At 49.2% G+C, this 144,179-nt stretch overlaps 1 long non-coding RNA gene across 1 annotated transcript; it reads left to right on the top strand.

Moving 5' to 3' along the window:
- The first annotated feature begins 32,552 nt into the window (after positions 1–32,552).
- LOC148139553 (uncharacterized) lies at positions 32,553–124,160 on the top strand. The gene is made up of 5 exons (XR_015753647.1): positions 32,553–32,649; positions 35,738–35,846; positions 41,800–41,939; positions 43,888–44,443; positions 124,060–124,160. It is a non-coding gene; the product is annotated as an uncharacterized LOC148139553 (long non-coding RNA).
- The last annotated feature ends 20,019 nt before the right edge of the window (positions 124,161–144,179 follow it).

Here is a 144,179-nt window from a genome sequence, read left to right as displayed (position 1 = left end):
TCCACACAGTCAGTCGCCTGAGGCGGGTATTGAACCCGGGTCTCTGGCGCTGTGAAGCAGCAGTGCTAACCACTGTGCCAACGTGCCGCCCATAAAGTTGAGACAGTCCAGATGAGTTTTCAGAGATACAAATGTTTATGGGAGTTTCAAGAAGGAACAATGATTGGGAGTGCTGTACCAAATGGTAATAGTTATAGGGAGGGTTCTAAAAGCAGGAAGAGGTGACAGACATATCGATCTTTGCAAGGACTGGAGAAGGTTACCTCGCCAAGGAGTGTTTTAGAGTCTGGAGGAGATGACAGTGTTAAGGAGAATATTGGGGATAAGGCAAGGTGTAAGAGACGGGGATGGTTGACAGGGCTGGACAATAACCTGAACAGAATCGCCATCGTGTGCAATCAGGCCATTCAGCCCAACCAGTCCATTCCAAACCTCTGAAGAGCATCCTACCCAGACCCACCCCTCTACCTGTACATTAAACCCTGCATTTCTCGTGGTGAACTTACTTAAACCACACATTCCTGAATACTACAGTCAATTTATGATGGCCAATCCACTGATGGTGCAAATATTGGACACACACACACACACACACAGAGCAAGGGAGCGACGCGACACACAAACACACACAGTGAGGGAGATACCCATAGACACACAGCGAGGGAAGGACATACACACACACACACAGTGAGAGGGATATACGCAGACACACAGAGGGAGGGACACACACACGCAAATCGAGAGAGGGGCTCACGCAGTGAGGGAGGGACACGCACACATGAAGCGAGGGAGGGACACGCATACACGCAGCAAGGCTGGGACACATACAGCGAGGGAGGGACACACACACACACACACAGAGCGAGGGAGGGACACGCACTCACACAGCGAGGGAGGGACACACACACACTCACAGCGAGGGAGGGACACACACACACTCACACAGCGAGGGAGCGACACGGACACACACAGCAAAGGGGGGGGCATGCATACGCACACAGTGAGGGGGATACACGCAGACACAGCGAGAGAAGGACATGCACACACACACACACACACACACACACAGCGAGGGAGGGACACACACACAGCGAGGGAGGGACACACACACACACAGCGAGGGAGGGACACACACACACACAGCGAGGAAGGGACACACACAGCGAGGGAGACACACACACACACACACACACAGCAAGGGAGGGACACGCATAGACATGCAGCGAAGGGACACACACACACAGACACAGTGAGGGAAGGACATGCACACACAGCGAGGGAGGGACAAACACACACACTTACGGTGAGGGGAATACACGCAGACACACAGTGAGGGAGGGACACGCACATACACAGAGAGGGAGGTACATGTACACACTGCGAAGGAGGGACGAACACACACATGTCGAAGGGGAGGGCAGGTGTACAGAAATTGAGAGGCGACACACACACACAGCGAGAGGGGACACACAGACATGGCAAGGGTGGGACACACGCACCCAGCAAGGTGGTCACGCAATCACACACTCAAGGGACGGACACACACACACAGCGAGGGAGGGATATACACAAACACACAGAGCGAGAGAGGGCCACGCACATAAACAGCAAGGGAGGGATATGTACACACACAGGGAAGGAGAGACACGCAGACACACGGCGAGGGGGAGATCATGTGCACAGAAATTGAGAGGGGGCATGCGCACACAGCGAGAGGGGACACGCACAGACATGGCGAGGGAGGGGCACACACACACACAGCAAGGGGGGACAGGCACTCACACAGCGAGGGGCGATGCGGACACACAATGGTGGGGATATGCACAAAGAGTAAGGGAGGGACACACACACACACACAAGGTACGGACACACTCACAGAGCAACGGAGTGACACATGCACACACAGCAAGAGGCGCACGCACACAGCAAGGGAGGGACACACACAGTGTGGGAGTGACACACATATACACACACACGCAGCGAAGGAAGGACACTCACATACACTGTAAAAGGGTCACACAAACTCACAGCAAGAGGGGACACGCACACACAGCGAGAGATGGACACGCGCATGCTCAAGCACACAAACACAGACACAGACACACAGCTAAAGAGGGACACGCACACACATAGCCAGGGAGGGACATGGACACACGCAAAACACACACACACACAGCAAGAGAGGGACACGCGCAGAAACAGCGAGAGGGAGACACATGCACACACAGCGAGGGAGGACCACACACACACAGCAAGACTAGCACACATACACACACACACATACAGGGAAGGAAACTGACACATAAACAAACAGTGAGGGAGGGACACACATGCATACACACACACACACACAGCGCGAAGGAAGGACACTCACATACACTGCAAGAGGGACACACATTCACAGCAAGAGGGGGACACGTACACACAGCGAGGGAAGCACACGCACATGCGCAAGCACACAAACACAGACACACAGCGAGAGAGGGGCATGCACACACACAGCCAGTGAGGGACATGGACACACACAAACACACACACAGACAGCAAGACAGGGACACGCGCACACACAGCGAGGGAGGGCCACACATACACACACAGAGGGAGGGAGGGACACACATACACACACAGAGCGAGGGAAGGACACACATGCACACACACAAAGTGAGGGAGGGACACACATGCACAGACACAGAGTGAGGGAGGGACACACACACACACACACACACACACACACAGAGTGAGAGAGGGACACACACACACACAGAGCGAGGGAAGGACACACGCACACACACAGAGTGAGGGAGGGACACACATGCACAGACACAGAGTGAGGGAGGGACACACATATACACACACAGAGCGAGGGAGGGACACATACACACACAGAGCAAGAGAGGGACACACATGTACACACACAGAGCGAGAGAGAGAGATACACATACACACACACACACAGCGAGGGAGGGACACACATACACACACAGAGCGAGGGAGGGACACACATGCACACACACAGAGCGAGGGAGGGACACACATACACAGAGCGAGGGAGGGACACACATACACACACCAACAGCAAGGGAGGGACACGCACACACAGTGAGGGAGTGACACGCGCTTGAGGAAGCACACAAACACAGACACACACACAGTGAGAGGGACACACACACACACACACACACACACACACACACACACACACACACACACACACACAGCAAGAGAGGGACACGCGCACACACAGCGAGGAGGAGACACATGCACACACAGCGAGGGAGGGCCACACACACAAATGCACAGCAAGAGGGGGACATACACAGCGATGGAGGGACACGCGCACATACACATACACACACATACAGCGAGGAAGGGACACACACACGCACAGCGAGCGAGAGACACACACAGCAAGGGAGGTACACGCGCGCGCACACCCACACACACCCACACATACAAACACTCAGAGCGACGGAGGGACACGCAAACACAACGAGGGAAGGACATGCACACACAGCAAGAGAGGAACATACACAAACACACAAAGCGAGGGAGGGACACGCTCATACACAGCAAGGGAGGGACACACACACACACACACACACACACACACACACAGAAGGAGGGACAAGCACAGACACGGCGAGGGGGAGGGCATGTATACAGGAATTGAGAGGGGGCACGCACACACAGCGAGAGGGGACATGCACTCACACAGTGAGGGAGGGACACGCACACACAGTGAGAGGGGACATGCACTCACAGTGAGGAGGATATACACAAAGTGCAATGGAGGGACACACACACATACACAAGAGATGCACACTCACACAAAGAGCGAGGGAGTGACACACGCGCACACAGCCAGAGGGACACACACACACAAAGCGAGGGTGGGACATGAGCATACACTGCAAGAGGGACACACACACACACACACACAGAGCAAGGGAGTGACACGCACATGCGCAGGCACACAAACAGAAACACACACAGCGAGAGAGAGAGAGACACACACACACATACAGCCAGGGAGGGACATGCACACACAGCGAGGGAGGGACACACACACACACAGAGCAAGAGAGGGACACTCACAAACACAGCGAGGGTGAGACACATGCACACACAGCCAGGGAGGGCCACGCACGCACGCGCACAGCAAGGAGGAGACACACAGACACATACACACACACACACACACAGCAAGAGAGGGACACGCGCACACACAGCCAGGGAGGGACATGCACACACAGCGAGGGAGAGTTAGACACAAACACGCACACAGAGCAAGAGAGGGCTACGCGCACACACGAGGTGGAGACACATGCACACGCAGCGAGGGAGGGCCACGCACAGCAAGAGGGACACACACCCACCCACACACAGCAAGTAGGGGAAACTCACACATACACAGCGAGGGAGGGGCACACACACACACACAGATACAGTGAGGGGGGAGCACATACACACACACACAGTGAGGGAGGGACGGACACACACAGATACAGCAAAGGGGCATACGCACACACACACAGTGAGGAGGACGCGCACACTCACAGCGTGAGAGGGAGACACACTTTTACACACACACACACACACACACACACGGGAGGGACAAGCACACACACGGCGAGGGAGAGGGCATGTATACAGGAATTGAGAGGGGACACGCACACACAGCGAGGGGGGACATGCACTCACACAGTGAGGGAGGGACACGCACACACAGCGAGGGGGGACATGCAATCATACAGTGAGGGGGATATACACAAAGTGCAATAGAGGGACACACACACATACACAAGGGATGCACACACACACAAAGAGTGAGGGAGTGACACGCGCATACACAGCCAGAGGGACACACACACAAAGCGAGGGTGGGACATGCGCATACACTGCAAGACATGCGCATACACAGAGCGAGGGAGGGACACACACACAGAGCGAGGGAGGGACACACACACAGAGCGAGGGAGGGACACACACACAGAGCGAGGGAGGGACACACACACAGACCGAGGGAGGGACACACACACAGACCGAGGGAGGGACACACACACACAGCGAGGGAGGGACACACACACACAGCGAGGGAGGGACACACACACACAGCGAGGGAGGGACACACACACACAGCGAGGGAGGGACACACACACACAGCGAGGGAGGGACACACACACACACAGCGAGGGAGGGACACACACACACACAGCGAGGAAGGGACACACACACACAGCGAGGGAGGGACACACACACAGCGAGGGAGGGACACACACACACACACACAGCGAGGGAGGGACACACACACACACAGCGAGGGAGGGACACACACACACACAGCGAGGGAGGGACACACACACACACAGCGAGGGAGGGACACACACACACACAGCGAGGGAGGGACACACACACACACACACACAGCGAGGGAGGGACACACACACACACAGCGAGGGAGGGGCACACACACACACAGCGAGGGAGGGACACACACACACACAGCGAGGGAGGGACACACACACACACAGCGAGGGAGGGACACACACACACACAGCGAGGGAGGGACACACACACACACAGCGAGGGAGGGACACACACACAGCGAGGGAGGGACACGTACACACACAGCGAGGGAGGGACACGCACACACACAGCGAGGGAGGGACACGCGCACACACACACAGCGAGGGAGGGACACGCACACACACAGTGAGGGAGGGACACACACACACAGGATGAGGGACACACACAGCAAGAGCGACACGCACACAGTGAGAGAGGGACATGCACACACACACATACTCACACAGCGCGGGAGGGACACACAGTGAGTGAGTGATAGGCATACACACACATACAGAGCGAGGGGAGGACACCCTCACACACAGCAAGAGGGTCACACACACACACACACACACACACAGAGCGAGGTTGAGACACGCACACACAGCGAGGATGGGACATGTGCTCAGAAAGCGAGAGGACACACACACGAGGGGACACACACACAAAGTGAGGGAGGGAGACATGCAGACATACGCACACATAAACACACACACAGACACACACACACACAGTGAGGGAGGGACAGGCTCACACACACAGCGAGGGAGGGACATGCTCACACACAGCCAAGGAAGGGGACACACACACATACGTACACACACAAACACAGAACAATGGAGGGACACGTGCACACACAGTGATGTGTCTCCTCGGACGTGTAATCGTCCAGCTCTCACTCCAGTCTGATCCCTCACAGGGTCACCGTCTCTGTGACTCCCAGGTACAACAAGGCCGCGATCCTCAGTGCTGATTTATATTCTCCCAGATGTGAGTCAGCCTCAAGCTCCTGCTCCAAGTTGCCCCCTCACACGGTCACTCCCTCTGTGACTCGGTGCTGGTTTCGAGCCTCCTGCTCTGCTTTTTATCCAAATCCAAGTCCCAGTCAGCCTTGACCCTCGCTGCTGATGTATATTCTCCCGCTCTGTGCTGCACTCGCTCAGGGTCTCTCCCCTTGTGACTCCCAGGTAATGGTCGGCATCAAACCTCAGCTGAGATTTATAATATCCCATTCCGCACTGCTCTCTTACAGGATCGCTGCTGTGCCTGGAAGACAGTGGGAAAGAGGAGGCTTAGACAGAGAAGAGGGTGTTACAGTGATTGAGGGAGCTGTAGGGGATGAAACAGGTTATCTGGGGAGCTAGGCAGACCTGCAGTAACTAAAGAACATTACTGGAAGATACAGCGAGAGTTGCAGACACTGAAGAAGGCAAAGGAAACAGAGAGATGGTGGCTTGTTGTTCATGACGGAGCTTTGTACAGTCTAAAGGGCTTCAAAGTGTGTGAGAAGATTTGTGGCACGGATGCTCGTTGTTGTGGTTCTGTTCGCCGAGTTGGGAATTTGTGTTGCAGACGTTTCGTCCCCTGTCTAGGTGACATCCTCAGGGAGCCTCCTGTGATGCGCTTCTGTGATCTTTCCTCCGGCATTTATAGTGGTTTGTACCTGCCGCTTCCGGATGTCAGTTCCAGCTGTCCGCTGCAGTGGCCGGTATATTGGGTCCAGGTCGATATGCTTATTGATTGAAACTGTGGATGAGTGCCATGCCTCTAGGAATTCCCTGGCTGTTCTCTGTTTGGCTTGCCCTATAATAGTAGTGTTGTCCCAGTCGAACTCACGTTGCTTGTCATCTGCGTGTGTGGCTACTAAGGATAGCTGGTTGTGTCGTTTCGTGGCTAGTTGGTGTTCATGGATGTGGATCGTTAGCTGTCTTCCTGTTTGTCCTATGTAGTGTTTTGTGCAGTCCTAGCATGGGATTTTGTACACTCCGTTGGTTTTGCTCATGCTGGGTGTCAGGTCCTTCGTCCTGGTGAGTTGTTGTCGGAGAGTGGCTGTTGGTTTGTGTGCTGTTATGAGTCCTAGTGGTCGCAGTAGTCTGGCTGTCAGTTCAGAAATGTTCTTGATGTATGGTAGTGTGGCTAGTCCTTTGGTTTGTGGCATGTCCTCGTTCCGTTGTCTTTCCCTGAGGCATCTGTGGATGAAATTGCGTGGAGTTTGACCCCACCCCACAGCTCACCAATAGGATAAACAACACACTGAGAAATCTACAAAAAACGGAGAGATAACCAGACCGACAGAGAATGAAACCTGAAAGCAACAGCACTCCCAGATTCTATGGACTACCTAAAGTGCACAAACCAGACATCCCACTCAGACCCATAGTATCACTACCAGGGACACCATCACACAAACTGACTAAAGAACTACAGCAGAAACTGAAACACCTAATCAGCGGGTCCACACACTCTGTACAATCAACACAGGAATTCTTGGACATCAGAAATATACACATAGACAAGAAAGAAACTATGGTCTCATTCGATGTCACGGCACTGTTCACCTCTATCAACAAAACCCTAGCCAGAGAAACAATAGCCAACCTGCTGAACATATAGAACAGACAACAGGACGGTGAACCTATCAACAAAGACGGCATACTCAAACTACTGGACCTGTGCCTCACAACACACTTCACATTCAACAACCAAATATATGAACAAATCAACGGCACACCCATGGGCTCACCCATCTCTGGAATTATAGCAGAAGCGGTAATGCAAAGATTAGAACAAACAGTCTTACCGCAAATTCAACCCAAACTCTGGGTCAGATACGTTGATGACACCTTTGTAATCATTAAAAACACAGAAATAGAGAACACACACCGGATCATCAACGCCACACCCACAGGAATCCGATTCACTAGAGAGGAAGGAAAGGACACCCAACTCCCATTCCTAGACGTGATGGTACAGAGAACACCAAACGGAGAATTCACCACAAAGGTATACAGGAAAGCCACACACACAGAACGAGTCCTGAACTAGAAAAGCAACCACCCCAACACACACAAAGGAAGTTGCATCAAGACACTGTTCAAAAGGGTCATGACACACTGCAGTACACCAGAACTGCAAAAAGAGGAAGAAAAACACCTATACAATGTATTCGCCAAAAACGGATAACCCCGCAATTTTTAAAGTAGATCTGGGGAGGCTATTTGCAGATAAAGGAAAGTCTGGCAAGTAGGAATATTTTAAAACCGAGATAAAAGGAGCGTTTAGCGCCAGCGTGTTCCTGTTAGTGTGCAGCTCAATGCTGACTGAATTAGGAAACACTGGCTGAGTTTCGAGGCTGTGGTCAAGAAAAAAGGGGTCACATGTCAGATATAACTGGCTGACTCAAGGGAATCCCTTCAGGAGCATCGGGGCTGTAGAAATACACTTAGGATGGAAATCAGGAATGTAAAAAGGGGACATGAGATAGATTTGGCAGAGAAAGTTAAGGAGAATCCAAAGAGACTCTAAAAGTGTATTAAGAGCAAAAGAAGAGCTCGGGACAAAACCGGTATCCTTAGTGATCAATGAAGCCAACGATGTGTGAAACTACAAGATCCGAAACAAATATTTCACTTTGGAACTTACTGTGGATAAAGACTGGGGCGATCAGGGAACTAAACAGTGTTTGGCCTGACCACTATTGGAATACTGTGTGCAATTCTAGTCTCAATGCCATCGGGAGGATGTCGTGGGACATGAAAGGGTTCAGAAGAAATGACCAAAGATGTTGCCAGGGTTGGAGGGTTTGCGCTTCAGGGAAAAGCCTGAATAGGCTGGGGCTGTTTTCAGTTGAACATGGGAAGCTGAGGAGTTAACCGATAAAAGGTGTTTAAAATCATGATGGTCATCGACAGGGTCAATAGACAAGGTCATTTCCCCAGGCGAGGGAAACTTTTCAAAGGGATCTAAAAGACAACTGGCTCCCGCAGAGTGGATGGAATAAGCTGCCAGAGCAAATAGTGGAGGCTGATAGAAATACATTTAAAAGGCATGTGGATGGGTGTATGAATAGCAAAGGTTCAGAGGGATATTGGCAAAATTGTGGCAAACGTGACTAGAAACGTCATGCAGGAGTTGGTCCGAAGGGCCTGTTTCCTGCTGTACATCTCTATGACTCAATGTCTTGAAATGAGTCCACATTATAGAAAAGGAGGTGCTGGAGGTTTTAAAACACAAAGGTAGATAAATCCCCAGGACCTGATCAATGTCTCAGGACATTGTGGGAAGCTGCAGAAGAAATTGTAGGGCCCCCAGCAGAGATATTTGTACCATAGAGTGCTGCATGTGATAGGCTGTTAGACTGGAGGGTGGCATTGTGGACAGTGAAGAAGGTTTTCTGAGATTACAAAGGGATCCTGATAAAATGTGTGAATGGCTGAAAAACTGTAGGTGGAGTTCAATCTGAATAATTGGGATGACAGTGGGAGACAGAGGGTGGTGGGAGAGGGTTGCTGTTCAGACTGGAGGCCTCTGACCAGCAGTGTGCTGTAAGGATCGGTGCTGGGACCACTGTTGTGCACCACTTACATAAACAATTTGAGTGAAAATATAGGAATCCCTGTTAATATGTTTATAGATACCAAGATTAGTGGAAGAGTGGGCAGGGAATATAGTTATCGAAGGGGATGTTAATCAACTGGGCCAAGGAATGAAAGATGGAGTTTAATTCACGTGTTGGATTTAGTTAAGACAAACCAGGGAGGACTAACACGGGTAATGGTTGGGCCCTGGACAGTGTTATAGAAAAGAGAGAGACCAAGGGGTGCAGTTACATTGTTCCTTGGACTGGCATCACAGGGCGACAGGGTGTTGAAAGCGGCAATTGGCATTGAGTACATGAGTTGGAGATATTGGTAACACTGTCGTCAATAATTCTCCTGGGCAGAGGAGGCCACGGGGTGACCTTATAAAGGTTTATGAAACCATGTAGGGTTTAAGTAAGGTGAATTGCCAAGGGTAGGTGAGTCCAAAGCTAGAAGCATAAACGTGAGGTGAGAGAGCAAGGATTTAAAGAGGGAGCTGAGGGGCAACATTATCCACAGAGGATGGTGCATAGACAGAATGGACTGCCAGAGGAAATGGTAAAAACAAGTACAATTACAACATGGAAAAGACACTCGGGCAGGTACATGGAGAGGGGAAGGTTTGAAGGGATATGAGCCAAACACAGGCAAACGCGACTCATTCCATTTAGGAAACCTCGGCCGAAGAGTCATGCCCCACAGAAACAGACCTGATGTCTCCAGTTATTGGAGGAGGAGACTATCGAGACAAGGCATGTTGTAGAGACTGAAGCTAGTTACAGCGATACGGATGGTCATCTGGACTGGAGGTTTCAAATATGTCAATTAATTGGTAAGAGGGGAGGGGATGACTGAGATAGGAACTGATATAGGAGTTAGAATGATTGAAGACACTGGTCCTCGATACAAGCCATAGATACAGTGTTGGAGAGGGAATAGGGAACAGAAAGATCCCAGGCAGCATTACCACCCTCTCATGGGAGGCCTGCTTTCCCCTCAGTTGTTCTGATGCTCCCTAAGAAAGCACAGGCCTGGACTGATAACTGGGAACTCCCGATGCTGTCACATTACAACAAAACTTGCAGCAGGCGTGGTGATTGAGCCTGGGGTGTGTCTGTACTTTGCTCCCCCTCCAGCACTTTCTCTATGTCATGTCTTGTTAGCTGATGTTTGGATCCCCTTTATTACGTTCTGCTCTGTGCACTGGAATGACCTTACCTGGCAGCAGGATTTATTGAAGACTCCCGATCTCCCTGACTTTGTCTTTCTGGCTCACCAACCATTGTCCCAACCAGCAGTTGGCAAGTCTATTGAGTCAGGAACTCCATGAGTACCTGTAGAAGACACAGAAATAGGCAGAATGGGAAATTAGACTAATGCTTTGAGGGTTACACATATAGAATGGCACTGAGCCCACAGAGATCTGGAAAATCCCAGTCTCCATTCCTGACCTGTGCTGCCTCATCTCTCTGGAGTGGAGAATTCTGTTGGCTCATGATCTGGAGTAGCTACAAGAGTGAGAGACGGTGACAGATGCAGCAATTAGACCCACACAGTGAGGGATACCACATGGAGAGTCACATCACCTGAGTGCCGGGTCAAACAATTGTGCAGGAAGAAAGGGTTTTGATTCATGTTGCACTGGGAGATACAAACTGTGAGCAGGCGAAGTGATGGCCTGGTGGCATTATTGTGTGACAATTTATCCAGAAACTCAGAAGTGTTCTCTGGACACAGGTCCAAATCCCATCATTGCAAATGATTGAATATGAAGTAAATGCTTCAAAAACGATGTAATTAAAAACCTGAAAGCGAGTATTAAACAATTGCTGATGTTAAGAAAAATCCATCGGGTGCATTCCTGTCTTTAGTGAAGTAATCTAAGAGGGGACTGGGATATCACAGGTATTACAGAAACACAGCTGAGGGTGGGACAGGACAGGCAGCTCAATGTCCCAGGGGACAGTTGCTGCAGGAAGGACAGAAGGGGAGCTGAGAGAGGAGGAGAGCTGTTGGTTCTGACTGGGTGAACCATCCCAGCAGGACTGAGAGAGGATATTCCTGTGGGACCGCCCAGTGACGCTGTGTCCGTGGGATTAATCAGTAACAATGGGTCTTCCCTTTCCTCTGATTGTTCTACAGACCCCGAGAGCCCCGCCCTCCTGCACCTTGACCTTCTCAAGATGGCGGCCCTCAGGCCCGCGCTCCCTCTTCCCTCAAACAAATGGCGGCCGTGACCCTGGGCCGCTTCCCCAACAGAGACCGCCGCCTCCTTACCCGGGCCTGGAGTATTATTTTCGCTCTTTTTACCTGTTTTCGGGATTTGTGAAATCTCTCCGCTCCTTTCTCCCAGCGAGGCTCCCACACACCGGCTCTGAGTGCCGCTCTCTGAAGCCGATCGCAGCCGCTGTCGGAGAAAGCAGCTCCATGTCTCGCTCTGTCATGACGAATGTGACACTGCGCATGCTCTGCATAGAAACCAAACTGCGCGTGCGTCTGAGGTTATCGGTGAGTTGATATATAATATTCCTATCTGCACAGAATCATGGGTGAAATATTAGTCATTAACAATTGCTCTGTCGACTTACAGTCATAGACATGTCTAGTTTGCCAATAAATTGTTTGTTCCAATTCAACCATACCAGCCAGGTATATAAATTACCAATCGTTCTAGGAATTTGAAAATAAGTTTTTTACTCGAGTTGTGTAAATCGATTGGAAATATATATGCTATCAGATTTACATCTCAACTATTTCTTAAAATGTCACATAGATTTATGAGAGAGGTTTAACGCTGTACCGTGGAGTGAGAACGATCAATCGTGCAAAACACTTTGCTTTCTGACCAATCCTGAAGCGTTCACTCGCCGAGAATGCTTTGGCCCCGCTCCTCACTCACTCTGGTTGGAGGACCGGCCGCTGCTCGGTCCTCTAGTTCCGCCCCTTCCTCCCAATTGCAGAGTTGATTCAACTCGCCAAGCAAAAGAAACTTTAAGGGACAAGGGAACTTAGAGTCGATGCCTTCTGATGCGGTGAAAATATCCTGAATCTTGGACCGAGAGGCCAGAGATTAATTCACAACTTGTGCAGGTTTGTAATAACATCTTTGAACAGGTTCATTAGGAAAAACAAGGGAAGTCCGGAACAGCACTAAAACAATAACAAAACCCATGCAATATGGTGGGACTCTCAATGCTCAGATGATTTTAGTCTTGACCAAGTGTTTCAGGGCCCCAGTGGGTCCCAGTTCAGACTGTTGCACTCTTTCTAGTGCACAGCCAAATACCACAATTGTGTGGCAAAGTGTTGTGGTGGGAGATAGAGGTGCTTTTCTGAAAGGCATTTGGTTTTGGAGGTGATAAGAATTGAGAAGGAGTAGGGTTTTGTATGGAGTTACCTGTTCCCCTCCTGTTGAAGCATCTTATTATTGCCCTGATTCTACCTCGTACATGTTTGGTAGACACCAGTGACATTTCGTAAGCCCACAATACAAGATTTGTCACTCTGTTTAAGACATCAGAAATCTCTTGTATCACTATAGTCATAGAACAATACAGCGCAGAACAGGCCCTTTGGTCCTTGATGTTGCGCCAACCTGTGAACTATTCTCAGGCCAACCCCCTACACTATCCCAAAATCACACATGTGCTTATCTAAAGGATTGTTTAAATCTCCATAATGTGGCTGAGTTAACTACATTAGCAGGTAGTGCATTCCACGCCCTAACCACTCTGAATAAATAACCTGCCTCTGATATTGGTCTTAAATCTATCACTCCTCAATTTGTAGTTCTGTGCCCTAATACACAATGATGTCATCATCCTTGAAAAAGACCTGCACTGTCTACCATATCTCAGCCTCTGATCATCTTGTATGTCTCTATCAAATCCCCTCTTGGCCTTCTTGCCAATGAGAACAGGTTCAAGTCTCAACTTTTCCTCATAAGACCTTCCCTCCAGACAAGGGAACAACCTCGTAAATCTCCTCTGCACCTTTTCCAATGCTTCCACATTCTTCCCGAAACATGGGCACCAGAACTGCACACAATATTCCAAGTATTGCCGCACCAGCATTTATATAGGTGCAGCATGATATTGTGGCTCAGGAATTCAATCCCTCTATGAATGAAACCTCACACACCGTATGCTTTCTTAACAGCACTATCCAACTAGGTGGCAACTTTCAGGCATCTATGTACATGGACTCCAACATACCTCTGCACATCCACACAACCAAGAATATTTCCATTGACCCAGTACCCTGCCTTCCTATTATTCTTCCCAAAGTGCATCACCTCACATTTAGCTGCATCGAACTCCATTTGCCACCTCTCCGCCCAATTTTGCAGTTTATCCATGTCACCCTGCAACCTGTAACATTCTTCCACACTGACCACTATTCCACCGATTTTAGTGTCATCTGCAAATTTACTAATCCATCCACCTTTGTTATGCCTGCATCTAAGTCATTTATAAAAATAACAAACAGCAGTGGTCCCAAAACAGATCCTTGTGGCACACCACTAGTAACCGGACTCCAGGCTGAATATTTTCCATTAACCACCATTCGCTGCCTTCTTTCAGAAAGCCAGTTTCTAATCCAAACTGCTAAATTACCCTCAATTCCATGTCTCTGCATTTTCTCCAACAGCCTACCATGTGGAACCTTATCAAAGATTTTACTGAAGTCCATGTATACCACGTCAACTGCCTGACCATCATCTACATGCTTGTTCACCTTCTCAAAAAACTCAGAGGATTGTGAGACACGACCTGCCCTTGATGAAACCATGTTGACTATCTGAAATCAAATTGTTGTTTGCTAGATGATTATAAATCTTATCCGTTATAATCATTTCCAATATCTTTCCGACAACAGAAGTAATGCTCATTGGTCTATAATTACCTGGGTCATTTCTACTACCCTTCTTGAACAAGGGCACAACATTTGCAATCCTTCAGTCCTCTGGTACCAAACGTGTAGACAATGACGACTTAAATATCAAAGCCAAAGGCTCAGCTGTCTCCTCCTTAGCTTCCCAGAGAATCCTCGGATAAATCCCATCCAGCCCAGGGGACTTGTCTACTTTCACTCCTTCTAGAATTGATAACATCTGTTCATAACTAACCTCGATCCTTTCTAGTCTAACATCTCTTACCTCGTTCTTCTCCTCTACAATATTCTCCTTTTTCCTGAGTGAAAACCATTGAGAAATGTTCGTTTAGCACCTCTCCGATGTCCACAGTGTCCACACTCAACTTCCCAATTCTGTCTTTGATTGGTCCTATTCCTACCCTATCCCTTTATTCCTCACATACCTATAGAATGTGTTGGGGTTCTCCTTTATTCTATTTGCTGAAGACTGCTCATGTCCTCTCTTTGCTCTTCTTAACTCTCTCTTTAAATCCTTCCTAGCTGATATGTACTTCTCCATCACCTCATCTGTACCATCTTACCTCATCAACACATAAGCTCCTACATCTTCTTAACAAGAGATGCAATTTCTGCAGTAAGCCACAGTTTCGTTACCTGATCACTTCATCCCTGTCTTACAGGGACATACCTATCAAGGACACGCAATATCTGTTCCTTAAACTAGCTCCACATTTCAATAGTCTGCATCCCCTGCATTTTGCTACCCCATTCTATGCATCCTAATTCTTGCTGAATCACATAATAATTGCCCCAGCCCCAGCCCCATTGATAAATCTTGACCTGTGGCATGTACCTATCCCTTTCCAATGCTAAACTAAATGTAATTGAATTATGATCACTCTCTCCAAAAAGCTTACCTACAACTTAATCAAACTCCTAGTCTGGTTCATTACCAAGCACCAGATCCAATGTGGCCTCATCTCTTGTCGGCCCTTCGACATACTGTGTCAAGAAACCCTCCTGTACACATTGGACAAAAACTGATCCATCAGACATACTAAAGTTATAGCATTTCTAGTCAATGTTGGGAAAGTTATAGCCCCCATAATTACCACCCTGTTACTTTCACTCCTACCCAGAATAATTTTGCTAATCCTCTCTTCCACCTCTCTGGAACTCTGCAGAAGCCTATAAAAAACTCCAAGCAGTGTGACCTCTCCTCTCCTGTTTTTAACCTCGGCCCACACTACCTCACGAGACTTGTCCTCATCAAAAGTTCTCTCAGCCACCGTTATACTCTCCTCGACTAATGTGACATGCATGGACCCATTGCAGAGCTTCAAACTCCATGAGGCAGCCATACTCTCTGACAGGCAGACTCAGTCTGGCACCTCCTCTGTCCTTAAGACCATCTGCACTGCCTGCGCTCCACCATTTTCCTTTTGCACATTCCCTTTCCAATCCACCCCACCTGCATCACTCCACAATTGGAGCTGTCAAGGCCAGAAGTCTGTGGAATAGCCTCCCTAACCTTCTCTATCCTCCTTTTAAGATGTATTTTAAAATCATTCTCTTTAATCAATGTTTTGAGCATCCATGAAGCACCTTAGGAAATTTGCCATTCTGAAAGATTCCATGCAAAGCAAGTAGTTTTTGTTATTGCCGTACATTAGGAGAAACAGGAATGATGCATTCAAAATTATAACAAGAAAGTCACTGATAGGTGCAGTGTGTAGGTCACCAAATAATAACATCACATTGTGATGGGCAATAAACAAAGAAATAACTAATGCCTGTAAAAATGGTACGACTATTATCATGGGTGATTTTAATCAACATGTAGATTGGTTGAACCTGCTCAGTCAGGGTAGCCTTGAGTTTGTTAACTGTATCCGTGATAGTTTCGTTGAACAGTATGAAATGGAACTGACAAGGGAGCAGGCTATCCAAGATCTGGCCCCTGTGCAATGAGACAGGAATGATTAATGACTTCAGAGTTAGGGAACCTCTTGGAAGACGTGATCTCTGTGTGGTTGAATTTAGAATAGATATGGCAAGTGTGAAGGTAAAATCTAATAGGCCTGGGTCCTGTGCTTGAACACTGGAACTGCAATAGAATGAGGGAGAACCTGGATAAAGTAGACTGAAAACAATGATTTTATGGTGGGACTATTGATGACCAGCAGCAGATTTTCAAAGACATGTTACAAAGTGCTCAGTAAAGGTATATTCCAGTGAAAAGGAAGGACTGTGAGAAAAGGCATACTCTGCGATGAGTATCTAAGGAAAGCGATCAAATTGAAAGAGAAGGCATACAAAGTGGCCAAAAACAGACAGAAACTTGAACTGGGAAAACTTTAAAGGTCAACAGAAAGCCACAGCAGAGCTATAAAAAAAAGTAAGATAGAACAGGAGAAAAATAAACTAGCACCGACTATAAAGACAGAGAGCAAAATTTCATATAAATAATAAATAAATAAATAATTTTGAGAAAAGAATGGCTAAAGTAAATGTTGGTCCCTTGGAAAATGAGAAGAAGCTTTAGTTATGGAATATCACAATGGAGGACACTAATATCTTGCCAGTAATTAACAAAGAGACAACGGTAGGTGTTGATTTGGAAATTATCATTATTATGGAACAGCTAGTGTTGACTGTTGGAGGTAATTGTTCTAATGATAGAAAAGTCTCCTGACCCTGATGGAATGCATCCCAGGGTACGAAAGGAGATGCCAGGAGAAATAGCAAATGCACTGGCAATAATTTTCCAAAATTCACTGGACTCTGTGGCAGTCCTAGCAGATTGGAAAGCAGCAAAAGTGACGACACTATTTTAAAAAGGAAGTGGACAGAAGATGGGAAATTATACACCAGTTAGCTTATTCTCTGTAGTGGGAAAGATGCTTGGGTTTATTATCAAGGAAGAAATAGCAGGGAATCTCGATAGAAATTGTCCCATTGGACGGACACAGCATGGTTTCATGAAGGGCAGGTCATGTTTGACAAATATTTCAGAATTCTGTGAAGACATTACGAGCAAGGTGGACAACGGGGACCCAATGGATGTGGAGTACCTGGATTTCCAAAAGATCTTCAACAAGGTGCTGTGCAAGAGGCTGTTGCATGATATTCGGGTGCATGGTGTTAGGGGTAGAGTATTAGCATGGATAGAAGATTGGTTGAATAAAAGAAAGCAAAGTGTGGGGATAAATGAGTATTATTCTGCTGGCAATCAGTGACTAGTTGTGTGCTTCTGGGATCAGTGTTGGGACTGCAAATATTTACAATTGATACAGATAATTTGGAGTTGAGGACCACATGTAGGGTGTCAAATTTTGCATATGAGACTAAGATGAGTAACAGAACAAAGTGTGCGGAGGACTGTGAAACTTTGTAGAGGAACATAGATACATTGAGTGAGTGGGCAATGGTCTGGCAAATGGAATACAATGTTCATAAATGTAAAGTCATACTGTTTGTTTGGAGTAACATTACAAAGGAGATTATTACTTGACTTTTAAATAGTTGCACCATTTGCTATGCAGAGGCGTCAGGGTATCCTTCTGCATGAGGGTTGGTCACCACGTACAACGATCCATTCAGAAGGCAAATGGAATTTTGTCCTGCATTGCTGTAGGGATTGTGTTTAAATGTAAAGATTATGTTCCAGCTGTGTTGGGTGAGGTCACACCTGGAGTACTGCATGCAGTTTTTATCTCCTTACGTGAGGGAGGACGTACTGGCTCTAGAGGGTGTGCAGAGGAGGTAAACTAGGTTGATTCTGGAGTTGAGAGGGTTGGCTTAACAGAGACTGAGTAGATTGGGATTGTGAGAAATAAAACTCGCAGTATAATAAATTTCAGTCCTAGTCAAAATCTGAACCAGCAAATTTTATTGGAACCTTCTTGCAAGAAGGGGTGACCAGTGGGCACACACATTCAGGGATTGCTTTACAATGTATACAGTTTTGATTTTCGGTATTCCCCATTTACCTCATAGGTCTTCATACCTATCAATCTCCCTTATTGCGTTCTGCCACTACCCAGGTGCGCTCTGCCATTATTACTTTCCCCTTATCCAAGCTGGTGACCCTCCCCTCTGTAAGTGCTGACATAAGGGAGATTTTGCTAAACCTCGATCTTGATGTTCTTTTCACTTTATCTGTTTGCTTGTAACATCTTCTATTGTTCATAGGTACATTCCATTCCTTAAAATACATTTTAACAATATGTCTTTTCTTGCCTAGTTTATGCGCTTCAGCTATCTCAGCTCTTTTGCTGAAATTGTAAATTATTTAAACTATCATGATGGAAGAAATTATTTGCAAGAATAATTATGCACTAAAGTTACTCAATTATCCACAATTATATACTAAAATTAGTAATTATTTACCTATATCCCACAATTATACACTGAAGTTAGTACTCAATTTCGCTGTTCAATGTTCGCAGGAGGACAGTAAAACACTGTTTCACCTATATCCCACAGGATTATATTCATTGTAATTCAGAAGAATGGAAACATATAAAATAATGTATGGAATGGATAAAACAAAAGTAGTGAGAATGTTTCCACTGGCAGGTGAAGCGAGGACAACATGGCATCATCTCAAGATTAGAGGCAGCAAATTTAGCACTGAATTGAGAAAGAAATTCTTAACCACTATGGAATTAATTGCATAGGAAAGTAGTTGATGCTAGTTCAATAAACGTTTTTAAAGCTAAGGTAGATTTTTATTAAAAAAAAAGAAATAATCAATTAAGGTATGTGGTGAGAACGCGGGTAAATGGTTCTGCGTCCACGAAATGATCTTGTTGAATAGCAGAGAAGGCTCGAAGGGCAGGACGGCCTTCTCCTGTTCCTAGTTCTTTTGTTCTTATATTATGCATTCCTCCCTCACTCGTGACTTGCAGGTGCTGGTTTTGGATTAGGATGGACAAAATTATAATTTAGTGAACACCACTTTAGAGTCCAACAGGTTTATTTGGAAGCACTAGTTTTGCTCCTTTTTCATCAGGTGGCTGTGTGATTTTTAACATTGTCCCTCTCGTAAGTTATGAACAGCAGCAGAAGCCACAAAGCAGTGCGCATGCTCCAACCAACAATGGGCCCCGTGTGATTGATGTCAGCAGCGGACCAATGGAAAGACAGGGGCAGAGCTGGAAGACCTGGTCCTCCAACCAATCAGAGTAAATGAGGGGGTGGGACTAGACTATACCACGTGATTATCCTCGCCGTCGGCGCGCATGTTCAGGGCATGTGGCCGGAGGGCTGTCGGTAAGAACAGAAATAAACAGCAGGAAGCGGGAGGGTAATGGTGTTGGTATGGGCTGAGAGGTTTTACATACATTTGGTGCACATCGGAAAACACAAATTTGAAACTGACAGTCCCATTTTTGCAGCAAAGGGGAAAATGCCTCATCAAGCGATCCCGCCCGAGTGAGCGCCGCCATCTTTATTCGGGGCAACGACTCACTGGACACGCGCGCGGCCGCCAGCTTTGTAGGGGGCAAGGTTCAGAGGGGTGTATGTGCAGCTCTTCCTGATAGAGTCATGGGGCAGGATTTACACAGAGCACATTCAAACCCAGGGAAATGGATGCTTTTTATTCTGGATATGTCTCGTCATTCATTTAAAAAATTTTGATGTGAAGAGAGGCGGTACAGATAGTACGTTTGCAGATGACACCAAAATTGGAGGTATTGTGGACAGTGAAGAAGGATATCTCGGAGTACAATGGGATATTGATCAGATTGGTCAATGGGCTGAGGAGTGGCAGATAGGGTTTAATTTAGATAAATGTGAGGTGTTGCATCTTAGAAAAGCAAATCAGAGCAAGACACATAATGAATTGCAAGGTCTTGGAGATTCTTGCTGAACAAATAGACCTTGGAGTGCAGGTTCATAGATCCTTGAAAGTAGATAGAATAGTGAAGAAGTTGTTTCGTATGCTTTCCTTTATTGGTCACAGCATTGAGTAACGGAGCTGAACAGGACATTGGTTAGGCCACTTTTGAAATATTGTTTACAATTCTAGTCTCCCTCCTATCAGAAGGAGGAACTGAAACATGGAAGGTTTGAGAATAGATTTTCAAGGATGTTGCGAGTTGGAGGATTTGAGTCGCAGGGAGAGGCATAATAGGCTGGGTCCATTTTCCCTGGAGTGTCATAGGCTGAGGTGTGATGATATAGAGCTTTATAAAATCATGAGGGGCATGGATAGCATAAATAGACGAGGTGTTTACCTTTGGTTCGTGGAGCCCAGAACTAGAGGATATAGGTTTAGGTTAAGAGAGGAAAATTCAAAAGGAGCCTAAAGGGCAACTAAAATTGGAACACTTAAAACGCATTTGAATAGGAAGGGTTCAGAGGGATGTTGGCCAAATGCTGGCAAATGGGAATAGATTAGGTTAGAATATCTGGTTGGCAGAGACGGTTGGACCAAAGAGTCTGTTTCAGTGTGAGTCATCTCTGACTGTGATATCATAAAAGTGAACACTGTTCTGATTCTCCTCTGGTCTCCTTGATGTCCACTTGTTCATTATCTTGCTTCCTCAGTGTCTCGTGTGTATTTTCGCTCTGTTTAGTATTTTACTATTATGTTCACAGACCCTTTTGTAAATGAATTGTCTACTGCTGCCCAACTCGTGACCATATGCTTCTCATTATCAGGTTTTTTTTCCCACAATATCTTTGATAGTCAAGAATTCTTTTTTCCAATAAGCGAGTAAATTTTCCTTCTATTTCTAACAGCCAAATTCTGCACCATTTTCGTTCTCTATAATTCATACTGCACTCTCTGAAAAACCGTGTGTATTTCTCCTTCCACAGGTACCAGTGATCAATGCCAAAGCCCTGGTGCCTGTGGAGAGGGTAATATTTGACTTCTTGTACTGCTGCAGTTTGTATGGTAAAGGCGCTCCCACAACGTGGTTTGGTAAGAGACAGAACAGATTATTCACTCAGCAATAGTGAAGAGTAGAAGATACCGGTAAAAATCAATATGTTTTTAATTTCACAAAAACATTATTGAGAACTTTTGACAAAAGGCCAAAGATGGAGAATATTATGCCAGTGCTAGAGCAGTACTTGTCTTGGTGGGCAACAAGTTCTGGAGCACAGCCATCAGTCTTATTGCGACAATGTTGGCAGTGCCCAGAGCCTTCACACTATTTGTCCATTTCTTGATCTGATTTGAAATGAGTTTTCAACTAATCCAATTCACATCTGTGTCAGGGACCAATGGGGAAGCTCATTCACTTGGCACTGCTGGCTGAAGATTGCTGCAAATGCTGTTGTCGTATCTGTTACATGGATGATTGAGACCCTTCTGTCTGTAGGGATGGGGATATCTGTGATGCTTCCTGCAGTGAGTTGTTTAATTGTCCATCACCAAGCATGACGAGGTGTGGCAGAAATGCAGAGCTCAGATCTGATCCAGTGGTTGTGGGATCACATAGTTCTATTTGGTGTTGCTTGCACTGTTTGGCGTGCAGGTTTGGTAGCTGCACCAGGTTGGCACCTCAATTTTATGTACTGATACTGCTGCTGGCATGTCGTCCTGTGTTCTCCATTGAACCAGGGCTGATCCCCTGGCTTGATGTTATTGGTTGAGTGGGGGATGTACCAGGCCATGAGTTTTCAGATTGGGCTGGAGAACAGTTCTGCTGCTGTTTTTGGCCCACAGTGAGGCAGAAGTTGCAGTGTCAAGAGGACTGACTTTGTGGTTGTACTTTCCAGTGCATTGGGAGATGTAATGTGGTCCATCTCGTTTCCTTCCTTTGTTGAGACTGTGCAGTGATTAATACAGTGAATGATTGGGTGGGCCACTGTCAGGAATGCAACTTTTAAAAACAGGTTTTGTGATTTTTTTTATGCATAATTTCAGTTGCATCACAATGTAAATTTTTGCTATGAATTCTGTGCCTTAGAATTGTGCCCTCCACAATCACCTGATGAAGGAGCGTCGCTCCGATAGCTAATGTGCTTCCAATTAAACCTGATGGACTATGACCTGGTGTTGTGTGATTCTTAGCTTAGAATATTACAGCACTACTAACAGGGCTGCATGTAAACAGGCTCAATCCAGTTAATCAATACATTCGGAAGGATTTCCTCCAAGTTTGATGACTCAATACTAGTCAAAACCGTCAACTTCAACCTGCAATGTTGCTCTTAACAAAAACTTCAGGCTGACACAAAGCTCCCCACCCCACTGCAATGTGGTAACCGGGCCTGGCCCAGGAACTGGGACATTTGTGGACTGTGATCTCAAAGGAAGTGAGCAAACACCATTCTGACAGATTAGTCCTCAAAGGTGAGTAGCAAGTTTGAGACAAGGCCGGTGGTATGCCACCTTGCACTTAGCTTAATTGCATTTCTTATTTACAATTGTAAATATTTTGCAAAGTATAAAGAACTGTGTTTTCCATGGTTGGGGAGTTTTATCCTCGTTTATCACAGTTGCTGCTTCTTGCTCCCCAAGTCAAATCATAGGAACTGTATAAAAAAATAAACTGCAGGTGCTGGAGATCTGAACCACAGAAACAAAGTGCTGGAGAAACTCAGCAGTTCTGAGGGCATCAGTGAAGTGAAAAAAATGTTACATTTCAAGTTCACTAACTCTTCATCTGAACGGACAAATGGTCATGAAACTTTGAACTTACAATGTTTTTTTTCCCCCTCAGAGGGGCTGCTGGACCTGCAGTTCTCCAGCACTGTGCTTTCTATAGTGAACTTTATTTACAAAACAGATCGGAAAATACTAATCTCCAAAAGTGAAAGGTTCATTGCAAACATGAGCATAGTTTCCACACTTGAGTTACACAAGCACGCCTCAGTTTAAAAACAAGATTTAACTCAGAGTAACATTCCATCTCAAAATTAGCCGAATTACACCAGTAATAAAGCTCATCCACCCAATGAGGCACTTCAGCACAACATCCTGCAGTGTTGCACACAGCCACCTTTACCAAAGAATGATCACATGTCACAAAATTGAAGGCTGAGAACATGCCTCTTTAAAGGAGCTGAAATCAAACTCTCAATTTTTAGAAGGATTTTTATTAAACCTGATTGAACATTTAAATCTTAGAGCATAATCTTTGCTTTTTTAAACAAAATGTGTGGGAAACATCCCACATCTTGCTAAAGGTTCAGTTCAGTCTGATACATATAGCTGAGTGCAAAACAAAATACTGCAGCTGCGCGATATCTGGGAACACTCTAAAGCTGAGGCACTGATACTGCACAAGTTTGTCAGCACGGTTTCAATTACTGACAATAATTTAGTAATGTCTTCGCCTTCACATTGTTAAGGTAAATGTGAGATATCTGAATTTCATGAATTGGTTCCTATTGCACTTCGATCAACAAAAATTATTCTTGGTTTAATCTACTCAAAGGAGAAAGTGACGACCAAAGAAGCTGGACATCAGAATCGAAAAGTGTCATGCTGGAAAAGCACAGCAAGTCAGGCAGCATCCGAGAAGCAGGAGAGTTGATGGTTCAAGCATAAGCCCTTCATCAGGAATCACAGGCTTCAGAAAAATAACTGGCATAAACTTATGCCAATACATACGTAGAAGGGTCAAAGCACGTTACTATCAGATTAGGGACTAATTTCAAATTTGGTACCATTCAGTGCAACATTTCAGGATGATATTTACATATGTACCTAAAAGAGAAGTTGTCTAAAATTACAAGCTCTAGAATGATTATAGAATTAAACCTGGAAATAAAGCTAGTGAACAAGAATGGCAAAGTGAAGTCCCATCAGTATCGCCTTGGGCAGTGTCAAGTAAGAATTTGAGAGCAGAGTTGCCACTTTGGTGTAACCTGCAGTCTGGCCAAATTGCAGCAAAAGCTGTTCAATTTTATCTGCAAACTATTGAATGCAAAATCCTCCTTGCACAATAATGAGGCAGCATTTTGGGATGTCATTTTTCAATTATATTATTTTCAAAGTTACTCACAATTAAGAGTGTTCACTTGGTGCTGTCTGCATAACACAGTACGAAAAGGAATTAACAGAAAAAAACATTATAACCCAAATTCAGAGTCACTAATTTATTGATATTGCATGGGTCCAGCATTGATAAGTAATCTATTTTTAAAAATAAATACAGATACATTTACTAATTACATTGGAGTACAGTCAAGTTTCTTACTGAACAGTGACAAGATTGTACAGAGTCCGCATGGATTTAAGAGAGGGGAATTATACTTAGCAAATCTACTGAAATATTCGACTCTGTAGATTCTTAAAGTAAGAAATTGCAGGACATTTAGGAAAGCTTATCATTAAACATGATAGACTGGGTTTTGTGAAAGAGAAACTATATTTGACAAATTTGCAACAGTTCATTGAGGAGATAACAAGAAGGGCTGATAAAGGGCAATCCAATGATGTTCTGTATTTGGATTTTAAAAATGCAAATGATAAGGTGCTACATAAAAGTTATTTGCACAATTTAGGAGCTCATGGTATCGGCGTAATGTATTAGCATGGATTGAGGATTGGTTAACCACACTGGCTGTTGGTGAGTCCTCACTTGCAGTGTTGTATACAATGTTAGCTCCCATATTTAATAAAGGATAAACTAACATCGGAAACCATTCAAAAAAGATTCACTTCGGTGCTTCGAGGACGAAAGGGTTGACCTATCAAGAATAGATAAGCAGGGGTGATCTTATGGAAACAAGATTCTGAGGAGCTTGACAGAGTAGATGTTGACTAGATCTTCGAGCACCAGTGAAGTCTCAAACCAGGGGACATTACATAAGGGAACATTCATTTTAGAAAAAGTAAAGAATTTTTTCTCTCAGTGAATGGGTAGAATTTTCTCGCCCAAACAATTGTGAAAGTTAAATGTGGGAGGGGAAAGGTTGGGTTACTCTTCGGAGGGTTGTTCTGGCTTGTTGGGCTGAAGGGCCTGTTTCTACACAGTAGGGAATCTATGATTCTATCTCAAATTATTTTAAAAGAGGGCAGATAGATTTTTGAAATATTGAGCAGTTGAGGGCTATGCGGATCAAGCATAAAAGAGGTGTTGAGGTCTGGGTTGGCCCAGCCATGATCTGATAGAATGGGGGAACAAGCTGAAAGAGATGAATTGCCTACTCCTGCTCCGATTCCTGGAGGCTCCATTTTATGTTTTTTTTTTGTTGTTTCCAAAGAAGAGCGTGATACAATGTGCTAAAGATCTCAGATGTTGTGAAAATGGGGTGTTTACGTACTGATTCAGAAGGCATTGATTCATCAATCATAGCTATTCAGTCATGACTAGGAAGGCAATTCCCTCCATGAATAAAGGAAATCTACTGCAGAGCTCACACAAAGTGAATTCTTACCCTCAGCAAACTCTCCCATTACAATACCCAACATATCAGTTAAAGCAGGACACACTGCATGCTCTAGCCAATAAAGGGACCCCCGGGTGATTGACGTCAGCACCGGTCTAATGAAAGGACGGTGGGCGGAGCTGGATGACCTAGCGGGATGTTGGTCCTCCAACCAATCAAAGTGAATGAAGGGCGGAGCTAAACAACCATGTGATCACCCTCGCGCGCGGCGCACAGTCGCTGTAATGAATGGGAAGTTATGGAGAGAAAGGATACGGTAAGGAAAGAAATAAACAGGGAAACGGGAGAAAATCTGTGTTACTATGAGCGGAGAGGTTTTACAAACAAATTGTGCACGTCGGAAAACACAAATTTGAACGTCCCAGTCCCGTGTTTGCAGTAAATGGGGAATTGCCTCTGCGCGGCTGCAGGCCTGAGTGAGCGCCGCCATCTTTATTTGGGGCAACGATTCACTGGACACGTGTGCGACCGCCATCTTTGTAGGGGGCAAGGTCCGGCCGGGCGCATGTGCAGCCTTTCTCCAGTATAGAGTCATTGTGATCATAGCAGCCAATACAGCTCTGATTCACCTCTGGGCTCCCTCATCACCACTTTGTCAATACCCAGCTTCCTCAGTCTCGAACCATGGGTGTATTTTTGGTCTGTTTACTATGTATTTTTACTTTTATAGACCGTTTGTAAATGAGTTTTTCACTGCGGCCCAGCCCCTGACTATGTACTGCTCTATTATCAGATTACTTTTTTCTTGAATATTTTTGACAGTCAAGAATTCTTTTTATCCAACAAGCAAGTGTATTTTCCTTCCATTTCTGACTATCAAATTCTGCACCATTTTCATTCCCTGTAATCCATTTTGCACTCCCTGAAACATCAACTGTGTTTCTCCTTGCACAGATACCTGTGATTAATGCCAAAGCCCTGTTGTTGTAGAGAGTGTGATGTTTGACTTTCTTGTACAGCTGCAGTTTGTGTGGTGAAGGTGCTCCTACAGTGTGGTTGGGTAAGTGGCATTATAGATTATTCATTCAGCAACAATGATGATTTGAAAATAATGTCCAAATCAACAACAGTTTGTATTTTTATTATCATGCTTATAATTTTACAAAAAAAACTATTGAGAACTTTAGACATAAGGCCAGAGGTGGAGATATTAGGTCAGGTGACCAAAAGCATTGCAAAAAAGCAGGTTTTGAGGGATGTCTTAAAGGTGGAAAGCAGACCTGTGAGGTTTTGGCTGCGAATTTCAGACCGTGCTGCTTCAGCAACTGTAGAAACAGCCACACAGGTGAAGTAATGAATTAACAAATGGTTGGGAGTCTCGAAGAAAATGGGTTGTCGAGGTCTCAAAGTGTGTGTGGTGCAGGGAGCTAGGGATTATCACAGCCAGGAATTAAATCAAGTGTGAGAATTTTAAATTGAGGGATATTGGCCAGGTGCTGGCAGGTGAGACTCGATTGGGTTGGAATATCTGGTCGGCATGGACGGGTTGGATTGAAGGGTCTGTTTCCATGCTGTACATCTCTGTGGCTCTATGTTGATTATCAATAGGAGCGTTTTGATGAATCAACAAGCAGAGATGTAGACTTTCCTGAGATTACAGGGAGGTTGAATTTGGGAAGCTGGCCCTGAGTGTGTTTGGAAAATGAAGTCAGGAGATAACACAAGGTGAATGAAAGTATATGAGCTGAGACAAGGGTGGAATCAGCTAGAAATAGTGGTCTTGGAGTGGGACTGAGTTATCACACTCATGTCACTTCTGGGATTCAGCTGGTTGCCAGATTGTGAATCAGGGCGGTAACACAATCGGGAGCTGAGTGGCCCTGGTGGTGCCTAAAATGAGTGTCACTCAGCTGACTGTTGCTGAGCAGCGGCTGCTTGGTAGCCCTGTTGATGACATTTTCCATCACTTTACTGCTGATCGAGTGTGGACTGATAGAGGGAAATTGGCTGGGTTGGATTGCCCTTTGTTTTTGTGTTGAACATCCCTGGGCAATGTTTCACATTATCGGTAGATGCTTGGTGGGTGGCAAGTTCTGGAGCACAAGCCATCAGTATTATTGCCAGAATATTGGCAGGGCCCGTAGCCTTTGCACTACTTAACCATTTCTTGATGTTATTCAAACTCAACTGAACTGGCTTAAAACTCACATCTGTGATGTTGGAAACCACTGGAGAAGGCTGAGATGGATCATCCCACTTTGCACTTTTGGCTGCAGATTGCTGCAAATGCTGTCATCTTATCTGGTGCATGGATGTGTGAGGCCCCTCCATCAGTAAAGGTGGGGATATCTGTGATCCTTCCTCCAGTGAGTTGTTTAATTGTCCATCACCGGTCACAACTGGGTGTGGCAGAACTGCAGTGCTCCGATCTGTTCCATTGGATGTTGGATCACTTAGCTCTGTTGCTTGCTACTGATGCTGTTTGATGTGCAGGTAGTTCTGTTTAATAGCTTCACCAGGTTGGCACTTCATTTTTAAGTCTGCCTCGTGCTGCTCATGGCATGCCCTCCTTTACTGTCCATTGTGGTGGGAGAGAGCAGGATTTACAAACCCATGAGATTACAGATTGTGCTGGAGTACAGTTCTGCTGCTGTTGATGTCCCACAGTTTCTCATAGATACCCAGTTTGAGATGCTACATCTCTTCAAAGTCTGTCCCATTTAGAACGGTGATAGTGTCACTCAACACAAGGGAGGTTTTTCTCAAATTTAAGGCAACACTTTGTCTCCAAAAGGAATGTGTGATGGTCGCTTGTACTGATACTGTCATAGACATATGTATCTGCCGCTAGTCAATTCATAACAATGAGATCAAGTATGTTTTTCCCTCTTGTTGGTTCCCTCACCACCCGCTGCAGACTCAGTTGAGCAGCTATGTCCTTTAGGACCTGACCAGCTCAGTCAGTAATTCTGTTGCAGAGCTAGTCTCGATTTGTGGACATTGAAATCCTGTACCCAGAGTATGTTTGACACCATTTTATTGCCTCAGTGTTTCCTCCAAATGTTGTTCAACATGAAGGAGAAGTGATTCATCCTCCAAGGGAGGACGGGACGTGGTAATCAGCAGGAGCCATGAGACTTCCTGGTCTCCGGAGCCAATGCTGTTTACTCCCAGGGCAAATCCTCCCTGTCTGTGCCACCACATCTGCCTGTCTGTCCTGCTGCTGGGACAGGACATATCCAGAGATTTCAGGAGAAAGTGAAGACTGCAGATGCTGGAGATCAGAGTCAAGAGTCTGGTGCTGGAAAAGCACAGCAGATCAGGCTGATGAAGGGCTTAGGCTCGAAACATCGATTCTCCTTCTCCTCGGATGCTGCCTGACCTGTTGTGCTTTTCCATCACCACAATCTCAATATCTTGGGATGGTAATGGTGGTGTCTGGTCATTGTCTGTAAGGGTTGATTTCATGAGTATGACTATGTCAGGCAGTTCCTTGATTGGTCTGTGAGACAGCTCTGCACATTTTGGCACCAAAATCCAGATGTTAGTCTGGAGGACGTTGCACCATCGAGAGGGCTGATTCTGTGGTTGTATTTTCTGGTGCCTTGTTAGATGCAGAGTGGTCCATCCAGTTTCATTCCTTTGTTGAAACTTTGCAGTGATTATTTCAGTGAGTAGCTTGCTGGGTCACTGTCAGGTTGGCAGGATGTTTTTCACCATTGACAATGGTTCCATGGAGATCAGGAGATTCCTAATTCCAGTTATTTTTTCTTGAATTCAGATTCCACCATCTGGCAAGATGGGATTCGAACCAGGACTTCAGTCGTTTGTTTTAATATTTTGGATAAAAGTTAAATACATTTGGTTTGTTCACTCGCTTTAAATATCACTTACCCAGGTTTTGTTTCTTTATGAAACACTGTCCATCCTCCTGTCTCCTCCACTCTCCCCTCCAACAACAAGAGTTTGGAGCACATGGAGTTTCTTTGTCACTAAGACTGAGATAATCCGATCTGTAGCTTCCCTCCCTCCCACTAGCCCACTGAGTCAAACTGCTTCATGTGGTGTTCCCGGTTCTTGTCCAAACCTACATCTTTCTCCAATCTCATCTCATGTCAAGCCTTATCAGAGCTCATCTTTACCCTTTACCCTAATCTCACGAAACCATATCCTTTCCAACTCTCTTTTCTCCTCCTCCTCATCAGTCCCCCTCACCGATTCACAGACATTGTTTCTTGTTCTATCTTTTCTGGTTATGTCCTTCTCTCCCATTCTGTGAAAAACTGACATTTGACCTCACGGTTGTTGGAAAATGCTGCTCCATCTCCACTTTCCCTTTCCTTTCTGAATTCCTTGCATTTGGTGTCCCTCGTGGATCTATCCTTGGCCCCTCCTGTATCACACCTACATACTGCCAGGAGGTGACATTGTGCAAAAGTACCATGTTGGGTTTCACATGTACAATGACAATGCCCAGCTCTCCCTCCGCATCATCCCTCTTCTCCATTACTCCACTGTTACTCAGTTATCAAACTGCTTACCACGCTCCCACTACTCGATTAGGTGCAGTTTCCTCCAATGAAACATTGTAATGGTTAAACCCGTTGCCTAACAAGTTCCTTTCCCTAACTGCTGAGCCTCTCCCTCTCACTGGGAACTATGCAGCAGAACTAGACTCTTCACAATACTCCTGTTATCTCTGACGCGAAGCTGACCTTCTGATTAGACATCTACACAATCCCAAACACCAGGAATTCCAATCTCTAAACCGTTGCTTATCTCCTCCTCATCCCGGCTCCATTGCTACTGAAACCCCTTACCCGTGTCTGTGTTGCCTTAAACTTGACGAACCCAAAGCAGAACCCTTGATTCTGTGACTGGCTCAGAATCTGGTTTCAGAGCCCCCCCCCCTCCCCCCCCCGCCCCCCCCCCCCCACCGTATTTACCCTCAGACGCATCAGTATTTATTCTGTCAAACCCCTTAAGAATCTGGTGGTTCAGTCTGATTGTAGCTGGTGGAAATGACAGAAGATGATGTGTTGTATCTGGGTGGAAGGTAAGGACTTGGTGGGGGGGGGGGTTCTCTCCTTGTTGCAGTTGGAGATGTGGGTTCAAAGGCAGAGGTGCAGGAAGTGGAGGAGATATATTGGATGGTATTGACCACATGGGAGGGGAAATTGCAGTCCTCGAAATATGGGGTCATTTGGTATGTTCTGGCTTCACTGGGACACAGCAGTAAGCATGAGATAGAGATGTTGGCCAGGGAACAGGCTCGTGTGTTTAAAGTGGCAGGCAGCTGGAAGCTCGGGGTCTGTTTTTGCAGCAGAACGTAGATCATCAGTTGTCATTTCGGCCACCTCCACTGAGATGCTGCCAGACACAGGTTCCTGTCCCCTCCATTAACAGCTATGCACCCCCCCCCCAGCCAGATCGTAATCCACTCCTTTTTCTTTCCAAATGTTCCAGTCTCTCTTTGGGTTCTGTCCCTCCCTGTTATTTACACTTTAACCCCTATCTCCTGCAATACAAAGATCTGCAGGTTAGTTGAATTGGCCAAGCTCAATTTCCCATAATATTCAGGGATGTGTAGGTTAGGTGCATTAGTTAGAAGAAATATACAGTAGTACGGTAGGGGAATGGGTCTGGGTGGGATACCCTTTGGAGGGACTCTGTGGACATTTTGGGCCGAATACCTGTTTCCATGCTGTCAAGATTCTAATTTTCCCAGCTCCCATCGGATCTGAGGAAGGGCCACTGGACATATTTCTGTTCCCAGATGCTGCCAGACCTGCTGAGCTTTCCCAGCACCTGCTTGTTGTTCCTGATTGACACCATCCATACACCTTCTGGGTGTGATTCAGACAGGGGGAGGATACCACCACTGACCTCACAATGAGGTCTAGCTGATTGATGGCAGCTTCGGACCAATAGGAAAAGGTGGTGGGACTGGTGGACCAAGTGGAACCAGCTGGTCATTCAAACAATGGGAGTGAATGAGGGGCGTGGCCAGTGGGATGACACGTCACCAGTAACCCAGCCGATGCAGTGCCACGTGACTCGGCCGTTGGTGAATGTGCGAGACGCAAACAGGAAAGGGGAGAGTGGCCTCAGAGACAGGGAGATAATGAGTCACTTTAGATTGGGAAGTTTTAATTACACTCTGTGTGGTTCGTAAGTCTGAATTAGAAACTCTTAATCCTGCGTTTGCAGCAGATGGGAAAATGGCTGCGGCCCTCAGGCGGTGAAAGGTTCTGGGATATGGCCGCCATTGTTATTGGGGGTAAGGTACAGTGAGGCGCATGTGCATGTCCCCTTCCTATGATGGGTTGGGGGAGGCGTGCAACTTGAAGAGAGGCATTTACACATCAAGCACACACCAGGAAAAAAGTATGTCTTTATATTCTTCCTGTACTGACTGTGAGTTTTGTTTTGTGAATTCATTTCATAGGATATTAAATCAGAATAATTGAGGCTGAGTCCATTTACAGTCAATGGAGTCATCGGGATCTGAATATCATTGGCATTTAACTGTGGAAGGAGAAAGGTTTGTCTGTTCTGTTTGTGGGAAGATATCTCCAATATTTTTGTTAAGCAGAAAGATGTACAAATTCGTGGTTGGATCACCCTATGGGTGTGTGCTCTGTTCTGGGCCCTGCAGCTGAGGAAGGAGATATTGGCCTGAGAGGGAGCACAGATTTATCCAAATTACACCTCGTCTCTTTGTAAGAACTCTCAGATTTAGACCCAACCACCCACTTCATGATGCTAACATGTAAACTTCATGTTTTCAATTACCTACAAACTTCCCATTAAAAATCCGTTTGGACTCAAATTCCAGTACCTTTTCAGGTGGAATGTTCCAGCTTCTGGCAACTGTCTGTTCATTCAGAAACTGCTGACGTCCATGTTGACTCTGGGGTTACAAAGAGCTGAATTGAAAGATGAGGTGCTGTTCCTGAGCTCCCATTGAGATGCATTGGAACAGTACAGGAGGCTGAGGGCAATGTAGGTATGAGCAGACAATGAAGATGACAGGGCTGCAACTGTGATGGGCTGCTTGGCTCAATGAGAGTGTTCTGGAGTTGGGTGTGAACAGACTGATGTGAGACAGGGAGAAGGTGAAGCTGAAACTCAGTTTTCGTTCAGGCCGTTCAGAAATTCACATGGTCCCAATGTGAACAGCCAGTTTTTAAGTGATACCTGCGGAATATTTGTTAACAGTTTTTAAAGTATTTTTCCTGAGGGCAGTTGAGTTAACCACATTGCTGTGGGTCTGGAGTCACATGTTGGCCAGATCAGGTGAGGATGACCGTTTCCTTCCCTACAGGACATTAGTGAACCAGATGGGTTTTTAACAATCGACAATAGTTTCATGGTCATCATTCGCCTTTTCATTCTAGATTGTATTCAATTCCGATGCCACCATCAGCCATGTTGGGATTCTATCCCTAATCCTCGGAACATTGCACATGTCACTCATCTGGCAGGAATACCATTAAGCCATTGCCTCCCTTTTAGCAATGTTTCAAAGAAAGTTCCATCATTCTAGGTGTACAATGTGAGATAAAATACTGCAACGTCCATGTGTCAGTCTCTCCGAAAGGTCAATCAACAGAAATTTGTTTGGGGCCAAATATTTCACTGTTTTTCGGGGGGGGGGGGGCTTATTAAACAAAAATGAATCCAAATAAAAATCTTATGCCACGGACATGTAATTTCTGAAGCCGGAGGGGGATTACAGAGACAGGGAGGGTTGTGGGGCCAGAGGGGGATTGTTGTCCAAACATCACTGTGGTGTACATGGACTGCAGCATTTCAGGGAGGCGGTTAACCACCACTTTCTCCAAGACAAGTAAAGGTGGCCAGTAAATACTGGTCTGGGCAGCAAAGGCAACCCCCAGTAAGTAAAACCAAGCAGTGACCCCTCTGGCCTGACTTGCTGTGAAGTTAAAAACCTCTCTGGAAATGGAGTGGGCAGAGAAGAGAAACAGTGACATTTCACAGCTGCCCTCAGAGAGACCTCGCACTTGGAAGTACTCAGAGCCGGGGATCAGCTCGGTGAGTTTCAGTCTCTTCAAATATCAATCTTAGTCGATTTTATTTTATTCAATCTACAATCGTGAGTAAGGTGAGGATTTCTTTTTTTAATGTCTTACGGTCCCTTGATTAAATGTTAAGTTATTCTCGGGCAGTATTTTTCGAGCAGTAAGACTGTGCCGTTGTCTTGGTCTGTAGATTGTTAAGGCGGAGAGATGGCCTGTTGTAGAATGGCGTGCTGTTCCTGTCGGATGTTGGAAGTTAGGGATAGTTTCAATGATCCTGATGATTATGTCTGCAGCAAGTGATTGCAAATCCTATTGGATCGCATGGATTGGTGGAGGAGTGATTAAAGGCAGTGAGGAATTGACAGGAGCCGGGAGTTGTGATAGGTGGCAGTCTCAAGAATGCAGGATACTACAGATACAGTCAGGTAGATGGGTTACCTCCAGGAAAGCTAGGGGGGTAGGTCGGTACTGCAGGAGTCTCCTGTGGCTATCCCCATCTCAGGCAAGTGTATTGTTTTGGAAAATGTAGGTGGTAATAGACTTTCAGGGGAATGTAGCACTGACAGCCAAGTTACTGGTACTGAGACTGGCTTCTAACATAATGTGAGGTATATCCAGTTCCACACGATCGATGGTGATAGGGGACTCTCCAGACAGGGGCACAGTCTGCCATTTTTGCAGCTGACAGTGAGACATCAGAATGGGGTGGTGCTGCCCTGGTGCCAGTGTCAAGGATGACTCACAGAGGGAGCAGATTATTCTCAAAAGGGAAAATAACCAGTGGGAGGACATTGTACATTGGTACCAATGGCATAGGAAGGGGAAAGCATGGGGCCCTGACGAGCAGGGAGATTTGCTAGTGCCACTCGGGAGGCATTAAACCAGTGAGGGAGTCGGGGTAATCCAAAAGAGATAGTGAGAAAAGAGATGAGTCTGAGGCTGATAGTGTTCACCAGTCAGAATGTCAAGGCAGGCAAGAGCAAGTCATAGAATGAGGTGCGATGGACCAGTTGCACTGCATTTATTTCAGTGCAAGAGACCTGACAGGTCAGGCAGGTAGGCTCAGGGTATGGTTTTGAACATAGTACTGGGATATTACAGCAATTACAGAGGCATCACTCAGGGATGGATCGGACTAGCAGCTTAATGTTCCAGGGTATAGATGCTATAGCAAGGATAGAAAGGGGGCAACAGAGCAAGGAGAGAGGTGTTTTTGATTAGGATAACATTATGCTTGGGCTTCGGGAGGATATTCCTGGGAGTACATCCAGGCAAGTTATTTGGTTGGTACTGAGAAATAAGAAAGGGATGACCATCTTAATGGGATTGTATTATAGACTCTCTCCCAATAGTCAGCGGGGAATTGAGACACAATTTTACCAGGAGACCTCAGTTATCTGTAAGAATAATATCGATACAATGATAAGGGGTTTTAACTTTACCAACATGGCCTCGGAGTGCTGCAGTGTTAAGGGTGTGAATGGAAAGGTATTTGTTCAGTGCGTACGAGAACATTTCAGATTCAGTTTGTAGGATGTACTACTAGAGAAGGAACAAAACTGACCTGTTTTCTTTATTCATTCATAGGATAAGGCTGTCACTGGCTCGGCCAGCATTTATTGCTGCGTTTACCCAGAGGGCAGTTAAAAGTCAACCACGTTGCTATAGGTCTGGAGTCCCATGCAGACCAGACCAGGTAAGGATGGCATTTTCCTTCCCTAAAGGTCATGAGTGAACCACATTGGTTTTTCCAACAATTGACAATGGATTCCTTGTCGTCACTAGATTATATTTTTCCAGATATTTATTGAATTCACGTTCCAAAATCTGCCGTGATGGGATTCAAACCCGGGTCCCCAGAACCTTATCTGGGTCTCTGTCTAGCGATAATGTCACTCCGTCATCACTGCCACTTCAGAAATGAGACAGGGTGAGTGACTGAGGTATCAGTGGGGCAGCGCATCAGCACCAAAGTACCCACAGTATTGTGGCTCAGTGGTTAGCGCTGCTTCCTCAGCACCAGGGACCAGAGTTTGATTCCAGCCTCAGGCGACTGTTCAAGTTGGCACATTCTCCCCAGTGTTTGTGAGGGTTTCCTTCGGGTGTTCCAGTTTCCTCCCACAGTCCAAAGATGTGTAGGTTAGTTGGATGAACCACATTATATTTCCCATAGTGAACAGATGCAGTATATGAGATTTTGGGATGTGCAGGCAAATCTCTGCCTGATGTGGAAAGATCCTTTTGGGAACTTGGACAGAGGTCAGAGGGAGGTGTGGCCACACGTTTTACATTTCCCATGGCGGCAAGGGAAGGTCAAGGGTGTGGAGGATGGGTTGGTGGGAGGGCGTGGACCGAACATGGAGGTGCAGAGGGAATGGTCTCTGCAGAACGCAGATAGGGTTGGGGAGGGAAATATGTCTCTGGTGGTGGGGTCTGACTTTCTGTATCAGAAATAACAGAGGTTAATGTGCTGTATCTGGAGATTAGTGGGTGGAAGGTGAAGACTGCAGGGTTATATTCTTTATTGTGGCTGGAGGGGTGGAGTAAAGGCGGAGGTGCGGGAAGTGGAGAGTATGTGTTGGAGGGCATTGTTGATCAAGTCAGAGGAAAATTACGGTCCTTGAAGTAGGCCTTTCTGGGATGTCCTGGAATAGAATCCAAAGAGATTAAACAAATATATCACTGACAAAAGATTAACTGGACCAGCGAATAGGACCTCTGAAAGGTTAACAAGGCTGTCTATGGAACCACAGGGGGTGCGAAAAATATGCAAATATTTCACTTCATTTTTACTGGCGAAGTATATGGAAGCTCGAGAGTGATTACTTGAAACAGTGATTACTTGAAAAGTGTCCATGTTACAGAGGAGGTGGTACTAGATGTCTTAAATCACATCAAGGTGGATAAAGCCCTGGAACCTGATCAGGTGTACCCTGGAACTTTATGGAAATCTAGGGAAGTGATTGTTGGGCCTCTCCTGAGGTATTTGTATCGTTGATAGCGACAGGTGAGGTGCCATTATTTTTAAAAAGGTGGTAAGGAGAGGCCATGGAACAAGAGAACAGTGAGCCTGAAGTCAGTGGCAGGCAAGTTGTTGGAAGGGATTCTGAGGGACAGGATATCCATCTATTTGGAAAGGTAAGGAATGATTAGGGAGAGTCAATGTGGCTTTGTACATGCACAATTGTCTGTCACTAACTTGAGTGTTTTGATGTGACAAAGAAAATTGATTAATCCAGGTGGTGAACGTTGTTTATATGGACATTCAACAAGGTTCCACAAAGCAGACTGGTTAGCAGGGTTAGATAACATGGAATGCAGGGAGAGCAAGCCATTACAAAACTGCCTTGAAGGAAGGAGACAAAGGATGATGGAGGGTTGCTTTGCGGACTGGAGGCCTGTGAGCAGCAATGTGCTGCAAGAATGGATATTGGGCCCTTAAATAAATGACTTGGATGTGAATATGAGGTATGGTCAGTAGGTTTACAGAAGACACCAAAATTGGAGGTGTAGTGGACAGTGAAGAAGGTTAGTTCAGAATACAATAGGATCTGGATCAGATGGGCCATTGGAGCAAGGAATGGCAGACGTGGTTCAATTTAGATATATGCGAGCTGTTGTATTTTGGAAAGGCAAATCAGAGCAGAACTTATACACTTAATGGTAAAGTCCTGGGGAACGTTGCTGAACAAAGGGACTTTGGAGTGCAAGTTCCTAGTTCCTTGAAAGTATAGTCACAGGTAGGCAGCAGAGTGAATGCAGCATTTAGTACGCACCCTGTTATTGGTCAATGCATTGAATACAGCTGTTGTAACATCATATTGTGGCTGTACAGGGCGCTGATTACAGCTCTTCTGGAATTCTGTTTTCAGTTCCAATCTTCCTGTTCTTGGAATGATGTTGAGAAACTTGAAAGCGTTCAGAAAACATTTGCAAGGTTTTGCCAGGGTTGGACGGTTTGAGCTATTGGGAAAGGCTGAATAGACGGGGACTATTTTCCCTGGAGAGTTGGAGGCTGAGAGGTGATCTTATATAATCATGAAGGGCATGGACAAGGTGAGCAGTCAGGGACTTTTTCCCAAGTTCGGTGGGTCCAGAACTAGAGGGTACAGGCTTAAGGTGAGATGGAAAAGATGTAAAAGGGATCTGAGGGGCATCTTATTCATGTTGAGGGCATTACAAGTATGGAATGAGCTGCCAGAGGAAGGGATGGAGGCTAGTACAATTACAGCATTTAAAAGGCCTCTGATTGGGTACATGAAGAGGGATAAGGGTGAACCGCTGGCAAATGGGACTCCATTAACACTCTCCGTTATTGGTCAATGCATTGAATACAGAAGCTGGGATGTCATATTGTGGCTGGACAGGACGTTGATTAAGCCACTTCTGGAATTCTGTTTTCAGTTTGAATTTCCCTGTTCTGGGAAGGATGTTGTGAAACGTGAAAAGGTTTGGACAAGATTTACAAAAACGTTGCCAGGATTGGAGGATTTGGGCTACAGGGAGAGGCCGAATAGGCTGGGGTTAATTTCCCTGGAGAGTCCAAGACTGACAGGTGACTTAATGGAGATTTATAAAATCATGAGGGGCATGGATAAGGTGGGCAGCCGGGGTTCTTTTTCCTGAGGTTAGGTGGGTCTAAAACTAGAGCACATGGTTAAGATTTAAAAGGAATCTAAGGGCAATGTTTTCAAGCTGAATGTGGTGTGTGTATGGAATGAGCTGCCAGATGAAGTAGTGGAGGCTGATAAAATCACAACATTTAAAAGGCATCCGATTGGGTACGTGAACAGTAAGGGTTTGATGGATCCAGGCCAATAGCTGGCAAATGGGACTCCAGTAGTTTAGGATTCCTAGTTGGTATGGATGAATTGGACCGAAGTTCTGTTACTGTGCTGTACATGTCTATGACGTTAATAAACTAAGATGTGTTCCTCTTTTGTGGAGAGCAAGTTGAAGCACAGATAATTGTCCTTGGAGCTGAGAAGGTGAAGCATTGATTTTTGGCCTGGTGCAGATTTGGTTCCAAGATATTGAATTTGCGGAGAGAGAGGAATTGTTAACACTGTCGCAACGTTTAGTAACTACTTTCAAGTCATTGGCAAACAATATAAAGTGAAAATGTTAATATTATTGTACTCAGTAAGTTCTGAGCATCTGGAACAGTCTGAACGACACCGATTCAGTCGGTATTCTGAAACAGACTTGGAATTTTAATTTTTAAGGAAAGATTTGGGTGGATGTGGGCAAATAGGAGGGGAATTGGGACAGATTTGCAGCATCTCCAGAGAGAGAGAGTATAGCCCCATTGGGCTGAATAGCCCCCAGCCCCTGTGCTCTGTGATACTGCCCCATTCACTGTGAATGATGAAGCTCATCCCAGGGCAGAGAGAGGGATGAGCCCTCCACTCTCATCACAATGGGGCCCGGCTGATTGACGGCAGTTCAAGACCAATGGGAGGAGAGTCTGTGTGGTCCTACAGCCAATGGGAGTGAATTAGGGGTGTGGCCAGCAAGATGACACATGTCCATGAGCTGTGCGGGTGCAGTGTCACTGTTTGGGGTTGGGAGAGACAGCAGAGACTGGGACAGAGGCTGTTGGGCCTGAATTACAAACTCCCGGTAAATTAAAGCCAAAAGAACTGCGGAAGATGTAAATCAGAAACAACAAACAGGAGGTTCTGGAAAAGCTCAGCAGGTCTGGCAGTATCTGTGAAGAGAAATCAGAGTTAAAGTTTCAGATCCGGTGTCCCTTCCTCCGAACTGATACTGAGAGAAAAAATGTTGGTTTATATGCAGAAGGTAGGGTTTAGGGGAGGATGTAAGGAGTAAAGCATAGGTGGGGATAGAGCGAGAAGAAGGGTTGGATAAAGGAGTCGATAACGATCTGGCTGGGGGAGGGCGACTAGCTGTTAATGGAGACTGTTAGTGGCTAACCTTAGGTAGTGTGTAATGACAGGCTGTGAGAACAAGGCCTGGTGTGTGGGATCGGGGACTAGGACATGGGATTGCTAAACTATGGTAAGTCAGTAACTGTCTCCGTTGTAAGCTGTTCCCCACAGACATTACTCTATGATCCGAGCTGCAGATGGGCGGCATGGTGGCACAGTGGTTAGCACTGCTGCCTCACAGTGCCAGAGACCCAGGTTCTACTCCCGCCTCAGGCAACTGTCTGTGTGGAGTTTGCATATTCTCCCCGTATTTGTGTGGGTTCTCTCCCACAGTCCAAAAATGTGCGGGTTGGGTGAATTGGCCATGCTAAATTGCCGTAGTGTTAGATGTAGGGGAATGGGTCTGTGTGGGTTGCTCTTTAGACGGTTTGTCTAAGTAATCTAATCTAAAAAATATCCTTCCTAACCCCCTCTGAACTCCTCAATGATGTATCTTAAAGTTGTTCTCTTTAATCAACGTTTCCAGCATTCGTGAAACACTTTAGGAGAATTATCAGTGTGAAAGGCTCCATACAATGCAGGAAGTTGTTGTTAATGTCTGACATTAGGAGAAACAGGAATGAACCCTCTCTCTCATACCTGATGAACAGCAGCAAAAGCAGGTCGCACTGAGCATGCTCCAGCCCACAATGGGCCTCTGATGATTGATCTCAGCGCAGGACCAGTAAGATGATGGGGATGGATCTGGAGGACCAGGCAGTGCCAGTTGATCCTCCAACCAATCTGAGTGAATGAGGGGCGTGGCTATACTCAACCACGTGATAAGCTTCACTGGCAGCACAGTGTTGTTGGGACCAAGCCATTGGAAATGTGTGATGGTGCAGGGCACGGTTAAGGAAAGCCCTATTGACCAGGAAGGGAAGGAAATTTTAATGGAATGGGCTGAGACATTTTACAGAACTTAGTGCACATCGGAAAACACAAATTTGAAAATCCCAGGCCCGTGTTTGTGGCAAACCAGAAAATGGTGAAAGGTGTGAGTGATTACCACCATCTTTATTGGGGGCAGTGATCCACAGGACACGTGTGTGGCCGTCGACTTTGTGAGGGGCAAGCTGCAGGGGGACGCATGCGCAGCTTTCCCTGGCAGGGAGTGATAGGGCAGGATTTACACAATGTCAGAGTCAGGATGCTTTCAATGTCAGAGTGTGATGCTGGAAAAGCAAAGCAGGTCAGGCAGCAGCCGATCGATGGGAAGGAAGATGGACATGTAGGCCAGTGCTGAGTTGGAAGGCTGGATCTGGGATAAGGTGGGGGGAGTGGAAATGAGGAAACTGGTGAAATCCACATTTACCCCATGCAGTTGGAGGATCTGAACACAGAAGATGAGGCGTTCTTCGTCCAGGCATCAGATGCCTGGCATTTGGCGGTGGAGGTGGCCCAGGACCTGCATGTCCTTGGTGGAGCAGGAAGGAGAGTTACAGTATTTGGACACAGGGTGTTTGGCTTGTTTAGTGTTTTACAGTTCGTTCACAGAGCTTTTGTAAGTTAATTTTCCTCTGCTGCCCAACCCCTGGCAATGTGCTGCTCTCTAAATGGACTAAATTTTCCACAGTATCTTTGCCAGTGAATAATTCTTTTTTTCAACAAGAGTGCATTTTCCTTCCATTTCTGACCATCAAATTCTGTAACATTTTCATTCCCTGTAATGCATTTAGCACTCCCTGAAATATAAACTATGTGTTTCTCTCTCCACAGACGCCAGTGATTAATGCTAAAGCCCCATTGCCTGTGGAGAGGGTGATGTTTGACTTCCTTGTACAGATGCAGTTCGTGTGGTGAAGGTGCTCCCACAATGTTACAGATTATTCACTTAGCGACAGTGAAGAGCTGACAATGTGTGCGCAAATCAACAACAGTTTGTATTTTTATCATTTTTATAATTTCACAGAAATTGAGAATTTCTGACATCAGGCCACAGATGGGGATATTAGAATAGGTGATCAAAAGTATTTCCCAATAAGCAGGTTTTCAGGAATACCTTAAAGGTGAAAGCAGGTCTAAGGTCAGGGTGCGAATTCCAGACAGTGTTGCCTTGACCATGTCGAAACAGCCAGACCGGTGAAGCAATGAATAAATGCATCTTTGGGAGTCTGAAAGCAAATGAGTTGTCGAGGTCTCACAGGTTGTGTGGTGCAGGGAGACAGGGATGTTCACAGCCAGGATTTACATCAAGGGAGAGAATTTTAAATCGTTGCTTGTAAATCGGAGCCTTTTGATGAATCAACAAGTTTTGGTCCAAGTGAGCACTTGGGCAGTAGGGTTTTAGATATTCTTGAGATTATATGTAAGTTGAATGTGGGAGGCTGGCCAGGAGTGTGTTTGGATAACGAAGTCTGGAGATAACACAAGGATGGATGAATATTTCAGGAAATGAGCCGAGACTAGGGTGGAGTTGGATGATGTCACTGATGTAGAAATACCAGTTTTGAAGTCTGGCTCCTCCTCATCACTCCCCCTCACCAATTCACAAATATTGTTCCTTGCTCTGTCTGAATTTTCTGGTTATGTCCTTCTCTCTAATTCTGCTAAGAACTAATATTTGACCTCAAGGTTGTTGGAAAATCCTGCCCCATCTCCACTCTCCCTTTCCTTTCTGAATTCCTCATATGTGGTGTCCATCCAGGATCTATCTTTGTTCCCTCCTGTATCTCCCCTATATACTGCCAGGATGTGACATCGTATTGGTTTCACATGTACACTGACAATGCCCAGCTCTCTCTCCCCATCATCCCTCTCCATTGCTCCACTGTTACTCGTTCATCAAACTGCTTACCACACTCCCACAACTCGATTGGCTGTAATTTCCTCCAATGAAACACTGCAATGATTAAACCTATTTCAGTTGCTATTACAAATTCCTTTCCCTTACTGCTGAGCCCCTCCCTCTCACTGGTAAATGCCTGAGGCAGAACTACACTCTTCACAATATTGCTCTCATATTCTGACCCCAAGGTGATCTTCTGAACAGACATCTACACAATCACAAACACCAGGAATTCCAATCTCTAAAATGTTGCTTTTCTCCACCTCACCCCAGCTCCATTGCTACTGAAACTCCTTACCCATGTCTTGTTGCATTAAAGTTGACGAATCTAAAACAGAACCCTTGATTCTGTAACTGACCCAGAATCTGGTTCTAGGTTCCCTCATGATGGGACACATCCTCTCAGTATTTACCCTGTCATACTCCTTAATAAGCCGCTATGTTTCAATAAGATCCCCTCTCATTCTCCGCCAAATCCAATGAGTCGAGTCCTAACTTCTTCAGCCTTTTCTTAAAAGAGAGTCCCTGCAAACCAGGGATCATCCCATTCAATCTTCTCTGAATGCCTCCGATGAAGTGATATATTTCCTTAAATAAAGGGACCAAAACTTCTCTCATTACCCCATATGTGGTCTCACTCACACTTTATAAAGTGGCTCTCAGGTATATACTCCAAACTCTTATACTGCAAATCCCTTCAAACAAGGAACAACGTTTCATCTCCCTTCCTGATGACCTGTTGTAACTATGTGCTAGCTTTCTGTGTTTCCTGCACAATTACCCCTGGTCCCTTTGTGGTGCAGCTTTCTACAGTCTCCACCATTTAAATAGTCCTCTGTTCTTTTATTATCCCCTCCAAAATGAACAACTTCACATTATCCCAAGTTATGTTCCATTTGTCAACTTGTTGTCCACCTCTCCAACGAATCCCTCTCTGTAAACAGTTAATAATCCTTTTGGAAGTTTACTGTTCTGCATTTTCTAGGAGATTCCCCCCTCATCTTTCTAAACCTTTCCAGGGAGCACCGGACAGTGGGAAGTATGCTGAGTTGCTGTCTTTTCAGAAAGACTCTTTGGAGTGACTCGAGGATCTTGCTGCCCATTGGTCAGAATGGAGACAACTTGCCCATCAAGCTGCATGAGACTTTCACTCCCCATGTCTTATTGATGAGGCACAGCAGCAGCATGGAAGGAAAGAAAAGGAAGCGAATCCTGCTCTCCGCATCTCACTGACTCTTGGAACATGAGGATAATGAAGCTGGAGGGACTCTGTCCCCTGTGCCAAAGATCTGCCCTGTTCAGTCACATGAAGTCCCAAGTTGGAAACTCACAGAAACCCACATAGATTTTCCCTTGAACTGACTGCTGGTCTCCACAAGGGGTTATTTGCACAGTCATCCTGGACCAGGAGGAGGCGATGGTGTGAGTTTCTAACCTGACCTGACAGTGACGGATTTTATAAACTTGTATATCAGGATACTTCAGGTGGATATTCAGATGGGAATCTCAGTAATGGTAACGCCAAACTCTGATTGAATTACTCCATTCATCAGGACCTGGATATTTGCACTGTGTGTGAGTATATTGTTCCAGCTCAATTCCATTTTCAGCATAAAAATTCTCCTTTGAATCAAACCATCCTGTCAATAGATCTCCCCGAAATCTTCGATATGTGTCCAGTAATCATTTTATGATGAGTTGATGAGTGTACGGTTTAACATCCAAATGTATATGTTTTGTAGACACTTATCTCTCAGCTCCCCTCAATTTCCTTTGCTACAAGGAGAACAATCTGTTTTCCCAAACCCCAGATTCCCCAATGTCTGTTTGCTCTCTATAAGGTACACATCAGGGTTGTGTTGGAACATTCTCCACTTGCCTGCATCAGTGCACCCCCCAACAATATTAAAGAAAGTGAACATCTTCCAGGACAAAGCACTGTACCTCAGTGGTGTCCCATCCACCACCTTCAGCATTCCCTCTCCCCACCCCCGACGCACAGTGGCATCACTGTGTAAAAGGTAAAGGCAGCATTGTCCTACCAGACCACAGGGCTGCTCTCTTATTAGAGAGAGATGTCTGGTGGTGGTTTAACCTGAAGGTTACCACAGCCCAGGCAAGGGGAGAGGTTGGAAGGAGAGTCCATCTTTGCAAATGGATATATGTATTAACAATACCCATGTCCCTGCAACTAAAATCCCCCATTCCTTGAACCATCCTGGGAATTTTCCTGTGCACCCTCTCAGGGACCCTGCCATCCTTCCCAATGTGTGAGCGATCTCTGGTTTGCACAGACCCAGCTGCTCTGTGTTCCTGTGGGTGATGTCGTCATCGAGCAACAGTTGTACTAAACCTCACTGTCTGTGAGGGTGGGATACACAAATCCCGAAAACATTTGAGATGTATTTAGTGTGCACTTGTGATGCCATGATATATGACACTTTCCCACAAGTACTGGAAAATAGATGAGGATAGTTCAGTGGTAGTTTTTTTTTCTCATCGACCCGATGTGCCACCAGAGCCTTTTTCTGTTCTGTAGACCGCTGAGATGTTTATTATAGGAATGTGACAGGCTCCATTGGACATCAGGTCAGAAAAGGTGATACGAGAATAGATGACACGTGATTGGTCGATGTTTTTGGGAGGAAAGTGAGACGCAGAGGTTTAAGTGGAAATTCAGAAGCTCAGCGCAGGAATTGGAAAGGGCCATCATCATGTGAGAAATAAACATTAGACATCCTGAAAGCTGGAAATAAAGAAAGGCACATATAGCAGAACTTTCAGAGACTGGAGGGGATTAGACATGGGGAGGATAATGAAGCTGGAGGAGATGCAAGTTGGAAAGGATTGTGAGGATGGAGGATTTTACAGAGATAGAGATATTTGTGATAGAGATTTTTGGATTTTGAGGCTGGAGAGGGATTATAGAGATGAGGAGGATTTGTAAGGCTGGGTGAGGTGGCACTGATAGGGAGAGATCCAAGCATAGAGGAATTTAGAGGTAACGAGTCATAAAGTTATACAGCATCGACACAGACCCTGTGGTCCAACCGGTCCGTGTCGACCATAAATTCGAACTGAACTAATCGCATCTGCCTCCACTTGATCCAAGTCCATCCTAGCATTCCCTATAGATATTTGTCCAAATGTTTTTTTTTCCTATTAGAATCCCATCCCCCTACCCTTTTGCTCTACATTTACCCCTGACTAATTCACTCAACTCAATCATTCCTGAACACTATGGGCAATTGGGCGCAGCCAGTTCACCTACCCTGTACATCTGTGGATTGAAACGGAAGCACCTGAAGGAAACGGGAGCACCTGGAGGAACCCACGGTGACATGGGGAGGAATATGCAAACTCCACATGGACAGTCACCCAATACAGGAATTGAGCCTGTGTCCCTGGCGCTGAGAGGTAGCAGTGCGAACCGTTGAGCCACTGTGCCACCCTGAAATTGTAATTGTATTCACAGCTGCCACGTCCTCTGAAAGTTTATTCCACATGTGAACCACTCTCTGGGCACAAACAAAAAATAAAATCCGGAACTTCTTTTTAAAGCCTTCCTTTTCTTACGTTAAAAAGTATGTCCCCAATCTTGAATCGCGCCCCCTCCTGGAAAGGGCACCTGCTGTTTACATTACTGAAACTCTTTCGGATTTTACAAACCTCTAATAAGGTCACCCCTCAGCATCCTGTGCTCCAGTGAAAAAGAACCCAGCCTATCCAGACTCTGCTTATAATTCAATCCCTCCGTTCCCATCACCATCCTGGTAAATCTCGTCTGAACCTGCTCCGATTTAATAATATCCTTCCTATAACAGCACAACCAGAACTGGCCTCACCAACATCCTGTACAACCTCAACATACCGTCCCAACTCCTATATTCAAAGATCTGAGCATTGAAGGCAAATGTGCTAAACCCCTTCTGAACCACCCTGTCTGCATGTGACACATACTTCAAAGATCTGAACCCCTCGGTCTCTTTGTTCCGTATCACTATCCGAGGCCCAATCAGTGTAAGTCCTGCCCTCGTTTGTTTTACCAAGATGTAATATTTTGCATTTATTCCAATCCAAAAATCACAACATCCTTCGAGTATAAAGGCAAGAGGAGTATACGTAAGAGTAAAATCAGTAAGGCAAAAGGGGGACAGGATTCCGCTTTGGCGAATAGGGTAAGAAATAGGGAAAGGGTTATTAGAAATACATTGAGCAAATGGGTCACTAAAGAGAGAATAGGCCACCTCAAAGATCAACAAGGCAGCCTATGTGTGGAGACGCAGGAGATGGGGTTGTTGGGGGACACTAAACGAGTGGCATCAGTGTTTACTGTGGAGAAGGACAGATTTGTGGGGGTTGTGAAAATTAGAGATCGTGAGGGTGATAAGATGGGAGGAGATTGGAGGATGTTTCAGAGATGTTTGTGATACCAGAGATAGTGATGGTTCTGAGGCGAGAGAGGATTTCTAGAGATAAGGAAGAGTTTAGTCTGGATGAGGTGACAGTGATCTGGGGAGTTGTGAGCATGGAGGAATTCAGTGATAGCGAGAGTTAGTCATAATGTTATACAGCACAGTAACAGACCCTGTGGTTAAACCAGTCCGTGTCGACCATAATTCCCAACTAATCTAATCGCACCTGCCTCCGCTTGGTCCACATTCATCCAAATGTTTCCTATTTATGTACTTGTCTAAATGTCTTTTATACATTCTAATTGTATTCATAGCTGCCTCTTTTTCTGGGAGTTCACTTCACACATGTAAAAGTAAAAACAAATCCCCAATTTATTTTTTAAAGCTTTCTCATCTATTTTCAAATTGTATGCACCCAGGTCTTAAATCCCCCCTCTCCCCCACCCTTCACCTTATCTACACGCTTCATGGTTTTATAAACCTCTAAGGTCATCCCTCAACCTCCTACGCTGTAGTGAAAAAGCATCCCAGCCTATCCAGCTTCTCCTTGTGACACAATCCCTCCATTCATTGCAACATCCCGGTTAGTCTCTTCCGAATCCGCTCCAATTTAATAATATCCTTCCTATAACAGCACAACCAGAACTGGACACAGTATTCTAGAAGAGGCCTCCCCAACATCCTGTACAGCCTCAACCTAAATTCCCAACTCCAGTACTCAGAGGTCTGAGCAATGAAGGTAAGGGTGCACAGACGAAGAAGACCTGAACCCCTCGGTCTCTTTGTTCCATATCACTACTCAAAGCCTTACTTTTAATTAGTGTAAGTCCTGCCCTCGTTTGTTTTATCAAGATGCAATATTTTGCATCAGTATTTACTGTCGAGAAGGACACGGGAAATATAGAATGTGGGGAAATAAATGGTGACATCTTGAAAAATGTCCATACTACAGAGTACTGGATATCTGGAAACGCATAAAGGTAGATCAATCCCCAGGCTTTGATCAGGTGTACCCTAAAATTCTGTAGGAAGCGAGGGAAGTGATTTCTGGGCCTCTTGCTGAGATGTTTGTATTATTGATAGTCCCAGCTGAGGTGCCAGAAGACTGCGGGTTGGTTAATATGGCGCTACTATTTAACGAAGGCGGTTTGGACAAGCCCGGAAACTACAGACGCTGTGGTAGACTAGGTGTTGGAGGGAGCCCTAAGCGACAGGAGTTGCGTGTATTTGGAAAAGCACGGACTGATTAGGGATAGTCAGCATAACGTTCTGCATGGGAAATCATGTGTCACGTACTTGATCTGGTTTTTAAGAAGTAACAAACAGGATTGATGAGAGCAGAGCAGTCGATGTTATCTATATGGACTTCAGTAAGGCGTTCGATAAGGTTCCCCATGGGAGACTGGTTAGCAAGGTTAGATCTCACGGAAGTAGCCATTTGGATATAGAACTGGCTCAAAGGCAGAAGACAGAGGGTGGTGGTGATGGATGATTATTTTTCAGACTGGAGGCCTGTGACTAGTGGAGTGCCACAAGGATCAGTGCTGGGTCCACTACTTCTCATCATTTATATGAATGAATTGGATTTGAACACAGGAGGTATAGTTAGTAAGTTTGTAGATGGCACCAAAATTGGACAGTGAAGAAGGTTACCTCAGATTTCAATGGGATTTTGATCAGATGGGAAATGGGCTGAGGAGTGGCAGATGGAGTTAAATTCAGATAAGTGCGAGGTGCTGCATTTTGGAAAAGCAAAGCTTAGTAGGACTGATACGCATCATGGTCACGTCCTGGGGAGTGTTGCTGCACAAAGTGACCTTGCTGTGCAGGTTCATAGCTCCTTGAAAGTAGAGGTAGATAGGATAGTGAAGGTGTTTGGTATGATTTCCTTGATTGGTCAGGGTATTGAGTAAGAGAGTTGGGAGGTCATGTTGCGGCTGTTCAGAACATTGGTTTGGCCACTCTTGCAATATTGTGCGCAATTCTGTTCTCCACCTATCAGAAGGATGTTGTGTAACTTGAAAGGTTCACAAAAGATTTATAAGGATGTTGCCAGGGTTGGAGGTTTTGAGATATAGGGAGAGGCTGTATAGGCTGGGGCTATTTTCCCTGGAGCGTCAGAGGCTGAGGAGTGATCTCAGAGGTTTATAAAATCATGAGCATGGATCGGATAGATAGACAAGGTATTTTCACTGGCATGGGGGAGTCGAGAACCAGAGGGCATTGATTTAGCGTGAGAAGGGAAAGATATGAAGGGACCTAAGGGGCAACTTTTTCACGCGATGGTGGTGCGTTGATGGAATGAGCTGCCAAAGGGAGTTGCGAAGGCTGGTACAATTGCAACATTTATTCGGCATCTGGATGGGTATATGAATAGCAAGGGTTTAGAGGGATATCGACCAAGTGCTGGCAAATGGGACGAGATTAGGTTCGGATATCTGGTCGGCATGGACGAGTTTGACTGAAGGGTCTGTTTCCATGCTGTATGTCTGTGACTCTCAGCCGGGGATCAGCTCAGTGGGTTTCAGTCTCTTAAAAGGTAAATCTTACTCTGTTTTACTTTTTAAAATCCGCGACATTCAGTTGGATGAGTGTTTATTAGTTTAAGTGCCTCTGTTATGATCTTTTTGTTGAATGTTTTAAATATAAAATACAGGGACTAATGTATTCGAGAGTAGTCTTTTGTAAAGCTGTAAGACTTTGCCTTTTTCTGGGTCTACAGATTAAGGTGCAGAGATGGCCATTCGTACAGTGATGTGGACTTCCTGGAGGAGAGTAGGGAGAGTTTGAATGATCCTGATGATAGTCTGCAGGAAGTGATGCAAATCCTCTTGGATCACATGGATCAGATGGAGCGGTGCTTAATGGTAATGAAGAATTTACAAGAGACAGGTGTGTGATAGGTGGCAGTTTCAGGCCAGAAAACTGCAGATACAGTCAGGTAGATGGGTTACCTCTCGGAAAGGTAGGAGAGGGAGATATGTAGACCAGGAGTCTCCTGTGGCTATGCCCATCTGAAACAAGTATACTATTTTGGATAATGTAGGTGGTCATAGACTCTCAGGGGAATGTTGCACTGACAGCCAAGTTACTGCTACTGAGACTGGCTCTACTTTAATAAGAGGTATATCAGATTCCAAACACTCAATGATGATAAGGGACTCTGTAGTCGGGCACAGACTGCTGTTTCTGCAGCTGACAGTGAGACATCAGAATGGGATGGCACCTCCCTGGTGCCAGGGTCAAGGATGTTTCGGACACGTAGCAAAATATTCTCAAAGGGAAGAACGACCAGTGGGAGGTCATTGTACATTGGTACCAATGACATAGAAAGGGGAAAAGATGAAGTCCTGATGAGAGAATATAGCAAATTAGCCTGGAATATAAAAAAGTAGGTCCTCGGTCATAATATCTGCATTACTCCTGGTGTTACATGCTAGTGAGAGTAGGAATAGCAGGATGGAGGAGATGAATGATTAGCTAAGGAGCTGGTGTAGGGCAGAATGATTCACATCTTTTGATCATTGTAACCTCTGGAGTAGAGTGGACCTGCATAAGAAGGATGGATTGTACCTGAATTGGAAAGTGTCTAATATCCAGGCAGGGAGATTTGCTAGTGTTACTCGGGAGGCATCAATCCAGTGAGGGTAAACCCAAAGAGATAGTGAGAAAAGAGATATGTCTGAGGCTGGTACAGTTCAGAAGTCAAACAGTTAAGGCAGGCAAGGGCAAGGCACTGAACCAGGTAGAACTGACAAGTTACACTGTAGTTACTTCAATGCAAGAGGCCTGACAGGGAGGCAGATGGGCTCAGGGTATGGTTTTGAACATGGGACTATGATATCAAGAGTATGACAGAATCGTTGCTCAGGGATGAGTAGGACTGGCAGCTTAATGTTCCAGGGTATCGATGCAAGAGGAAGGATAGAAAGGGGGACATGAGAGGAGGCGGAGTGGCCTTTTTGTTTAGGGATAGCATTACAGTTGTGCTTACGGAGGATATTCCTGGGAGTACGTCCAGTGAAGTTATTTTGGTGGAACTGGGAAATAAGAAAGGAATGATCACCTTGTTGTTATTATCTGCGTGGGCTTCGTCTGTTTGCTCTGGTTTCCTCCCACTATCTAAAGATATGCAGGTTGTGTGGATATTCCAGGCTGAATTACCCATATTGTTCAGAGATCTGCAGGTTAGGTGGATTGGCCATGTGAAATTGCCCATAGTGTTCAGGGATGTGCACGCTAGGTGGATTAGCCATGGGAAATGCAGCGTTACAGTGGTAAGGTAGGAGTCCATGAGGGTCGGTGTGGTTGTGATGGGCTGAATGGCCTACTTCCACGCTGTCAGGATTCTCTGATAATTCTATTAGTTTTAAAATAGTTACAGAAAATAATAGACCAGATCTAAACGGTGTTCTAAATTGGACAAAGGTGAATTTTGACAGCACAAGGCGAGAAATTTCAATATTCCTTTGCTATTCCCAGGGAAAGGGACGGCTGGAAAGTGGGAACATAAGAACATAAGAAAGAGGAGCTGCAGCAGGCTACCTGGCCCCTCAAGCCTGCTCTGTCATTCAGTAAGATCAGGGCTAATCTTTTCATGTCCTCAGGTCCACATTCCTGATCTCTCACCATAATCCTTAATTCCTTTCCTGTTCACAAATCTACCTTTTGACCTAAAGATAGTCAAGTCGATAATCTAAACTGCTGCACTCAGCAGCAAATTCCACAGATTCACAGATTTTGGTGAAGAAGTCCATCCTGAACTCATTTCTAAATCTGATACCCCCTTATTTTGATGCTCTGCTTCCTAGTTTGACCCACCCTCAGCGGAAATCACCTCCTTGCTTATATCTTATCTACTCCGTTCATAATTTCCTATCCAACCACCCATACTTCGAAATTCCAATGAGCATACTTCCAGTTTCCTCAATCTCTCCGCATACGCCACCCCTCTGAAATCCTGACTAAAACTAGTGAGCCTCCTCTACACTTCCTCCAGTGTCAGTACATCCTTCCTGAAGTAAGGGCACCAAACTTGTACACAGTATTCCAGGTGTGGCCTCCCCAGCCCCCTGTACAGCTGCAGCATAACCCTCCCTCTAGCAAATGAAGGACAATATTCCCTTCACTGCCTTAATTACCTGCTGTATCTGCAAATCAACCTCCTGTGATTCATGCACAAGGACACCCAACTCCCTCTGTACAGCAGCATGCTGCAAGTTTTCACCATTTCATCATCAGTTTGCTGTTGGTCCGACCAAAATGTATGACCTCACCTTTCCCAACATTGAACTCCATCTGCCAGATTCTTACCCACTCACGTAACCTACCTGTATCCCTGTGCAGACTTACAGTGGCTTTGGCGCACATTGCTCTACCACTCATCTTAGTGAAGTTTACCTTTCATGAATCGATGCTGTGTCTGCTCGATGAGACAGTTTCTATCCACATAGCTCACTATTTCTTCCTTAAGAGATCGGGCATTTTCCCCACCAAAGAAGTTATGCTAACAGGTCCATTTTAAAATATTCGCATCACATTTGCAACTTGCCAATCTGTCAGAACTGTCCCAGAGTCCAGCAAATTTTAATGAATTATCACGAGTGCATTTGCTATTTACCCTTTACCATCTGTTAACGTCCCCTGAGATGCATTCCATCACGGCCAGGCAACCCATCTATCTTTAGGCTGTTATCTTTCCCAACACGACCTCTTTACTGAGAATTATTGCTTCTCTGTCCTCATCAGCCATTGCGTCCATCGGCCTGCGACAACGAGAGTACACAGACTGTATGATTCTGTTAAAGCCTTAGCAGGTAGTGTGGGAAATGCTGCCCGTCGAGAAAAATTGAGTGTCTGGTCAATGAAATGAAGGAGGGATATGGCAGGTGCAGACATCTGTGTTTGTGTGAATCCCTGGAGGAGTATAGGGGCAGTAGGAGTATACTCGAGGGAAACCAGGAGAGCAAAACGGGACGTGAGAGAGCTTTGGGAAATAGGTTCCCGGAGAATCTAGAGATTCCAGAAATACACTAAGGATAAACGAGTAACCAGACAGAGAATAGGAACCCTCAAAGATCAAGGAAAAGCTCCTGTTTGTCCTAGATAAGTATAAGATAACCTGTCAGGCAGGGAGGAAGCTGTTGAGTGCGGGAGCTGTGGTTTACAAAGGAAATGGAATCTCTCTTCAAAAGGAAGAAGGCGGCTTATGTTAGGATGAGATATGAAGGCTTAGTTCGGGCGCCTGAGGGTTACAAGATAGCCAGGGGAGTCCTACAGAAAGAGCTCAGAAGTGCCAGGAGGAGACATGACAAATTGTTGGCGGACAAGTAAACCCCAAGGCTTTTTATAGGTATTTAAGGAATAAAAGAATGACGAATAAGATTGGGCCAATCAAGGATAGTAGTGGGAAGTTGTATGTGGAGTCAGAGAGATAGGGGAAGCACTTAATTAATATTTTTCAACTGGATTCACTTTAGAAAACGACAATGTTGTCGAGATTACTGAGATACAGGCTACTAGACTAGGTGGGATTGAGGTTCATAGGGAAGAGGTATTAGAAGTCCTGCAGAGTGTGCAAATAGATAAAACCCATCCGGCCCAGTGGCCTTATCCTAGGATCCTCTGGGAAGCCAGGGAGGAGATTGCCGAGCCTGTGGCATTGATCTTTAAATCGTCATTGTCTACAGGAATATTGCCAGAAGACTGGAGGATAGCAAATGTGGTTCCCCTGTTCAAGAAGGGGAGTAGAGACAACCCTGGTAATTCTCGACCAGTGAGCCTTATTCAGTTGTTAGTAAAGTGTTGGAAAAGGTTATAAGAGATAGGATTTATAATCATCTAGGATAGAGTAAATTGATTAGGGATAGACAACATGGTTTTGTGAAGGGTAGATCGTGTCTCACAAATCTTTATTGAGTTCTTTGAGAAGGTGATCAAACAGGTAGATGAGAGTAAACCGGTTGATGTGGTGTATATGGATTTCAGCAAGGCGTTCGGTAAGGTTCCCCACAATAGGCTATTGTACAAAATGCGGAAGGATGGGATGGTGGGAGATAAAGCAGTTTGGATCAGTAATTAGCTTGCTGAAAGCAGACAGAGTGGTGGTTGATGGGAAATGCTCATCCTGGAGTCCAGTTGCCAGTAGTATACCGCAAGGGTCAGTGTTGTGTCCACTGCTGTTCGTCATTTTCATAAACGACCTGGATGAGGGCGTAGAGGGTGGGTTAGTAAATTTGCAGACAACACTAAGGTCGGTAGAGTTGTGGATAGTGACGAAGGATGCTCTACGTTACAGAGAGACTTGGATAAGCTGCAGAGCTGGGCTGAGAGCTGGCAAATGGAGATTAATGCAGACAAGTGTGAGGTGATTCACTTTGGTCGGAGTAACTGGAATGCAAAGTACTGGGCTAATGGTATGATTCTTGGTAGTGTAGATGAGCAGAGAGATCTCAGTGTCCAAATACACAGATCCTTGAAAGTCGCCACCCAGGTTGACGGGGTTGTTTAGAAGGCATACAGCTTTTCTTAATAGAGGGATCGAGTTCCGGAACCATGAGGTCATCTCTATGTGGAGAGTTTGGAGAAGGTTGGATAATTCTCCTTGGATCTCGAAAGGTTAAGTAGTGATTTCAACCAGGAGCAGATTGCTTTCCAAGATATTTAATTTAAAGAGAGACAGAGGGAGAAATTATTAACGTCATAATTTTTAGTAACTGCTTTCAAGTAATTGGCAAATAATACAGGTTAAAAATGTGAACATTATTTTATTCCGTAAGTTCTCAGCATGTGGATCAGTTTGAACGACAGCTGGATGCAGATTCAGTAATTATTGTCAAAATAAATTTGCAATTTAGCTTCTTTTAAGGAAGGATTTGGAGGAATACAGGCAAATGGGAGGTGAGTTGGGACAGACTGGCACCATCTTCAGAGGGAGAGAGGACAGCCCCAATGGGATGAATAGCCCCCAGTCCCTCTACTCTATGATACTGCCCCCTTTCACTGAATGGTGAAGCTCCTTCTAGTGCAGAGCCATAGAGATGTACAGCATGAAAACAACCCCTTTGGTCAAACTAGTCCATGCTGACCAGATGTCCTAACCTAATCTCGTCCCATTTGCCAACACTTGGCACACATCCCACTACATCCTTCCAATACATATACCCATCCAGATGCTAAATGGTCTAATTGTCGCAACCTCCACCACTTCCCCTGACAGAAGATTCCATACACGCACCACCTGCTGTGAAAAAAGTTAACCCTCTGATCCCTTTTAAATCTTTCCCCTCTCACATTAAACCTATGCCTTCTAGTTCTGGACTCCCCCACCCCAGGGAAAAGACATTGTCTATTTATCCTACCCGTGCCCCTCATGATTATATAAACCTCAATAAGGTCACCCTTCAGCCTCCAATAATCCTGGGAGGAGCGCACAACTCGTGTCACAATGGGGCCCGGGTGATTGATGGTAGCTTCAGATCAATAGGCGAGTTGGTGTGATCCTCCAGACAATGGGAGTGAATGAGGGGTGGGTCCAGTGGGCCAACACGTGACCATGAACTGTGCAGGTGCAGTGTCACTGTGGTGGGGGTGCACTCAGTGAGTGGGAAGGGAGTGAGAGAGACAGCAGAGACTGGGAGAGAAATTGTGTTTGTATGGACTGGGAGTGTTTATAAACACGGTTTTAGGCGGCTAGATCTGAATTAGAAATTCCTGGTAAATAAGAACCAAAAGAACTGCAGATGATGTAAATCTCACACAACAACCAAAAGGTACTGGTAAAGCTCAGCAGGTCTGGCAGCATCTGTGAAGATAAATCAGAGTTAACATTTTGGATCCGCTGACCCTTCCTCAGAACTGATGCGACTGAAAAGAAATGTCAGTTTATATGCAGATGATTGGAGTTAAGGAGTAAATAATAGGTGCTGATAGAGTCCAAAGAAAGAGATGGGAGCGTTGGAGGGGGAGGGTAAATAGCTGTTTATGGGAACTGTTAGTGGCTAAGCATAGGTAGCGTGTGATGGCAGGCTATATGATAACAAGGACTGGTGTGTGGGTTAAGAGGCTAGGGCGCTAGGACATTGAAGAGTTCAGGACCTAAAATTATTGAATTTGATACTGGGGATAGAGGTGTGCAGGGTCCCCAAGTGGAAGATAACGTGTTGTTCTTCCAGCTTGCGTTAAAGTGTGGCGCTAGAAAAGCACAGCAGGTCAGGTAGCATCCCAGGAGCAAGGGTTTTGGGCATAAGCCTTTCATCAGGAATGCCGGGATTGGTGGGGGAGGGGGAGTAGTAAGAGGGCTGAGAGATAAATAAGAGGGATGTGTGCGGTTGGTGGGAAGGGAGCTAGGAAGGCAATAGGTTGATGTTGGTGGAGGGTAATGGAGAGAGGGTGGAGTGAATAATTGGAAAGGACGTTGAACAGGTGGGACAGCTCAAGGGGGTGGTGTCTAGTTGGAGGGTTGGATCTGGGATAAGGCAGGGTCGGGGAGATGAGGTAACCTTGATTCTGTGGTTAAAGGGTCCCAATGTGGAAGATGAGGTTTTCTTCCTCCAGGCATCAGGTGGCTGGGATTTGGTGGTGGAGGTGGCCCAGGACTTGCATGTCCTTGGCGGAGTGGGTGGGGAAGTTGAAGTGATTGGCCACAGGATGGTGGGGTTGGTTGGTGCATGCATCGCAGAAATGTTCACTGAAACATTCCGCAAGTTGGTGTCCTGACTCCCCAGTAGAGAGGAGACCACACCGAAATCAAAGGCCGTAATAGGTGAGTTGTTTGGATGTGCAGGAAAATCTCTGCTGGATGTGGAAGAGTCCTTAGGAGGTGAGGGGGAGATGTGGGCACAGGTTTTACACCTCTTGCATTGGCAAGTGAAGGTGCTGGGAGTGGAGGGTGGATGGATCTGACTGGGAATTCACAGGGAATCGTCTCTGTGGAATGCTGAAAGGAATGGAGAGGGAAATATACCTCTGGTGGGATCTGATTGTAGGTGGTGCAATTGCGGAGGATGATACATTGTATCTGGGTGGAAGGTGAGGACTAGGGGGTTCTATCCTTGTTGCAGTTGGAGAGGTGTGGTTTAATGGCAGAGGTGTGGGAAGTGGTGGAGATACACTGGAGAGTGTTGTTGACCACATGGGAGGGGAAATTGCAGTCCTTGAAATACGGGGCGTTTTGGTATGTCCTGGAGTGTTCTGCCAGCTTGCATCAAGCTTCACTGGAACACTGCAGTAAGCATGAGACAGATGTTGGCCAGGGAACAGACTCGTGTGTTAAAGTAGCAGGCAGCTGGAAGTTCAGGGTCTTTTTTGTAGCAGAACGTAGATCATTAGCTGCCATTTCCACCACCTCCACTGAGATGCTGCCAGACACAGGTTCCTGTGCCCTTCATTAACAGCTATGCACCCTCCCACCAGATTGTTATCCACTCCTTTGTCTTTCTAAATGTTACTGTTTCTTTTGGGCACTGACCTCACCTATTATCTACTCTTTATACCCCTATTTCCTGCAGTCCAAAGGTATGCAGGTTAGGTGAATTGGCCAAGCAAAATTTCTCGTAGTGCTCAGGTATGTATAGGTTAGGTGCATTAGTCAGGGGAAGTGTAGAATAATAGGGTCGGGGGATGGGTTTGGTTGAGAAACTCTTCAGAGGGTGGATGTTGACTTGTTGGGCCGAATGGCCTGTTTCCACACTGTAGGTATTCTAATTTTCCCAGCTGCCATTGGTTCTGAGGAAGGGTCACTGGACCTAAAATGACCCTTGGTGTGTGCAGGAAGAGGAATCAGGAAAGGGGAGTTAGATCCAGTTTAGACTGGGAGGGTTTAATTACTTGCTGTACAGGTAGTTAGGCCTGAATTAGAAACTCTTGGTGCCCCGTTTACAGCAAATAGGAAAATGGCTGTGGCCCTCAGGCGGTGATAGGTCCTGGGTTATGGCCGCCATCTTTATTTGGGGCATGGACATGTCCTCTTCCTGGGTGGGGGCGGCTGTTTTGAAGAGGAGCATTTACACATCAAACACATACCAAGAGAAATATTTGTCTTTCAGCCTGCACTGACTGTGAGTTTTGTTTTGTCAATTCATTTTATAGGATATTAATTGAGAATAATTGAGACAGGGATCTCAAAAGCAATTTTCTATCATCAGCAGGGTCGTCAGGATCTGAATACCATTGACATTAAACTGTGGAAGGTGAAAGTTGTGTCTGTTCTGTCTGTGTGCAAGTATCTTTTTTTTCAAGCAAAAAGAAGAAAGTTGTTCAAACTGTAGTTGGATCACTCTTGGGGTTTGTGTTCAATTCTGGGCCCTGCAGCTGTGGAAGGAGGTATTGGCCTGAGATGGAGAACAAATTGATCCAAATTATACCTCGTCTCTTTCTAGGAACTGTCAGATTTAGACCCAATCACCCACTTCATGATTTTAACCTGTAAACTCCTTATTTTCAATTCCCTGCAAACTTCTCAATAAAATTCCTTGTGGACTCAAATTCCAGCACCATTTCAGGTGAAATGTTCCAGGTTCTCTCAACTGTCTGTTCATCCAGAAACTGCTGAAGTCCATGTTGACTCTGGAGTTACAAAGGGCTGAATTGAAAGATGAGATGCTGTTCTTGAGCTCCCATTGAGACACACTGGAACAGTACAGGAGGCTGAGGGCAGTGTAGGTGTGAGCCGACAATGAAAATGACAGGGCTGAACTGTGAGGGCTGCTTGGCTCAATGAGAGTGTTTTGAAGGTAAAAACAATGACTGCAGATGCTGGAAACCAGATTCTGGATCAGTGGTGCTGGAAGAGCACAGCAATTCAGGCAGCATCCGAGGACAGGCAAAATCGACGTTTCGGGCAAAAGCCCTTCATCAGGAATATAGGCAGAGAGCCTGAAGCATGGAGAGTTAAGCTAGAGGAGGGTGGGGGTGGGGAGAGAGTAGCATAGAGTACAATAGGTAGGTGGGGAAGGAGATGAAGGTGATAGGTCAGGGAGGAGAGGGTGGAGTGGATAGGTGGAAAAGGAGCTGGGCAGGTCGGACAGGTCCGGACAGGTCGAGTTACTGGAGGTTAGAAACTAGGATGAGGTGGGGGAAGGGGAAATGAGGAAACTGTTGAAATCCACATTGATGCCCTGGGGTTGAAGTGTTCCGAGGCGGAAGATGAGGCGTTCTTCCTCCAGGCGTCTGGTGGTGAGGGAGCGGCGGTGGAGGAGGCCCAGCACCTCCATATCCTCGGCAGAGTGGGAGGGGCATCCTGGCACTTTCCCCTGCCACCGCAGGAACTGTAAAACCTGTGCCCACACCTCCTCCCTCACCTCCATCCAAGGCCCTAAAGGAGCCTTCCACATCCATCAAAGTTTTACCTGCACATCCACTAATATCATCTATTGTATCCGTTGCTCCCGATGCGGTCTCCTCTACATTGGGGAGACTAGACGCCTCCTAGCAGAGCGCTTTACGGAACATCTCAGAGACACCCGCATCAATCAACCAAATCGTCCCGTGGCTCAACATTTCAACTCCCCCTCCCACTCTGCCGAGGATATGGAGGTGCTGGGCCTCCTCCACTGCCGCTCCCTCACCACCAGACGCCTGGAGGAAGAACGCCTCATCTTCCGCCTCGGAACACTTCAACCCCAGGGCATCAATGTGGACTTCAACAGTTTCCTCATTTCCCCTTCCCCCACATCATCCTAGTTTCTAACCTCCAGTAACTCGACCTGTCCGGACTTGTCCGACCTGCCCAGCTCCTTTTCCACCTCTCCACTCCACCCTCTCCTCCCTGACCTATCACCTTCATCTCCTTCCCCACCTACCTATTGTACTCTATGCTACTCTCTCCCCACCCCCACCCTCCTCTAGCTTATCTCTCCATGCTTCAGGCTCTCTGCCTTTATTCCTGATGAAGGGCTTTTGCCCGAAACGTCGATTTTGCCTATCCTCGGATGCTGCCTGAATTGCTGTGCTCTTCCAGCACCACTGATCCAGAGAGTGTTTTGAAATTGGGTGTAAACAGAGCGAGGTGAACCTCAACTTCAGTTTTAGTTCAGGCCATTCAGAAATTCACATGTTCCCAATGGGAACTGCCAAGTTGTAAGCGATACCTGCTGAGTTTTTTTAACAGTTTTTAAAAGTGTAAAATGTTGTCTTAAGTAAAGATCAGGCTTTTGATTATAATGGAAATGTTTGAAGTGAAGCAAGGTTGCTATCTCATTTAAATTCTCTTAATGGGAGTAACCAGCTGAAATTAGAAAGACGTTGTGACAGCATACCTCAGACCAGTGGTGTGCTCCTCTTGCAAAATATGGGAAATAAGGGACGCTTCCAGTGTCCGTGACGGCTATGTGTGCAGGAAGAGTGCCCATGTGCAACTACTGGGAAACTGCTTTTCAGTCCTGGAGCTGAGAGTGAACTCACTGTGGAGCAATACTGAGAATGTTATGGACAGCACGTTTAGTGAGTTAGTCACACTGCAGGTGAGGGTTACACAGGCAGAAAGGGAATGGGTGACCATCAGATCAAGTAAAAGGCTCAGGAAGGACGTGCGGGACTCCCCAGTCATCGTTCCCCTTCTCAGACAGATATTGTGCACCACTTGGGATTCTACAAGTGGGGAACAGGTGGATTGGGGTCTCAGGGGAAATCAGCAACAGATGATGACATGACACCACAGACAGCTCCGCTGCACAGAACTGCAGGAAGGAGAATGGCAGAGCTATAGTGACAGGGGATGCAGTAGTCAGGGTCAGAGATAGGCGTGTCTGTGGCCACAGACCTGAATCCAGACAGTGGAATTGAACCCAGGTCCATTTATTGATAAGTGCACAGACCAATAAAGGTCAGCGTCCCAAATACAACCTTCAGCACTTGATCACCCTGAAGCTCTACTTTCCAAGGACTGTGCACTTGTTCTGAGCCCTTTAGAGAGATTGAAGGGGGTAGGGAGAAAACAGGAACATGGTTGCGTTGTAATCTACAAAATAACGGTCACTCTCCCCTCTGTCTCCCACCTCCCATCGTACCTCCTCCCCACCGCAGGGAAAAGACCTTGTGTATTTACCCTATCCATGCCCCTGCTGATTTTATAAACCTCGAAAAGGTCACCCATCAGCCTCTGAACCTCCAGGGAAAACAGTGTATTCATCCGCCCCCTGTAGCTCAAATCCTCCAACCCTGGCAACATGCTTGTAATTTTTTTCTGACCCTTTTCAAGTTTCACAATATTGATTTGATAGGAAGGAGATCAGAATTGCATGCAATATTCCAAGCGTGACCTAACCAATGCTCTGTACAGCCGCAATATATCCTCCCAAGTCCTATACTCGGTGCTCTGACCAATAAAGGATAGCATACGAAACACCACCTTCACTATCCTATCTACGTGCGATTCTGCTTTCAAGGAGCTATGAACCTGTTCGCCAAGGTCTCTTTGTTCAGCAGCACTCCCGAGGACCTTACTATTAAGTGTATACACCATGCTACTATTTTGCTTTTCTAAAATGCAGCAACTCACATTTATCTAAATTAAACTCCATCTGCCTGTCCTCAGCACATTCAACCATCTGATCAAGATCCTGTTGTAATCTGAGATAATCCTCTTCACTGTCCACTGTACCTCCAATTTTGGTGTCATCTTACTAACAATACTTCTTATATTCGCATCCAAATCATTTATATAAATTATGAAAATTAGTGGATCCAGCACCGATCCTTTGTGACACCCCACTGGTCACAGGTCTCCAATCTGAAAAGCAACCTTCCACCACCACCCTCTGTATTCTATCTTTGAACCAGTTTTGTATCCAAATGGCTAGTTCTCTCTGTATTCCATGAAATCTAACCTTGCTAACCAGTCTCCCATGGGGAACCTTGTTGAACACCTTACTGAAGTCCATGTAGATCATTTCCACTGCTTTGCCCTCATCAATCCTCTTTGTTGTTACTTCAAAAAAATTGACTCAAGTTCATGAGACGTGATTTCTCACACACAAAGCCGTTATAATATCCAGGACTTAACTCTGTACATTGGGGTCTGCGTCACCCAGTTATGGGTGTTAATATTCTGGATAAAGTTCACGCACGCTAGCTTTATGTTAGTGACTGTGTAATGAGTCTTCTTGATATCACCAACACAGATGAGTTCCATTTGAAAGGCAGTCCCTATATCCCTAACCGCTCTCCCATCTGCTCTGTCTCCTCCATCCCCACCGTAGAAAGTAAGTGGGAGGAGTTCATGGAGTTTCCATGTGAGTGAGATTGAGAAAATCTTCCCTTCTTTCCACTAGCCCACAAAGAAGTGGTGATAGTCTCCTTACTACCATTAAGTGTATACATGCTGCTAATATTTGCTTTTCGAAAATGCAGTACCTCACATTTATCTCAATTAAACTCCATCTGCCTCTTGGGTTCAGGGTTTGGTAACAGCGGCTTTGAAGAGGCTGATTAGAAAACGTGCCCAAGCCACCAGGCCATACTGTCTTCCAGCTGTCCCTGCCTGAGCCTCGAACCAGAACATTCCTGTAGTTTCTCTCCTGTCAGACTCTCCCATTTCTCAGTTTGTCCAGGATCCCCTCCTGCTGCTGCACTGCTCCTGTCCCTCACTGACCTGTCCATCCCCCAGTGTCCTCCACATTCATTCATTGTTTACAATCCCATTGTCCCAGTCCTCCAGCCCCGCCCCCTCCACCCTATTGGGCAGCAGCTGCTGTCAATCACCCAGGCTCCCGTGTGATCTGGAGCATGTGATGTAGGAGGGGAGACCAGTGCACAGGCGCAGTGCTGGGCAATTGTTGGCGTATGTGCAGTATGGGTCAGTGCCAGGGAGGCTGTGGGTGTGTGGGATTAATCTGTCATTGGCAGTTCCTCCCTCTGAAAGCAGGACACAGCGCAATGGCCCCTCCCCTGGTATCCTGATGAGTGGTCAAAGTATCAATGGGGAAGCATTCTTGTGATGATTCAGGAATGTTATGGAAAGGGACAGGGGTGGACCTGTAATTAGAGTTCTAATCTGTTTCATTTTAGTTCAACCAGATATGATTTGGCCAGTGTGTGCAGGATGGTTCTCATCAGAGTTCGGAGTGGGGGAAATGAGTAAGACGTTCCAGATTGGGGGGAAAAAAATCAATGTGCGTCTGACCAGGAAGGACACCCTGGGAGGTGGGGGAAGTATTCATCAACACCCACGAGGCTCTGAGTCAGACTCATTGATTTGATTAGATTTCCTACAGTGTGGAAACAGGCCCTTTGGCCCAACCAGTCCACACTGACCCTCCAAAGAGCAACCCTCCCAGACTCATTTTCCTCTGACTAAAGCACCTAACACTATGGGTAATTTATCATGGCCAATTCACCTGACCTGCACTGTCAGTCTTTGGATTGTGGGAGGAAACTGGAGCATCCGGAGGAAACCCACGCAGACACGGAGAGAATGAACCCGAGGCTGGAATCGAATTTGGGACCCTAGTGCCGTGAGGCAGCAGTGCTAACTACTGTGCCATCGTGCCGCCCCCTTTTGTTGGTTCTTAGTCTGCAGGGAGGAGCGAGGAAACTGAATTCAAAGAGAGGAGAGTGTTAGAACTGGGTGTGGTGGGAAGGAGTGAGGAGATTGGTTTGGATTTCAGTTCACAGAAGAGAGCAATTGTGAGACTGAGATTAAAAGCTTTGGGGAAAACAAAGAAACTACGATGTAATACTATAATTGTCTTATGAATTTCCATCCTGTGTTAACGGTGGTGACTTGATTTCTCTGTTGTAGGGTTCTGAAAGGGCGGATTTGTGGATGAGAAATTCAAATTGAACTTCCTGTTCCGTTTTGATGGTTACTTGATCCGTGCCGATCTGAATATCATTGGCCTTTTCATGTGGAAGGAAAGGTGTGTATTCTGTCCGTGGGCGAATATTTCAAATGTCAGTGTGACTGAAAACATTACTGAGACACAGCCAAGTCCATGTTAGTGTGGTGACTGTGGAGAGAGAGTTCATTTGTTTTTAAAAGTCTGAAAAAACATGGCACATTTCCCAGGAACAATTAAGCTACAGAATTGTTTTGTATAAGGACAAGTTTTATAATTAATCATGCAACCAGAAAGACACCACGATACCTGCACCATGGGAAAAAAAACTATGAAAGCGGGACTGTTGTAAAGGGCTTAATTACCGATCATGGCTTTTAATCCATTGGCGTTGTCACGTCGGCTCCAGTGCCTTTGGGAAACACTGGAAATGTGATGAATGTAATGTAGGTTTCAATTATTAAACTGTAAAAAGTGCAGAACAAATTTACAGGGATTTTTGCCAGGGCTCAGGGGTCTGAGTTATCGGGAGAGGTTGTGCAAGTGAGGATTTTTTTTTTGTTTAGAGCAGAGGAAACAGGGGGGACCTTTTCTGGAAGTGTATAAGACGCTTGGATAAGGAGAATGCATTCAGTCTTTTTCCCAGGGAAACAAGGAGTGGAGGCATCAGTTTAAGGTTAGAGGAGAAATTATGAAAGGGAAGCTGAGGGGCACCTGTTTTACACAGAGGGTGGTATGTATACGGACTGAGCTGCCAGTGGAAGTGGTTGAGGCAGATCTGTTACCAACATGTAAAAGACATTTGGACAAATACATGGATAGGAAAGTTTCAGAAGCAGATGAGCCAAGTACATGGAAATGGGGTTAGCATGGATGGACATTCAGGTCGGCTTGGGCCAGTTTGGACCAAAGGGCCTGTCTCTGCTGTAGGACTCTGACTCCAAGTATATTTACTATTTCTCCCGCTATCTCTGGTAGCATCCTGGGATGTATTCCATCAGGGCAACAGACTTGTCTACCTTTAGATCCAATTGCTTGTCCAACTCGAACGCTTTCGTGATAATGATTGTTTCTTTGTCCTCACCTTCCTCAGTTTCCTTATCAATTACTGGCATGTTCTTCGTACCCTCCACTGTGAAGACTGACTGCTGTGTACCCATATTCCTGAACCCTGCTGGATAGGAATAACGAGAGACAGAACTCTGAGAGGTCTTCTTTGAGTCTTTATTGATGAGACATGGCAGTTACCTGGATAGTGTACATGCAGAACACCTCCAGGCAGCATCAGGTAACTCCCCGCCTGTCCGATGTGCCGCTGCCATTCTCATACCTTTGTGGTTTGTGGTTTTGAAAGACGCTGTCTCTCAATATTATCTCCATGGCAACGGTCAGTTAAAAAGTTGAGTTCAGCTCAGCACTTTGTGGTTAAACCACATACCCCTCCCCCACACCCCTGTGGCTCAGTCAGGTATCTGACAGGCGCTTCAGTTTCAGTGGGGCTGTCTGTCAGGATTATGAAGTGGAGGAGCCGGTGTTGGAGCGGGGTGGACAAAGTTAAAAAACACACACCACCAGGTTATAGTCCAACAGGTATATTTGGAAGTACAGGCTTTAGGTGTGTGCTGTGATTTTTAACTTGATCAGGATTATCTCTATGGTAACAGTGAAGTGCTTCAACAATTGCAGAGGCCATATGTCCCCCACACAATAGGTTCCCCTCTAGCAGGGTAAACTGCTATTCCGGCCTGGGGATAGCTGCTCATCACTTTTCTCCCCAAATCCCATCTCGCTTTCTTTTGATCTTTAAAGTTTTTCTAATCTCCTAGCTTCTCCTTGGTCTTTGCCAATTTGTATTCTTTCTATTTCAATTTGAGACTCCCTTATTTCCTTAGTCACCCATGGCAGATTACTCCTTTTCCGACAGTCCTTCCTTTTCACTGATATATACTTTTGCTGAGCAGTTTGAAAAATTCTTTGATATTCCTCCACTGTCCGTCAACTGTCCCACTCTAAAGTCTTTGCTTCCAGTCTGCATTAGCCAACTCCTGCTTCATCATATTGTAGTCTCCTTTGTTTAAGCACAGGATCTGGATTGGATTTATTCTTCCCGCTTTCCAACTGTATTCTAAATTTGACCATACTTATCACAAGTCTTTTATCAGATTACGAGGTGAGACGATGTTACCTGAGTGTTTTGGTTTTCATTGTCAGAGACCTTGGCTTTGTAATAAAATACAGGATAGATATTCACGACAGAGTATTCTGGACGGTGTGAATGTACTACACAATCTAAAATCATAAATCACTGTCTCCCCTCAGTTTAAAATTGCAAAATCATTATCTCCTATATGCTACCTCATCTTCTAAGTTTGAAATGCTAATCCGCCTGACTATCCTGCATTTTCCAGAAATCTCCTTTGATGAAGGTGGTGAGTTTTGGATTCAGCTTTCCAGTTGTTACCGTAAGAAGATAAGCACTGGGCAAAGGAGAGGCAATGCAGCTCTTCAAACCAGCTCCACCATTTAATATAGTGATAATTGAGCTCACCTCTGTCTCAGCTGGATTTTCCCGCCTGCTCTCCCTCACCCTTCAACTCATTGCAAATTAAAAATCTGTATCTCTCCATTAAATTTGCTCATTGTCCTGGCATCCACCGCATTTTGAATAGGGAATTCCACAGATTCACAACACATCGAGATAAGTACATACTTCTTCATGAGAATAGAATAGAATCCCTATAGTGGTCCACACCAACCCTATGATGAGCATCCCATTCAGACCCACCCATTCCCTGTAACCTGCATTTCCCATGGCTAATTGCCTAACCAGCACATGCATGGAAACTGGGCAATTTAGCATGGGCAATCCACCTAATCTGCACATATTTGGACTGTGGGAGGAAACTGGAACAGACGTCAGGGGAATGTGTAAACTCCACACAGTCGCCTAAGGCTGGAATCAAACCCAGATCGCTGACACTGTGAGGCAGCAGTGCTAACCACTCAACTACCTCTGCTTAAAATCTGCTTCTCCTTATTAACCTCTCTATCACCCAATTTGCTTAATCTATATTCCTCACGTCAGAAATCAGGTCGTGGAAACGAATGTCTCAGTGAAACCCAATGACAGCCCACGTGTCTTGTGTGTCCAGTGATGCCCATATCCTGGAAATGGTTTCTATCTCTAGTTGCTGAAACCTGATTGTTACTGCAGGATGATGAGGGACGCTGAGTGCATGCTTCAGGAGGCAGAACCATCACATTACCCCTGCCTACACCCACACAGTAACACAGCAACGTCACTGAAACAAAAGACAATGAAGCTAAAGGAGGACTTTCATGCATTTACCTTTAAGAACTATATCTAAGGGGATTGGAACACAGCAGGAACAGGAGACTGAGCTGGATGGTCAGCTGTTTCCCATTGAATGGTGGCGCAGGATTGAAAAGCCGAAAGCCCCCCTCCTTCCCCCATCTCCCAGGTCTGTATATAACCATGGAACCCGGGTAGGAAGGAGTGGGCAGGACAGGGACTCTCCAGGAGATTGCACTTCCACATCAGTTTTCAGTGATGGATGGTTTGATGGACTTTGTTTAACATTTGTCTTTAATGCAAAGTTTGTAAATTTGGTTTTAAAAAATGTAAGAGTTTATTCCATGATAAATAAAACGAAAAGAAAAGAAACAAAACGATCTGAATATAACAGTTTTAACATTTCAAACGCCGTATAAAACAAAATCCCGATGACTCCCGGACACCATCACTTTCCAGTTACTCAAATTCCAGGGAGATATTCCACCCCCCCCCCCCCCCCCCCCCCCCCCCCCCCCCGCGTTGGAACCTTTGGTTTGATTCAACTGCTTTTCAGTTCTCGTTGTGTGAGCTGTGGAGTTTTCTTTTTTCCCCATTTCTCCGACCCAGAAGTGTTATCACAGCAACCTTCCCACCATCAAAATCATCATTACGCCATTATAGCAGTAAACCACCTGAATAACCAATTGAATATTTATAAACAAAGCCCATTATGGGCAAAGCAAACCATTACAAGTGGCAGAGTGGGAAAGGACGAAATCAAAGTAGAGTTGGGGGTGAGGGGTCAGCGCTGGAGATAAAGGGGTGCCCACCTCTACCTAAAGGCATCAAGAGCATTGATACACACCACATGCTCCATTTCCAAGGACACCCTGCTCTATAGCCTTTATCCTCAATCATAGACTAGAATCCCTACAGTGTGGAAGGAGAGCATTGGCCCATCAAATCCCACCAAACATCCAAAGAGCATCCCACCCAGAGCAATCCAGAGTAACATTGCATTTCCCATGGCTGATCCACTAGTCTACACAATCCTCGACACTGTGGGCAATTTAGCACGACCGATCCTGCACATCTTTAGCCTGTGGGAGGAAACCAGACCACCTGGAGGGGACCCACACTATCATGGGGAGAATGTGGGAACTCCACACAGGCCGTTGGCCAAGGCTGGACTCCAACCTTGTACATGATGTTGTGAAGCAGCAGTGCTACAATTAATTTAAATCAAAATAGATGGCCCCCTGCTAATTGTCACATTGCTGTTTGTGGAGACTTACTGCCCAAAGAGACACCCTGAGGTTCAGAAAGTGGCAATATAAATTCTGTCAACTCCAGCCCAGTTAATGTGATTAACAACCACAACATCAATACCCCAACAGTGTCATCATGTGCAAGGTCCAGTCCTGACTCTGATGGACAGTAACATCAGAATCAGAGTCCTGCAGTGATGTGTGAACTCTACCGCACACAGAGCAGGGGATGACCACTTCCCTGTGTCCACTCACTGGGCTCTCAGTCGTGTTGAAGACTCAGCAAATCCCTTGTCACACAAAGGTAAACAGCTCCTACCCTGCTGGGCTCTCAGGGGACAGGATGTATAACTGAATCCTCTCTCCCACACTGACCATCTGAATGGCCTCTCCCCCATGGGCTCACTGGGATCTCAGTGGGGCAGGATGAATCACTGAATCCCCTCTCACACGCTGAGCTTCTGAATGGCCTCTCCCCTGTGTGGGCTCACTGGTGTCTCAGGGAGCAGGCTGAATCACTGAATACCCTCTCACACAGTGACCATCTGAATGGCCTCTCCCCTGTGTGGGCTCGCTGGAGTCTCAGCATGTGGTGCATTTGAGTGAATCTCTCCCCACACACTGGGAGCAAGTGAATGGCCTTTCCCCAGAGTGAGCTCGGTGTTTCAGCATTTCAGAGGACCTAGTGTATCCTTTCCCACACAATGAGCAGGTGAATGGCCTCTCCCCAGTGAATGCACCGATGTCTCTGCAGGTGAGAGATTTGAATGAATTATTTCTCACACATGGAGCAGGTGAAGGGTCTATATCCTCTGTGCCCTCTCTGGTGCCTCAGCAGATTGTAAGATTTAGTAAATCCCTTCCCATCCGTGGTGCAGGTGAATGGCCTCTCCCCAGTGTGACTGTATCGGTGTATGTCCTGCTGGGAGGGGGAAGCGCATTCCTTCCCACAGTCCCCACGTTTACATACCCTAGCCCTGGTCCTGTAACATTGGTGTCTTCGCAAATCACATGACCAGTTAAATATTCAATTGCATGCAGAGCATAGGAATGATTTCTCTGGGCGAGGCATGCTGCTTTCCCTTTCCATATTACCGATAAGGATCAGGACCTGTGGAATTGGACGACTCTGCAGTTGATGTGATGTTAAAGCTGAGTTTCCCATGTGGAACTTTCTCTCTGTAAAGAAAAAGTTTCTCCATATCATTACTACAACTCCCAACACCAGCTCTCCCTGCAGTTCTCCTCAATTTCTAATTTTGGACTAATGCAATGACCTCAGTAATGTGCCTTTCTCTCACTTGTTTCTGGAAGTAAGTTAGGACCATTTTGAATAACTTTACAAGAAGGACCCACACCTATTCTATCATGTACGAGTTCTAATCCATGGGAAGTTTGTTACTAGCTCCGATGACAGACATAATGCTCTGACCACTTCGCCAGAGCCAGTGCAAGTCAATTCTAACAATTATCAATAGATTTTATCTAAACAGGATGCCTCCACAATGGACACTCAATGCCCGTAAGTTAAGTTTTTTTTTTTAAAGCCCCTCGTGTCCAGCAATCTGGCAATACAATTGAAGATATTTTATACAGTGACCTTACAGTCTCAGTTGCCAGTTCCAGTCCATGAAGCAGCCAGTAACATGCCGCAGTGAATTGAATTCTAACAGCAGCATTGCCCTTGCAGGGCATGAAACTGTCTTCTCTGGAGTATCTAAAATGAAACACTTGAAATGAACAAATTCTTAAAGAGCTCGATTTGATAAATACAGCAAGGATGTGCTCCCTGGATAGTGTGTCTGGAATGAAATAAGTGCTAACTGTGGTATCTTTACCCAGCATCCCCTTCAGCTGCATAAATGTTTAAGATTTAGTTGCTGCTCTTATTCCACGCTCTTGATCCCTCCCGTTTGTAACTGCTGTAATGTTGGTGGCTGTGCAAATTGGTAACATTTGATTCAATCCATCCCAAAACCCCTCTGTGTCTGTGTCTCACTTTTGTTCACCAAGGCCCTCATTCAATCTGACCTCTTTGCAAACTCTGCCCTGATATTTCCTTAGAGGGCTCAGAATTAATTGTTCACAGGATTATTACTGTGCAATAAGGAATGAAGAAGGGCTCATGCCCGAAACGTCGATTCTCCCGCACCTTGGATGCTGCCTGACCTGCTGCACTTTTCCAGCAACACATTTTCAGCTCTGATCTCCAGCATCTGCAGTCCTCACTTTTTCCAAAATGGGTTTTATTCTAATTGAGCATGCCCTCCTGTTTGCTCAGTTGTTATTGACAATCTCATGCCCTTCGCACCAGAACCTGTTCCAGATAGTGTTACAGAAAAGGCAGAATGGTCAGCTGCAGCTGGTCACCTGACCCCAAAGGTTCACTTTCCACAGATGCTACCAAATCTGCTGAATTTGTCCAGCAATTTCTGTTTTTGTGTCTGATTTCCCAGCATTTGCAGATCATTAGTTTTTCAATATTGATCTTGTCTGTTGCAGAGGAGTTTATTGATGAGTTTGGAGAGTTTTGAAAATTGCAAGTTAGGCCAGAAATCAGCCATGATCATCCTGAATGGCAGAGCAGGGTCGAGGGGCTGAATGGCCCCCCTCCTGTTCCAATGAAATTTGCCCATCTGCAGCTTTCGGCAACATTTCCCCTCACTGCTCACTTCACTTCCATGTCTAATACACTGTTACTGACTGAAAAAACCTCCTGTGTTTGAGCTTAAACCTGCTAATGTTCAGTGGTCCCTCTCCTGCCACCCGGGTTTAACTCTCATCATGGAATGCTGTCTTGTATTACTACGGGAATGCCCACAAAGTGCTCAGCCTGGAGTCTGTATCCCCTGGGATCCACAAACTCGGTTTATTTCCTTCTTCCTCTTTCATTCTGGCTATTGAACTCTCGGTTTCAATCCATTCTCCTGTCATGCTCTTCAACATGCCCATGTGGATGGACTAGAAGCAGCTGGGAGTTAATGAAGGGAAGTGGGGATTAGGCGGAAGCATTAGGAGAGGCAACAGCAAAGACCGTTCTCATTGTAACGGCAGAGTTTCTCCGTGACACAGTGAGTGGGGAGGCACCTGAGATTGTGGGGGGAGGAAGATTCAATCAGGGATTTGGAAAAACACTCAGACACTGACCTGTCCATCTGATTGTTAACTCAGACAGATAGAAAGAAAGATGCACATTTAGACAGCAGCTTTGGTGACCTGGGGCAGTGAACCATGCTTCAGACCCAATGATTCCAACATCAAATCTCTGAACACAAAAACACAAAGCTTCCTACTTGTAAAAGGCTGACTGTCAGCCTGCTCTTTTCTTGAGAAAAGCGTTTTGAGCTGTTCAGCATTTCCTGGTGGTTAAAACCTCTATGCTCCTGTAAGTTTCGTGACTGAACTTTTATTTTCCTGTTCCTTGTGAGTGACGGCAGCAGCAGAAACAGGTCCTGACCTGTGAGTGGTTTTGGTTGGAATATTTGTATTTACAAATTCATTCTCAGCCTCACCTAAAGTGAGAAATTGATGTAAACAGAAGGAAAGGAGTGAGTGAGCACCCACAGAAACACAAAGGCAGCACGTGTACATGAGCTGAATGAACCGGGCATCAGGAAAATGTGATGACAATCACAACTCGTTCGAATCCCTGAGGTGCAGAAAGAGGCTACTCAGCTCATCAAGCCTGCAATAACCTGCTCTCCCACCCTATCCCCATAATCCCACATTTACCATGGCTAACCCAACCCACCTAACCTGCACACGACAGACCATGTTAGCTCAGCCAATAGAGCAACCCTGCACATCTGTGGGAGAGTCACAGATTACATAAAAATGCTTGGAATTGTTGATGAATTCTCACATATACCTGACTGACGCAAATGCTGTGTTTTTGAAAATAAAAGCTGGGGGAAACTGCAGCCAGAAAGATTTTCGATTATCTCTGGAGGAAGAGAATTCAAAACTCGTGCCATTGTCCCGGGGGGGCGCAGTGAAAGTTACAGAGGCCTGGGAACCGTCAGAAATGTAACAGGTTGTGAGGAAGATGGGGGTAAGACAAAGACAAAATGACAGTCTGTCACACGGGGGAAGGCAGGAGAGATTAAATAGCAGAAATGGTAGTCCCTCAATGCCACGAGGAATGGAGTTAGGGCTGGGAAACAAATAAGGAAAGAAGGTATGCAGCAGTCAATGAAAAAACAGATTATAACACGAAAGGCCGAATTCAGAGTCTGAAATTATTGCTCTCACTGGTGAGTACAGAATGCTGTAAAGCCTGGGTAGTTCTATTACAGCCAACACAGGCAAGGACTGATTAGGGATAGTCAACATGGCGTTGTGCATGGGAAATCATGTCTCACAAACTTGATTGAGTTTTTTGAAGAAGTAACAAAGAGGATTGATGAGAGCAGATGTGATCTATATGGACTTCAGTAAGGCATTCAATAAGGTTGCCCATGGGAGACTAATTATCAAGGTTCGATTTCATGGAATACAGGGAGAACTAACCATTTGGATATAGAACTGGCTCAAAGGTAGAAGACAGAGGGTGGTGGTGGAGGTTTGATTATCAGGCTGGAGGCCTCTGACCAGTGGAGTGCCACAGGAATCGATGCTGAGTCCTCTACTTTTTGTTATTTACATAAATGATTTGGGTGCGAACATGAGAGGTACAATTAGTAAGTTTGCAGATAAGAGCAACATTGGAGGTGTAATGGAGAGCGAAGAAGGTTACCTCAGATTACAGCAGGATATGGACCAGATGGGCCAATGGGCTGAGAAGTGGTGATGGAGTTTAATTCAGATAAATGCGAGGTGCTGCATTTTGGGAAAGCAATTCTGAGCAGGATTTATTCACTTAATGATAAGGTCCTAGGGAGTGTTGCTGAACAAAGAGACGTTGGAGTGCAGGTTCATAGCTCCTTGCAAGTGGAGTCGCAGGTAGATAGGATAGAGAAGAAGGCTTTTGGTATGCTTTCCTTTCTTGGTCAGAGTATTGAGTACAGGAGTTGGGAGGTCATGTTGCGGTTGTACAGGACATTGGTTCGGCCACTGTTGGCATATTGCGTGCGATTCTGGTCTCCTTCCTATCGGAAAGATGTTGTGAAACTTGAAAGGGTTCAGAAAAAATTTACAAGGATGTTTTCAGGGTTGGAGGATTTGAGCTATAGGGAGAGGCTGAACAGGCTGGGTCTGTATTCCCTGGAGTGTCGGAGGCTGAGGGTTGACCTTATAGAGGTTTACAAAATTTTGAGGGGCATGGATAGGATAAATAGGCAAAGTCTTTTCCCTGGGGTTGAGGAACTATAGGGCATAGGTTTAGGGTGAGAGGGGAAAGATATAAAAGAGACCTAAGGGGCTACCTTTTCATGCAGAGGGTGGTATGTGTATGGAATGAGCTGCCAGAGGAAGTGGTGGAGGCTGGTACAATTGCAACATTTAAAATGTATTTGGATGGGTATATGAATAGGAAAGGTTTGGTTGGACTCGATTGGGTAGGGACATCTGGTCGGCAGAGACGAGTTGGACCCAAGGGTCTGTTTCCATGCTGGACATCTCTATGTCTCTATGACTGTATGTACAGAGAGAGAGCCGGCATTGGGTGGGATGACCCACCGCCCTGTAAAGTCCAGAAGGCTGTGTCTATGGCACCGCCAGGCAACAAAACTCAAACTTGGACAGACAGGAGGGGGCAACAAAGGGAACTGACATAAACCAAACCCGAACCGTTTATCCGGCTGAATGACAGATGTTGGTGAATGAACACCCAGCCTGATAGAGAAATTGTTATAATGGGTCTTATTGGGACAATATGGATGAATTAATTGAAGTGCGCAATCTCACTGATGAGGATGTCAGGCCAAATCCTTTCAGGCCAAGATGCCTTGACATGTACAGCAGAATCTGTCGCTGCAATGAGAGGGTGGGGGTGTGAGCCGGTTCCCCCCAGTGCACAGCCGATCAGTGGCTCCAGGCGTTTACAGATATTACAGGGACACACTGGGGAGGGGACAGGCTGAATGGGCTAAAATAACCTTAGTGACTCAGGGCCCCAAGGGTAATATCGAGGATTGTACAGAGAGGAAGCTTGAGGTGTATAAGGACCACGGGGATTACCAAACCTCAACCTGTGATGATGAAATTTGTTTGATGTATTTAAAAGATGACATGGGACCCCATGTAACTGTAATTATAAACATGGGACTCCCAGTGGGAGATAATTCTAAACAAATTCTGAATTGGGCCATGAGAGCTGAGGCAAACTCAGAAACACAGGGGAATAGCTGCAGTACAGGGAGGGGAACCAGACTCGCAATGTTGCAAGGGAAGCAGAAAAGGGCATATAGACAAGGAACATAAGCAGAGAGAGGGAGATAGGTGTTCACATTGTGTGTGGCCTGTGTTCACGTGTGCACATCCATAGCCCATGAATATTTATTAACACGCTGTTAGGGCTCCAGCAACACATGATGTTAACACATGATGTTAACACAGGAGCATCTATATCAGTTACCGATATGGATTTAGCCCTCACCCTCTCAATTACTAAAATGAGAGCAGTCGGAGTGGGAAATGAGGAAGCTGGATGAAGCTGGAGGAACCTGTCCCGATGTAGATCAGGAATATGACAAAATGTATTCAGATATGGGAGTGTGAAACTGAAAAAGGACCATTCTGGGAGTTGCGATTTTAGAACAATTAGGAGCAACTATTGATGTAGAGACCTGGACTATAACATAGGGATGCTCCAGCCAGTAATGGGACAGGAAGAAAATAAGAGGCGACATCACCAAAGTAGCTGAATTGCAGGGAGAGTGGGACAGTCAGGGAAGCCTGGGAGTTACAGCTAGGACCCACTCAGCGGTGTGGGTAACCCAAACAGGAATGTGGGTTATTATCTGTAGATCCTGTAAAGATCGAGGGCCCTCTCACTGCCCACACAAACAGGATCCCATTAAAGCTGGGGCTGAGGAGGCAGTAATTGTGACAGTGACAGATTGAGAGCAGCAGAGAATCATCAGACTGACAGTATCCCTTACTAATTGACTGAAGCCAGAAAGCTGTCTGAGGAAACAGTTACCTCAGGGATCCCACAATATTCCAGTATATCCCACCGGTATATAGCTGATGGAGTTATTCAAATTGATCTTACAAACACCTCATCACCTCAGTTGGTGAGATAGAACATCTCTGGATATTAAACAGAGTATGGGTCAGGTCATCCTGGCCGGGCTTAAAATTAACTCACAGAGAGTGCAACTGGGAAGGTAAGGATATCATACTGGGGAGATCAAATCATGAAGCGTGAGGGGACAGTCCCAGCAGAATCAAAAACTGTGACATTAAAATTGTCCACCCACACACCGTGAAGGGCGTAAGGCAAACCTTAGGATTGTTTCACTACTGTGAGAATTTTGTAAGTAATATCCAGAATTGGCAGAGCCATCTAAAGCCCTGAAAGAAGCACTGGCATTAGCCAGGGGACAGGGAGGAAACATGTACACAGCATGCCTTTGACATTGTTCATGACTATGTGTTGGCCTGGGTTCATTGAGGGTACATCACCCTCTGGGGGCCACATCGAGCATGAGGAACAGGTCAGAGAGTTGGTGGAAACAGCTAAATTTCCCAGTGAAGCAACAATGATGAAGATTAGAGCTCACAAAAGTAGAAACTCCACACCAACAGGGCAGTAAGTATGTGGGTAAGGCAGGTAAAATACTGACTGAAACAGTGCAGACATTTGGGGAAGTGGCAGTGACAATAGCTACAGAAGCGAGAAAGGAAAGTTTAAAGACATTCTTAGAAACAGTCACACAACTGGAGAAAAAGGAGCAGGAAAAGGGTGGGGCAATAATAGGACACGACATAGTTTGGATTGATCGTGACTGTGAGGGTGGTGTGGGGCAGTGTGTGTGATGGTGGTGGAGTGTGTGGTGGTGAGCATGAAGGTCAGGGTGGTGTCGGGCAATGTGTGTGATGATGGTGGAGTGTGAGGGGTTGAGCGTGACAGTGAGGCTGGTGTGGGGCAGTGTGTGTGATGGCGGTGGAGTGTGTAGGGGAGAGAGAAACGGTGGGGGTGGTGTGGGGCAGTGTGTGTGTTGGTGGTGGAGTGTGTGGTGGTGAGCGTGACAGTGAGGGTGGTGTGGGGAAGTGTTTGTGATGATGGTGGAATGTGTGGAGTTGAGCGTGACAGTGAGGATGGTGTGGGGCAGTGTGTGTGATGGTGAGTATGACGGTGAGGGTGCTGTGGGGAAGTGTGTGTGATGATGGTGGAGTGTGAGGGGTTGAGCGTGACAGTGAGGCTGGAGTGGGGCAGTGTGTGTGATGGTGGTGGAGTGTGAGGGGGAGATCGAAATGGTGGGGGTGGTGTGGGGCAGTGTGTGTGTTGGTGGTAGAGTGTGTGGGGTTGACCCTGATGGTGAGGATGATGTGGGGCAGTGTGTGTGATGTTGGTGCAGTGTGTGGGGGGTTAGCGTGAACGGTGAGGGTGGTGTGGGGCAATGTGTGTGATGGTTGTGGAGTGTGTGGTGGCTGGTGTGATGGTGGGGTGGTGTAGGGCAGTGTGTGTGAAAGTTGTGGAGTGTGTGGAGGTGACCGTGACGGTAGGGGTGTTGTCGAGTAGTGTGTGGTCGTCCTGGAGTGTGTGGGCGTGCATGTGATGGTGGGATGGTGTGCGGCAATGTCTGTAATGGTGGTGTGTGTGTGGTTAAGCGTGACGGTGGGGATGGTGTAGGGCAGTGTGTGTGATGGTGGTGGAGTGTGTGGGGGTGAGTGTAACAGTGTGGTGCTGTGGGGCAGTGTGAGTGATGGTTGTGTCGTGTGGTGGGGTGTGCGTGACAGTGGTGGTGGTGTGGGGCAGTGTGTGTGAAGGTGGTTGAGTGTGTGGGGGTGAACCTGACAGTGAGTGTGGTGTGGGGCAGAGTGTGTGGTGGTGTGGGGGAGTGTGTGGGTGTGAGCGTGACGGTGAGGGTGGTGTGGGGCAGTGTGTGTGATTTTGGTGGAGTATGTGGGGATGTGCATGACAGAGGGTGTGGTGTATGGTAGTGTGTGTGATGGTGTGGAGTTTGTGGGGGTGAACGTGACGGTTGGGTGGTGTAGGGCATTGTGTGTGAAGGTGGTGGAGTGTGTGGGGGTGAGCCTGACAGTGAGTGTGGTGTGGGGCAGAATGTGTGGTGGTGTGGGGGAGTGTGTGGGTGTGAGCGTGACAGTCGGGCTGGTGTGGGGCAGTGTGCGCGATGGTGGTGGAGTGTGTGAGGCTGAGCGTGACGGTGTGGGTGGTGTAGGCAGTGTCTGTGATGGTGGTCGAGTGTGTGGGGGTGAACGTGAGGGTAGGGGTGTTGTGGGGCAGGTTGTGCGAGGTTGTGGAATGTGTAGGGTTGAGCGTGACGTTGAGGGTGGTGTGGAGCAGTGTGTGTGAGGGTGGTGGGGTGTGTGGGGGTCAGCGTGATGATGAGGGAGGTGTAGGGCACTGTGTATGATGGTGGTGGAGTGTGTGGTGGTTAGCGTGACGGTGGGGTGGTGTGGGGCAGTGTGTGTGAGGGTGGTGTCGAACAGTGTGTGTGAGAGTGTGGAGTGTGTGGAGGTGCACGTAATGGTGGGATGGTGTGCAGCAGTGTCTGTAATGGTGGTGGTGTGTCTGTGGTTAAGCGTGACGGTGGGGAAGGTGTGGGGCAGTGTGCGTGATGGTGGTGATGGTGTGGGGTAGTGTGTGTGATGGTGTGGAGTTTGTGGGGGTGAGCATGATGGTGAGGATGGTGTGGGACAGTGTATGCGATGGTGATGATATGTGTGGGGTGAGCGTGATGATGGGGGTGGTGTGGGGCAGTGTGCATGATGGAGGTGAGTGTGTGAGGGTGTATGTGACAGCGGTGTGGTGTGGGGTATTGTGTGTGATGGTGGGAGAGTGTGTGGGGCTGAGGGTGACGGTGGGGGTAGTGCGGGGCAGTCACTGTGATGGCGGTCGAGTGTGTGTGGATGAGGGTGACGGTGGGGGAGTTGTGGGGCAGTGTGTGTGATGGTGGTCGAGTGTGTGAGGATGAGGGTGACGGTGGGGGTGGTGTGGGGCAGTGTGCATGATGGAGGTGAATGTGTGTGTGATAGGGGTGTGGTGTGGGGCATTGTGTGTGATGGTGGGAGAGTGTGTGGGGCTGAGGGTGACAGTGGGACTTGTGTGGGGCAGTCTCTGTGATGGTGGTCGAGTGTGTGGGGATGAGGGTGACGGTGGGGTGTTCTGGGGCAGTGTGTGTGATGGTGGTCGAGTGTGTGAGGATGAGGGTGACGGTGGGGGTGGTGTGGGGCAGTGTGTGTGATGTTGGTGCAGTGTGTGGGGGTGAGCGTGGTGGTGGTTGTGGTGTGGGGCAATGTGCGTGAAGGTGGTCGAGTGTGTGGGTGTGATTGTGATTGAAAGGGTGGGGTCGGGCAGTGTATGTGAATGTGGTGGAGTGTGTGGGTTGATGGTGATGGTGAGGGTGGATGGGGCAGTGTGTGTGAGATGGGGGAATACGTGGGTGTGAGCGTGATGGTGAGGGTGGTCTGGGGCAGTGTGTATGATGGTGGTGGTGTGTGGAGGTGAGCATGACGGTGGTGGTGCTGTGGGTCATTATGTGTGATAGTGGTGTGTGTGGAGGTGAACGTGACGGTGGGGGTGGTGTGGGAAAGTGTGTGTGATGGTGGTGGAGTGTGCCGAGGTGAGTGTGATGGTGAGGGTGTTTTGTTGCAGTGTGTGTGTTGGTGGTGGAGGGTGTGGAGGTGAGCATGACAGTGAGGATTGTCTGGGACTGTGTGTGTGATGGTGGTGGTGTGTGCGGAGGTGAGCGTGAAAGTGGGGGTTGGCGTCGGGCTGTGTATGTGATGGTGGTGGAGCATGTGTGGGCTGAGCGTGACGGTGGGGGTGGTATGGCACAGTGTGTGTAATGGTGGTGGAGTGTGTGGGGGTGTGTGTGAGACGGTGAGGATGGTGTGGGGCAGTGTGTGTGTGATGGTGGTGGAGTGTGTGGGGGTGAGCGTGACAGCGAGCGTGGTGTGGGGCAGTGTGTGTGATGTTGGTGGAGAGTGTGGTGGTTAGTGTGATGGTGGGGTAGTGTGGGACAGTGTGCGTGATGGTGGGGTAGGGCAGTGTGTGTAGTCGTGGTGGAGTGTGTGGGGGTGCACGTGATGGTGAGATGGTGTGCGGCAATGTCTGTAATGGTGGTGTGTGTGTGGTTAAGCGTGACGGTGGGGATGATGTAGGGCAGTGTGTGTGTTGGTGGTGGAGTATGTGGGGATGTGCATGACGGTGGTGGTGGTGTGGGCTAGTGTGTATGAGGTTGGTGGAGTATGTGGGGGTGATCGTGACGGTGGGGTGGTGTGGGGCAGTGTGTGTGAGGGTGGTGATGTGTGTGTGTGGTTAAGCATGACGGTGGGGATGGTTTGGGGCAGTGTGTGTGATGGTGGTGGAGTGTGTGGGGATGTGTGTGACGGTGGGTGTGGTGTGGCGTAGTGTGTGTGATATTGTGGAGTTTGTGGGGGTGGGTGTGATGGTTGTGTGGTGTGGGGCACTGTGTGTGAGGGTGGTGGAGCGTGTGGGTGTGAGCGTGACAGTGGAGCTGGTGTGGGGCAGTGTGCGTGTTGGTGGTGGAGTGTGTGAGGCTGAGCGTGACAGTGGCGGTGTTGTGGGCAGTAGCTGTGATGCTGCTCGAGTGTGTGGGGTGAACGTGAGGGTGGAGGTGTTGTGGGGTAGGTTGTGCGATGTTGTGGAGTGTGTGAGGGTGAGTGTGATAGTGGGGGTGTTGTGGGGCAGAGTTTGTGATGGTGGTGGTGGTGTGTGAGGGGGTGAGCGTGACGGTGAGGATGGTGTGGGGCAGTGCGTGTGATGGCAGTGGAGTGTGTGCGGGTGAGCGACATGGTGAGTGTGGTGTGGAGCAGCGTGTGTGAGGTTGGTGGAATGTGTGGGGGTGAGCGTGACAGTGGGGGTGGTTTTAAGCAGTGCGTTATTGTGGTGGAGTGTGTCGGGGTGCACGTGATGGTGGGATGGTGTGCAGCAGAGTCTGTAATGATGGTGGTGTGTGTGTGGTTAAGCGTGACGGTGGGGATGGTGTGGGGCAGTGTGTGAGATGGTGGTGTAGTGTGTGGGGATGTGCTTGATGGTGGTGGTGTTGTGGGCTAGTGTGAGTGATGGTGTGGAGTTTGTGGGGGTGAGTGTGACTGTGGTAGTGATGTGTGGTAGTGTGTGTGATGGTGTGGAGTTTGTGGGGGTGAGTGAGACGGTGGGGGTGGTGTGGGGCAGTGTATGCGATGGTGATGATATGTGTGGAGGTGAGTGGGAAGAATGGGGATGGTGTGGGGCAGTGTGTGTGAGGGTGGTGATGTGTGTGTGGTTAAGCATGACGGTGGGGATGGTTTGGGGCAGTGTGTGTGATGGTGGTGGAGTGTGTGGGGATGTGTGTGACGGTGGGTGTGGTGTGGCGTAGTGTGTGTGATATTGTGGAGTTTGTGGGGGTGGGTGTGATGGTTGGGTGGTGTGGGGCACTGTGTGTGAGGGTGGTGGAGCGTGTGGGTGTGAGCGTGACAGTGGAGCTGGTGTGGGGCAGTGTGCATGTTGGTGGTGGAGTGTGTGAGGCTGAGCGTGACAGTGGGGGTGTTGTGGGCAGTAGCTATGATGCTGCTCGAGTGTGTGGGGTAAACGTGAGGGTGGAGGTGTTGTGGGGCAGGTTGTGCGATGTTGTGGAGTGTGTGAGGGTGAGTGTGATTGTGGGGGTGTTGTGGGGCAGAGTGTGTGATGGTGGTGGTGTGTGAGGGGGTGAGCGTGTCGGTGAGGATGGTGTGGGGCAGTGTGTGTGATGGCAGTGGAGTGTGTGCGGGTGAGCGAGATGGTGAGCGTGGTGTGGAACAGTGTGTGTGAGGTTGGTGGAATGTGTGAGGGTGAGCATGACAGTGGGGCTGGTGTGGGGCAGTGTGCGTGATGGTGGTGGAGTGTGTGGGCTTGAGCGTGACAGTGAGGGTGATATGGGGCAAAGTGTGTGGAGGTGGTGGAGTAAGTAGGGGAGAGCGTGACGATGAGAGTGGTGTAGGGCAGTGTGTCTGAGAGTGGTGGAGTGTGTGGGGGTGAGCGTGACGGTGGAGGTGGTGTTGAGCAGTATGTTGTTGTGGTGGAGTGTGTGGTTAAGCACGTGATGGTGGGATGGTGTGCAGCAGTGCCTGTAATGATGGTGGTGTGTGTGTTGTTAAGCGTGACGGTGGGGATGGTGTGGGGCAGTGTGTGAGATGGTGGTGGAGTGTGCGGGGATGTGCGTGATGGTGGTGGTGGTGTGGGCTAGTGTGAGTGATGGTGTGGAGTTTGTGGGGGTGAGTGTGACTGTGGTGGTGATGTAGGGTAGTGTGTGTGACGGTGTGGAGTTTGTGGGGGTGTGTGTGATGGTGGGGGTGTTGTGGGCAGTAGATGTGATGCTGCTCGAGTGTGTGGGGTGAACGTGAGGGTGGAGGTGTTGTGGGGCAGGTTGTGCGATGTTGTGGAGTGTGTGAGGGAGAGTGTGATAGTGGGGGTGTTGTGGGGCAGAGTTTATGATGGTGGTGGTGTGTGTGGGGTGAGCGTGACGGTGAGGATGGTGTGGGGCAGTGTGTGTGATGGCAGTGGAGTGTGTGCGGGTGAGCGAGATGGTGAGCGTGGTGTGGAGCAGCGTGTGTGAGGTTGGTGGAATATGTGGGGGTGAGCGTGACAGTGGGGGTGGTATTGGGCAGTGTGTTGTTGTGGTGGAGTGTGTGGGGGTGCACGTGATGGTGGGATGGTGTGCAGCAGTGTCTGTAATGATGGTGGTGTGTGTGTGGTTAAGCGTGACGGTGGGGATGGTGTGGGGCAGTGTGTGAGATGGTGGTGGAATGTGTGGGGGTGTGCTTGATGGTGGTGGTGGTGTGGGCTAGTGTGAGTGATGGTGTGGACTTTGTGGGGGTGAGTGTGACTGTGGTGGTGATGTGGGATAGTGTGTGTGATGGTGTGGAGTTTGTGGGGGTGAGTGAGACGGTGGGGGTGGTGTGGGGCAGTGTATGCGATGGTGATGATATGTGTCGAGGAGAGTGGGAAGAATGGGGATGGTGTGGGGCAGTGTGCGTGAGGATGGTGGGGTGTTTAGGTGTGAGCGTGACAGTGGGACTGTTGTGGGGCAGGGTGTGTGATGGTGGTGGAGTGTGTGGAGGTGAGAGTGACGTGGGATTGCTGTGGGGCAGCGTGTGTGATGATGATGGTGGAGTTTGTGGGGGTGAGCGTGAGGGTTGGGCTGGTGCGGGGCAGTGTGTGTGAGTGTGGCGGAGTGTGTGGGGGTGAGCGTGAGGGTGGGGCTTGTGTGGGGCAGTGTGTGTGAGTGTGGCGGTGTGTGTGGGGGTGAGCGTGATGGTAGGGGTGGTGTGAGGCATCGTGTGTGAGTGTGGTGTGGGGCAGTGTGTTATGTTGGTGTAATGTGTGGTGGTGAGCATGACGGTGGGGGTGGTGTGGGGCTGTGTGTGTGATGTTGGTGCTGTGTGTGGGGGTCAGTTTGACGGTGGGTGTGGTATGGGTGTGTGTGTGATGGTGGTGTGGTATGTGGAGAAATGTGTGTGATTTTGGTGGAGTGTGAGGGGGTGAGCTTGTCGGTGGGGTTGGTGTGGGGCAGTGTGTGTGTGATGGTGGTGGAGTGTCTGGGGGGTGAGTGTGACAGTCGGGGTAATGTGTGGCAGTGTGTGTGAGGGTGGAGGAGTGTGTGGGAGTGAGCGTGACGGTGGGGCTGGTGTGGGGCAGTGTGCGTGATGGTGGTGGAGTGTGTGGGCTTGAGCGTGACAGTGAGGGTGACATGGGGCAAAGTGTGTGGAGGTGGTGGAGTAAGTAGGGGAGAGCGTGACGATGAGAGTGGTGTAGGGCAGTGTGTCTGAGAGTGGTGGAGTGTGTGGGGGTGAGCGTGACGGTGGAGATGGTGTTGAGCAGTATGTTGTTGTGGTGGAGTGTGTGGTTAAGCACGTGATGGTGGGATGGTGTGCAGCAGTGCCTGTAATGATGGTGGTGTGTGTGTTGTTAAGCGTGACGGTGGGGATGGTGTGGGACAGTGTGTGAGATGGTGGTGGAGTGTGCGGGGATGTGCGTGATGGTGGTGGTGGTGTGGGCTAGTGTGAGTGATGGTGTGGAGTTTGTGGGGGTGAGTGTGACTGTGGTGGTGATGTAGGGTAGTGTGTGTGACGGTGTGGAGTTTGTGGGGGTGTGTGTGACGGTGGGGGTGTTGTGGGCAGTAGATGTGATGCTGCTCGAGTGTGTGGGGTGAACGTGAGGGTGGAGGTGTTGTGGGGCAGGTTGTGCGATGTTGTGGAGTGTGTGAGGGAGAGTGTGATAGTGGGGGTGTTGTGGGGCAGAGTTTATGATGGTGGTGGTGTGTGTGGGGTGAGCGTGACGGTGAGGATGGTGTGGGGCAGTGTGTGTGATGGCAGTGGAGTGTGTGCGGGTGAGCGAGATGGTGAGCGTGGTGTGGAGCAGCGTGTGTGAGGGTGGTGGAGCGTGTGGGTGTGAGCGTGACAGTGGAGCTGGTGTGGGGCAGTGTGCATGTTGGTGGTGGAGTGTGTGAGGCTGAGCGTGACAGTGGGGGTGTTGTGGGCAGTAGCTATGATGCTGCTCGAGTGTGTGGGGTAAACGTGAGGGTGGAGGTGTTGTGGGCCAGGTTGTGCGATGTTGTGGAGTGTGTGAGGGTGAGTGTGATTGTGGGGGTGTTGTGGGGCAGAGTGTGTGATGGTGGTGGTGTGTGAGGGGGTGAGCGTGTCGGTGAGGATGGTGTGGGGCAGTGTGTGTGATGGCAGTGGAGTGTGTGCGGGTGAGCGAGATGGTGAGCGTGGTGTGGAACAGTGTGTGTGAGGTTGGTGGAATGTGTGAGGGTGAGCATGACAGTGGGGCTGGTGTGGGGCAGTGTGCGTGATGGTGGTGGAGTGTGTGGGCTTGAGCGTGACAGTGAGGGTGATATGGGGCAAAGTGTGTGGAGGTGGTGGAGTAAGTAGGGGAGAGCGTGACGATGAGAGTGGTGTAGGGCAGTGTGTCTGAGAGTGGTGGAGTGTGTGGGGGTGAGCGTGACGGTGGAGGTGGTGTTGAGCAGTATGTTGTTGTGGTGGAGTGTGTGGTTAAGCACGTGATGGTGGGATGGTGTGCAGCAGTGCCTGTAATGATGGTGGTGTGTGTGTTGTTAAGCGTGACGGTGGGGATGGTGTGGGGCAGTGTGTGAGATGGTGGTGGAGTGTGCGGGGATGTGCGTGATGGTGGTGGTGGTGTGGGCTAGTGTGAGTGATGGTGTGGAGTTTGTGGGGGTGAGTGTGACTGTGGTGGTGATGTAGGGTAGTGTGTGTGACGGTGTGGAGTTTGTGGGGGTGTGTGTGACGGTGGGGGTGTTGTGGGCAGTAGATGTGATGCTGCTCGAGTGTGTGGGGTGAACGTGAGGGTGGAGGTGTTGTGGGGCAGGTTGTGCGATGTTGTGGAGTGTGTGAGGGAGAGTGTGATAGTGGGGGTGTTGTGGGGCAGAGTTTATGATGGTGGTGGTGTGTGTGGGGTGAGCGTGACGGTGAGGATGGTGTGGGGCAGTGTGTGTGATGGCAGTGGAGTGTGTGCGGGTGAGCGAGATGGTGAGCGTGGTGTGGAGCAGCGTGTGTGAGGTTGGTGGAATATGTGGGGGTGAGCGTGACAGTGGGGGTGGTATTGGGCAGTGTGTTGTTGTGGTGGAGTGTGTGGGGGTGCACGTGATGGTGGGATGGTGTGCAGCAGTGTCTGTAATGATGGTGGTGTGTGTGTGGTTAAGCGTGACGGTGGGGATGGTGTGGGGCAGTGTGTGAGATGGTGGTGGAATGTGTGGGGGTGTGCTTGATGGTGGTGGTGGTGTGGGCTAGTGTGAGTGATGGTGTGGACTTTGTGGGGGTGAGTGTGACTGTGGTGGTGATGTGGGATAGTGTGTGTGATGGTGTGGAGTTTGTGGGGGTGAGTGAGACGGTGGGGGTGGTGTGGGGCAGTGTATGCGATGGTGATGATATGTGTCGAGGAGAGTGGGAAGAATGGGGATGGTGTGGGGCAGTGTGCGTGAGGATGGTGGGGTGTTTAGGTGTGAGCGTGACAGTGGGACTGTTGTGGGGCAGGGTGTGTGATGGTGGTGGAGTGTGTGGAGGTGAGAGTGACGTGGGATTGCTGTGGGGCAGCGTGTGTGATGATGATGGTGGAGTTTGTGGGGGTGAGCGTGAGGGTTGGGCTGGTGCGGGGCAGTGTGTGTGAGTGTGGCGGAGTGTGTGGGGGTGAGCGTGAGGGTGGGGCTTGTGTGGGGCAGTGTGTGTGAGTGTGGCGGTGTGTGTGGGGGTGAGCGTGATGGTAGGGGTGGTGTGAGGCATCGTGTGTGAGTGTGGTGTGGGGCAGTGTGTTATGTTGGTGTAATGTGTGGTGGTGAGCATGACGGTGGGGGTGGTGTGGGGCTGTGTGTGTGATGTTGGTGCTGTGTGTGGGGGTCAGTTTGACGGTGGGTGTGGTATGGGTGTGTGTGTGATGGTGGTGTGGTATGTGGAGAAATGTGTGTGATTTTGGTGGAGTGTGAGGGGGTGAGCTTGTCGGTGGGGTTGGTGTGGGGCAGTGTGTGTGTGATGGTGGTGGAGTGTCTGGGGGGTGAGTGTGACAGTCGGGGTAATGTGTGGCAGTGTGTGTGAGGGTGGAGGAGTGTGTGGGAGTGAGCGTGACGGTGGGGCTGGTGTGGGGCAGTGTGCGTGATGGTGGTGGAGTGTGTGGGCTTGAGCGTGACAGTGAGGGTGACATGGGGCAAAGTGTGTGGAGGTGGTGGAGTAAGTAGGGGAGAGCGTGACGATGAGAGTGGTGTAGGGCAGTGTGTCTGAGAGTGGTGGAGTGTGTGGGGGTGAGCGTGACGGTGGAGATGGTGTTGAGCAGTATGTTGTTGTGGTGGAGTGTGTGGTTAAGCACGTGATGGTGGGATGGTGTGCAGCAGTGCCTGTAATGATGGTGGTGTGTGTGTTGTTAAGCGTGACGGTGGGGATGGTGTGGGACAGTGTGTGAGATGGTGGTGGAGTGTGCGGGGATGTGCGTGATGGTGGTGGTGGTGTGGGCTAGTGTGAGTGATGGTGTGGAGTTTGTGGGGGTGAGTGTGACTGTGGTGGTGATGTAGGGTAGTGTGTGTGACGGTGTGGAGTTTGTGGGGGTGTGTGTGACGGTGGGGGTGTTGTGGGCAGTAGATGTGATGCTGCTCGAGTGTGTGGGGTGAACGTGAGGGTGGAGGTGTTGTGGGGCAGGTTGTGCGATGTTGTGGAGTGTGTGAGGGAGAGTGTGATAGTGGGGGTGTTGTGGGGCAGAGTTTATGATGGTGGTGGTGTGTGTGGGGTGAGCGTGACGGTGAGGATGGTGTGGGGCAGTGTGTGTGATGGCAGTGGAGTGTGTGCGGGTGAGCGAGATGGTGAGCGTGGTGTGGAGCAGCGTGTGTGAGGTTGGTGGAATATGTGGGGGTGAGCGTGACAGTGGGGGTGGTATTGGGCAGTGTGTTGTTGTGGTGGAGTGTGTGGGGGTGCACGTGATGGTGGGATGGTGTGCAGCAGTGTCTGTAATGATGGTGGTGTGTGTGTGGTTAAGCGTGACGGTGGGGATGGTGTGGGGCAGTGTGTGAGATGGTGGTGGAATGTGTGGGGGTGTGCTTGATGGTGGTGGTGGTGTGGGCTAGTGTGAGTGATGGTGTGGACTTTGTGGGGGTGAGTGTGACTGTGGTGGTGATGTGGGATAGTGTGTGTGATGGTGTGGAGTTTGTGGGGGTGAGTGAGACGGTGGGGGTGGTGTGGGGCAGTGTATGCGATGGTGATGATATGTGTCGAGGAGAGTGGGAAGAATGGGGATGGTGTGGGGCAGTGTGCGTGAGGATGGTGGGGTGTTTAGGTGTGAGCGTGACAGTGGGACTGTTGTGGGGCAGGGTGTGTGATGGTGGTGGAGTGTGTGGAGGTGAGAGTGACGTGGGATTGCTGTGGGGCAGCGTGTGTGATGATGGTGGAGTTTGTGGGGGTGAGCGTGAGGGTTGGGCTGGTGCGGGGCAGTGTGTGTGAGTGTGGCGGAGTGTGTGGGGGTGAGCGTGAGGGTGGGGCTTGTGTGGGGCAGTGTGTGTGAGTGTGGCGGTGTGTGTGGGGGTGAGCGTGATGGTAGGGGTGGTGTGAGGCATCGTGTGTGAGTGTGGTGTGGGGCAGTGTGTTATGTTGGTGTAATGCGTGGTGGTGAGCATGACGGTGGGGGTGGTGTGGGGCTGTGTGTGTGATGTTGGTGCTGTGTGTGGGGGTCAGTTTGACGGTGGGTGTGGTGTGGGTGTGTGTGTGATGGTGGTGTGGTATGTGGAGAAATGTGTGTGATTTTGGTGGAGTGTGAGGGGGTGAGCTTGTCGGTGGGGTTGGTGTGGGGCAGTGTGTGTGTGATGGTGGTGGAGTGTCTGGGGGGTGAGTGTGACAGTCGGGGTAATGTGTGGCAGTGTGTGTGAGGGTGGAGGAGTGTGTGGGGGTGAGCGTGACGGTGGGGCTGGTGTGGGGCAGTGTGCGTGATGGTGGTGGAGTGTGTGAGCTTGAGCGTGACAGTGAGGGTGATGTGGGGCAAAGTGTGTAGTGGTGGTGGAGTAAGTAGGGGTGAGCGTGACGATGAGGGTGGTGTAGGGCAGTGTGTGTGAGAGTGGTGGAGTGTGTGGGGGTGAGCGTGACGGTGGGGTTGTGTTGAGCAGTATGTTGTTGTGATGGAGTGTGTGGGGGTGCACGTGATGGTGGGATGGTGTGCAGCAGTGTCTGTAATGATGGTGGTGTGTGTGTGTGGTGAAGCGTGACGGTGGGGATGGTGTGGGGTAGTGTGTGAGATGGTGGTGCAGTGTGTGGGGATGTGCGTGATGGCCGTGATGGTGTGAGCTAGTGTGAGTGATGGTGTGGAGTTTGTGGGGGTGAGTGTGACTGTGGTGGTGATGTGGGGTAGTGTGTGTGATGGTGTGGAGTTTGTGGGGGTGAGTGTGACGGTGGTGGTGATGTGGGGTAGTGTGTGTGATGGTGTGGAGTTTGTGGGGGTGAGTGTGACTGTGGTGGTGATGTGGGCTAGTGTGAGTGATGGTGTGGAGTTTGTGGGGGTGAGTGGGACTGTGGTGGTGATGTGGGGTAGTGTGTGTGATGGTGTGGAGTTTGTGGGGGTGAGTGTGACGGTGGGGGTGGTGTGGGGCAGTGTATGCGATGGTAATGATTTGTGTGCAGGTGAGTGGGAAGAATGGGGGAATGTGTGGGGCAGCGTGTGTGATGATGGTGGAGTTTGTGGGGGTGAGCGTGAGGGTTGGGCTGGTGTGGGGCAGTGTGTGTGAGTGTGGCGGAGTGTGTGGGGGTGAGCGTGATGGTAGGGGTGGTGTGAGGCATTTTGTGTGAGTGTGGAGTGGGGCAGTGTGTTATGTTGGTGTAATGTGTTGGGGTGTGCATGACGGTGGGGGTGGTGTGGGGCAGTGTGTGTGATGTTGGTGCTGAGTGTGGGGGTCAGTGTAACGGTGGGTGTGGTGTGAGTGTGTGTGTGATGATGGTGGGGTGTGTGTGGGGCAGTGTGTGTGATTGTGGTGGAGTGTGAAGGGGTGAGCTTGTCTGTGGGGTTGGTGTGGGGCAGTGTGTGTGTGATGGTGGTGGAGTGTCTGGGGGGTGAGTGTGACAGTGGGGGTGATGTGTGGCAGTGTGTGTGAGGTTGGTGGAGTGTGTGGTGGTGAGCGTAACGTTAGGAGTGGTGTTGGGCATTGTGTGTGATAGTGGTGGTGTTTGGCAGAGGTGAGGTGGAGTGTCTGGGGTTGAGTGTGATAGTAGGGGTGGTTTGTGGCAGTGTGTGTGTGGGTGGCGGAGTGTGTTGGGGTGAGTGTGATGGAGAGGGTGGTGTTGGACAGTGTGTGTGATGAGGTGGAGTTTGCGGAGGTGAGCGTGATGGTGGGGTTGGTGTGATGCTTTGTTTGTACGATAGTGGTGGGGTATGGGGGTGTGAGCGTGACAGTGGGGGTGGTGTTGGGCAGTGTGAGTGATGGTAGTGGAGTGTATAGGAGTGAGCATGACTGTGAGGGCGGTGTGGGACAGTGTGTGCGATGTTGGTGTGTGGGGGTCAGCGTGAGCATGGGGCTGGTGTGGGCGTGTGTGTGATGGTGGTGGGGTGTGTTTGGGGCAGTGTGTGTGATGGTGGTGGAGGGAGTGGAGGTGAGAGTGACGGTGAGGGTGTTTTGGGGCAGTGTGTGTAAATTTGGAGATGTGGGGGTTGAGCCTGACGGTGGGGGTGTTGTGGGGCAGTGTGTGTGATGGTGGTGGAGTGTAAGGGGATGAGCCTGACGGTGGAAGTGTTGTGGGGCAGTGTGTGTGATGGTGTTGGAGTGTCTGGGGGGTGAGCGTGATGGTGGGGATGGTGTGGGGCAGTTTTTGTGATGTTAGTGGAGTGTGTGGGGGTGAGCCTGATGGTGAGGGTGGTGTGGGGCAGTGTATGTGATGGTGGTGGTATGTCTGGGTGGTGAGTGTGTCGGTGAAGGTGGTGTGGGGCAGTGTGTGTGATGGTGGTGGTGTGTGCGGGTGTTAGTCTGACAGTGGTGGTGGTGTTGGGCAGTGTGCGTGAGGGTGGTGGACTGTGTGGGAGTGAGTGTCACGGTTGGGGTGGTGTGGGGCAGTGTCTGTGATGGTGTTGAGTGTGTTGGTCAGGGTGGTGTGGGACAGTGTGTGCGTTTGTGGTTGAGTGTGTGGGGTTGGGCATGACGCTGGGTGTGGTATGGGTGAGTGTGTGTGATGTTGGTGCAGTGTGTGGGGGCAGTGTGTGTGATATTTGTGGAGTGTGAGGGGGTGAGCCTGACGGTGGGGGTGGTGTGGGGTAGTGGGGGTGGTTTGTGGCAGTGTGTGTGAGGGTGGTGGAGTATATGGGGGTGAGCGTGACGTTCGGTGTGGTGTGGGGCAGTGTGTGTGATAGTGGTGGTGTTTGGCGGGGGTGAACGTGACGGTGGGGGTGAAGTGGGACAGTGTGTATGTGATGGGGTGGAGTTTGCGGTGGTGAGCGTGATGGTGGGGTTGGTGTGATGCTTTGTGTGTATGATAGTGGTGGGGTTTGGGGGTGTGAGCGTGATGTTGGGGGAGGTATTGGGCAGTGTGAGTGATGATAGTGGAGTGTATGGAGGTGAGCATGACTGTGAGGGCTGTGTGGGACAGTGTGTGTGATGGTGATGGAGTGTTTGGATGGTGAGTGTGTCTGTGAGGGTGGTGTGGGGCAGTGTGTGTGATGTTGGTGCAGTGTATGGGGGTCAGCGTGACGGTGGGTGTGGTGTGGCTGTGTGTGCGATGGTGATGGGGTGTGCTTGGGGCAGTGTGTGTGATGGTGGTGGAGTCTCTGGGTGGTGAGAGTGACGTTGGGGGTGGTGTGGGTCAGTGTGTGTGATGGTGGTGGAGTGTGTGGGGGTGAGTGTGACGGTGGAGTAGTGTGGGGCAGTGTGTGTGACGGTGATGTAGTGTTTGGGGGTGAGCGTGATGGTGAGGGTAGTGTTAGGCATTCTGTGTGAAGTTGGTGGTGTGTGCGAGTGTTAGTGTGACAGTGGGGGTGGTGTTGGGCAGTGTGCGTGAGGGTGGTGGAATGTGTGGGAGTGAGTGTCACGGTTGGGGTGGTGTGGGGCAGTGTGTGTGATAGTGGTGGTGTGTTGCGGGGGTGAGCATGACGGTGGGTGTGGAGTGGGGCAGTGTGTGTGATGTTGGTGGAGAGTGTGGGGGTGAGCATGACGGTGGGGATGGTGTGGGGCAGTGTGTGTGATGTTTGGGGAGAGTGCGGAGGTGAGCTTGATGGTGGGGGTGGTGTGGGGCAGTTTTTTGTGATGTTGGTGGAGTGTGTGGTGGTGAGTGTGACGGTGGGGGTGGTTTGTGGCAGTGTGTGTGATGTTGGTGGAGTGTGTGGGGGTGAGCGTGAGGGTGAGGGTGGTGTGGGGCAGTGCATATGATGGTGGTGGAGTGTATGGGGGTGAGCGTGACAGTGGGGGTGGAGTAGGGCAGTGTGTGTGAGGTTGGTGGAGTGTGTGGGGGTGAGCTTGACGGTGGGGATGGAGTGGGGCAGTGTGAGTGATGGTGGTGGAGTGTGTGGGGGTGAGCATGACGGTGGGGCTGGTGTGGGGCAGTGTGTGTGATGGCGCTGGAGTGTGAGCGGGTGAGCATGAAGGTGAGGATGGAGTGGAACAGTGTGTGAGAGGGTGGTGGAGTGTGTGGGGTGAGCGTGATGGTGGGGGTGGTGTGGGGCTGTGTGTGTGATGGTGGTGGAGTGTGTGGGGGTGAGCGTGAAGATGAGGATGGTGTGGGGCAGTGTGTGATGGTGGTGGAGTGCATGGGGGTGAGCGTGACGTTGAGGGCGGTGTGAGGCAGTGTTTGTGAGGGTGGTGGAGTGTGTGGGTTTGAGCATGACAGTGAGGGTGGTGTGGGGCAGTGTGTGTGATGGTGGAGGAGTGTGTGGGGGTGAGCGTGAGGGTGGGGATTGTGTGGGGCATTGTGTGTCAGCGTGGTGTGGGGCATTATGTGATGTTGGTGGAATGTGTGGGGGTGAGCGTGACGTTAGGAGTGGTGTGGGACAGTGTGTGTGATAGTGGTGATGCTTGGTGTGGGTTAGCGTGACGGTGGGGGTGGAGTAGGACAGCGTGCGTGTGATGGGGTGGACTTTGTGGAGGAGAGTGTGTTGGTGGGGTTGGTGTGGGTCTTTGTGTGCATGATAGTGGTGGGGTGTGGGGGTGTGAGCGTGACGGTGGCGGTGGTTTGAGGCTGTGTGTGTGAGGGTGGTGGAGTGTGTGGGGGTCAGCGTGATGGTGAGGGTGGTGTTGGACAGTGTGCGTGATGGTGTTGGAGTGTATGGGGGTGAGCATGACATTGGGGCTGTGGTGGGACAGTGTGTGTGAGGATGGTGGAGTGTATGGGGATGTGCGTGACGGTGGGGGTGATGTGGGGCTGTGTGTGTTATGGTGGTGGGGTGTGTGGGGGTGAGCGTGAGGATGGGGCTGGTGTGGGGCATTGTGTGTCAGCGTGTTGTGGGGCAATGTGTGATGTTGGTGGAATTTGTGGGAGTGAGCGTGACGGTGGGGGTGGTGTGGGGCAGAGTGTGTGATGTTGGTGCCGTGTGTTGGGGTTAGCGTGATGGTGTGTGTGGTGTGTTTGTGATGGTGGTGGGGTGGTTTTGGGCATTGTGTGTGATGGTGGTGGTGTGTGCGAGGTTTAGTGTGACAGTGGGGTGGTGTGGGGCAGTGAGTGTGATACTGGTGGAGTGTGTGGGAGTGAGCATGACGGTTGGGATCGTGTGGGGCAGTGAGTGTGATGGTGGTGGAGTGTATGGGGATGAGCGTGACGGTGGGGGTGCTGTGGGACTGTGTATGTGATGGTGGTGGAGTGCGTGTGTACTGAGCATGACGGTGGGTGTGGTATGGCTCAGTGTGTGCAAACGTGGTGGACTGCCTGGGTGAGGGTGTGACGGTGAAAGTGGTCTGGGACAGTGTCTGTGATGGTGGTGGTGTGTGTGTGGGCTGAGCGTGACGGTAGAGGTAGTGTGTGGCGTGTGTGTGTAATGGTGGTGGAGTGTGTGGTGGTGAGCGTGACTGAAAGGGTGGTGTGGGCCAATGTGTGTGATGGTGGTGGGGTGTGTGGTGTGAGCGTGACTGTGTGGGTGGTGTGAGGCAGTGTGTATGATGTTGGTGGAGTGTTTGGGGGTGAGCATGACGGTGGGGGTGGGGTGGGACAGTGTGTGTGATTGTGGTTGAGTGTGTGAGGGTGAGCATGACGGTAGGGAATGGTGGGGCAGTGTGTGTGATGGTTGTGGCGTGTTTTGGGGTGTGCGTGATGGTGGTGGTAGTGTGGGGCAGTGTGAGTGAGGGTGGTGGAGTCTCTGGAGGGGAGCGTGACAGTGGGGGTGGTGTGGGGCAGAGTGTGTGGTGGTGGTGGAGTGTGCGGGGGTGAGTGTGACAGTGGGGGAGGTGTGGGGCAGTGTGTGTGTGTTGGTGGTGTAGCGTATGGGGGTGAGCGTGACGGTGAGGGTGGTGTTGGGCAGTCTGTGTGAGGGTAGTGGAGTGTGTGGGAGTGAGTGTCACGGTTGGTGTGGTGTAGGGCAGTGTGTGTGATAGTGGTGGTGTGTGGGGGCGAGCGTGATGGTGAGGGTGGTGTTGGGCAGTGTGTGTGATGGTGGTGGTGTGTGTGGGAGTGAGCGTGACGATGAGGGTGGTGTGGGGCAGTGTGTGTGTGATGGTGGTGGAGGTTGTGGGAGTAAGCTTGACGGTGAGGGTGGTGTGGGGCAGTGTGTGTGTGATGGTGGTGGTGTGTGCGGGGGTTAGTGTGACAGTGTGGGTGGTGTGGGACAGTGTGTGTGAGGGTGGTGGAGAGTATGGGGTGAGCGTGACGGTGTGGGTGTTTTGGAGCAGTGTGTGTGATGGTGGATGAGCGTGTGGAGGTGAGCGTGACGGTGGGGAATATTTTGGAGCAGTGTGTGTAGTGATGGTGGAGTGTGTGGGCATGAGCGTGACAGTGAGGATGGTGTTGGGCAGTGTGTGTGATGGTGGTGGTGTGTGCGGGGGTTAGTGTGACAGTGGGGGTGGGGTGGGACAGTGTGTGTGATTGTGATTGAGTGTGTGGGGGTGAGCGTGACGGTGATGGAGTGAGTGTGAGGGGGTCAGGGTGACCGTGATGGAGTGAGCGTGAGTGGCTCCGTCTGATGGAGAAGGAATGAGTGTGAGGTGGTCAGTGTGACGGCGATGGCGTGAGTGTGAGGGGGTCTGTGTGACGGTGGTGGAGTAAGTGTGAGGGGGTCAGCGTGACAGTGAGGGAGGGAGTGAGAGGGGGTCAGTCTGATGATGATGGAGTGAGTGTGAGGGGGTCAGAGTGATGGTGATTTAGTGAGTGTGAGTGGGTCAGGCTGACGGTGATGGAGTGAGTGAGGGGGGTCAGGGTGATGGTGACAGAGTGAGTGTGAGGAGATCATTGTGACGGTGATGGAGTGAATGTGAGGGGGTCGGGGTGACGGTGATGGAGTGAGTTTGGGAGGGTTTGGGTGACGGTGATGGAGTGAGTTGAGGGGGTCAGGGTGGTGGTGATGGAGTGAGTTTGAGAGGGTTTGGGTGACGGTGATGGAGTCAGTGTGAGGGGGTCAGGATGGTGGTGATGGAGTGAGTGTGAGGGTATCAATGTGACGATGATGGAGTGAGTGTGAGGGAGTCAGCGTGACTGTGATGGAGTGAGTGTGAGGGAGTCAGGACGACAGTGATGGAGCAAGTGTGAGGGGACCAATGTGACCGTGATGGAGTGAGTGTGATGGAGGTCAAGGTGACGGTGATGGAGTTAGTGTGAGGGGAACAAGGTGACTATGATGGAGTGAGTGTGATGGGATCACTGTGATGGTGATGGAGTGAGTGTTAGGGTTACAGTGTAACGGTGATTAAGTGAGTGTGAGATGGTCAGGGTGACGATGATGGAGTTAGCGTGAAGTGGTCAGGGTGATGGCGATGGAGTGAGTGTGAGGGGGTCAGGGTGACGGTGTTAGAGTGAGTGTGAGGGGGTCAGGGTGACGGTGATGGAGTGAGTGTGAGGGGGATAAGCTGTTAGTGATGGAGTGAGTGTGAGGGGGTGAGTGTGACGGTGATGGAGTGAGTGTGAGGGGAGAAGTGTGACAGTGATGGAGTGAGTGTAATGGGTCAGTCTGACTGAGATGGAGTGAGTGTGAGAGGGTCAGGGTGGCGGTGATGGAGTGAGTGTGAGGGGTGCAAGTTTAACGTTGATGAAGTGAGTGTGAGGCGGTCAGTGTGATGATGATGGAGTTAGTGCGAGGTGGAAAAGGTGACAGTGATGGAGTGACTGTGAGGGGTTCAGGGTGGTGGTGATGGAGTGAGTGTGAGGGGGTCAGTTTGACAGTGATGGAGTGAGTGTGAGGGAGTCAGGACGACTGTGATCGAGCAAGTGTGAGGGGACCAATGTGACGGTGATGGAGTGAGTGTGATGGAGGTCAAGGTGACGGTGATGGAGTTAGTGTGAGGGGAACAAGGTGACAATGATGGAGTGAGTGTGATGGGATCACTGTGATGGTGATGGAGTGAGTGTTAGGGTTACAGTGTGACGGTGATTAAGTGAGTGTGAGATGGTCAAGGTGACGATGATGGAGTTAGCGTGAAGTGGTCAGGGTGATGGCGATGGAGTGAGTGCGAAGGGGTCAGGGCGACGGTGTTGGAGTGAGTGTGAGGGGGTCAGGGTGACGGTGATGGAGTGAGTGTGAGGACATCAGGGTGATGGTGATGGAGTGAGTGTGAGGGGGATAAGCTGTTAGTGATGGAGTGAGTGTGAGGGGGTGAGTGTGACGGTGATGGAGTGAGTGTGAGGGGGTGAGTGTGACAGTGATGGAGTGAGTGTAATGGGTCAGTCTGACTGAGATGGAGTTAGTGTGAGAGGGTCAGGGTGGCGGTGATGGAGTGAGTGTGAGGGATCCAAGTTTAACGTTGATGGAGTGAGTGTGAGGCGGTCAGTGTGATGATGATGGAGTTAGTGCGAGGTGGAAAAGGTGACAGTGATGGAGTGACTGTGAAGTGTTCAGGGTCGTGGTGATGGAGTGAGTGTGAGGGGATGAATGTGACGGTGATCGAGTGAGTGTGAGGGAGTCACTGTGACGGTGATGAAGTGAGTGTGATTGCGTCAGGTCGATGATGACGGGGCGAGTGTGAGGGGTTCTGTGTGACGGTGATGGAGTGAGTGTGAGGGGGTGAGTGTGACGGTGATGGAGTGAGTGTGAGGGTGTCAGGGTGAAGGTGATGGAGTGAGTGTGAGGGGGTCAGTGTGACGGTGATGGAATGAGTGTGGGGGGGACAGTGTGACGCTGATGGAGTGAGTTTCATGGAGTCAGTGTGATGGAGATGGAGTGAGTGTGAGAATGTCAGGGTGATGGTGGTGGCGTGAATGTTTGGGGGTCAGTGTGACGGTGATGGAGTGAGTATGTGGGAGTCAGGGTGACAGTGATGGAGTGATGGGGTCAGGACGGTGGTGATGGAGTTAGTGTTGGGGTTGTCAGGGTGACGTTAATGGAGTGCGTGTGAGGGGGTCAGGTTGAAGGTGATGGAGTGAGTGTGAGGGGGTCAGTGTGACGGTGATGGAATGAGTGTGTGGGGGACAGTATGACGCTGATGGAGTGAGTTTCATGGAGTCAGTGTGATGGAGATGGAGTGAGTGTGAGAATGTCAGGGTGATGGTGGTGGCGTGAATGTTTGGGGGTCAGTGTGACGGTGATGGAGTGAGTATGTGGGAGTCAGGGTGACAGTGCTGGAGTGAGGGGGTCAGGACGGTGGTGATGGAGTTAGTGTTGGGATTGTCAGTGTGACGGTAATGGAGTGAGTGTGAGGGGGTCAGGGTGACGGTGATGGAGTGAGTGTGAGGGGATCAGGGTGATGGTGATGGTGATGGAGTGATTGTGATTATGTCAGGTTGACAGTGATAGAGTGTGTGTGAGGGGGTCAAGATGACGTTAATGGAATGAGTGTGAGCGGGTCAGGGTGACGGTGATGGAGTGAGTGTGAGGGGGTCAGTGTGACGGAGATGGAGTGAGTGTGAGGGGGTCAAGGTGACGGAGATGGAATGAGTGTGAGGGGGTCAGTTTGACGGTGATGGAGTGAGTGTGAGGGGGTCAGGGTGACGGTGATGGAGTGAGTGTGAGAGGGTCAGGGCGAAGGTGAGGGAGTGAGAGTGAGGGGATCAGGTTGACGATGATGGAGTGAGTCTGAGGGGGTCAGGGTGACAGTGATAGAGTGAGTGTGAGGGTGTCAGAGTGACGGTGATGGAGTGAGTGTGAGGGGGTCAGTATGATGTTAACAGATTGAGTTTAATGGGGTCAGTGTGTCGGTGTTGGCGTGAGTGTGAGGGGGTCATGGTGATGGTGATGGAGTGAGTGTGAGGGGGTCAGTTTGACGGTGATGGAGTGAGTATGTGGGAGTCAGGGTGACAGTGATGGAGTGAGTGTGAGGAGCTCAGGGTGATGGTAATGGAGTGAGTGTGTTGGGGTCAGGGTGACAGTAATGGAGTGAGTGTGAGGGTGTCAGGGTGACGGTGATGGAGTGACTGTGAGCGTGTCAGGGTGATGGTGATGATAATGGAGTGATTGTGGTTGTGTCAGGTAGAGTGATAGAGTGAGTGAGGGGGGTCAAATATGACAGTGATGGAATGAGTGTGAGCGGGTCAGGGTGACGGTGATGGAGTGAGTGTGAGGGGGTCAGTTTGACAGTGATGGAGCGAGTGTGAGGGGGTCAGGGTGATGGTAATGGAGTGAGTCTGAGAGGGTCAGGGTGACGGTGATGGAGTGAGTGTGAGGGGATCAGGGTGACGATGATGGAGTGAGTCTGAGAGGGTCAGGGTGACAGTGGTAGAGTGACTGTGAGGGTGTCAGAGTGACGGTGATGGAGTGAGTATGAGGGGGTCAGTTTGACGGTGATGGAGTGAGTATGAGTGTCAGTGTGACGCTGACAGATTGAGTTTAATGGTGTCAGTGTGACGGTGATGGAGTGAGTGTGAGGGGGTCATGGTGACGGTGATGGAGTGAGTGTGAAGGGGTCAAAATGACAGTGATTCAGTGTGTGTGAGAGGGTCAGTGTGATGGTGATGGTGTGAGTGTTTGGGGGTCAGTGTGACAGTGATGGAATGAGTATGTGGGAGTCAGGGTGACAGTGATGGAAAGATTGTGAGGGGCTCAGGCAGGTGGTGATGGAGTGAGTGTTGGGGTTGTCAAGGTGACGGTGATGGATGAGTGTGAGGAGGTCAGGGTGATGGTGATGGAGTGAGTGTGACGGGGTCAGGATGAGGGTGATGGAGGGATTGTGATTGTGTCAGGTTGACAGTGATAGAGTGAATGTGAGGGGTCAAGATGACGGTGATGGAATGAATGTGAGCGGGTCAGTGTGACGGTGATGGAGTGAGTGTAAGGGGGTCAATGTGACAGTGATGTAGTGTATCTGAGCGGGTCAGTGTGAGGGTAATGGAGTGAGTGTGAGTGTGTCAGTGTGACGCTGATGGAGTGTGTTTAATGGAGTCAGTGTGACGGAGATGGAGTGAGTGTGAAGGTGTCAGGGTGAAGGTGAAGGAGTGAGTGTCGGGGTCAGGGTGAAAGTGATGGAATTAGTGTGACGGGTTCAGTGTGACGGTGATGGAGTGAATGTAAGGGGGTCAGGGCGACGGTGATAGAGTGACTGTGAGGGGGTCAGGGTGAGGGTGATGGAGTGAGTGTGAGGTGGTCAGGGTGACGGTGATGGAGTGAGTGTGAGGGGACCAGTGTAAAGGTGATGGAGTGAGTGTGGGATTGTCAGTGTGACGGTGATGGAGTTCGTGTGTACGAGTCAGAGCGACAGTGATTCAGTGATTGTGAGGGTGTCAGTGTGACAATGATGGAATGAGTGTGGGTATTCAGGATGGTGGGGATGGAGTAAGTGTTGGGAGATGAGTATGATGGTGATGGAGTGAGGGTGAGGAGGTCAGGGAGACGGTGATGGGAGTGAGCGTGAGGGGATGAGTGTTCCGGTGATGGAGTGAGTGTGAGGCGATCAGGGTGACTGTGATGGAGTGTGTGTGAGGGGGCAGTGTGACGGTGATGGGAGTGAGCGTGAGGGGATAAGTGTGACGATAATGGAGTGACTGTGAGGGGATCAGGGTGAATGTGATGGAGTGAGTGTGAGGGGGGTTAGTGTCACGGTGATGGAGGGAGTGTGAGGGGGTCAGGGTGACGGTGATGGAGTCAGTGTGAGGGGGTAGGGTGAGGGTAATGGAGTGAGTTGAGGGGGCCAGGGTGACGGAGATGGAGAGAGTGTGAGGGGGTCAGTGTGACGGGGATGGAGTGAGTGTGAGGGGGCCAGAATGACGGTGATGAGTGAGACTGAGGGGGTCAGGGTGACGGTGAACGAGTGAATGTGAGGGGATCAGTGTGACGGTAATGGAGTGAATGTGAGGGGGTCAGGGTGAGGGTGATGGAGTGAGTGTGTGGGAGTCAGTGTGACTGTGATGGAGTGGGTGTGAGGGGTTCAGGGTGAAAGTGAAGAAGTGAGTGTGAGGGGGTATGGGTGACGGTGATGGAGTGAGTGTGAGGTGGTCAAAGTCACGGAGAAGGAGTGAATGTGTCGGGGTCTGGGTGACGGTGACGGAGTGAGTTTGTGGGGTCAGTGTGACGGTGAAGGAGTGAGTGTGAGGGGGTCAGGATGACGGTGATGGAGTGAGTGTGAGGGGATCTGGGTGGCGGTGATGGAGTGAGTGTGAGGGGGTCAGTGTGACTGTGATGGAATGAGTGTGAGGGGGTCACTGTGACAGTGATGGAGTGAGTGTGAGGGGGTCAATTTGACGGTGATGGAGTGAGTGTGAGGGGGTCAGGGTGACGGTGATGGAGTGAGTTTAATGGGGCCAGTGTGACAGAGATGGAGTGAGTGCAAGGGGGTCAGTTTGACGGTGAATGAGTGAGTGTGAGGTGGTCCGTGTGATGGTGATGGCGTGAGTGTGAGGGTGTCAGTGTGACGCTGATGGAGTGAGTTTCATGGAGTCAGTGTGACGGGGATTGAGTGAGTGTGAGGGGGTCAGGGTAACGGTGAATGAGTGAGTTGTCGGGATCTGGGTGACAGTGATGGAGTGAGTATGAGGCGATCAGTGAGACGAGGATGGAGTGAGTGTGAGGGGGTCAGGGTGATGGTGATGGAGTGAGTGTGAAGGGGCCACGGTGAGGGTGATGGAGTGAGTGTGAGGGGTTCAGTGAGATGGAGATGGAGTGAGTGTGAGAGGGTTAGAATGACGGTGATGGAGTGAGTGCGAGGGTGTCAGTTTGACGGTGATGGAGTGAGTTTAATGGAGTCAGTGTGACGGAGATGGAGTGAGTGTGAGGGGGTTAGAATGACGGTGATGGAGTGAGTGCGAGGGAGTCAGTTTGACGGTGATGGAGTGAGTGTGAGGGTGTCAGTATGACGCTGATGGAGTGAGTTTCATGGAGTCAGTGTGACGGGGATTGAGTGAATGTGAGGGGGTCAGGGTAACGGTGAAGGAGTGAGTTGTCGGGATCTGGGTGACAGTGATGAATTGAGTGTGAGGCGATCAGTGAGACGAGGATGGAGTGAGTGTGAGGGGGTCAGGGTGACCGTGATACAGTGAGTTTGAGGGGACATGGTTACCGTGATGGTGTGAGTGTGAGGGGATCAGTGTGATGGTGATTGAGTAAGTGTGAAGGGGTCAGTGTGACTGTGATCCCGTGAGTGTGAGGACGTCAGGGTGACGGTGATGGAGTGAGTGTGAATGAGTCAGGGTGACAGGGTTGGAGTGAGTGTGAGGGGATCAGTGTGAAATTGATGGAGTGAGTGTGAGAGGGTCAGGATGACGGTGATGCAGTGAGTTTGAGGGGACATGTTGACGGTGAGTCTGAGGGGGTCAGTGTGATGGAGATTGGGTGAGTGTGAGGTGGTCATGGTGAAGTTGGTGGAGCGAGTGCAAGAGGGTCAGGATGACGGTGATGCAGTGAGTTTCAATACATAAGAAACAAACGACAGGCAAACGTAAACATTGGGCCACTTCAAACTGATGCTGGAAGCCTCGTGATGGAAGATAAGGAAATAGCAGGAGAACCTAACAAGTACTTTGCGTCAGTCTTCACAGTAGAAGACATGAGTAATATCCCAACAATTAAAGGGAGTCTGGGGGCTGGGTTGAGTATGGTTGCCATTAGAAAAGAGAAAGTGCAACCCCGTGTCTGCGTGGGTTTCCTCCGGGTGCTCCGGTTTCCTCCCACAGTCCAAAGACCTGCAGGTCAGGTGAATTGGCCATGCTAAATTGCCTGTATTGTTAGGTAAGAGGTAAATGTAGGGGTATGGGTGGGTTGCGCTTCGGTCGGTCGGTGTGGACTTGTTGGGCCGAAGGGCCTGTTTCCACACTGTAATGTAATCTAAAAGCTAAAAGGTCTTAAAATTGATAAATCTCCTGGCCCCGATGGGTTACTTTCTAGAGTTCTGAGGGAGGTGGCTGAGGAAATAGCGGAGGCGTTGGTTGAGATCTTTCAAAAGTCACTGGAGTCAGTGAACGTCCCGGATGATTGGAAGATCATTGTTGTAACCACCTTATTCAAGAAAGGATTAAGAAAAAGGATGGAAAATTATAGGTGAATTAGCCTAACCTCAGTTGTTGGTAAAATTCTAAAATCCATCATCAAGGATGAGGTTTCTAAATTCTTGGAAGAGCAGGGTCGGATTAGAACAAGTCAACATGGATTTAGTAAGGGGAGGTCGTGCCTGACAAACCTGTTGGAATTCTTTGAAGATGTGACAAGTAGGTTAGACCAGGGAAACCCAGTGGATGTGGTCTATCTAGACTTCTAAAAGGCCTTTGATAAGGTGCCACACGGGAGGCTGCTGAGCAAGGTAAGGTCCCATGGTGTTCGAGGTGAGCTACTGGTATGGAGTGAGGATTGGCTGTCTGACAGAAGGCAGAGAGTTGGGATAAAAGGTTCTTTTTCGGAATGGCAGCCAGTGACAAGCGGTGTCCCACAGGATTCAGTGTTGGGGACCGCAGCTGTTCATGTTATATATTAATGATCTGGATGAAGGAACTGGGGGGTTCTCGCGAAGTTTTCCGATGATACAAAGTTAGGTGGACAGGCAGGTAATACTGAGGAAGTGGGGAGGCTGCAGATGGGTCTAGACAGTTTGGGAGAGTGGTCCAGGAAATGGCTGATGGAATTCAATGTAAGCAAATGCGAGGTCTTGCACTTTGGAAAAAATAATACAAGCATGGACTACTTTCTAAACGGTGAGAAAATTCATGAAGCCAAAGTACAAAGGGATCTGGGAATGATGGAGTGAAGTGTGAGGGATCAGTGTGGCAGTGAAGGAGTGAGTGTGAAGTTGACCGTTTGACGGTCGTGGAGTGAGTGTGAGGGGATTAGTGTGATGGTGATGGATGAGTGTGAGGGGGTCAGTGTGATGCTGCTGGAGTTAGTGTGAGAGTGTCAGGGTGACGGTGATGGACTGAGTGTGAAGGGGTCAGTGTGACTGTGACGGAGTGAGTGTGAGGGGTCAGGGTGACGGAGGTGGAGCGAGTGTGAGGGGATCAGGGTGACGGTGATGGAGGGAGTGTTCGGGTGTCAGTGTGACGGTGATGGAGTGAGTGTGAAGGGGTCATGGTGACGGTGATGGAGTGAGTGTGAACGGCTCAGTGTGACAGTGATGGCGTGAGTGTGAGGTTGTCAGGGTGACGGTGTTGGAGTGAATGTGAGGAGTTCTGTGTGACGGTGGTGGAGTGAGCTTGAGAGGGTCAGTGCGATGGTGATGAAGTGAGTGTGAGTGGGTCAGGGTGACATTGATGGAGTGAGTGTGAGGGGATCAGTGTGAAAGCGATGGAGTGAGTGTGAGGTGTCTGGGTGTCGGTGATGGAGTGTGTGTGAGGGTGCAAATGTGACGGTGATGGAGTGAGTGTGATGGGATCACTGTGACGGTGATGGAGTGAGTGTGAATGGGTCATTGTGACTGTGATGGCGTGAGTGTGAGGGGGTCAGGGCGACGGTGATGGAGTGAGTCTGACATGGTCAGGGTGACGGTGATGGAGTGAGAGTGACGGTGTCAGGGTGACAGCGATGGAGTGAGTGTGTGGCGGTAAGCGTGAAGGTGATGAAGTGAGTGTGAAGGGGTCTTGGTGACGGTGATGGAATGATTGTGAGAGGTTAAGGGTGACGGTGATGGCGTATGTGTAAGGGGGTCAGGGCGACTGTGATGGAGTGAAGTGTAAGTGGGTCAGTGTGACATTGATGGAGTAAGTGTGAGGTTGACTGGTTGACCGTCATGGAGTGAGTGTGAGTTAATTAGTGTGACAGTGATAGAGTGAGTGTGAGGGGGTCAGTGTGATGCTACTGGAGTGTAGGGGGGGGGTGAAAGTGACTGCGCCACTGCCACCCTGACCCCTCCACGCTCACTCCATCACCATCACCGTGACCCTCTCACACTCACTCCATAACCGTCACCCTGACCCGCTCACACTAACACAATCACTGTCACATTGATCCCCTCACACTCACACCATCACCCTCACCCTCACCCCCTCACACGCATTCCATCACCGTCACCCTGACCCTCTCACACCCACTGCATCTCCGTCACAATGAATCCCTCACACTCACTCCATCACCGTCACTCTGACCCGTTCACACTCACTCCATCACCGTCACACTCACCCACTCACACTCACTCCATCAACATCACCCTGATCCGCTCAGACTCACTCCATGACCGTCACCCTGGAAACCTCACACTCATGCCATCACAGTCACACTGACCTGTTCACACTCACTCCATCACCGTCACAGTGATCTTATCACACTCACTCCATCACTCTCACCCTTACACCCTCACACACACTCCATCACCGTCTCCCTGTTCCACTCACACTCACTCCATCACTGTCATCCTTACACCCTTACACACACTGCATCACCGTCACCCAGACCCCTCAAACTCACTCAATCACTCTCACTCTGATCCCCTTACACTCACTCCATCAATGTCACCCTGACCCTCTCACACACACTCCACCACCGAAACCCAGACCTTCTCTCACTCACTCCATCGCCATCACCCTGAGCCCCTCACACTCACTCCATCACCGTCACCCAGACCCCTCACATTTACTCCATCACTCTCACACTGATCCCCTCACACTCACACCATCAATGTCATCCTGACCCCCTCACACTCACTGCTTCACTCTTACAGTGATCCCCTCACACTCACTCCATCACCATCACCCTTAACCTCTCACAATCATCCCATCACAGTCACCCTGACCTCCTCACACTCACTCCATCACCGTCACCCTGAATCCCCTCACACTCATCCATCACTGTCACACTGACAATCTCACACTCACCCCATCACCGTCACACTGACCCCCTCACACTCACTCCATCATCATCACCCTGACCCCCTCACACTCACGCTATCACCGTCACATTGTCCCAGTCACACCCACTCCATCACCGTCACGCTGACTCCCTCACACTCACTCCATCACCGTCACCCTGACCCCCCACACTCGCTCCATCACCGTCACCATGAACCCCTCAAGCTCACTCCATCACAGTCATACTGACCCCTTCACACTCACGCCATCACCTTCACCCTTACCGCCACACAGTCATTCCATCACAGTCACCCTGACCTCCTCACACTCACTCCATCACTGTCACCCTGAATCCCCTCACACACTCCATCACTGTCATACTGACAATCTCACACTCACTTTATCACCGTCACACTGACCCCCTCACACTCACTCCATCATCATCACACTGACCCCCTCACACTCACTCCATTACCATCACACTGACCCCTCACACTCACTCCATCACCGTCACTCTGACCCACTAACACTCACTCCATCAGCGTCACATTGTCCCAGTCACACACACTCCAGCAGCATCACACTGACCCCCTCCCACTCACTCCATCACCGTCAGACGAATCCCCTCACACTCACTCCACAATCGTCAACCTGTCAAACTCACACTCACTCCTTCACTGTCACACTGACCCCTTCACACTCACTCCATCACCTTCATCCTTACCGCCACACAGTCATTCCATCATCGTCACCCTGACACCTTCGTTCTCACTCCATCGCCGTCACCCTGACACCCTCACTCTAACTCATCACCATCACCCTCACCATCTCAGATTCTCTCCATCACTGTCACCCTGACTCCCTCACATTCATTCCATCACTGTCACACTTACCCCCTCACACTCACTACATCACTGTCACACTGACCCCCGCACACTCAATCCACCACTGTCGCCCTGACCACTTCACACTCACTCCATCTCCATCACACTGACCCCCTCACACACACTCAATCACCGTCACCGTGACCCCTTACATTCACTCCATCACCGTCATCCTGATCTTCTCACACTCTTTTCATCACCCTCATCCTGATCCCCTCACACCTCACACTCACTCCATCACCATCACAGTGACCCTCTCACACTCACTCCATCACCGTCATCCTGATATTCTTACACTCACTTCATCACCATCACCCTGACAACCTCACACTCAATCCATCACCATCACTCTGACCAACTCACACTCACTCCACCACCGTCACGCTGAACCCCTCACACTCACTCCATCACCGTCACTGTGACCCCCTCACACTCACTCCATGATCGTCACCCTGACACCCTCACACTCATACCATCACAGTCACACTGACCCTTTCACACTCACTTCATCACCGTCACCATGACCCCCTCACACTCACTGTATCACAGTCACCCTGACCATCTTATACTCACTTCATCACCCTCATCCTGACCCCCTCACACTCACTCCATCACCGTCACAGTGACCCTCTCACATTCACTCCAGCGGCATCACACTGAACACCTCACACTCACTCCATCACCGTCAGACTAAGCCCCTCACATTCACTCCACAACCGTCAGCCGGTCAACCCCACACTCACACCTTCACTGTCACACTGACCCCTTCACACTTACTCCATCACCTTAACCCTTACCGCCAGACACTCATTCCATCTTCGTCACCCTGACACGCTCACACTCACTCCATCACCGTCACCCTGACACCCTCAGTCTCACTCATCACCGTCACCCTCACCATCTCAGACTCTCTCCATCACTGTCACCCTGACCCCCTCACACTCACTCCATCACTATCACACTGACCCCTCACACTCACTCCATCACCGTCACCGTGACCCCCTCATATTCACTCCATCACCGTCATCCTGATCTTCTCATACTCACTCCATCACCGTCACGCTGAACCCCTCACACACATTCCATCAACGTCACCCTGACCCATACACACTCACTCCATCACCATCATCCTGATCTTCTCACACTCAATCCATCACTGTCACCCTGACCAACTCACACTCACTCCATCACCGTCACCCTGGCCCCTCACACTCACTCCATTATCGTCACACTGATCGCCCAGACTCGCTCCATCACTGTCACCATGAACCCCTCACACTCACTCCAACACAGTCATACCGACCCCTTCACACTCACTCCATTACCGTCACAGTGACCTTCTCACACTCACTCCAGCAGCATCACACTGACCCCCTCATACTCACTCCATCACCGTCAGACTAATCCCCTCACACTCACTCCACAACCGTCAACCGGTCAACTTCACACTCACTCATTCACTGTCACACTGACCCCTTCACACTCACTCCATCACCTTCACCCTTACCGCCACACACTCATTCCATCATCGTCACCCTGACCAACTCACACTCACTCCATCACCGTCACGCTTATCCCCTCACACTCACTTCATCACCGTCACCCTGACCTACAAACACTCACTTCATCACCCTCATCCTGACCCCCTCACACTCACTCCATCACCGTCACAGTGACAGTTTCACGCTCACTCCAGCAGCATCACACTGACCCCCTCACATTCACTCCATCACCGTCATCCTGATCTTCTCACACTCAATCTATCACCGTCACCCTGACCAACTCACACTCAATCCATCTCCATCACACTGACCCCCTCACACACACTCCATCACCGTCACCATGATCCCCTCACACTCACTCCATCACTGTCACCCTGAATCCCCTCACACTCACTCCATCACTGTCACACTGACAATCTCACACTCACTTTATCACCGTCACACTGACCCCCTCACACTCACTCCATCATCATCACACTGACCCCCTCACACTCACTCCATTACCATCACACTGAACCCCTCACACTCACACTATCACAGTCACACTGACCCCCTCACACTCACTCCATCACCGTCACCCTGACCCACTAACACTCACTCCATCAGCGTCACATTGTCCCAGTCACACTCACTCCATCACCGTCACGCTGACCCCCTCACACTCACTCCATCACAGTCACCCTGACCCACTCACACTCACTCCATCACCGTCACCATGATCAACTCACACTCACTCCATCACAGTCACCCTGACCCCCTTATACTCACTCCATCACTGTCACCCTGACACCCCACACTCGCTCCATCACCGTCACCATGAACTCCTCACACTCACTCCATCACAGTCATACTGACCCATTCACACTCACTCCATCACCGTCACAGTAACCTCTCACACACACTCCAGCAGCATCACACTGACCCCCTCCCACTCACTCCATCACCGTCAGACGAATCCCCTCACACTCACTCCACAACCGTCAACCGGTCAACCTCACACTCACTTATTCACTGTCACACTGACCCCTTCACACTCACTCCATCACCTTCACCCTTACCGCCACACACCCATTCCATCATCGTCACCCTGACCAACTCACACTCACTCCATCACCGTCACGCTTATCCCCTCACACTCACTTCATTACCGTCACCCTGACCTACAAACACTCACTCCATCACCATCATCCTGACCTTCTCACACTCACTCCATCACAGTCATACTGACCCCTTCACACTCACTCCATCACCGTCACAGTGACAGTTTCACGCTCACTCCAGCAGCATCACACTGACCCCCTCACATTCACTCCATCACCGTCATCCTGATCTTCTCACACTCAATCTATCACCGTCACCCTGACCAACTCACACTCAATCCATCTCCATCACACTGACCCCCTCACACACACTCCATCACCGTCACCATGTTCCCCTCACATTCACTCCATCACCGTCATCCTGATTTTCTCACACTCACTCCATCACCGTCACTGTGACAGTTTCACGCTCACTCCAGCAGCATCACACTGACCCCCTCACATTCACTCCATCACCATCATCCTGATCTTCTCACACTCAATTTATCACCGTCACCCTGACCAACTCACACTCAATCCATTTCCATCACACTGACCCCCTCACACACACTCCATCACCGTCACCATGATCCCCTCACATTCACTCCATCACCGTCATCCTGATTTTCTCACACTCACTCCATCACCGTCACCCTGGTAACCTCACACTCAATCCATCACCGTCAGCCTGACCAACACACACTCACTCTATCACCGTCACGCTGAACCCCTCACACTCAATCCATCATCGTCACCCTGACACCCTCACACTCATTCCGTCACATTCACACCGACCCCTTCACACTCACTTCATTACAGTCACCATGAACCCCTCACACTCCCTCCATCACTGACACACTGATCCTCTCACACTCACTCTATGACTGTCACACTGACCCTCTTACATTCACTCAATCACCATCACCCTGACCCCCTCACACTCTCTCCATCACCGTCACCCTAACCACCTCACACTCACTCCATCAGAGTCACAGTGACACCTTCATACTCACTCCATCACCGTCATCCTGATCTTCTCACACTCAATCTATCACCGTCACCCTGACCCACACACACTCACTCCAACACCATCACTCTGACCCCTCACACACACTCCATCATTGTCAATGTGATCCCCTCACACTCACTCCATCACCATCACACTGACGCCTTCACACTCACTCCATCACCATCACCCTGAATCCCTCACACTCACTCCATCACAGTCAAACCGACCCCTTCGCACTCACTACATCACCGTCACACTCATCCCCTCCCACTCACTCCATCCCCATCAGACTGACCCCCTCGCACTCAGTCCATCACCGTCACACCGACCCCCTCACTCTCACTCCATCACAGTCACCCTGATCCCCTAACACTCACTCCATCACCGTCACCCTGACCTTCTCACACTCACTCCATCAACATCACACTCATATCCCCACACCCACTCCATCGCCACTGCCCTGACCCCCTCACACTCTTTCCATCACAGTCACCCTGACCTTCTCCCTCTCACTCCATCACTGTCACCCTGAATCCCCTCACACTCAGTTCATCACTGTCACACTGACAATCTCACACTCACTCTATCACCGTCACACTGATCCCCTCACACTCACTCCATCACCATCACCCTGACCCCCTCATACTCACTCCATCAGTGTCATACTGACAATCTCACACTCACTCTATTACCGACACACTCATCCCCTGACACTCACTCCATCCCCCTCACCCGGACCTCCTCACCCTCACTCCATCACCGTCACACTCATCTCCCCACACCGACTCCATCCCCACTGCCCTGACCACCTCACACTCATTCCATCACAGTCACACTGACCCCCCTCACACTCACTCCATCACTGTCACACTGACCATCTCACACTCACTCCATCACAGTTACCCTGACGTCCCCACACTCACTCCATCACTGACACCCTGACCCCCTCACACTCACTCCATCACTGTCACACTGACAATCTCACATTCATTCTATCACCGTCACACTGATCCCCTCACACTCAGTCCATCACTGTCACCCTGACCCCCTCACACTCACTCCATCACCATTACTCTTACAATCCCACACTCACTCCATCACCGTCACACTGATCCCCTCACACTCACTCCTTCCCCGTCATGCTGACCCCCTCACACTCACTCCATCACCGTCACCCTGACCCACTCACATTCACTCGATCACCGTCACCATGACCCCTTTACACTCACTCCATCACCGTCACTCTGACCGCCTTATACACACTCCATCACCGTCGCCCTGACCCCCCTCACTCACTGCATCACCGTCACCATGAACACCTCACACTCACTCCATCACAGTCATACTGACCCCTTCACACTCACTCCATCACTGTCACAGTGACCCTCTCACACTCACTCCAGCAGCGTTACACTGACCCCCTCACACTCACTCCATCACCATCAGACTAATACCCTCACATTCACTCCACAACCGTCAACTGGTCAACCTCACACTCTCTCCTTCACTGTCACACTGACCCCTTCACACTCACACCATCACCTTCACCCTTACCACCACACACTCATTCCATCATCATCACCCTGACACCCTCACTCTCACTCCATCACTGTCACACTGATCCTTCACACTCACTCCATCACTGTCACACTGACCCTGCACACTCAATCCGCCACTGTCACCCTGACCCTCTGACACTCACTCCATCATCGTCACCGTGACCCCCTCACACTCACTCCATGATCATAACACTGACACCCGCACACTCAATCCACCACTGTCACACTGACCCCCTCACACTCACTCCATCACTGTCACACTGACCATCTCACACTCACTCCATCACAGTTACCCTGACGTCCCCACACTCACTCCATCACTGTCACCCTGACCCCCTCACACTCACTCCATCACTGTCACACTGACAATCTCACATTCATTCTATCACCGTCACACTGATCCCCTCACACTCAGTCCATCACTGTCACCCTGACCCCCTCACACTCACTCCATCACCATTACTCTGACAATCCCACACTCACTCCATCACCGTCACACTGATCCCCTCACATTCACTCCATCACCGTCACCCTGACCCACTCACATTCACTCCATCACCGTCACCATGACCCCTTTACACTCACTCCATCACCGACACCCTGACCGCCTTATACACACTCCATCACCGTCGCCCTGACCCCCCTCACTCACTCCATCACCGTCACCATGAACACCTCACACTCACTCCATCACAGTCATACTGACCCCTTCACACTCACTCCATCACTGTCACAGTGACCCTCTCACACTCACTCCAGCAGCATTACACTGACCCCCTCACACTCACTCCATCACCATCAGACTAATCCCCTCACCTTCACTCCACAACCGTCAACTGGTCAACCTCACACTCACTCCTTCACTGTCACACTGACCCCTTCACACTCACACCATCACCTTCACCCTTACCACCACACACTCATTCCATCATCATCACCCTGACACCCTCACTCTCACTCCATCACTGTCACACTGATCCTTCACACTCACTCCATCACTGTCACACTGACCCTGCACACTCAATCCGCCACTGTCACCCTGACCCTCTGACACTCACTCCATCACCGTCACCGTGACCCCCTCACACTCACTCCATGATCATAACACTGACACCCGCACACTCAATCCACCACTGTCACACTGACCCCCTCACACTCACTCCATCACTGTCACACTGAACATCTCACACTCACTCCATCACTGTTACCCTGACGTCCCCACACTCACTCCATCACTGACACCATGTCCCCCTCACACTCACTCCATCACTGTCACACTGACAATCTCACATTCATTCTATCACCGTCACACTGATCCCCTCACACTCAGTCCATCACTGTCACCCTGACCCCCTCACACTCACTCCATCACCATTACTCTGACAATCCCACACTCACTCCATCACCGTCACACTGATCCCCTCACATTCACTCCATCACCGTCACCCTGACCCACTCACATTCACTCCATCACCGTCACCATGACCCCTTTACACTCACTCCGTCACTGTCACCCTGACCGCCTTATACACACTCCATCACCGTCGCCCTGACCCCCCTCACTCACTCCATCACCGTCACCATGAACACCTCACACTCACTCCATCACAGTCATACTGACCCCTTCACACTCACTCCATCACTGTCACAGTGACCCTCTCACACTCACTCCAGCAGCATTACACTGACCCCCTCACACTCACTCCATCACCATCAGACTAATCCCCTCACATTCACTCCACAACCGTCAACTGGTCAACCTCACACTCACTCCTTCACTGTAACACTGACCCCTTCACACTCACACCATCACCTTCACCCTTACCACCACACACTCATTCCATCATCATCACCCTGACACCCTCACTCTCACTCCATCACTGTCACACTGATTCTTCACACTCACTCCATCACTGTCACACTGACCCCGCACACTCAATCCACCACTGTCACGCTGACCACCTCACACTCACTCCATCTCCGTCACACTGACGCTCACACTCTCTCCATCACCGTCACCCTGACCGCCTTATCCTCACTCCATCACCGAGACCGTGAACCTCCACACTCGCTCCATCACTGTCACACTGACCCCTCACACTCACCCCATCACTGTCACACTGACCCCCTCACACACACTTCATCACCGTCACCTGACCGCCTTATACTCACTCCATTACTATCACCGTGACCGCCTCACATTCACTCCATCACTGTCACACTGACCCCTCACACGCACTCGATCATTGTCACACTGACCCCCACACACTCAATCCACCACTGTCACCCTGACCCTCTCACACTCACTCCATCATAGTCACTGTGACCCCCTCAAACTCTCTCCATGATCGTCACCCTTACACTCATTCCATCAATGTCACCATGACCCCCTCACATTCATTCCATCACTGTCACACTTACCCCCCGCACCACTGTCAACCTGACCATCACCATGAACCCCTCACACTCACTCCATCACCGTCACAGTGACCCTCTCACACTCACTCCAGCAGCATTACACTGACCCCCTCACACACACTCCATCACCGTCAGACTAATCCCCTCACACTCACTCCACAACCGTCAACCGGTCAACATCACTCTCACTCCTTCACTGTCACATTGATCCCTTCACACTCACTCCATCACCTTCACCCTTACCACCACACAGTTATTCCATCATCATCACCCTGATACCCTCACTCTCACTAATCACCGTCACCCTCACCATCTCAGACTCTCTCCATCACTGTCACCCTGACCCCCTCACACTCACTCCATCGCTGTGACACTGACCCCTCACACTCACTCCATCACCGTCACACTGACCACCGCACACTCAATCCACCACTGTCACCCTGACCCTCTCACACTCACCCCATCACTTTCACACTGACCTCTCACACTCACTCCAACACTTTCACACTGACCCTTCACGCTCACTCCATCACTGCCACACTGACCTCTCACACTCACTGCATCACAGTCACACTGACCCCCGCACACTCAATCCACCACTGTCACCCTGACCCCCTCACACTCACTCCTTCACTGTCATCCTGACCCCCTCAGACTCAGTCCATTACCGTCACCCTGACCCCTTCACACTCTCTCCATCATCATCACACTGACCCCCAGACACTCACTCCATCACCGTCATCCTGACCCCCTCACACTCACTCCATTACTGTCACACTGACTCCTACACATTCACCCAATCACCCTCACCCTGACACCCTCACACTCACTCCATCCCTGTCATTCTGACCTCCTCACACTCACTCCATCACAGTCACCCTGACCCCCTCATACTCACTCCATCACCGTCACCCTGAGCCCCTCACACTCACTCCATCACCATCACTCTGATCCACTCACACTCACAACTTCACCGTCACACTGACCCCCGCACACACACTCCATCATCCTGACCCTCACACTCACTGCATCGCCGTCACCCTGACCCCCTCACAGTCACTCCTTCACCTTCACCATGACACGTTCGCACTCACTCCATCTCCGTCACACTGACTCCATTAAACTCACTCCATCAGCGTCACACTGACCCCCTCAGATGCACTACATCACTGTCACATTGCCCCCCTCACATTCACTCCATCACCCACACCCTGAACCCCTCACACTCACTTCATCCCCCTCACCCTGACCCACTCACACTCACTCCATCACCATCACCCTGACAACCTCACACTCACTGCATCACCGTCAACCTGAACCCCTCACACTCACGTGATTACAGTCACACTGAACCCCTCACACTCACTCGGTCGCCGTCACCCTGATTCCCTCACACTCACTCCATCACCGTGGCACTGACCCCCTCACACTCATTCCATCGCATTCACCCTGATCCCCTCACAGTCACTCCATTATCGTCACACTTATATCCTCACACTCACAGCATCTCAGTCACCCTGACCATGTCACACTCAATTCATCACCATCACACTGACCCACAATCACTCACTCCATCACAGTCACCCTGACCCCCTCACACTCACTCCATCACGGTTACCCTAACCCCCTCACACTCACTCGATCTCCATCTCACTTAACCCCTTACACTCACTCCATCACCCTAACCCTGACCCCCTCACACTCACTACATCACCGTCACCCTGAACCCCTCTCAATCACTCCATCCCCATCACACTGACCTCCTCAAAATCACTCCATCACCGTAAAACCCACCCCCTCACATTCACTCCATCACCCTCACACTGACATCCTCACACTCACTCCATCAATGTTACACTGACCCGCGCACACTCACTCCATCACCGTCACCCTGACCCCCTCACACCCACTCCATCACTGTCACCCAGACCCCGACACACTCACTTCTTCTCTGAAACTTTGACCCCTCACACTCACTCCTTCACCTTCACCCTGACACCTTCGCACTCACTCCATCTCCGTCTCACTGGCTCCTTTAAACTCACTCAATCAGCGTCACCCTGACAACCTCACACTCACTCCATCGCCGTCACCCTGACAACCTCACACTCACTCCATCACCGTCACACTGACTCCCACACACTCACTCAATCAGCCTCACCCTGACACCCTCACACTCATTCCATCACTGTGAAACTGACCCCCTCACGCTCACTCCATCACCGTCACCCTGACTCCGACACCCTCACTCCTTCACCTTCACCCTGACACCTTCACACTCATTCTATCTCCGTCTCACTGACTCCATTAAACTCACTCCATCAGCGTCACACTGACACCCTCACACTCACTCCATCACCCTCACACTGACCCCCTCAGATGCACTATATCACTGTCACACTGACCCCCACACACTCACTCCATCACCCTCACCCTGACAACCTCATACTCACTGCATCACTGTCAACCTGTCCGCCTCACACTCGCTCCATCACCGTCAACGTGACCCCCTCACACTCACTCCATCACCGTCTCTCTGACCCCCTCACACTCACGTGATTACAGTCACACTGAACCCCTCACACTAACTTGGTCGCCGTCACCCTGAATCCCTCACTCACTTCATCACCGTCTCCCTGACAACCTCACACTCAATCGGTCACCATCACCCTGATTCCCTCACACTCACTCTATCACATTCACCCTGATCCCCTCACAGTCACTCCATTATCGCCACATTTATCGCGTCACATTCACATAATCACCATCACCCTGTCCGCCTCACACTCGATCCATCACCGTCACCATGACCCTCTCACACTCATTACATCACCTTCATCTTGACCCCCTGACACTCACTCCATCACCGTCACCCTAACCCACTCACCCTCACTCCATCACCGTCACCCTGACCCCCTCACACTACCCCATCACCATCACACTGACCCCCTCACACACACTCCTTCACAGTCACCCTGATCCCCTCACACTCACTCCATCACCGTCACACTCATCCCCTCACGCTCACTCCATCGCTATCACCCTGACCTCCTCACCCTCACTCCATCACCGTCACACTCATCTCCCCACACTCACTCCATCCCCACCATCCTGACCCCCCACACCCATTCCATCATAGTCACCCTGATCTTCTCACACTCACTGCATCACCATCACCCTGACTCCCACTCACTCACTCCATCACCATCACACTGACAATCCCACACTCACCATCACCGTCACCCTGACCACCTCACACTCACTCCATCACCGTCATCTTGACCCCCTCACAATCACTCAGTCAACGTCACCCTGACCCTCTCACACTCATTCTGTCTCCATCTCACTGAACCCCTCACACTCACTCCATCACCGTGACCCTGACCCCGACGCACTCACTCATTCACCTTCACCCCGACACCTTCACACTCACTCCATCTCAGTCACACCGATTCCATTAAACCCACTCCATCAGCGTCATACTGACACCTTCACACTCACTCCATCACCCTCACTCTTACCCCCTCACACACACTCCATCACCCTCACCCTGACAACCTCACACTCACTCCATCACCGTGACACTGACCCCCTCACACTCACTCCATCACATTCACCCTGATCCCCTCACAGTCACTCCATTACCATCGCACTTATCCCCTCACACTCACATCATCACGGTCATCCTTACCCTCTCACACTCACTCTATCTCCATCTCACTGAACCCCTCACACTCACTCCGTCACCCTCACCCTGACCCCTTTACACTCACTCCATCCCCGTCACACTGACCCCCACACACTCACTCCATCAACGTCTCCCTGACCCCCTCACACTCACGTGATTACAGTCACACTGAACCCCTCACACTCACTCGGTCGCCGTCATCCTTAATCCCTCACTCACTCCATCATTGTCACCCTGACCCCCTCACACACACACCATCTCCGTCACCCTGAACACCTCACACTCACTCCATCACAGTCACCCTGACCGCCCCATACTCACTCCATCACCATCAGCGAAACACCCTCACACTCACTCCATCACCATCACCTTGACCCCCTCACACTCACTCCATCACTGTAACTGTGAACCCCTCACACTTACTCCTTCACCGTCACACTGATCCCCTCACACTCACTCCTTTAACGTCACTCTGACCCGCTCTCACTCACTTCATCACTGTCAAACTGACCCCCTCACACTCGCTCCATCAACGTCACCCTGACAACCTCACACTCACTCCATCACCCTCACCCTAACTCAATCACACTCACTCTATCACCGTCATACTGATCCACTCACACTCGCTCCAGCACCGTCACACTGACTCCCTCACCATCACTCCATCATTGTCACACTCATCCCCTCACACTCACTCCATCACTCACCCAGACCGTCTCAATCTCACTCCATCACCGTCACCCTGATACCCACCACACTCGCTCCATCACAGTCACCATGAACCTCTCAGTCTCACTCCATCACCGTCACCGTTAACCTCTCACACTCATCCCGTCTCCGTCACCATGACCTGTCACACTCACTCCATCACAGTCACCCTGACCGCCCCATACTTACTCCATCACCATCAGCCAAACACCCTCACATTCACTCCATCACCATCACCTTGACCCCCTCACACTCACTCCATCACTGTAACTGTGAACCCCTCACACTCACTCCTTCATCATCACACTGATACCCTCACATCCACTTCATCACAGTCAACCTGACCTCCTCACACTCGCTCCATCACCATCGCCATGAACCCCTCACACTCACACCATCACCGTGAACCTGACCACCGCACACTCTCGTGATCACAGTCACACTGACACTTTCACAGTTGCCCCATCACCGTCACAGTTATGCCCTCACACTCAATACATCACGGTCACACTGACACCCTCACACCCATTCTATCTCTGTCACCCTGACCCCCTCACACTCCCTCCATCACCGTCACACTGACCCCCTCACTCTCACTCCATCACCGTCACCCTGACCCTCTCAGACTCACTCCATCACCGTCACCCAGATCCCCTCACACTCGCTTCATCACCATCATCCTGACCCCCTCACACACGCTCCAGCAACGTCACCCTGACAACCTCACACTCACTCCATCACCCTCACCCTGACTCAATCACACTCACTCTATCACCGTCATACTGATCCACTCACACTCGCTCCAGCACCGTCACACTGACTCCCTCACCATCACTCCATCATTGTCACACCCATCCCCTCACACTCACTCCATCACTGTCACCCAGACCGCCTCACTCTCACTCCATCACCGTCACCCTGATACCCACCACACTCACTCCATCACCACCCCCTGACCCCTTTACATCACTCCATCACTCTGACACTGATCCTCTCATACTCACTCCATCAATATCACCCTGACCCCCTCACACACACTCCATCTCCGTCATCCTGAACACCTCACACTCACTCCATCACCGTCACACTGATCCCCTCACACTCGCTCCATCACCGTCACCATGAACCCCTCACTCTCACTCCATCACCGTCACCGTTAACCTCTCACACTCATCCCGTCACCGTCACCATGAACATGTCACACTCACTCCATCACCGTCACACTGACAATCTCGCACTCACTCCATCACCGTCACACTGACAATCTTACACTCACTCCATCTCCATCACACTGACCCCCTCACACTCACTCCATCACCGTCACACTGATCCCCTCACACTCACTCCATCACTGTCACCCTGATTCCCTCACACTCACTCCATCACCGTCACACTCATCTGCTCGCACTCACTCCATCACTGTAACCCTGACCTCCTCACCCTCACTCCATCACCGTCACACTCATCCCTCAAACTCACTCCATCACTGTCCCCCTGACACCCGCACACTCACTCCAACACCATCACACTGATCTGCTCTCATTCACTCCATCAACATCACACTGATCCCATCACCCTCACTCCATCACCATCACACTCATCCCCTCACACTCACTCCATTTCCGTCACCCTGACCTCCTCACCCTCACTCCATCACCGTCACACTCATCCCCTCACACTCACTCCATCACTGTCATCCTGATCCCCTCACACTCACTCCATCACCGTCACACTCATCTGCTCACACTCACTCCATCACTGTAACCCTGACCACCTCACCCTCACTCCATCACCGTCACACTCATCCCTCACACTCACTCCATCACTGTCCCCCTGACTCCCGCACACTCACTCCAACACCATCACACTGATCCGCTCTCACTCACTCCATCAACATCACACTGATCCCATCACCCCCACTCCATCACCGTCACACTCATCCCCTCACACTCACTCCATTTCCGTCACCCTGACACCCTCAGACTCACTCCATCATCGTCACCTGACATCCCCTCGCACCCACTCCATCACCACCCCCCTGACCGCCTCACACTCACTCCATCACTCTAACACTGATCCCCTGACACTCACTCCATCACTGTCACCGTGATCCCCTCACTCTCACTCCAACACCATTGAACTGACCCCCTCACACTCACTCCATCACCGTCACCCTTCACCTCTCACAATCATCCCGTCACCATCACCATGACCCCGTCACACTCACTGAATCAACGTCACCTTGACCGCCTCATACACACTCCATCACTGTCACTGCGACTCCCTCACACACACTCCATCTCCGTCACCCTGAGCACCTCATACTCGCTCCATCACCATCACCCTGACCCCTTCACACTCACCCCATCACCGTCACCTTGACCCCCCTGACGCTCACGCGATCAGAGTCACACTTACCCCCTCACATACACTCTATCACTGTCACCCTGACCCTCTCAGACTCACTCCATCACTGTCACCCTGACACCCTCACACTCACTCCATCACCGTCACACTGACCCCTCACACTCACTCCATCACTGTCACACTGAGCCCATCATACTCACTACTTCACCGTCACCCTGATCCCCTCAGCCTCACTTTCTCACCGTCACTCTGAAACCCTCACACTCACGCCATTACAATCACACTGATCCGTTCACACTCACTCCATCACTGTCACAGTGATCCCATCACACGCATTCCGTCACTGTCACCCTGACCCCACACACTCACTCCAACACCATCACACTGATCCACTTACAATCACTCCATCATTGTCACACTCATCCACTCACACTCACCCTATCACTGTCACCCAGACCGCCACACTCTCACTCCATCACCGTCAGCCTGATACCCACCACACTCACTGCAACACCACCCCTGACCCCCTCACACTCACTCCATCACTCTGATACTGCTCTCCTCACACTCACTCCGTCAATATCACCCTGACCCCCTCACACACACTCCATCTCCGTCACCCTGAACACCTCACACTCACTCCATCACCGTCACACTGACCCCCACACACTCGCTCCATCACCGTCATCATGAACCCCTCACTCTCACTCCATCACCGTCACCGTTGACCTCTCACATTCATCCCGTCACCGTCACCATGAACATGTCACACTCACTCCATCACAGTCACCCTGACCGCCCCATACTCACTCCATCACCATCACCTTGACCCGCTCACACTCGCTCCATCACCGTCACTGTGAACCCCTCACACTTACTCCTTCACCGTCACACTGATACCCTCACACCCACTTCATCACAGTCACAGTGACCCCATCACACTCATCTCCCCACACTCACTCCATCCCCACCGCCCTGCCCCCTCACACTCATTCCATCGCAGACACCCTGACCTCCTCACACTCACTCCATCACCGTCACCCTGACCCTCTCACACTCACTCCATCACCATCACCCTGACCCCCTCACACTGACTCCATCACCGTCACCCTGACCACCTCACACTCATTCATTCACGGTCACATTGGCCGCCTCACAGTCGCTCCATCACTGTGACACTGTCCCCTCACACTCAATCCATCACCGTCACCTTGACCCCCTCACACTCACTCTATCACTGTGACACTGACTCCTCACACTCACTCCATCACCGTCACCCTGACCTCCTCACACACACTCCTTCACCGTCACTCTGACCTCCTCACACACACTCCTTCACCGTCACCCAGACCGCCTTATACTCACTCGATCACAGTCACCCTGACCCCCCACACTCACTACATCACCATCACCCTGACCCCCTCACACTCACTCCATCATCCTCACCCTGCCCCCTCACACTCACACTGTCACCGTCACTCTGATCTCCTCACCCTCACTCCATCACCATCACACTCATTTCCCCACACTCACTCCATCGCCACCGTCCTGACCCCCTCACACTCATTCCATCGCAGACACCCTGACCTCCTCACACTCACTCCATCATCCTTATCCTGACCCCCTCACACTCCCTCCATCACAATCACACTGACAATCCCACACTCACTCCATCACCGTCACACTGTTCTCCTCACACTCACTCCATCACCGTCACCCTGACCCTCTCACACTCACTCCATCACTGTCACCCTGACCCCTTCACACTCACTCCATCACCAACACCCTGACCCCCTCACGCTCACTATGTCACACAATGCCTTGCACGACCTACATCGTCACGCTCACCCCACACACTCCACAACCATCAGACACACAGCCCCAGACCAGCCTCACCGTCACGCTCACCCTCAAACACTCCGCCACCATCACACACACTGCCCCACACCAATCTCACCGTCACGCTCATCCCACACTTTCCACCACCATCACACACATTGCCCCACACCACCCCCACCGCCACGCTCACCCCCACACACTCCACCACCAACACACACACTGCCCCACACCACCCTCACCGTCACGCTCATACCACACTCCCCACCACCATCACACACACTGCCCCACAGCACACCCACCGTCACACACACCCCCACACACTCCACCATCGTCAGACACACTGCCCCACATCACCCCCACCGTCACACTCACCCCCACACACTCCACCACCCTCACACTCACTGCTCCAAAAAACCCTCACCGTCACGCTCACCCTTACATTCTCCACCACCATCACACACACTGCCCCACACCACCCTCACCATCACGCTCACCCCCTCACACTCCACCACCCTCACACACACTGCACCACATGACCACCACCATTACGCTCACACCCACACACTCCACCACCATCACATACACAGCCCCACATCACCCCCACCATCACGCTCGCCCCCACACACTCCACCACACTCACACACACTGCCCCACACCACCCCCAATGTCACGCTCATCCCCACACATTCCACCACCCTAACACACACCGCCCCACACAATCCCCACCATCACGCTCACCCCCACACACTGCATCACACCACCCTCACCTTCTTGCTCACCCCCACATAATCCACCATTCTCCCACACACTCACCTACCATCACGTTCACTCTCCTGCACAGTTGCCCAGCATCACACTCACTCCCCCACACATTCCCCCACCATCACGCTCATTCCCTAGCACACTCCCCCAGCATCACACTCTCATGTCCACGCAGTCTCCCACCATCACACCCCTCACACACCTTAAACTGAGCTCCTGCCTGTGAACAACGACCCAGTTAATCCCCTCCAAATGGCCTTTAACCCCATCCCTATTCTATTCCCTGAGTAATAGACAGTATGTCCCACACAATGTGTTCTGTTTGTGATATCCTGTTGTCCCAGTCTCAGCCACAGCCTACGGTGCCACTCTACCTATTACCCCCTAGTAACGGCTCATGTTCTCACACCCACTATGTCCCCGAGCAATGGCATTTGGCCCAAGCTCCATACGGTTGCCCTGGCAATGGCCTGACATTTCGTCCCAATATCTGTTCCCTAATATCGGCCTGCAGATCTACAACCCTCTTCTGTTCCCCCAGCACCGAAGGATTCGAGGAAGACAGTAACATTGGGAAGTTATGATCGCAAGATGGAGAGAGAGTGAATGAGATTGGGGAAGGCAAGGACAGTGGAATTGTGTGTGTGTAAATGGGAAAAGGAGAGAGAAATAGCAGTGCAGTGTGAGAGTGGGAGGGATATATGGAGGGAAAGGGACAAAGGGAGCAAGGTGAATTCTGCTGAGAGCCAAGTTGTAGTGGGAGACCCAGAAGGGAAAGTAAGGACAGAGGGAGTTAATCCCAGCTCCTGAGCTCAGGGCGCGGTGCCCTCCCCTTCCCTGAGGACCAGGACTTGGGGCTGAGTCTGTCTCTCTCCAGCTCAGCTTCTCCAACACAAAGACACACAACAACATCACTCACTCTGCTGCTCGGCACGCTTTAATCAACATTTTTATTGTTTACAAATGGAAGTGATGGATACAGTCAGTGGGATGGTGCCTTTTCTCACTGGCCCCTGAGTTGTGAGAAACATTGAAATGTTTCCCTGTCCCCCCCTATGGGATATGGATGGACAAACCAACGCTGCCCTCAGTCTGTTACCATAGCGACAGGCTGCTCCATCGCTGAAACACTGAACTGAAATGAGAAAATCCCGGATGGATTGATTAATGCGGGAATTTGATGGATGGATGGATTTGGGTGAAGGGATATTTCAGCACATTCTTCAGCTGCTGCCTGAACTTAGTCTGGGTCACGGCATAAATCGCGGTGTTTGTGCAGCAACTGAGGAGCTGCAGCATGAAGCCCAATTCCAGCACAAACCAATGGAGATACACAGACCGATACCCAATAGCCCACATCCGTAACCTTATAGAATACAGCATGAACGTTGACCATAACAGGATGAAATTGGCCGAGATCACAAACAGTAAAATGATGGATTTTTTTCGGTTTCTCATTTCAGTGTCAGACTGAGCGTCCCCATTGGTGTGAGCGCGGAGTCTCCTGCGGGCTCTGCTGGTCACTAAAATGTGTCTGACAGTGAGAACATTGAGCAGCAGAATCAGGAGAAATGGGACACATGGCGTTAGAATGTGGTGGAGGAACTCGATTATGACCCAGACATTGGAGAATTGAACAGCGCCTGTTACAGAACAAAACCAGGGCTGGTTCCACAGCGAATACTGAGCCGTGAGCATAAAATACCAGGAAATGTTCTTTAAACAGCTCAGCACAGTCACTGCTCCCAGAACCACAGCCGCCGTTTTCTCACTGCAATATTTACTTTTCAGCTTCTGGCAACAAATGGCCACAAACCGATCAAAGGTGAAAGTGACGGTGAACCAGACAGAGCAGTCAGTGGCTGCATAAAGCAGGACAGCGTGGATATTACACACTGGGACGGAGTCCCTCAGGAAATAAAACTGTTCATCATAAACAATGGGAATGTGTCTCAGGATCAGGTCGAGGATAATGACCAGGAGATCCGCCGCTGACATGGCCCCCAGGTAACGTTTGACACATGGAGACAATCCACAATCTTTATAAAGCAGGACGTAGATGGTCACTACGTTAACTGTGAGGAAGGAAAACAAACCCATTATCCATCAGCCTGGAGGCAAAGAGACCCGTTTGATCGGGGACCCAGTGAGATTTTCAAATGTGTCCCTGTATTTAGGGATTTATTAAAATAATTGGAGATGGAATAACAAATGGGAAGGTTGGAATTACTGACAAAATTTTGACATAAACCACAAGAAACCATCTCTCCCCAAACACACAGAGACACATCCATAAGTACAGATGGTTTCTAGAACAGTCCCACACACTCGATCACTCGAGAGCAGACACAGGTCACTCCTTCCTATTTCCTAATACGGAGGGTGGAAACGTTGCTGTCCCGAAGGATTCTGTACCAGTTGCCTGAACACAAACCGAGATTGGGAATTTCTGTATTTTGGTCTATATTGTGGTCGATCCTGTGTCGGGAAGAAATGTAAACGCAGGGAAAACGTATTCACCCCTTTAACTGCCTGAGGGGCCTCCGGAACAGTGTCTTCTTCTCCCTGGAACGGGATCTCTTCCCTCGGGATCTTATCGTTTGTTCAATTCACTGACGTCCGGCCGTTCACAAACAATGTCAGGGACAGAACGTTCCGGGGAATGTCAGTTATAGAATATCAGGGACAGAACGTTCCGGGGAATGTCAGTTATAGATGTCAGGGGCAGAACGTTCCGGGGAATGTCAGTTATAGAATGTCGGGGACAGAACGTTCCGGGGAATGGCAGTTATAGAATGTCGGGGACAGAACGTTCCAGGGAATGGCAGTTATAGAATGTCGGGGACAGAACGTTCCGGGGAATGGCAGTTATAGAATGTCGGGGATAGAACGTTGCGGGGAATGTCAGTTATAGAATATCGGGGACAGAACGTTCCGGGGAATGTCTGTTATAGAATGTCGGGGACAGAACTTTCCGGGCAATGGCAGTTATAGAATGTTGGAGACAGAACGTTCCGGGGAATGGCAGTTTTAAAATGTCGGTGACAGAACGTTCCGGGGAATGTCAGTTATAGAATGTCGGGGACAGAACGTTCCGGGGAACTCTTTGACCTGTCCATGACATTCCCTCCCACCCACCCCACCCTCCTCTTTGACCTATCACCTCTCCCCATCTCTCTCTCCCGATTACATTCCCAGTTCCCTTTCCCGTAGCCCCAGTTCCTGCCCAGCCCACTCCCATTTATCACTCAGCTCCCCAGCCCACAAGCCTCATTCATGATGAAGGGATTATGCCTGAAACGTTCATTCCCCTGCTCCTTGGATGCTGCCTGACCCGCTGTGCTTTTCCAGCACCGCCCTCCCAGTCAGGAAACAGTCTGTTACTGTCATACTCACAGGATCAGGCCTGAGGGGTAATTTAGATTAGATTAGATAACTTGCAGTGTGGAAACAGACCCTTCAGCCCAACCAGTCCACACCGATCCGCCGAAGTGCAACCTACCCAGACCCATTCACCTACATTTACCCCTTCACCTGATACTATGGACAATTTCCCATGGCCAATTCACCTAACCTGCACGTCTTTGGATATTGGGAGGAAAGCGGAGCACCCAGAGGAAACCCACGCAGACACGGGGAGAATGTGCAAACACCACAAAGTCAGTCACCTGAGGCTGGAATTGAACCCGGGTCTCTGGCGTTGTGAGGCAACAGTGCTAACCACTGTTTCTTGAAGCCCCATCACCATCCCTGGGGATATCTTGTCACATCGGCAGGACAGACCCACCAGTGGTGGGGACACCCTGGGATACAGTCAGGGAAGGAGTTACCCTGCAATTCCCCAACATTGATTCCAGAACCCAGGAAATCTCATAGTAACAGATCATGGTAAAGGAAATCGCCTGAGGATGGTTATCTCCTGCCCCCCCCCCCCCCTCCTCTCGGTGATAACTCAGTTCCCCTCGATGTTGGAAACAAATCAGAGGCAGCACTGAGGGTGACAAGGACTCAGACCGTCCTGTGGGTGTGGGACTTCAATGTCCATCACCAAAAGTGCCCCCACAGGCCCCCCCACTGACTGAGCAGGGACAGGCTTCAATACACAACAGCCAAACTGGGGAAATATTCTCACCAAACTCCTTGTCCCAGAGGGATCTGTCCCTGACAGTATCTGTAGGAGCAGCCAGCACACAGTCTTGGTAGAGGGAATGGCTCAGCCTCATATTTGACATACTCAAGATTAGTTTGTTGCTTGAAAAGCACAGCAGGTCAGGCAGCATCCGAGGAGCAGGAAAATCACCGTTTCGGGCAGCAGACCTTCATCACGAATGAGGCTGAGAGCCTCCGGGATGGAGAGATAAATCATATTAGGCGGACTGCTCACTGTGTGATGGGGCACTCCCTCCTGTGAAGTAGGACAGCCTTCTAAAGGACCGAGCACATGGAAACTGGCCATCCATGAGGTACTGTGGGCTAGTAACAGCTGCACCATCAATGGCCTTCCTTCTATCATAAAGTCAGAAGTGGGCGATTCACTGATGGTTTCAAAATATTCAGCACCATTCACAACTTCACCGATACTGAAGCAGGCTATTCAGCCCATCAAGAGTTTTAAACAGGAACAGAATGAGGCCATTCGGCCATTGGAGGCTGTTATTCAGCGATTGGAGCAGATCTTTAAATATCTCATACCTGTTACACAGGAAACGGAAGGGAACATTCAGCATTTCAAAGCTGCTACACAGGAATACGGGGAGCTGCATAGACCACAGCAGTGCATTGATCTATTAACCCGGACTAGATATCTGTCCAGCACCGGGAACTGTGCAGACCACAACAGTGCATTGATCTATACCCCCGGACTAGATATCTGTCCAGCACCGGGAGCTGTGCAGAATTCAGCAGTGCACTAATGTGTGAACCTGAAATAAATATCCATCCAGTATGTGGAACTGCACGGACTACACCATTGCATTATCTATGAACCTCAACCAGTTAGTCTGTCCACCACAGCGAACAGTGCAGTAATCACCATGAATTAATCTGTAAACAAGCAGCTGTTACCCTCCCAGCATGTAGGACTGTGTACTCCACCCCAGTGCATTGATCTGTAAACCAGGAGCAGTTACCCTCCCAGCATGTAGGACTGTGTACACCACCCCAGTGCATTGATCTGTAACCCAGTTGCAGTTGCACACCCAGCATGTAGGACTGCCAATTCCACCCCAGTGCATTGATCTGTAAAACAAGAGCAGTTACCTTCCCTGCGTGCAGGACTGTGTACCCCACCCCAGTGCGTTGATCTGTGAACCAGGAGCAATTACCCACCCAGCATGTAGAACTGAGTACTCCACCCCAGTGCATTGATCTCTAAATCAGGAGCAGGTAACCTCCCAGCATGTAGGACTGTGTACACCACCCCAGTGCATTGATCTGTAAACCAGGAGCAGTTACGCTCCCAGCATGTAGGACGGTAAAGCCACTCCAGTGCATTGATCTGTAAAACAGGAGCTGTTACCCTACCAGCATTTAGGACTGTGTACACCATCACAGTGCGTTGATCTGTAAACCAGGAGCAGACACCCTTCCAGCATGTAGGACTGTGTATACCACCCCAGTGCATTGATCTGTATTCGAGAAGCATTTACCCTCACAGCATGTTGGATTATGTACACGACCCCAATGCATTGATCTGAAACCCAGGAGATTTTACCCTCCCAGCATGTAGGACAGTGTACACCACCCCAGTGCATTGATCTGTAACCCAGGAGCAGTTACCCTCCCAGCATGTAGGACTGTGTACACCACCCCAGTGCATTGATCTCTAAATCGGGAGCAGGTAACTTCCCAGCATGTAGGACTGTGTGCACCACTCCAATGCATTGATCTGTAAAACAGGAGCTGTTACCCTCCCAGCATTTAGGACTGTGTACACCATCACAGTGCGTTGATCTGTAAAACAGTAGCTGTTACCCTTCCAGCATGTAGCATTGTGCAAACAACCCCAGTGCTTTGATCTGTAAACCTGGAGCCGTTACTCTCCAAGCTTTTAGGACTGTGAACGCAACTCCTGTGCATTGATCTGTAAAACAGGAGCAGTTACACTTCCAGTATTTAGGACTGTGTACGCCATCACAGTGCGTTGATCTGTAAACCGGGAACAGTTACCCATCATGCATGTTGCGCTGTGTGCACCACACCAGTAGACCATGAGCCGTTTCCCTCACAGCATGTAGGACTGTGTACACCACCACAGTGCACTGATCTGTAAACCAGGAGCAGTTGCCATCCCAGCATGAAGGACTGTGTACACCACCACAGTGCATTGATCTGTAAACCAGGAGCAATTACCCTCACAGCATGAAGAGTTTTGTACCCCACCCCAGTGCATTGATCTGCAAACTGGGAGCAGTTACCCTCACCCCCAAACTTGGACTGTGTACATCACCCCAGGGCATTGATCTGTAAACCAGTAGCTGTTACCCTCCCAGCATGTAGCATTGTGCACACAACCTCAATGCTTTGATCTGTAAACCTGGAGCCGTTACTCTCCAAGCTTTTAGGACTGTGAACGCCACTCCTGTGCATTGATCTGTAAAACAGGAGCACTTACACTCCCAGTATTTAAGACTGTGTACACCATCACAGTGCGTTGATCTGTAAACCTGGAGCAGTTACCCAGCATGCATGTAGCGCTGTGTGACCACACCAGTAGACCATGAGCCGTTTCCCTCCCAGCATGTAGGACTGTGTAGCCCACCCCAGTGCATTGATCTGTAAACCAGGAGCAGTTACACTCCCAGCATGTAGGACTGTGTACACCACCCCAGTGCATTGATTTGTAATCTAGGAGCAGTTAACCTTCTAGCACGTAGAGCTGTGTACCCCACCCCAGTGCGATGATCTCTAAAAGAGGAGCAGTTACTCTCCTGGCACATAGGACTTTGTACACCAACGCAGTGCATTGATCTGTAAACCAGGAGCTGTTACCCTCCCAGGATGCAGGACTGTGTAAGCCACCCCAGTGCATTGTTCTGTAACCCAGGAGCAGTTACACTCCCGGAATGTAGGATTGTGCACACCACCCCAGTGCATTGATCTGTAAACCAGGAGCAGTTACCCTCCCAGCATGTAGAACTGTGTACAATACACCAGTGCATTGATCTGTAACCAGGAGCAGTTACCCTCCCCGCATATAGGACAGTGTATACAACCCCAGTGCATTGATCTGTAAGCCAGGAGCCGTTACCTTTCCAGCATGTAGAGCTGTGTACGCAACTCACGTGCATTGACCTGTATACCAGTAACACATATGCTCCTAGCACATAGGACTGAGTACACCACCCCAGTGCATCGATCTGTAAACTCTGAGCAGATATTCTCCCAGCATGTAGGACTGTGTACACCACCCCAATGCATTGATCTGTAAACTAGAAGCAGTTAACCTCTCAGCAGGTAGAACTGTGTACCACACCCCAGCGCGTTGATCTGTAAACCAGGAGCAGTTACCATCCCTGCATGCAGAACTGTGTACCCCCATCCTAGTGCGTTGTTCTGAAAACCAGGCGGAGTTACCCTCCCAGCATGCAGATCTGTGTACCCCATCCCAGTGCGTTGGTCTGTAACCCAGGAGCAGTTCCCTCCCAGCATGAAGGAATGTGTACACCACCCCATTGCAATTATCTATAAACTAGGAGCAGTAAAAATTCCAGCATGTCGGACTGTGTACATCACCCCAGTGCATTGATCTGTAAAGCAGGAGCAGTTACCCTCGCCGCATGTAGGATTATGTACATCACCCTGGTTCATTGATCTGTAAACCAGGAGCAGTTACCCTCCCAGCATGTTGGACTGTGTACCCCACCCCAGTGCATTGATCTGTAACCAGGAGCAGTTACCCTCCTGGCATGTAGGACTGTGTACACCACCCCAGGGCTTTGATCTGTGAACTAAGAGCAGTTACCCTCTCCGCATATAGGACAGTGTACACAACCCCAGTGCATTGATCTGTAAACCAGAAGCAGTTACCCTCCCAGCATGAAGGACTGTGTAACCCATCCCAGTGCATTGATCTAAAAACCAGGAGCAGTTTTCCTCCCGGTATTTAGCTCTATGTACCCCACTACAGTGCTTTGATCTTTAAAACAGGAGCAGATACCCTCCCCGCGTGTAGGACTATGTACACCACCCCAGTGCATTGATCGGTAAACCAGGAGCAGTTACCCTCTAAGCATGCAGGACTGTGTACACCACCCCAGTGAATTGATCTGTAAGCCAGGAGCAGTTACCCTCCCAACATGCAGAACTGTGTACCCCATCCCAGTGCGTTGATCTGTAACCCAGGAGCAGTTACCCTCCCAGCATGTCGGACTGTGTACCCCACCCCAGTACATTGATCTGTAACCCAGGAGCAGTTACCTTCCCAACATGTAGGACTGTGTACACCACCCCAGTGCATTGATCGGTAAGCCAGGAGACCTTACCGTCCCAGCATGTAGGACTGTGTACACCACCCCATTGCATTGATCTGTAACTCAGCAACAGTTACTCTCCCAGCATGTAGGACTGTGCTCACCTCTCCAGTGTGGACAATGAGGAGGGCTGTTGTCGGCTGCAAAGGGACTTGGATATGATACAGAACTGGACTGAGGAGTGGCAGATGGATTTTAACCCGGACAAGTGTGAGGGTGTACATTTGGAAGGACAAATAAGAATGCGGAATACAGGGTTAACGGTAGGGTTATTGTTAAGGTGAAGGAGTAGAGAGATCTTGGGGTCTGTGTTCATAGATCTTTGAAAGTTGCCACTCAGGTGTATAGTTCTTGTAAGAAGGCCTATGGCGTATTAGCGTTCATTAGCAGAGGGATTGAATTCAAGAGTCGTGAGGTGCTGTTGAAACTGTATAGGACCTTGGTTAGGACACATTTGGAATACTGTGTGCAGTTCTGGTCGCCTCTTTTTAGGAAAGATGTGGAAGCTTTGGAGAGAGTGCAGAGGAGATTTACCAGGATGCTGCCTGGAATGGAGAATAGGTTGTACAAGGATAGGTTGCAAGTGCTCAGCCTTTTCCCATTGGAACGGAAAAGGATGAGGGGTGACTTGATAGAGGTTTATAAGATGAACAGACAGTCAGAGACTTTTTCCATGGCTACAAGAGAGTGTTACAAGGGGACATAAATTTAAGGAGAAGGGCGGAAGGTATAGGGGGGATGTCAGGGGCAGGTTCTTTACCCAGACAGTGGTGGGGGCATGGAATACGCTGCCTGTGGGAATGGCAGAGTTAGAATCATTGGTGACCTTTAAGTGACAATTAGATAGGTACATGGATAGGTGCTTAAGCCAGGACAAATGTTCAGCACAACATCCTGGGCCGAAGGGCCTGTTCTGTGCTGAATTGTTCTATGTCGTTCCAGTGCATTGATCTGTAAACCAGGAACAGTTACCCTCCCAGCATGGAGGACTGTGTACACCACCCCAGTGCATTGATCTGTAAACCATTAGCAGTTACCCTCCCAGCTTGTAGGACTGCGTACACCACCCCAGTGCATTGATCTGTGAACCAGGAACAGTCACCCTCCCCGCATGCAGGACTGTGCAACCCACCAAAGTGCATTGATCTGTAAACAAGGAGCAGTTACCCTCCCCGCATATAGGACAGTGTACACCACCCTACTGCATGATCTGCAAATCAGGAGCAGTTACCCTCCCAGCATGTAGGACTGTGTAAACCACACCAGTGCATTGATCTCTAACCCAGCAGCAGTTACCTCCCAGCATGTAGAGCTGTGTACCCCACCCCAGAGCATTGATCTGTATACATGGAGCAGCTACCCTCACTGCATGTCGACCTGTGAACGGAATCCCAGAGCATTCATTTGTAAAAGAGGAACGGATGCCCTCCCAGCATTTAGAACACTGTACTCCACCCCTGTGCATTGATCTGTAAACTAGGAGCAGTTACCCTCTCAGCATGTACGACTGTGCACACCACCCCAGTGCATTGATCTGAAATAAAGAGCAGTTACCCTCCCCGCATGTAGGACTGTGTACTCCACATCAGTGCATTGCTCTGTAAATCAGGAACAGTTACCCTCCCAGCATGTAGGACTGTGTACACCACACCAGAGCATTGATCTGTAAACCAGGAGCCGTCACCCTCCCAGCATGTAGAACTGTGTACACCATCCCAGTGCATTGATCTGTAACCCAGCAGCAGCAACACTCCCAGCATGTACGACTGTGTACACCAACCCAGTGCATTGATCTGTAACCCAGTTGCAGCAGCTACACTTCCAGCATGTAGAGCTGTGAACAACACCCCAGCGCATTTTTCTGTACACCTGGAGCAATTACCCTCTCCGCATATACGACAGTGTACACCACCCCAGTGTACTGATCTGTAAAACAGGAGCAGTTACCCTCCCAGCATGTAGGACAGTGTACACCACCCCAGTGCATTGATCTGCAAGCCAGGAGCAGATGCCATCCCAGTATTAAGGATTATTCACCTCCGCTCAGTGCATTGATCTGTATACCAGGAGCAGTTACCCTCGCAGCATGTTGGATTGTGTACACCACCCCAGTGCATTGATCTGTAAACCAGGAACAGTTACCCTCTCATCATGTTGGACTGTGTACACCACCCAAGTGCATTGATCTGTATACCAGGAGCGGTTCCCCTCACAGCATGTATGTGCACTCCACTCAAGTGCATTGATATGTAAACTAGAAGCTATAATTCTCCCAGCATGTAGAACTGTGTACATCACCCGAGAACATTGATCTGTAAACCAGGAGCCGTTACCCTTCCCAGCATGTAGGACTGTGTACACCACTCCCCTGCATTGATCTGTAAACATGGAGCAGTTACCCACCCAGTATGTAGGACTGTGGATACCACCCCAGTGCATTGATCTGTAAACCAGGAACTGTTATCCTCCCAGCATGTAGAGCTGCGTACACCACCCCAGTGCATTGATTTGTACACTTGTAGCAACTGCCATCCCAGCATGTAGGTCTGTGTACACCACCCCAGTGCATTGATCTGTAAAGTAGGAGCAGTTACCCTTCCAGCATGGAGGACTGTGTACACCACCCCAGTGCATTGTACTGTAAAGCAGAAGCAGTTACCCTCCCTGCATGTCTAGCTGTGTACCCCACCCCAGTGCATTAATCGATAAACTAGGAGCAGATAACCTCCCAGCTTTTTAGGAGTGTGCACCCAACCCCAGTGCATTAATATGTAAACCTAGCAGCAGCTACCCTCCCAGTATGTAGGACTGTGCACGCCACCCAAGTGCATTGATCTTTAAACCAGGAGCAGTTTCACTCCCAGCATGAAGGGGTGCGTACACCATCCCAGTGCATTAATCTGAAAAACCAGGAGCAGTTACACTTCCAGCATGGAGGACTGTGTACCCCACCGCAGTGCATTGATCTGTAAGCCCTGAACAGTTACCATCCAAATTTCTAGAAATGTGCACACCATGCCAGTGCATTGATCTGTAAACCAGGAGCAGTTTCCCTTCCAGCACGTAGGACAGTGTACCCCACCCCAGTGCATTGATCTGTAAACATGGAGCAGTTATCCACCCAGTATATAGGACTGTGTACCTCACCCTAGTGCATTGATCTGTAAACCAGGGGCTGTAACCCTCCCAGCATATAGGACAGTGTACACCACCCAAGTGCATTGATCTGTAAACCAGGAGCATTTACTCTGCCAGCATGTAGGACAGTGTACCCCACCCCAGTGCATTGATCTGTAAACATGGAGCAGTTATCCACCCAGTATGTAGGACTGTGTACCTCACCCTAGTGCATTGGTCTGTAAACCAGGAGCAGGTACTCTCCCAGCATGTAGGACTGTGTACACCACTCCAGTGCATTGATCTGTAACCCAGCCGCAGCTACCCTCCCAGCATGTAGGACTGTGTACACCATCCCAGTGCATTGATCTGTAACCCGGCAGCAGCAACACTCCCAGCATGTACGACTGTGTAAACCACCCGAGTGCATTGATCTGTAACCCAGTTGCAGCAGCTACACTTCCAGCATGTAGAGCTGTGAACAACACCCCAGCGCATTTTTCTGTACACCTGGAGCAATTACCCTCTCCGCATATACGACAGTGTACACCACCCCAGTGTACTGATCTGTAAAACAGGAGCAGTTACCCTCCCAGCATGTAGGACAGTGTACACCACCCCAGTGCATTGATCTGCAAGCCAGGAGCAGATGCCATCCCAGTATTAAGGATTATTCACCTCCGCTCAGTGCATTGATCTGTATACCAGGAGCAGTTACCCTCGCAGCATGTTGGATTGTGTACACCACCCCAGTGCATTGATCTGTAAACCAGGAACAGTTACCCTCTCATCATGTTGGACTGTGTACACCACCCAAGTGCATTGATCTGTATACCAGGAGCGGTTCTCCTCACAGCATGTATGTGCACTCCACTCAAGTGCATTGATATGTAAACTAGAAGCTATAATTCTCCCAGCATGTAGAACTGTGTACATCACCCGAGAACATTGATCTGTAAACCAGGAGCCGTTACCCTTCCCAGCATGTAGGACTGTGTACACCACTCCCCTGCATTGATCTGTAAACATGGAGCAGTTACCCACCCAGTATGTAGGACTGTGGATACCACCCCAGTGCATTGATCTGTAAACCAGGAACTGTTATCCTCCCAGCATGTAGAGCTGCGTACACCACCCCAGTGCATTGATTTGTACACTTGTAGCAACTGCCATCCCAGCATGTAGGTCTGTGTACACCACCCCAGTGCATTGATCTGTAAAGTAGGAGCAGTTACCCTTCCAGCATGGAGGACTGTGTACACCACCCCAGTGCATTGTACTGTAAAGCAGAAGCAGTTACCCTCCCTGCATGTCTAGCTGTGTACCCCACCCCAGTGCATTAATCGATAAACTAGGAGCAGATAACCTCCCAGCTTTTTAGGAGTGTGCACCCAACCCCAGTGCATTAATATGTAAACCTAGCAGCAGCTACCCTCCCAGTATGTAGGACTGTGCACGCCACCCAAGTGCATTGATCTTTAAACCAGGAGCAGTTTCACTCCCAGCATGAAGGGGTGCGTACACCATCCCAGTGCATTAATCTGAAAAACCAGGAGCAGTTACACTTCCAGCATGGAGGACTGTGTACCCCACCGCAGTGCATTGATCTGTAAGCCCTGAACAGTTACCATCCAAATTTCTAGAAATGTGCACACCATGCCAGTGCATTGATCTGTAAACCAGGAGCAGTTTCCCTTCCAGCACGTAGGACAGTGTACCCCACCCCAGTGCATTGATCTGTAAACATGGAGCAGTTATCCACCCAGTATATAGGACTGTGTACCTCACCCTAGTGCATTGATCTGTAAACCAGGGGCTGTAACCCTCCCAGCATATAGGACAGTGTACACCACCCAAGTGCATTGATCTGTAAACCAGGAGCATTTACTCTGCCAGCATGTAGGACAGTGTACCCCACCCCAGTGCATTGATCTGTAAACATGGAGCAGTTATCCACCCAGTATGTAGGACTGTGTACCTCACCCTAGTGCATTGGTCTGTAAACCAGGAGCAGGTACTCTCCCAGCATGTAGGACTGTGTACACCACTCCAGTGCATTGATCTGTAACCCAGCCGCAGCTACCCTCCCAGCATGTAGGACTGTGTACACCATCCCAGTGCATTGATCTGTAACCCGGCAGCAGCAACACTCCCAGCATGTACGACTGTGTAAACCACCCGAGTGCATTGATCTGTAACCCAGTTGCAGCAGCTACACTTCCAGCATGTAGAGCTGTGAACAACACCCCAGCGCATTTTTCTGTACACCTGGAGCAATTACCCTCTCCGCATATACGACAGTGTACACCACCCCAGTGTACTGATCTGTAAAACAGGAGCAGTTACCCTCCCAGCATGTAGGACAGTGTACACCACCCCAGTGCATTGATCTGCAAGCCAGGAGCAGATGCCATCCCAGTATTAAGGATTATTCACCTCCGCTCAGTGCATTGATCTGTATACCAGGAGCAGTTACCCTCGCAGCATGTTGGATTGTGTACACCACCCCAGTGCATTGATCTGTAAACCAGGAACAGTTACCCTCTCATCATGTTGGACTGTGTACACCACCCAAGTGCATTGATCTGTATACCAGGAGCGGTTCCCCTCACAGCATGTATGTGCACTCCACCCAAGTGCATTGATATGTAAACTAGAAGCTATAATTCTCCCAGCATGTAGAACTGTGTACATCACCCGAGAACATTGATCTGTAAACCAGGAGCCGTTACCCTTCCCAGCATGTAGGACTGTGTACACCACTCCCCTGCATTGATCTGTAAACATGGAGCAGTTACCCACCCAGTATGTAGGACTGTGGATACCACCCCAGTGCATTGATCTGTAAACCAGGAACTGTTATCCTCCCAGCATGTAGAGCTGCGTACACCACCCCAGTGCATTGATTTGTACACTTGTAGCAACTGCCATCCCAGCATGTAGGTCTGTGTACACCACCCCAGTGCATTGATCTGTAAAGTAGGAGCAGTTACCCTTCCAGCATGGAGGACTGTGTACACCACCCCAGTGCATTGTACTGTAAAGTAGGAGCAGTTACCCTTCCAGCATGGAGGACTGTGTACACTACCCCAGTGCATTGTACTGTAAAGCAGAAGCAGTTACCCTCCCTGCATGTCTAGCTGTGTACCCCACCCCAGTGCATTAATCGATAAACTAGGAGCAGATAACCTCCCAGCTTTTTAGGAGTGTGCACCCAACCCCAGTGCATTGATCTGTAAACCAGGAGCAGTTACCCTCCCAGCATGTTGGACTGTGTACACTACACCAGGGCATTGTTCTTTAACCTAGCAGCAGCTACCCTCCCAGCATGTAGGACTGTGCACGCCACCCAAGTGCATTGATCTTTAAACCAGGAGCAGTTTCACTCCCAGCATGAAGGAGTGCGTACACCATCCCAGTGCATTAATCTGAAAAACCAGGAGCAGTTACACTTCCAGCATGGAGAACTGTGTACCCCACCGCAGTGCATTGATCTGTAAGCCCTGAACAGTTACCATCCAAATTTCTAGAAATGTGCACACTATGCCAGTGCATTGATCTGTAAACCAGGAGCAGTTATCCTCCCCACATGTAGGATTGTTTACGCCACCCCAGTGCATTGATCTGTAAACCAGGACCAGTTACCCGCCCATCATTTAGGACTGTGTTTGCATATGTTCTTCCAAATACCTCTCGCTTTAACTTTTCTCAAGAGCTTACTGTGTGAGTTCTTTAAAAAAAGCTCATGAATATCCAACTATACGTTATCCAATGGTTCTTAATTACCTATGTCTGCAAGAATAATCTTCAAACCATTTTAAAACAATGTCTTCCACTTCTGGTTTTCCTTTCATCGATACATTACCACACAACCCAGTTATGTTATTATCTTCTATATATCTAGTAGCATGTTCTTTGTAATCCAGTCCAACAGACAGCCGACTGCGGATGACAAGTTACTGGTCTGTAGTTCACCACTCTCCATCTTCATCCTTTCTTCAACTGTTGGATAATATTTATAACCTTTTCCTTATCCAGATTGGCTAAATGACTTTCGGGAATGTGTCGGAAAATAAAATGAAAATCCGCGATGCAATCAACATGTCTATTGCTGCTTCCTCTGAAATTCTTGCATGAAGTACATCTAGTCTATCAGATTTATAAATACTCTATCCAGCTTTCTTTTCAAAGATGACGACAACATCGATAAGAATGATCTTAGACTTTAATTACACAAGTCCCATGGTCACTTGGTATTTCTGGAAGAATTTCTGGACATTCTTCCATGAAGATAGACACAGAGAAACTGTTTCTTTTCCCTGCGATTTCTCTGTTCTCTGCAATAAATTATCCTGAATGCACACCAACTGTTCCACATTTGACCTTGTTTTTATTACTTTTTTCATACATTGATAGACGCTTTTTAGCAGTCTTTATGTTTTTCTTTCGTTTTCACGCTTTTTCTCTTTTTGATTTTCTTCTCAGTTTCTTGGTCATCCTTTGCTGGGTCCTATATTTCTCTGAATCCACTGGCTTACTGCAACACTTGGCATTTTTCTAAGCTGCCTCATTTCATCTAATAGGAAGATGAAGGTGGATTTTAAAGTGATAGTCAGAGAGGAGGGTGGACCAGATTGATAGGAAGGAAGGTGGACACATAGGAATGTTCGAAAGGGCAGTGCTGACTTGGATGGTTGGAGTAGGATAAGGTGGGATTAGGGAAATTGGGAAATGGGGAAATCCACTATGATCCCCGGTGGTTGGAGGGTCCCATGGCAGAAGAGGAGGCTTTCTTCCTCCAGCCTTCTAATGGCTCTGGTTTGGCGATGGAGCAGGCTTGTCCTTGTGGAAGGGGAGTTAAAGTTCTCAGCCACAAGGTGATGGAGTTGTTCAATGTGGCTGTCCCAGAGATGTTCTCTGAAATGATCCACAAGTTGACCTCCTGCCTCGCCAATAGAGAAGACCCCGTTGCGTTTAATGGATGCAGGAGATGAGGCGTTTTGTCTCCCTTTATCACCTATCACTTTTAACCCCAACTTCATCGACCTATCGTATTCCCAGCTACCTCCCCACTGCCGCACCCGCTTCTCATTTATCTCACAGCCCCCTTGGCCCATAAGCTTCATTCCTGATGGAGGGATTATGCCCGAAACATCGATTAATCTCCTCTTAGTATGCTGCCTGACTGTGCTTTTCCAGCAGCACACTCTTCGACTCTGATCTCCAGCATCTGCAGTTCCCACTTTCTCCTCACACCTTCATGGCTTGCATGACTCAGATTTATAACGGTTACTGCAAATAAAACAAAAACTGTCGTGTACTCAAACAGCATAAAAGAAAAAAACCCAATACATTGTGGTCAGTCTTCCCAAAATGTCCTTTCCAGCAAAATTTTCAATTAGCTCTTCTGATCACTCAACACCAATTCATAAATATCCTGATCTTGACATAATGTTAATGCAAACCATCTCACACGTGGTCATGAAATCCATTTTTCCCAGCATGAGCATTCAGTTGGGTTAACACAGTTTAGTTATAATTAAAACAGTACATTATTACTGAAGTACCCCCAAATGTGAATATCTCATTTCCTGTTTTATAACATGTCCTGCATTTGTATTGCACCTATCACTTTGTCATATAACTCCCATCAATGTTTGCTCCTCCTTGCTGTTTTTTGCGCTCCACCTTATTAGATTCTGTAGAATCTGAGCAACGTGGGCTCTGGGGAGATTAATGGTAGAGATCAACTCGCCACATCATTTATGATCTTCTCAATCTTTAATTTCTCCAGATCTCCCGTTATGCTGATGGAGTAGAGAAGGACAATGATCTTCCAACAATGCTCCGTATTCCCCCAGAGAGCTGACACAGCTCAAACCTGGGTGGGAACCTTACAGCAGGCTGGTAAAGTGTTGCTGCTGCTGTACAGGGTCTTAGTGAGATCACATCTGGAGTAGTGTGTACAGATTTAGTCTCTTCAATGAAGAACGCATATTGTTATATTGGAAGCAGTTCAGAGATGGTTCCCTCAACTGAGTCCTGCAATGAAGGTGCGAGCTTATAACGAAAGGATTATCAGGTTGACCCAGTAGCCATTGGAGTTTACAAAAATTAAAGAGTGTCCTATTTTGACGTAGATGGCAGAAGGAATCAACAAGTGAAGCGAATGACGCAGATAGTGGAGGAATCCATTCCGTTCTCCAGCCTGTTACACAGGAACAACAGGAGGATATTCAGGCCTTCGAGCCTGCTACACCAAAACAGGACGAGGCTATTCAGCCATTGGAGCCTCATATACATTTACAGAAGGAGGTCAATCAGCCCCTCGAGCCTGTAACACTGGACCCAGAGTAGGCCATGCTGCACCAGTATCCTGTTACAGAGCAACAGGATCAGTTCATTCAGCCACCTCAAATCTGTAACATAGGAACTGGATGCGGTCACACATTGACTAGAGATTGTTGCACTGGGATAACAGGAGGCTATTCAGACCCACCGAGCCTAATTCAAGGGAATTGGATAAGGATAAAAACTATCTGACACTTCTTTCATGAGAAAGGAAGAGGTAATTCAGACGCATGTTTGTTGTATGCGAACAAGAGAGGACCAATCAATCCCACGGTCCCATCTCTGGGATACATGAGGATACCGTTCAGTGTCTCCACCTGTTATGGAGAAGTATGAGAAGACCCATCAGCCCCTCAAAATGTTACACAGCAACAGGAAGATTCCATAATCCCCCAACCCCCTAAGTCATCAACGGGAGAAGGTCATCCTGGCCTTGGAGACATCAGCATAGGAACACCAGAAAGACGTCAGCCCATCGAGATTGTACACCAGCAGGATGATGAGTCCCGTCACACATGCCTCAAACAGCAATTGGAGCAGATCTCTAAAACCTTTTGCCCATGAAACAGGAATTCAAAAAAAAGTAAAGGTTTTCGAAAGGGAAGAAATTATAATACCTGTTTACATTTGGGAGGAAAATGTAATGATAAACTATTGTAATTTAAGACAATTATTAGAATCCATTGTTGAGGATATTTGCAAAGTGAAACCACAATCCATCGGCGTCAACATGGTTTTACAAAGTACAAATCGAGTTTGAAGTGTTTGCTTGAGTTACTTAAAGATATGACAAGCAAGATGGATAGTAGGATTCCTGGAGATGGAATGTATCTGGTCTTCCTGAAGGCATTGGATATGTCGCTTCTCCAAAGAGTAAGTGGTAAGATCAGACAACATGGGTTTGGGAGTAATGTATTAGCTTGTATTGAGGATTGGTTAACCAACAAAATGCGGTCAGATGGAATAAATGTGTCATTTTATTTTGGCAAATGCAATTTTTGGTGTGCCATTGATTTCAGTTCTCATTTGCGATCGATAGTATTACTGTACGCGGTTGACGGGATAGAAAAAATGATACCACATTTTCAGATGTCACTAACATTGGTGGGAAATTACTTCGGAATGATAATGCAAGAGATTAAAAAACTATATGGATAGGTTGGGTGAATGGGCCAACATTTGGCAAGGAAAATTAAAGTGAATAAATATAGGGCTATTCAAGTTGGCCAGCATAATAGAAAGACAAATTATTATCCAAATGGAGAGAAAGTTCAAAGTTCTTAGGTGCAGAGGGATCTGGGTGTCTGCTTGCATATCACAGAAAACCTGCTTGCGGGTACTTCAAGTAATGAGAAATGCAAGCATAATTTCAGCATTTATTTGTAAAAGGATAGAGTAGAAAGGTAGGGAATGTTGGTGTAGCTATGCAAGGCATGAGTGAAACTGCAACTGGAGTACAGTTTGGTGTCCTACAGAATGAGATATTTGCATTGTAGGCAATTCAGAAGAGCTTCATTAGATTGATTCCATATTTGAAGTGTTGTCTTATGAAGAGAAATTGAGCAGTTTAGGCCTATACTCTCGAGTTTATAAGAATGAAAGGAGATTTCATTGAGATCTGTAAAATGCTAAAAGTAATTGAAAGTGCAGGTGTGGAGAGGATTTTCTTTCCTGTGGCACAATCTACAAGAGACTGGCGTTTAGGAGGGAGAGATGGCAGGAAAGTGGAACAGAGGCCGCGTTGACATCTGCCTCATCGAGGGGTTGGATTCCTCACAGATGCTCCTTGTTTTTATTCAACCCTTCGACTGTGTTGCACTGGAATGGGGAGGACTGGCTATCATACAGGAAGCAGGCACTCAGGATAAATCAGCCTCAATCAGTTAGTCAGAACGTAACCTGTAAGGTCACACAGTGACCAGCGCTGGGTTCTCAACTATTTACAATCTATATTAATGATTAGGAGGATGGAACAGATATACAGATGCTGAGTTTGGTGATGTCGCTAGTGATAAGCAAGAGATTAAATTATCAAGAGGGAGTGAAGAGTCTGCAGATAGATTCAGAGAGGTAAAGGCAATAGATAATAGTTTGGCAGGTTGAATTTAACATGATAAAACCTGTCATTTTATTTACAGGAATAATGGAAGGCAGTATGTGACTGAAATGGACAGGGATTACAAGACTTAATGATACTGTGTATTGGGGGGGTTCACTCAGATCCGTTCTGACATGGGAGGTTTTGCTCCATCCCTGATCGTCTGCTCCTTGACGCTCCAAGTGATCCCATTGCTCTCCTTACACATGGAATACTTTAGAACATAGAACATAGAACATAGAACAATACAGCACAGAACAGGCCCTTCGGCCCACGATGTTGTGCCGAACTTCTAACCTAGATTAAGTACCCATCCATGTACCTATCCAAATGCCGCTTAAAGGTCGCCAATGATTCCGACTCTACCACTCCCACGGGCAGCGCATTCCATGCCCCCACCACTCTCTGGGTAAAGAACCCACCCCTGACATCTCCCCTATACCTTCCACCCTTCACCTTAAATTTATGTCCCCTTGTAACACTCTGTTGTACCCGGGGAAAAAGTTTCTGACTGTCTACTCTATCTATTCCTCTGATCATCTTATAAACCTCTATCAAGTCACCTCTCATCCTTCGCCGTTCCAACGAGAAAAGACCGAGAACTCTCAACCTATCCTCGTACGACTTCCTCTCCATTCCAGGCAACATCCTGGTAAATCTTCTCTGCACCCTCTCCAAAGCTTCCACATCTTTCCTATAGTGAGGCGACCAGAACTGCACACAGTACTCCAACTGTGGCCTAACCAAAGTCCTGTACAGCTGCAACATCACTTCACGACTCTTGATTTCAATCCCTCTGCTAATGAACGATAATACTCCATAGGCCTTCTTACAAACTCTATCCACCTGAGTGGCAACCTTCAAAGATCTATGTACATAGACCCCAAGATCCCTCTGTTCCTCCACCTGACTAAGAACCCTACCATTAACCCTGTATTCCGCATTCTTATTTGTTCTTCCAAAATGGACAACCTCACACTTGGCAGGGTTGAACTCCATCTGCCACTCCTCAGCCCAGCTCTGCATCATATCTAAGTCCCTCTGCAGCCGACAACAGCCCTCCTCACTGTCCACAACTCCACCTATCTTCGTATCATCTACAAATTTACTGACCCACCCTTCGACTCCCTCATCTAAGTCATTAATAAAAATTACAAACAGCAGAGGACCCAGAACTGATCCCTGCGGAACTCCACTTGTAACTGGGCTCCAGGCTGAGTATTTACCATCTACCACCACTCTCTGCCTTCGACCGGTTAGCCAGTTTTCTATCCAATTGGCCAAATTTCCCTCTATCCCATGCCTCCTGACTTTCCGCATAAGCCTACCATGGGGAACCTTATCAAATGCCTTACTAAAATCCATGTACACTACATCCACTGCTCTTCCCTCATCCACATGCTTGGTCACCTCCTCGAAGAATTCAATAAGACTTGTAAGGCAAGACCTACCCTTCACAAATCCGTGCTGGCTGTCCCTAATCAAGCAGTGTCTTTCCAGATACTCATAAATCCTATCCCTCAGTACCCTTTCCATTACTTTGCCTACCACAGAAGTAAGACTAACAGGCCTGTAATTCCCGGGGTTATCCCTATTCCCTTTTTTGAACAGGGGCACAACATTCGCTACTCTCCAGTCCCCTGGTACCACCCCCTTTGCAAGTGAAGACGAGAAGATCAATGCCAACGGTACTGCAATTTCCTCTCTAGCTTCCCACATAATCCTAGGATATATCCCGTCAGGCCCGGGGGACTTGTCTATCCTCAAGTTGTTCAAAATGTCCAACACATCTTCCTTTCTAACAGGTATCTCTTCTAGCTTACCAGTCCATTTCACACTCTCCTCTTCTACAATACGGTCCCTCTCGTTCGTAA

This window comes from Chiloscyllium plagiosum, unplaced genomic scaffold, assembly GCF_037043375.1.
Source record: "Chiloscyllium plagiosum isolate Xiang-an unplaced genomic scaffold, Cpla_swu_hap1 HiC_scaffold_38, whole genome shotgun sequence".
NCBI lineage: Eukaryota > Metazoa > Chordata > Chondrichthyes > Orectolobiformes > Hemiscylliidae > Chiloscyllium > Chiloscyllium plagiosum.
Note: the sequence above shows the minus strand (reverse complement) of the source record. Positions and strands in the feature narration are given on the sequence as shown.